The sequence below is a fragment of the Adiantum capillus-veneris genome, chromosome 29 (genome assembly GCF_014529385.1).
Source record: "Adiantum capillus-veneris isolate H3 chromosome 29, ASM1452938v2, whole genome shotgun sequence".
NCBI lineage: Eukaryota > Viridiplantae > Streptophyta > Polypodiopsida > Polypodiales > Pteridaceae > Adiantum > Adiantum capillus-veneris.
In genome coordinates, this window is record NC_140959.1 from 12,463,084 (window position 1) to 12,607,262 (window position 144,179).

General features: G+C 42.8%; 1 protein-coding gene across 10 annotated transcripts; it reads right to left on the reverse strand.

The window, feature by feature from the left end:
* Positions 1-19,883: 19,883 nt before the first annotated feature.
* APC6 (anaphase promoting complex 6) lies at positions 19,884-101,332 on the reverse strand. Of its 10 annotated transcripts, none has more exons than XM_086506349.1 (17): positions 101,314-101,332; positions 100,838-101,006; positions 99,566-99,642; positions 98,596-98,669; positions 70,019-70,058; positions 69,537-69,582; positions 65,157-65,236; positions 64,856-65,058; positions 64,621-64,746; positions 64,396-64,470; positions 64,171-64,296; positions 64,023-64,092; positions 21,231-21,313; positions 21,018-21,131; positions 20,823-20,922; positions 20,721-20,771; positions 19,884-20,643 (listed from the first exon to the last, which is right to left on the reverse strand). In XM_086506349.1, the coding sequence occupies exons 2-17, from the start codon at positions 100,980-100,982 to the stop codon at positions 20,515-20,517; spliced, it is 1,539 nt and encodes a 512-aa protein (XP_086362475.1). In that variant the 5' UTR covers positions 100,983-101,006; positions 101,314-101,332; the 3' UTR covers positions 19,884-20,514. The 10 variants fall into 10 exon arrangements, 9 of the variants coding, with proteins under 9 accessions (XP_086362475.1, XP_086362472.1, XP_086362474.1 ...); XM_086506346.1 differs by lacking the exon at positions 101,314-101,332 and adding an exon at positions 101,195-101,301 and having other exon boundaries at positions 99,566-99,697; positions 100,846-101,006; XM_086506348.1 differs by lacking the exon at positions 101,314-101,332 and adding an exon at positions 101,195-101,301.
* Positions 101,333-144,179: the final 42,847 nt, after the last annotated feature.

Below are 144,179 nucleotides of genomic sequence, written 5' to 3' on the forward strand. Positions count from 1 at the left end.
GGAGAACCACATGGATTCAAGAAGGGAGCTCATAGGAACCGAGAGAGCAAGAGAGACACAGAGAGTATCCATGCTTATGCCCTCATGTAGCTGAGTGAAAGAGAAAGAGAGACCTCAGTTTGCTGAGAGGGTGGGTCATGAGCTTGTAGATTGAGAAGCCTCTCAAGGAAGAGGAAGGAAAGAGGAGAGAAATTCTCAGGGAAGGTACCGAGCGGCAGTCTTTCTTTGACAATACAAAAGGGACGTCCCTCCTCCTCCCACGCATGAGCTCGCAGCTCGTCCATGCGTGCATGGACGAGCTACGAGCTCATGCATTGGAGGAGGGAGAGCTTCTTTTATGTGTTAAAAAGCCATTTTGTTGATTTTTCCTGAATAGCATTGAGTTTAGTGTGTTGAGCTTCATTCGTGTTGAGTGCGAACCGGGCCTTGGTTGAGAGTTCATTGTCGCGAACAAAATTCGTTATGAGCTTGGTTGAGCTTTGTTGACCTCCCTCATTCCCACATGCACGAGCTTGTAGCTTGTCTACGTAGCTTGGTTGAGGTTTATGGTGAGCCTTGCCCTCCCTCATTCCCACATGCACGAGCTCACAACTTGTCCGCGCGCAAGCGGATGAGTTGCGAGCTAGTGCGTGTGGAAAATGGGAGGGTATTCTTTTTAATGTTGGATAACAGAGTACATAACAGAGAGTTTGGCTAAGGTTTTTTGTGTGCCTCATCATCTTGGTAAGCCCCTTGCAAACCTTTTATGTTGTCTAGTCCCATGCATAGTCGAGCTCGCAGGTTGTGAGTGGGAGGAGGAGGGATTTTTTTGGGCATTTGGATTGTGTGATGACTTGCCAAGTTGTTTTGCATTTGGCCATGGACAAAGCAAGGATTGCACAAGGGGCTGCGGCCTTGAAGGAGAGCACAAATATTTGGCTAAATTTTTTGAGATGATGCTTTAATTAAGTTTATTTGTAAATTCTTTTGAACTCTTTCCGAGTTTAGGGTTACTTTAGAAAGGGAAGGTTAGGATATTTTGGATCGTGTCATGAGGGCGATAGAGAGGGTCTGCACATGACATATGATCATTCCATGAATATAGCCAACAACATCTATGATGAAGCTCTAGCTGCTATTGTTATGTGATTCCCATATGAGAATGTTGAGATCATTACACATGACCTCTTTCCTATTGAGAGAGGTCATAGAGGAAATTAATAGTACATGAGAGACAAAATTTTAATAGTTTGGCAAAGGATTGTGGAAGGACAAGTGGACGCACAAGTGAGTTGTTGAGTGCCAGTGCCTTTTGGCTAAATTTGAAGCAAATATATTGAAGGCTTGAATCAAAAAAGACCCTCAATAATGACATCATGTAAGGAATGAGATCACGGAAAATGGAAGTGGCCCAACAGCATACTGAGAGTGGGGATGCCTTTTTTTTTCTTTTCAAGTCAAATTGGATAGTAGAAAAAGGAAGCTAGATTTTGGTAACTCAAAAAACTAACATGATAAGACGATCATTAGTCCTGATTTATTTGAGAGTGATGACAAAATGTAAGCCAAATGGGGGGACCAATGATGACTCGCAAATTGTTTCTTGACTGCTAAGGGTGAGGACCCTAGGGAGCTCTGATAGTGAAGATCTTTGTCAATAATGTCAATGGAAAAGATATAGCCGCTATTGTGAGTCGTCCAGAATATTTTCCAAGTGCCTTGGTCACGCACGTTCATCATTATATGAGCAGCACCACAAATTATGAGGACACCCAACCACTTTGGAACCTTGTATATTGGCCAACATCATAACAATTTTGAATTTTGAGGTCTAGTATATATCATAGAGCAACCTAGTATTGACAACTACTTACTACCTTATGTTGGCAACCTAGTATTGACAACTACTTACTACCTTACTACTTACTACATTTCAAGGCCAATTACTTCAAAGCACTGTCAAAGAAAATTCTGAATGGCACTTTATATATCAACATGTCTTCTTTTGTAAAGAATATTGTAGTATGTGAACATCTCGTGAACATCTTCTTTTGCTTTCACACACACACACACACAAACTCATGCACCAACTTTCACACACACACACACACACACACGTACAAACTCATGTATCAACGTTTTGATGACAACAAAGGTATTTCTTGGTTAATCAAACAAGAAAATCCTAGAAATTACGATTGGAATATTATGTGATATGAAAGTCTACATATCCTCATAAATTATACACCAGATATACCAATGTTATACATCCTATCTATGGATCCTAAAACAATTGGACCATGCTATGAGCAAAATCTGAGTCACCTATAAGTCTCTTGCTAACCAATGAACATCAAAGATTATCCAGTTCAATGGAATGATACAAAAACTTAAATCAACCAACAATTACTTTATGTTTCAAAAAGGTTACAAAGATTGCATTTATGTGGGTGGATGAACATCAAAGAATAGCTAGTTCAATGGAATGATACAAAAACTTAAGAGCACTAATAATTGCTTTATGTTTCAAAAAGTTTATAAATATAAACACATTTATGTGAGTGTATTTTCATTGGATTGTTTTGTGAGAGGTTGTAGAAGTCATCTCCTCCATTTTTCTATATGAGATGTCACTCCCATAGTCAGATAGAGTTGTCTTACCATAGATTTGGAAGAAGATCTTATTTAATAATGAAGCATCCAAGAATATATTTGGCACTACCTTATTGATGCATCGAAAATGTTTCCACATGTTGCCACCTTGGGGGGAAGGTGAGGGAGGGAGGAGGGTATCACATAATTAATCCTTGCTTCTCATTAGCCGCAGCAACGTGTGAGTCACATACTAGTTTTATATTAAAACACAACAAAAATGACAAGTGATTATAGGCACTCATTCCGAACTACTCCCCATAAATCTCATCCCCCCTTAAATTCAGCAGACCTTCACTTTGTTACATTACTTATTATAAAAGGCTCCCTCCTTGCCTCATCATCCACAACGCGATAGTATGGGTTGACCTCGGGAGATTGGCAGAAAGATTCAAAACATTCAGTGCTATGCAACCCACCTAATGGGTGTCGATGACTATTGCATGCATTAAGAAGTTTCTTTTTCAAGTATTTATCCACGGTTTTTGCTTTACTTGCCATCTTTTTTGTGCAATTGTTGTCGTCTGCAGTCACGATTGGGCTTCTTGCCACCCATAGTGCTAGGAGAGGGTTCATAGCAATTAGATATAAGCTAATGCTAGTGTCTAGCATTCTTACAAGTGCACTTGATTAACCCTATTCCCATAGGTGAAAAAATATTTGCATGAAAACAAGGGTTATTATGCAAGAGAATTATAAAACATTAGAGCTCCTTGGGAGAGTGTAATCCTCCTTGATTGAGGTGTGTGAAGAGAACTTGAAGTTGAAAGAAGGATCCTTTGAAAATGTGTTCGAAGCTGTTTGAACTCGAGATGCAAAACTTTTAGCCTTGGAGCATTTGAAGCCTTGATGAAGTTAGAAAGAAAATCCGTCGAATGCTTGTTGAAGCTCCGCTTTAAGGGGATCCCAATTCCCCTTAGGATAGGTAGTTGTTTGTAAGCCAGACAATTGTGGAAGATCAAGCAATTACAAGTGCTACCGGTCTAGAGTCACTATGCTTGCTCATCCATTTGCAAGGCGTGATCAAACACAACGGATGCCCTCAAGAGTGGCTTTTAGCCTCCTCATGAAGTCTGCCACATTAGGCTTTGACTAGAAGTAATGAGTGCCCAACCTCCCCTTTTTCAGGTGGCCAAATAGCCTCAAACAAAAAAGCATCCAAAAAGGGTTCATTCTTGCACATCAGAATTAATGGCTCTATTCTCCATCTTTTATAAGGATTAAGTAGGCCACTAAAAGATAGAGGGGATTTGGGAGCTCAATAGGATGGCCAAACTATTTGCAATTTACGAAATAAAGAGTTCTATGGAAAGGCCTCAAGAAGCACTTCACACGGACACAACTTGCAAAATGCAATGAGGGCTAGTGAGGGCTATGGTGTGGCAAGTTGGCTGAAAATTACTCGCAATGGGATGTAATTAGAAAATCAAAGGGAAAAATAATTAGAAATTCATATTACACAAAATGAACAGAAAGAAATGCACTCTAATTAAATGAGATCAAATCAATTAATTTGAGATACCTTCCAATCAATTTAGCATAGAGGTGAATGCTTAATGCATTCCCTAATTACATCTCTAATCAACCATGGCTTGGCTATGGAGGGTAGTGGCTCGGGTGGACTTGCACCACAAACTTGTCCACATGTAGCAAAGTCAAATAAATGACTAAGAGATAATGCAGACTAAGGATCTATTAGTTATTAGGTAGTCCTGGCTGATCAAACTTAGGGATTTGATACCAGTTGTTAATTTAAAGTGGATTAACAAGACGTTATAACGTTCATATTGGCATAATGGATAAGCACACTAGATACTTGATGCAGGGGAGAAAGAGTGTAGACTCAAATGATAACTTGATTAGAAAATCAGCTAATAACACTTGAAGTGTGTACAAATGAGTGGCTACTTAAATAGTAGTAGTATATGGCTAGTAAGTGCACCTCTCAAGGGTCATATAAGAATCTTTGCCAAGGGTCAAGGGGCAACTCCCAAAGGGCAAGAGTGGATCCATAGAATATGGAAAGTCATGGTGACTCGGAATGGTTTTGAACTTTTGTAGACTAATGACTGTACAAGAGGTCATGCCCTTAGAGTTTGAAAGGTTTAGGCAAAAGGCCATAATTCCAACAATAAAAAAAAAGAGAAATGCTCTAACATAAAGTTGTGCAGCAACAAAGGAAACACTAGCATGACAGTAAACTGAGAGTAAGGGAGTTCAAAAAAGGATATTTGGTTTTGCTATATCAGTCAAAGTTACTCCCAAAGAACTCCAATTTGAAGATAGCATTTTCAAGAGCTTATGAAGCAGATTGGATTTTCTCTAATGGCATGGTCATCCTAAAGGAGCTTTTTGGATTAATGTTGCCTAGGGTCTATAATAGATCAAAGATAAAGTTGTAATATTCCATTCGAGCAGATCCTCTAGGCAGGCACTTGAGATGACTGAAACATCGGACTCTAAAAAACCTCAACTAGATTTAGCTTTTATCAAATTTAAAGGGGTCATAGTTAATAAGGATATTCAACCAAAGAATGGTATGATAGTTGCCAGAGTCCAGTCTCAAATACTAGATGAACAGATGAGATCTAAAGTCAATAGCCATCACTCATCGCAAGGAATAAAATCACTCACAACTCAATAATGATCAATTGCAAGACATAGGTACAGTAGTGCTTAACATGTTGTTCTCTTGTTGTTATCTCACACATTATTAGACCAGAAGGAGCAACCTTGCAGTGCTGACACTATCATCAATTTTTTGAAAGGAACTCTTAAAGCAAAAAAGGAGAGGAAATCAAAAGGACAAGTCATTCCAGTCTCTACACTAAAACAAAAGGCAACATACAGGTTTGTTGTTGAGGCCTTCATACTCAAGAATAACTTGGCATATATCTTTGAAAAGCTCTTTAGTACGTTATTGGCCAGATTCATCAATAGCGCACCATCTTATATAACATTGTGATAACACAAACCACCAAAGGCAAAACCCAAAATCTATTCAAGTCCTAGTATGTTTGGCAAAATTTCTATAGGTCTACCTGCACACATAAGAATATCAATGTCAAAAATGTGCTGCCAAAACTAACTGGGGCAAAAGCCCAGAAAGACCAGACCACAAATTTTGAAGTACTAGAAGTGTAGACTGAAGTGGACACCCAAAAGGGACCAAAAAGCATGCTCTAGAAAAAAGTCTAGCATGGACATTTGAATTGGCTCCCAAGAAATACAAGCTAACAAAGGAATTCTAGAATCGACTGAGTGTCAGAGTGAATAAACCAACAAGAACATCGAGAGAGAAGAAGATTGAACTAGAAACCGTAGAAGTAGCTAGCACTCCTATAGCCATAGCAATTTTTCTACCAAGCACAACTCTACAAACTACTATAGATTTATAGAAAAGACAAAATCAGACATCTGAGCAAGTAGGCACTTCAAAACATGCAACTGAGGTCACCAGACAACGGACAACAACCACCACAACCCTTGTGTAAAGAACTGTAGACATGCTTAAATCCTTACAGAAGAACAGGTTAGTGGGGGACTTGATTATTAACACATCAAGGAGAATGGCTATCCCATACAATGTCTCAGTGGTCAAATATTGGATAGAAAACACTAATGTTGACACAGTCATTCATGGTTGTGTCACTACCATACAAATTGGATGGAATACTATAGTCAGAGGCCCAAGACATAAGGCAGCATTCTGATGTTGCTCATTTGGAACAACAAATAGAGCAAGAAGTGGTCAAAGTAGATAATTATAGAAAGGAGGCACTGAAGCTCAAGGAATATCTAATAGAAGAATAGTATAAGAGGAACACACCAAGACCATCAAAGAACTCCAACAGCAAATGGAGCAACTAAAGCTCATAATTCAAATTTTAATGATGAGAAATGGAGGCTCACAAAAGAGCTAAGTGAATACAAGGTATTGTTGGATCGTAAGAACACAGCTAATGGAAGTTTGAAAGAAGTCCATAGTGTACTAAAGCATTCAATCATGGATAAATATAGCTATAAGTTACAGGTGGACATCACAAATTCAAAGCGTAATCTGACCCTCAATTTAGAGGATTTACAAAACTTAGTGGCAATCGTCAAAGATGATCTAGAGGAAAAGAGCTCCACCTACACTAGCACCTTAACAAATCAAGTGCTCATTGATCATTTCTACACCAATGTGGATGATGATGAGGATGTCAAAGAGCGAGAGTAGGATGTGGATGATTGAGATAGGGGACCATTATTGTTGAGCACTCTCCTCCTCAAAATATTGCCGAGGGATCTCCTCGCCCCTCCCCCCCAAACTCTCCACCTCATTGACCAACATCTCCTCCACATCACCCGACACCCCTTGCCTCACTTTTTGTCCCTCATGTCCCAATCTTTTCCCCTGATCATGCGCTCTCCGCACCTGCCTTTTCTCCTTTTGTAAATCAATCACAAGCTCAATAAGTTTTTGATATAACAAGACAATGTAATCATTTGTACTATGTATAAGAACAATTGGATCAAAATTTGGCTTCATATCCATATTGATAATTGTAGATAGTTAACAAGAAATGTTGTGTGTAGTTTATTACAAAATTGGCACACATATTGTCTAGGGTTTTTAAAAGTGCTTTGTATTATCTATTTGTAATTATAGTTTTTGTATCAACATAGTCACTGCACAATGTCTAGTCGGTTCTTTGTATCCTCTGCACATAATAGCATATTTTCCTTTCTCTCACGTATAAGAACAATTGGATCAAAATTTGGCTTCATATCCATATTGATAATTGTAGATAGTTAACAAGAAATGTTGTGTGTAGTTTATTACAAAATTGGCACACATATTGTCTAGGGTTTTTAAAAGTGCTTTGTATTATCTATTTGTAATTATAGTTTTTGTATCAACATAGTCACTGCACAATGTCCAGTCGGTTCTTTGTATCCTCTGCACATAATAGCATATTTTCCTTTCTCTCACGTACGTACAACAAAGCATGCAGAAATAGAGTTTAGTCAACAACATGCTCACACTAAGACAAAGAATGCATGAACACAATAACTTTTGGATATGTGGGAAGCATATGACCTTTTTCATGTTGCACTTGAAGAGAAATTTCATAGGCATGTTGAGGTCGATCTCATTCTCCAAATCGTGGGTCACTTGTTTTAGCGTGACATTACCTCAAATGCTAAGCCCTTTCACCAGTTGCTTTTCACACATTATTTCAATCACTCTTAAGGGATTATTGACATCATTAGAGAAATTTTGGTCCATAGTTACCAAGCAACCATAAACCCGATGCCACCTAATATAGTCAAAAGATTGATGAGCCCTGACAAGGTCGACATTGGCATTGAGGCTCGACACTTTCGTTTGACGGCAAAAAATGGCATCGACTCAAAATAAGCAATGCTTGTCACGCTAAGGTGCATTTCTTTGGAAAATAAGTAAAGTGATGCTTTGGAAAGTAACGTGAAGCTTGAGACCTTAGCTTCTTGGTTTTGTGCTGAAAATAAAAATGTTCTTGAAGATTTTGGAGAAAATCAACTTAAGCGAAAGTCTTGAAGGCTCTAGGCTTGCAAAAGGTTGCAAAAGGCTTCAATCTTAGCAAATTCAGAGGCAAAAAGGTGAACCCTCTTGGATTTGTGCAAAAACAAAATCAACCTTTGAAGCTTTTTTTGGGGAGAGCACACACGCACACACATACACACATTACATTGGAAAGCTTGTGTATAGACTTGGGCACTGGTGGCCTTGCATTGAAGCCTGGACATCCAGCAAAACCATCATACTCTCCCCCAAAGGATTGGACCCTAGAGTTCGAGAGCAGATTCCACGAGTTTCGGCACTAGATTGTGGCTTCTCTTCATTAAGTATTGACCTTAGTAGTGGAGTTTTACACTCACAAGGATATTGTTTGCGCATCGCTTGCACACAATTTGTTAGCTTCTATAGACATAGGGATTACCAGTTGCTAGATACAAGTTTTGCACACCAATTTTTGATTCTGGTGGGAGATTTATACATTGACAAAGGCGTTTTTTCTAAACCCCTAGAGTGCCATTGAGATCTTTTGACAGTGACATCTCCATCAAGATTTGGCACACTGCTTACATTACTTTTGGCGTTTGTTTGTGCATGTTTTCACTCATGTACGTCGAGTTGCGGACACTCCCTACTGTATGTTGTGTGGAGCCATTTTTTGGCATTTTTAGGAATTTTCTTTGCCATTTCAAAGTCTTGGACTAAAAGAGCCCTTTCTAAGTCTGTGGCTAGTATTTTATGTATGCTTATTTGTTGGAGGACCATGTGTGCGGATTTCTTAAGTTAGGGTGTTTTCAAAAGTTGAGATACACTCGATGATATAGGTTGTTGCAATTCTCCATTACAGTATCATCGCCATAGGTCATGTATCTTATGGGATATTTTTCTTGATGCCACGTACGGGAGTCATTTGTTAGTGTGACAATTGATAGTTTATGCTCAGTTTCTTTCTAGAGTTAATTTTATGGTTTTGATGCATGGATTGAGTTTTAGCTCCCTTTGTGAAGGAAACTCTGTTAAATTTTTCCCACGAGTCTACTTATGAAATTTATGACACTTTGACTATTGAATTGGCTAGAGTGTTTGCCTTTCATTAAAGAGGCAATTTTGCCAAAATTTTGGCAAGTTTTTTCACCATAGTTTTTGGCATTCTCAACATAGTGGTTGAGTCTTGCAGATATGGCATCCTCTTTTGAGAAGGACATTTAAAATATTAGAAATTTCAAAGTATTTTCAAACTTAATCTGGCCACTTAAGTCCATGAAAAAATAAAAAGAGAACAAGTGAAACTGATTAAGTGGTGCTGATCGACCAATCAGTCAAGGCTTGGAACCAAAAGGGGAAAAGTCCATAAAAGAGCAAGAGTAATTACTAATTAGTTGTCTCAGTCACATAGGTACAGGTCAAGAAAGGATAAATGTATCTTGGGCAGCCTTGATCAAAGGTACAAGACAAAGGAGATGATCAAGAACAATTATAGGAGTCTAAAAATAGAAAGTGATTGTGCTAAGCTCAAGTCATTAGAATAACTCTTTATACTCCAAGTATGAAGTCTAGGAAGCCTTAGGGTGAAATCTTAACTTGCCACAAATTTTGGCAGTAGCTTGGTGGTACCTCCAAAGCATTGTGCTAAGGTTTTGCAGAGGAGGTGAAAGTTTTAAAGCCCAAAGGCTGAGTTTTATTGTACCAAAGTTTATCCTAGTTTAGCAAGTCCTAAAAAGTAGGTTGATTGTAGCCCCGGTTAAGCTTCATAAGCCTCCAAGGTTTGTGCAAAGGTCTTGTACCCAAGCTAATTAATAAAAAGGTAAGTTTATGATTTTTATTAAATGAAAGGGAAAAGATAAAGAATAAGGTTAGATCATCCCTTTCTCATTTAGTAAGTGACTCTAGTCTTTATTTACTAAGCTTGACTAGGCCACATGTCCAAAGTAGCACATACTTGCATTGACTGAACTTAACAAGTGTGTGTGAGTGAGTGTGTGTGTGTGTGTGTTGTCTCCACTTGCCAAGAAGAGTCCCAAGAAGCGGAAGGGAGAGTTCTATCATGCAAGGCAAGAGTAGAGAAGTGTGTGGCATGCTTGAGAGGTCTTCACACCTCATTGGCCAAGTGTTAAGCATTCTAATTGAAATCTAGTTGCACACTTGCACACAAAGCATATAAGGAGGGGCTCGTGGGGATTTTGGGCTCTTCTTGATCCTGTCACAAACTCCCTCAAGTGACCAAGCTGGAAAAGAAAGCTCTCGCTCTCTCGCTCTCTCTCTCTCTCTCTCTCTCTCTCGTGGGAGCTTTAGAGACGGACTCTATACTCAAGCTCTTGGTTATGGATGCAAATCCCAGCCAATGAAAGTTTCTTCTTCTCTATCTCTATTATTCTATTATACTAAGCTATGCTAAGAGTTTTCCCATGAGCAAGCGTATACAAGGAATACGTTCTCTTTCTTAAAAAAGACTTCTTTTCACCCTCATCTTTTCACCCTTGTAAAAATACAGACATTAGTGAGACAAAGCTCACCCAAAAATCCTCCCCTTGAGCTTTGTAGCACTCCCGCAATAGCCTCCCCTCAAACACAAAAGAGGGTAGAGGTACACAATTACCTTTCCCTAAACACAAAAGGATGTAGGCACACAAAACCTCCCCTCACAAAAAAACATAATAAACCTATGGCACTGAGCAGGTAAAAACAATTTTTTAAGTCTTGTACCACATTCTTGAGCAAATCTTTGTGCATGATAGTCAATGCTTCATATACAACAACATGGCTCCAAAATATCTTCTTTATGTGCATTGGACACAACTGAGAAATTTTCAGAACAACGTTCAACACATACAAGGCATGTTTCTTTTGCCAATCTGTCAAGTCTTGCCAGATGTTTGGAATCCCTAGATCCTCCTTTGCATCCATGCCATAACATCATTTTGAGATGATGTAGGCAATTTGGCAACACCTATGAGGTGGTACATAGTAGCATCTTGAGATGTTGTGCCTTGCAGGCTTATTGCTAACTACTTACTTTTTAATAGCGTTTTGAAATGCTCGCTAAAAATTGCCAACCTGCACAGCAATTTGAGATGCCTAGTGGACAAAACTATCAGCTTGACGACAGAATTTTGAGATACTTGTAGAGTAGCTACATACAACAACGTTTTGAAATGTTCTTCTTCATCGCCTAGGAAACAAGGAAACAAAATTTTGATATGTTGTCATTCACTGACAACCATGCACCCACCACGCCTCTGCCAAGCTACTCCATATAGCGTTTTAATATGCACCTCCTAGTAGCGACGCCGACACCAACGTCTTCCTAGGCTCTAATAACAGTTGTTGTGGGGGAAAGCGGCTATCGTGGGTGGTAGCACAACAGATCCATGAGAGGAAAGGCATGCAACGAGAGAGAGAGAGAGAGAGAGAGAGAGAGAGAGAGAGAGAGAAGGGGATAAGGTTTCGCGGCTCTACAAATGCAAAGAAAGTTTCAATTAGGTTTTTCTTGAGCCTAGTAAAGGCATTACAACATGTTCACACTCACTAGACATTAGTGAGATAAAGCTCACCCAAAAAAACTCTCTCCTTTCATAGTTAAAGTTTTCTAAATCTAAAAGTAAGTATTAGATTCTCTAACATTGGTATCAGAGCTGAGGTTTCTCCTTTTTTGTCTAAGAAGAAAGGTCCTTGAGTGATCTTCAAAAGGTTAGACTTGTTCAATGCAAGAGGGTAAGTGGGACTGGGATTTATTAACTTGGTTGTTGATATGCATGTTTATAGGGTATGGGGGACACTATCGAGATCTGTGGTCTTAATAATGGACTCTTTCGGGACTTGCCTATGGCTTAATTATTATTGAGCTATTAGTCACCCGATAGGAACCGATGCCAACCTTGCATTGTCAAACCCACTCCATTACTCTTTACAAATAACAATATTCTAAACCACGGGTGTAGTTACTCAAGTGCTAATTTTCAAGGGATAAGAGAAGTGGTAGCCAAATTTTTGGAAGTGCCAAGGAAAGAATCAGCATACATATAAAAGAAAATTTAATCATGGTCCAACATAATCATTGCTATTAAAAGGCTTTCCTAAACCCTACTAGCTCCCGTGACTTGAAAACACTTGAGGAAAGAAAATTAAGAAGACAAAAACAAATGTATAAGGTGCAATCGACCATCTCTATTTATACGCACACAAAAAGTCTTTTGACTTTCCACCTCCATGGTCTTTTCATTTCCTAAACTCATCCTTCACTTATACACTCTAGATGTTTTGAAAGGATTTTTAATTTTCCAAGATTGGGGAGAGCTTATCAAGGGAATGTAATTAATATTGACAGTTTAGATTTGGCTCATGGTATAGCATTTGATGATGGTTGCAAAGTTGTCAACCACCTTGTTGACGAGTTACAAGAAGAAGCAATGGAAAACCCTATTTTTCAAGCAAACGTTCAAAGTCAAATTCAAGCCCTTCAAGCTCAAATTACCTCAAATACCCAAGAAGAGAGAATTCTTGTGAGGGCTCCTAGTTAGACCACAAAAGAGCAATCTCTTTGGGTAAAGAAGAGGAGATACCAGAATGACCTCCAAGGAAAACTCTTTGAGAAGAAGAAGTGCACCCTGAACTTTCAAGGAAGAGGTATGGAAGTGACATGCCACCTACCTTTGAGTGATACTTCCCCAAGAAGACGGCGGGCACTTTGGTCACCTACTCCTCCATAAAAGAAGAGGAAGTTATCAAGTACTCTCTCCCATGCTAAATCCAAATAAGGGAGAAAGAAATCCAAGCAAAAAAAGCAGTCATCATCTTTGCCATCTTCCTCGGCTTCCTCTTCATCATCATCACCATCTTCTGACATAGAGGATAATGAATTTCCACCCAAGAGAGAGAAGAGAAGGAGTAAATGGACGAGCTATTTTCCATGGAAGAGGTCATGTAAGCTGAAGAAATTCAAAAAGGGAGGAAAGAACATCAGTTTTCTTACGTATAATGGGACTTTGGAGCAATTGATAAAGTGTTGACCGCCTTTATCCAACAATTTGACGCGGCTTTTGGAGATGAAGATTTCTCAAAATCTTCAAAGGTCCAAACTGTTTCTCTACATTTCCAAAAGTCGGCCCGTTAATGAAATTCCTTCCAAGTGATGGCAAAGACAGAGTCCTCATGGAATGGCGAATCTTGAAGATGGCCTCATACGAGTCTATCCAAAAGTATGTGGATAAGTTTTGGGAGTTACATCTCAAAGACGCACTCTATAAAAAGATAGACTTTGCGGAACAAAAGTAACAATTTTGTGTTGGTCCACTTGAGGAGATGATTGAGTATGTCAACTCACAAAGACCTAAAACTATTACGGAGGTCATTCATCATACTATGGTCGCTTTGAGGATTCATTTCCAACAAGGGACCAAGAAGGGCTTAAAGCCAATGGAATCCACGAAATGAATTGAGCCAAAGGGGAAGAATAATGTGACATAGAACTCTCCCAAGGCTAACAACAACAACAAAGGAAAGCAAAAAGAAAAGGGCTACAAGGTAAAAATAAACTTTATCCTGAACACGTTGAACGCTATCATAAAGATAAGTGTGGAGAGCAAGGTAATGAATGTAATGACTCTGCTAGAGCCACCATGGTGGAAACTCTAAAAGAGGAAGGCCATTGCAGAGGATCACCACCCTCTTATGCTTGGGGGAAAGTAAGAGAGCATGATGCTTTCATATTGTTTGACCCTGGCTCTACCCACAACTTCATTTATATTGAGCTAGCTACCAAACTAGGAATTCATGACTTCAAGATGAGAGATGTTCCACAACAAGATGAATCTTTCAAAGAGAAAGAGGTATCAATCACTCCATTGATTGGGAAGCTAAGGCTCCATGTGCAAAGCTATGTTGATGAAGAAGATTTCTTCATCTCTCCACTCGAGCATGAAGATGTTATCCTAGGGGCACCATGGTTTGATTGCATGGTTGCCACTATGAAGTTTCTTGAGATAAAAGTCCTCTTCTCCTATCAAAGGCAAGGATTTTGCACTTGATGTAAATAGTGTAGGTAGCACTATCTCTTGTACAGACTCAAACTTAGGACAAAGTAATACAAAGTTCATGCATTCCTAATGAAGCTAAAGATGAAACTAAAGAGGATTTAGAACTTTCTAATTTCCTAAATGAATTTCAAGATGTGTTTACGGATGACATTCCCACGGAGCTATCTCCCAAGAGGGGACAAGATGAACATTCCATAGAACTTCTACCTCATAGTTCACCACCTAATAAGCCTCCTTATCAAGTCTCACCAATTCAACAAGAGAAGATCATGCGATAAGTGAATGAGGTTTTGGAAAAAGAGATGGTTAGTCCTAGTTCATCTCCATTTTGTTCAACCATTCTACAAGTACAAAAGAAAGATGGTACTCATAGAATGTGTGTGGACTATCATGCACATAATCGGATAACAATAAAGAATAGATGTTTTGTTCCCAAGTTAGAAGATTTATTTGATAATCTACAAGGGTCTACCTACTTTAGTAGAATAGATCCCAAAAGTAGTTATTATTAGATAAGGATAGGGCCTGAAGATATTCATAAGATGGCCTTTTCAACAACCTTTGGCCTATATGAAATTTTTATACTCTATTTTAGACTCACCAATGCGCCAGATACCTTCAATCAAATGATTGAAAGGCTCTTTAGACCTCATCGAACCTTCACAGGAGTGTTCTTCAACGACATTATCATCTACTCGAAGTCTATTGACGAACATAAACAACATCTTCAGGTAATATTTCAAGGTTTGAGAGACAGTAAGCTTTACATTAATCAGAAGAAAGGTAATTTTTTCTTAAAAGAGATTCAGTATTTAGGTCATATTATCTCTCAAGCAGGATGCGAATGGACCCTGCAAAGTTGCAGGCAATAAAAGAATGGCCTATACCAACGAATCTACATGAATTGAGAAGCTTTATAGTAATGTGTGCATACTATATAGACTTCGTAGAAAAATTCTCGTTTCATAGCAGACCCATTGTATTATTTGATTAAAAATAATCTAAAATATGTATAGATTTCAAAAGAGAATGAAGCTTTTCAAAATGTCAAGGCAAAGCTTCCCTCTCAACCCGTGTTAATATTACCACACCTTTCAAAGCCTTTTGAGGTCTAGTGTGATGCTTGTGGAAAATGCCTTTGAGTTGTTTTGCTTCAAAAAAAGGCATGACATAGCGTACAAAGGTAGGAGATCGGATGCCCAAGAAAAGAATCTAGGCATATATAAAAAAGAGTTGTTAGCTATCTTACATTTCCTAGATGCATGGAAGTATTATCTCATAGGCACTCCATTTATTTTGTGCACAAATCATCGAAGTCTTAAATACTTTTTAATGCAAACTAAATAAAGCGATAAGAAAATGAGTGGCCAAACACTCTTTCACGGTTTAATTTTTATATTTCTCACATAGCTAGTAGGCACAATTAAGTGGCTGATGCACTTTCACGAAGGCCAAAAGTGAATGTTGTATCAATAACTACTCAATGATTTATCCTCTATGATACATGATTATGCTACGGATTTGGGGTAATATCAACAATTGCACTAGGGAAGAAAGAGAAACCATACAATGTGCAAGATAGTTATCTTCTCTATGGAAATATGCTATGTGTTACACATAATTTACGTGAAAGGGTAACATACAAATCTCATGTTCCATCTTATGCGAGACATACAAGGATTCAAGCTACTACTCTCAAGGGAGTAGAGATGTACTTTTATCAACAATGAAGGCAGACATACCAAACTATGTTGCCAAATGCATTGTATGTCAAAAGACAAAATATGATAGAGGGAAGCAGTCTAGATTGCTTCAACCATTGCCTATACCTGATTTTCCATGGGAAAGTATATCCATGGATTTCATCTTTGGATTATACAAGTCTATACATGGAATACGAAAATATGGACAATAGTAGACCGGTTTAGCAAAACAGCCCATTTTATACTGATCAAAAAGACTATTAAAGCACACCATAGAACTCTATTTGTCTCATAGGTCTTTAAGTACCATGCTTACCAAGATATCCAAGAATGACCATCAATTTTTGGAAGGGTCTCTTTGAGAATTTGGATATTAAGTTGAATTTCTTTTTGGCCTATCATCCACAAAAGGATGGCCACGATGAAATAGAAAATTCAACTATCATTAATCTACTTAAAGCCTCTGTTACAGAAGTAGATCAAAGAGATCAATGGGAAACATATTTATCCTCAGTGGAGTACGCATACAATAACAATCTATAGGAAAGGCACCCTTTAATCTAATTGAAGGAAGACCCAAGCTCCCATTGATGGTCAAGACACTTATAAGCATATTTGTTGTTGGTGACTATAGCAGAGATCTTAAAGAATATTTTCAAAAGGTCAAAGAAGCTTTATCCATCACGCAACAGAAGCAAAAGGCTACTGCTAATAAGCATAGATGATCCTTGATCTTCAAAGAAAATTATTTGGTATTTCTCAAGTTTCCAAGAGCACGCCTACGCAACACTACGGGGAAGGGAACACAAGGACGACCAACGGGTCACCAGAAATATTATGCTAAGCTAGCAAAGAGATATTATGGCCCATTCCAAATTGTTAAGTCTATCAATGAAACAGGTTATACATCAAGGTTATCGAGTACTTGGCTCATTCATAATGCTTTTCTTTGAGTCTCTTGAAAGCTCATAAGGGCGAACCACCCAAAGAACCAGTAATTAAAGAACCACCTAAGTTTGAGGATCAAGGCAAGATTCTGCAGCTAGAGAACATCCTACCTCATGAAAACAAAGTTTTAAGAAGTGGTAAGACTATTCGATGATATCTTGTCAAATGTAAGAATTATCATCTTGAAGATCCAAGGTGGATACAAGACATGCAGCTATAGGATAATGTAAACCTTGTAAATACTTACAATGATCCGTGTCTAAGGTAAGAAACAGGTATGAACATCTTATAAAGAACTTTGTCTCGTTTTGACTCTAAGATTTCTTTTAAATGTTTATAATTTTTAAGTATATTCATATCATAAATCAAGCTTACGGCAACTTAGTCTCTCAAGCATTTAGTAGACCTTGCCAATCTACTATGAAAGATAATTAGGGCTAAGTGAATACATGCTTGCGACAGCTAAGCCTTCCAACCACCAAGTGGAGTTAGACACCACTGTGGAAGAATATCGATGGGTAAAAAGAGACCCTCTACCCACAACAACAATGCTAGATAAGACTTTATTTTCCCTACCCCATAGTTGAGAACGACTATGATTTCAAGGGAGAGGTAATGTTATTGATATTACTTTCTAACCTTCTAAAAGTATTTTCCAACTTAATTTGGCTACTTAAGTCCAGGAAAATAAAAAGAGAACAAGTGAAATTGATTAAGTGTAGATGGACCAACCGATCAAGTCTTGGGATCAAAAGGGAAAAAGTCCATAAAAGAGAAAGGGCAATTGCGAACTAGTTGTCTCAGTCATAGGTACAAATCAAGGAAAGATAAGTGTATCCCGGGCAGCCTTGATCAAAGGTAGATGACAAAGGAGATGATCGAGAGCAATTACAAGAGTCTAAAAATAGAAAGATATTGTGCTAAGCTCAAAACATTAAAATAACTCTTTAGACTCCAAGTATGAAGTCTGAGAAGCCTTAGGGTGAAATTCTAACTTGCCACAAATTGTTCAAATTCAACAAGTCTAAATTTAGTAGGTTTTGAAAGCAGTTCGGCGGCACCTCCAAAGTACTATGCTAAGGTTTTTCACAGGAGGCAAAAGTTTTAAAGCCAAAAGAGTGAGTTTATTTTTACTAAAGTTTATCCTAATTTAACAAGTCCTAAATAAGCAGGTAGAGTGTAGCAACCGATAAGCTTCATAAGCCTCCAAGGTTTGTGCAAGTCTTGTACTCGACCGAATTTAAAAAAAAGGTAAGTTTATGGTTTCTTTTAAGGAAAGGGAAAAGCTAAAGATTAAAGTTAGATCAGCCCTTCCTCATTTAGTAAGTTGACTCTAGTCTTTACTTACTGAGCTTGACTAAGCATGTCCAAAGTAGCACGTACTTGGATCAAGTGACCTTAACAAGTGTGTGTATACAAAGCTTCTTAATCTCTATTATTCTATTATACTAAGCTATGCTAAGAGTTTTCCAATGAGCAAGCGTATATAAAGAACCCATTCACTTGCTTGAAAAATACTTATTTTCACCCTCATCTTCCTCTTTCCTTGCAATTCCTTTCTCCTCGCTGGTGTGTTTAGGGTTTGGAAAGGAGGATTATACCATGGAATCTTGAAGAATACCATCTTTGTGATTCACGAAAGGTTCCGCAAGAGCACAAACATGTTTGGTAATAAAGCTCTCATTTGAGAGAATTATTATACAAGTCATTTTAGAGGGGCGACCGGCTCAAAGCAAATCCCGTTGTCATCGAATAGTCAATATTAATTGGGTATTCTCTTTGAACTATGTGCATCATTATAGTGTTTTTAATGTGTATTTGCAAATTCAAGCCTCAGGATGTGTCTCCTTGAAAAGCACTATCTACATGCCTTTAAAAGCACCCATCGGGGATCATGAGTAGGCCATTTCTCTACTAAGATTATTACCAAGTTTATTATTGCATCTAGATTTTGGTGGCCCCCCTTCACATGGAATCCAATGCTTATGTAGTTCAGTGTGATGATTCTCAAAGAACATGTATTCTGACCACTTTAAGATGCCTTTAACCCCTACCATTACCACTCAAGGAATTTTCCAACTGGGGCAAAGATTTAATTAGACCACCTCTCCCTGTCATTACCACTCAAGGAATTTTCCAAATGGGGCATAGATTAGACCACCTCTCCCTGTCAAAACACTAAGAGCAATACATCATTGTTGCCATGGATTATCTCACAAAATATGCAAAATCTATGCCAAGCACAAAAGCTGATGTGCATACCACGACCAAATTTCTACACGAAAACACCTTAGTGTGCTTCGGCCTTCCCACTGATATTGTTAGTGTTGATCAAAGCTCACATTTTCTCGACGATGTGATAAAGGGCAGTTTTCTAGTATTCACAATAATGTGCACTTATGTAATCAATAGATAAAGAGTACAAACAGGATGCTATGTGTCGCACTTGCAAAGATTGTGGATAGTGACTAACACACCTAGGTGACCATATTGCCAAGCACCCTTGGGGCCTCTGGAACCACCTACAAAACAGCATTAGGAACACCACCTTTTGGCAAGAGTACCGTTGGAAGGGACAACCCATGCATTTTCAAACAAGCTATCAAAGCTTGAGAAATTGGATGAAACTCCCGACTCAAGCTTTTCCATGCTATGTGCGTCAATAAACACACTTGAGACTTGGTTTGATGGAACTCTTTGTACTCAATTTCCAAAAAGGGAATTTTATTCTTCTATATACACTTCGCAAAAACAAGAGCAAACTCTCTCCCTTCGTGTTCCGAGGGGCACAATTCACCTTGCAACTCTAGGCCATGCAAGCTTTTACAATGGAGCCCAAATCAAAAGATATGAAAAACCTTTACTTGATCAAATGCTCAAGCAATTGCATGTAAAAAAGAAATGCCCTTATGGGCATAACCTCTATGAACCTCCCATGTGCACTTGAAAGACGAATTCCACAGTAAGCTCGCTCTGTAGCAGGAATTTGTAAACTTGGAACCTTAACATAAGGAAATCAAGAGCTTTAGATACTTCCGTTACCATAATCTATTTCCTCAAAAATTGAACCCGCAAACTTGCGAGTAAAACATGTCCTGGGCAGCAAACGGTTCAATGTGTTCCTCTTTACATCATTTTCTCATCATTTTACAGAGTAAAACCGCCAGAAAAACGCCCACCTCGTCTACCCGTGCTCTCATCACCTTCCTTTGAAAAATTCACTTGCTTGTAGGCAAGCGGCTTTTTCCCAAAAGGTATTCTAGTCGTTATGATACAAAGCTGAGCTCTGCCGCCCCCCCCCCCCCCCCCAACTTCCTGATGAAAGACGGAATTTTCATCCAGATTGAAAGCGAGCGCTGTTTTAGAAGTTCATATTGATGAGGGTTCAATACATAGACCTCTCTGAGCTTACACGTAAACAAACAAGTACAAGGGATGAATACGATTCTCAAATAGAGAACTGCACTCCTCCATTGCAACCCCAGTGCCTAATCACCAGCAATGATGAAGCAGGAGTCCATGACGAGAGATGCATGAATCACAAGAAAGTCTGGCCTTTATAATCACCTAGCATGTCATGAATGGCCATCCCACCGGCCTTGACCTCGAAAGAGTGATATGTTGGACCCAACTACCCGCCACACTCTTAGAAGGGTTATGTTAGCCCCAAAACTCCTGAATGATACTGTTGTTCACGGACAGTAGAAATTCGTGTGCACTCATCCACTAATGCACTGTTGAGCATTTCAACTGTGAAAGTATCGTCTGGCTTCAAACCAAGTGCCTGTTTAGAAAAATGCAACCCTTAAGCACACATGAAAGTCAATGCATGTCAACATACAGAATCTTGAATCCACATACCTTGTGATAGTACTCTATTGCTAGTGCCGTATTACCCTGCAAAGACATTTGCTAATCAAGAAAAAAGCTGTAGCTTAAAAACCTGCATATCTCAGAATATACCTGTAAATGATGGGTAAAACCAAGTGCTGCATATGTGCCAGCCCCCTTTGAGCAGAGAGCCAAAGCCTTCTCATAAAAGGTGATCGCCTCAGTGTAGAACCTTAAAAGATGCAGAACAGAGACTCAATGATCAATCAAGAGACGGCATAGAACCGTAGAAACAATGCATGATACCGATCATTTTAGTGAGAGTACATGAGTTTGCGAAGTGAATGAGCAAGGTTTACAACAGTAGGCTCCCAAGCATCTGTAAGAGGTGGTGGGATCAAGCGCAGTGTTTTCCGAAAATTACGAACAGCTGCCTCATAGCTAAAAAAATCCGCAGAAGGCATAGCATTAGTTTTTTTCCTTGAAAAGCTCGGAGAGGAAACAGTAGTTAAAAGCCTAAAATTGCAATAAAATTCTTACTCTTTGTTGTGATACGCCATTACCCCCATTTCATTGAAGATGAGGGGGTCCGTTGGGCATATTCTCCTTGCATTCATAAAGAACTACAAATTGGCCAAGGTCCAATGGACCCTCATTCCAATGAGAGACTAAACATAATACAATTACCAATCAAAACTTAAATCAAAAGGCGCAAAGAGCGGAATATATCTCTTCTCATTAAGAAAATTAGATTGTTAAATCTGAGCTTTCCAAGAAGGCTAATGCTTGTCACACCATTTGCACCTTAACTTAAAATGCCAATATAGCTGCTGGACATTAAATCTCTGTGTTTCGCCTTCACATTGCTACCTAAGGTGACTTGGATATTCAACTGTATTGGGTGAGGATTGTGGAGGTTTTAAATCCAGGGGCTCCTCTCACTTATTTTGAGCACCTTAATTAAAGGAACTAAGTGATTGGCTTCAACCGGCTAATTCAAACTGCTTCAAGGAGGTAGTTGAAGGGTCTGTCAACTTTGACAATTCTTGCTGTTTTGTGGCTATTGCTCAATAAGCAGAGTGACAGTTGAGCAATTGAATATGTATTTTTTTTTTTAAACAAATGGCGCTGGAATTAGAGATCATCCTCCCTCTATGTTTCTATACATGTTCTCTCCCATTCCCTTGCACATACCAAGCGACCCCATCTAACACACATGCGTCAGAGTGGACGCTGCAGGTGGTGGAGACAAACCTGGGTGACCTCTCGAGGCTAGGGACCACATCTGGAGAGGTGTTCATCGACAGTTGTTGTACTGCCAGTTGTAAAGGAAAGGCATACTTGCATTCTTATCAATCTTTTCCATCTCGATTCCAATTTCTGGCATGGTATCAGAGCCCTCGCATTGATACGATAATGGAGTAAATGTTTGGCTTTGACTTGGATCACATCCTAGGCTTTCCAACGGCTAGCCCCTCCATGGCTCAAGAAATTGTTGATCAGAGGACTCGTTCTCATTCACCAAAGGGTGACTTGTGGCTACATTTACATCACGGAGACATCTCCGTCATATGTGATTTTGCATCTAGAGGGGCCTGGTGGAGATCTGCTCCAAGTTTTTGCGAAAAGTTCCCATGGATCTAAGGTTTTTTTGAAGATCTGTCGTCCTTTTCAGATACTAGTAAACCAGCACTTTCTTCTGAGAGAGAGAGAGAGAGAGAGAGAGAGAGAGAGAGAGAGAGAGAGAGAGAGATGAAACGAAATGAATGTTATATTAACGTTTTCAAAAGGCCAAAATGACCTATGAGACCAGAGCGCTACAATGTGGTGGCTCTGATACAAAGTCAGAATAACAAAATGACATGAAATGAAATGACAAAATGATGAAATATAAATACTATGAAATCCTAAGCTGGTAGGTGTGAACTAAGCAGCTAGTCGGGATAGCTAAACCACAAGTCACAAGAGATCCAACATTGGTCGCTGGCGGATCTCATCAATCTTCTCCATGGTCAGCAGTCTGATTGGGCGTTGTGCATGTCGGGCCAAAGTGATCCGGATCCTATGATGTAGCCTCCGTCTATGCTGTGTAGTCTTCCAGAGTCGTGGCCGTATGAATCTCCCCAATTCAATCGCTCGATCGATCAGTGTGCCTCTGGTGTGAGGCAACAAGGTCTACTGTGGTCCTCCGGGTGTCCATTGTCTCCTCTAAAGAAGTCTGTGATGTGTCTCTGAGACTGGCTGGCCTCTCCTCTCAACAGGCTCTCTCTATGTCTACCCGGTTCGAGCACAAACAAACCCAGGCATCTCTGATCCTCATACCTCATGACTTTGGAGAGTGGTCCAAAGCCCTCTCTGAATAGGCGGTGGAAGCGGCCTCATATCTCGTAGTAGTTGTCCAATGGCATGTGTAGTGTAACTCTGTCTTAAGCTCCATGTCACACAGGGGGCATGTCCTGGCCTCTGCTAGTACTCCGCTGTTTCTTCCAGTCTCGATCCGCATTTGGGGTGTGAAGATGTGTGTATGTGCCCAATAGCACACCATATCCCATGAGACAAGTGGGTGTCCATGTATCTGAGCCTCGTCACAAAACCGTCCGTCGTAAGTTGGAGAAGATGTTCTCTGTAGAAAGCCATCGTCATGCCCAACCCCTCTGTTGGCTATATCCATGTCCTCCCGGTGTCTAGCTGAGTCAGATCCCGGCGGATGAGCCTCGTGATCTCAGACTGTGTAAGAGTCATGGAGGGTGCGTCCAGTGAGTACTAGAAGGGGGCAATCTGTCTATACTGAACCCCAAAATAGAGTAAAAACAGCAAGCGTACAATACTGAATTTACTACGCAATCGAGAGGTTATCACCCTCTCGTGTACCTGCTTTGGTGCAGTAGCTAGCTACACCGGTTCCTGTGCAAAGAGGCTCTTGCCTCGTCACGAAAGCATATTTCCCCACAGCTGTACATAGGTCAAATGAGAAGCCCACTAGTGGGGCATAACATACTGTACGTAGGGGAGAAAGAGAGCAGTATGTAGCGTACGGGGCATCACTCCCGTCACCATACTGTGCATAGAGGGCAAGGTAAGCATTCCATAGCTTCTGTACTTGCTACAATCCACCTGAGGCTGAAAATGGCGCCCCCTTTGTTGATATGCAGCTCGTTTTTGCCTCCCAGAGTGGCAGAATCGCTCACAGGTCGCTCACAAGCTGACACGTCGCCTAGTTTCCGAGTTTGGGCTTTCCTTGCTAAAAATATCTCAACTGGTGCATCAGTTCACTTGGCAGCAGAGCAATAAAATGTTCCCCTTGTCATTCCAGAGCTAATGACGCGAACACATTTTCCGGTCAAAAATAGCAGTTCCCTATATTTTAGGAGATGCTTCCATGGCGTCCCTATCGGTCTTCTGACCATCATTGAAGACTACCATTTGACCAACATCTACAATGTGGGTTAATTTACTGGCCCCTTTCAACTTATGAAGTTGCAGTGACTTGACGAGTGGCCCAAATTCCAGTTTGACGCACACGAGCTTCCATACTCATCAGAATTCAGTGCTAACTGGCCCGGGCAGTCCCTGTCTGATCGACCTAAATCCCCGATGTGAGAAACCCATTTGGCTGCAGCCGTTTCACACTGGCCATGCAAAATCCACTTGCCCCTTTTGAAGGGTTCCGGAACAAACAAGTAAAAATAAAATAAATATATCTAATACTTATTTACGGAAGGCAACAGGAAAAATACACCTCATACACCTCCTCGTGACACACCCCACCCTTGAAATACTGTCAGCGACCTTGCTTGCATGCCAATAATACATGCGGATATCTCCTGATATCACAAATATTCTATGATGGGAATCCAAGATATACATGCTTCCGGTAATGTAGCGTTGGATGATTAAACAATCCCACCAACCTGGCTACGACACATATATCAAGCATAGAAGTCTTCTAGTGTACTCTTGAGCACAAACTTCTCTAGCTAAATTCTGTATGGAAAGAGTAGATACAATTGCTTAACTACTCTCTTGAGCATCATGAACCATGCTCTTGCCTTGCTCCAAAAAAGCTGCATCAAGTCACTGTGGGTTCCATCTGAAAGGCTTCAAGATGCAATTGCAATAGCTGAGATGAATCAACCAATTCAGAGTCTTCCATCCATTTGGCATCCAACGATGGATAGTTTTTGAACTTCACCAAATAGCGTCTTGCAACCTTTCCTCTGCCTTTCTTTCTTTATGTGCCAATATCTGTTCAGGAACAAGAATCTCATCCAATTCTTCCACTTCGGGTTGTTCCTCATCAAGCATATTCTCTGGCACATCACCAACAAAGGGCCTTAGAAGACTGACATGAAAAGCATTATGTATTTTCCAGCCTTCTGGTAGCTTTAACCTGTAAGCTACATCGCTGATCTTTTCTGAAATCTGAAAAGGACCATAATATCGCATACTTAGCTTAGGAAACAAGCGTTCCTTGCCTTTCCTTTTCCTTAACCTGGCCTTTTCAAAGCGCAAAAGTACCCAATCACCAAGTGAAAATACAAGTTCACGACGGTGACGATCAGCAGCTTTCTTTTGCTTAGCCTGAGTCTTCTCAAGAGCAATCTTTATCTTCCTATATGTTTCATCCATATCTTGCACATACTTGTCTGCCTCAAATATCTTGTCCTTAGTCTGCAAAATGGGCGGGACTTTCTTTCCTCCTTCCACTATCTCAAATGGTGCCTTATCTGTTGACGTATGCACAGTGTTATTGTAAGCATATTCAACCAATGGGAGATGGTGTTCCCAAGTTGCCTTGTGCTGTGAGACATAACATTTGAGCAAGTCCAAGACAATAGAATTTGCCTCTTCTGATTGTCCATCAGTTTGCGGATGAAACAAAGAAGAGAACTTGAGCGTAGTGCCCATGTTCTCAAACAATGCCTTCCAGAAAAGACTCGTCATACGTGGATCCCTGTCACTGACAACTGACTGAGACATCCCATGATATTTAAAGATATTGCTCATGAATATCTTGACCATGTGTTCTGGCTTTATCTTCTTCCTAACAGGAATGAAATGGGCCTGCTTACTGAACCTACAAATGATAGTCCAAATCCCATCATTTCATGTTTGCGTCCTTGGAAGATCAAAGATAAAGTCCATTGCTATACTTTCCCATGGCCTATCAGGGATCGGCAATGGCTGCAACAATCCCGGTTGCTTTTGTCTATCAAATTTGACTTTTTGGCATACTAAGCATGATCTTACAAATGTGTCAACATCTTGACGCAAGGCTGGCCAATAGAAGAATGCCTCAACCCCTTTCACTGTCGCATCAATTCCAAGATGCCCAGCATAAGGTGGAGCATGACTTTCCATCAAAATGTTTGGCCATAACTGTTTAGTAACGCATAACTTTCCATGCATCATGAGAAAGTCATTCTTAAGCATATAGTGCTCATGATGTTGCCCATCAACAAGCTGGACATAGATCCTTGCAAAATCTGAATCTTTAGCATATTGTGTCTTCATTTCGTCTAGTTCACAATGGTACGGAATTGACACTGCTGAAATTTGGGGCTTTCGTGACAACGCATCAGCCACCACGTTCTTTTTCCCTTGCACATGCATAATCTGAAACTGGAACATTGACAAGATGTTTGCCCATCGCATGTGCTTCTTAGACAATTTCGTCTGAAAATATCGCAAGGTTTGATGATCCGTTTGGACAACAAAATCAGCCCCTAGCAAATAGTGTTTCCAACTAGTGAGAGCATGAATTACTGCCAGCAATTCTTTCTCATAGACTTGCAAGTTCTTTTCAGTCTTCAAAAGAATTCTGCTCTCATATGCGACTACTCAACCATTCTGCATTAGAACTGCACCAAGACTATGGCCACACGCATCACATTGAACCACAAAAGGTTTAAAAAGATCTGGAAAAATAATTACCGGATCTGAAGTCAGCTTCTCTTCCAAGTGTTTGAACGCTAAAATTTCCTTGGATGTCCACTTGAAAGTAACTCCTTTTCCTTGCAATGCATGGAGTGGAGAAGCAATCTCAGCAAAATTTCGGATGAACCTCCTGTAATAGGAACATAAGCCTAGAAAGCTTCGAATGTCATGTACAGACTTCAAGTCTGGCCATGACCTAATTGCTTCCACTTTAGCGGGATCCATGCGTACCCCATCCTTTGAAACAATGTGCCCAAGGAAGTGAATCTCTTGCAAAAAGAACTCACTTTTCTTCGCATTAATGAGTAACCTATTCTTGCGTAGCTCATTGAAAACTGTGGTCAAGTGATCCCTATGCTCCTCTTCAGACTTTGAGTAGACAATCATGTCATCAGAGAAGGTACCCACAAAGTTTCTATGTGGTCTAAAAATTCTCTCCATCATTCTATTAAATGTGGCAGGAGCATTTGTGAGACCAAATGGCATGACAAGAAACTCATAGAAACCAAATGTTGTCCTGAACGCAGTCTTATGGACATCTTCTGGTCTAATGCGTATCTGATGATACCCGCTCTTTAGGTCTATTCTTGTAAACAATGACGCTCCCACAAGCCGATCAAGAATGTCATCTATCCTCGGTATGGGAAACCTATTCTTGATGGTATTCTTATTCAAGGCGCGATAGTCAATGCACATGCGCCATGAACCATCCTTCTTCTGCACTAAAGAGTACAGGCGAACAAAAAGGGGATGAACGGGGCTGAATCAGCCCCTTCTCTAAAAGCTCATTGACCTGACCCATAATCTCTTTCTGCTGGGTTGCACTAACCCTGTATGGTGGTCTATTCGGTGGACTAGAACCTGGCACAAGATCTATAGTATGATCCTCAGGTCTCTCAGGAGGTAACTCCCCTGGCAAAGAGTCCGAAAAACAATCACTGAAACCACTCAAAAAAGTTGACCTATCTTTATCTAAGGTAGACAAATTAGATACAAATTGAGGTACTTCTTTTGCAAAGATCAAGTACGCAGAAAGATGATTCTTTATTACAAATGAAATAGCAGAAGCAGAAACAACTGGAACAGACTCGCCTTTAAGCTTTACATCAAGGACATGAGTCTTTCCTCTATGTACAAGGGTAATCTTTTTGTTGTAAGTATCCACCATAGCATGCAACCTGTAACACCATGGGATACCCAATAACACATCACAGCCCTCAAGCGGCATAATATGAAATTCTTCCGCATCCACATAGCTCTGAATGTGCAGACGAAGCTTTCCCAGCATGGGAGTAACAAGCTCTGAATGTCCTCGGCATGCCAAACCTGCTTCGCCTATCATACCCATCTCCTCTGCACGAATGCCCAACTTTGATGCCAATTCTGGTGATATGAAATTTGCACGGGCTCCTGGATCAAAGAAAACCAGCACTGTCTGGTCTCTAACTTTGCCCCAAGCTCTGCACAAATGCGTGGCATCTGTGTTTGGCTGATCTCCACCCAAATCTGGAACAAGTCCTGCACTCGGCTTTGGTTTCTTCCCTTTATGGTCTGACTTGTCATCCTTATCCTATGACTTCTTCTGTGGGCACTCATTTGCAAAGTGTCCTTCCCAGCGTAGTTTTCGTTCGACGTACGGGACGTCTAGTACCGTTCCATCGGACCCGTTCTGTTCCGTACGTTTAGTACGTTCTGTACGATCGAAAAATGTAGCCGTTTATGACCGTTGGCGGCAGTTTTTGCACGTGTTAGTGGGCGTTTAGGGAGCCATTTTGGAGCATGTTTGCAATCATGTGGCATATACCAATGCCTATTGCCATGCTCTCCCTCTCACATCCATAATGCCCCATGCTCTCCCTCTCCCTCTCCCATGCTCTTCCTCTTCCTATAATCTATTTAAGCAACTCCTCCACCTTGTTCTCAACACAACTTACAAGCTACAAGCTCTAGCCTCTCAATGCTCTCATCATCCATGTGCTCCCATTGAAGCTCTCAAGTGACAAGGCTCAAGCTCTCCTTCTCTCCCTTGGGTTTCTCCCCCTCAAGCTCCCATTGAAGCTCTCGAGTCTCAAGTGACAAGCTCTCCATCGTCTCTCCCTCTCAAGCTCTCATAATTGTAATCTGTCTAAATGTCATGTTTCTTTAAGGCCTAAGCCTTAGGCTTAAGAATTATTTGTTTTTATTTTAATTTTGAACGTACATAACATCATCGTACATCATAATTTTTTTTAGTTCGTTTAGTACTGCACATCGTCGTACGTGTACAAAACGTACGAGACCGTACGAGACCACCCTGGTCCTTCCTGTTCACAAATGTAGCATTTCTTGGCCTCCCTAAGAGCTTTCCTTTCTTGAAAAGTTTTGCCAGAAAAATGCCTTTTTTATCCTTGTCCTCATTTCGAAGAAGATTTAGACTCCTTCTTGGAAGTATCAGCTCCTTCAGTGGAGGGCTTCTTTGGAGGAGACTCAGAAGCCTTTGCTGCAACATTGCCCTTGGCTGAAAACTGTTTCCCCTGGGCCCCTTTCTTGTGGCTATTAAATCCATCGGAATCTCCCTTCGACAGATTGTTGGCCACTCTTGCATTCTCTATCAATTGAAACATATTCATGACAGTAGTCTTAGTGCAGTAGTCCCTGATTTTCTTGGGCAATCCGCAACAATACTTCTCAATTCGTTCTGACAAAGGCACAAACCTGTAAGAGGTGACTAGCAACAGTGCAGCCCAAAACCGTTTATTGTACTCTTCCAGATCCGCACACTGTTTAGCATTCAACTCGTGCCATTCCGTCATCACATCCACTTCAAAAGTGTTTGTCAACCATGCAGGCGCAAAAAGTTGTTTGAATTGGACCCACGTTGTTGGGGCATGACCTTGGTTCAACAATGCGGTCCACCATTGAAGCGCATTCCCTTTCAAGAAAGTGGCAGCCTTGCGTATCTTTGAAGATTCAGTGAAGTTGCCTCCAGCATAAGCTGCATCGAACTGTTGTATGAAGGTCAAAGCCTTTAATGGTCCTCAGTTCCTTTGAAAGTTTCAAACTTCACTCCCTGCCCACCTTCCTTGTAATCCTTAGGTTGACTCAAAGGAGCCACATTATCATAAACAGGTGCCTGTAACAGTGGTGCTCCATGAGTGTTCATTCCAACACTCGCATCAACTGCTTTCCCTGTCATATCTGCATTTTGTACGTATGGCTGCGAAAAACCAGCCATACCAAATTGTGTTCCAGGCACTCGAAACTAGCCATAGGCACCCTGAAAACCTAGTTGGACACCCATGTTCGCGTACATAGGGTTACCCATGCCTGTTTGCATTGTCCCGGCACTCGAAACTAGCCATAGGCACCCTGAAAACCTGGTTGGACACCCATGTTCGCGTACATAGGGTTACCCATGCCTGTTTGCATTGTCCCGAACACATTCCCTGGCATATAACCTGTGGAAGGTCCAGCCATAGCTTCAAACACTGAATCACCTCCAAAATAACCAGGATAAGTATTAGGTAATGGAAGGGTCTGACGCATAGCCTGTTCATTGCTGCCTTGACCATTCACAAACGGTTCCTGTCCAGCTAAAGCAAGTTGCTTTGGATCATTGGCCACCGCTAGTTGCTCAACCACATGGGCTTTCCCTCGACCATCATGAGTCCTTTACGCATTGGAAATCTCCTTTTCCTGCAACGGCTCAGTCATGCCCTGTGTAGGAGGCTGAAAACCCTATGTCGGAGCCTGTAAGAATTCTTGCATTCTTGGATTGTTAGCCAACTGCTGAAACATGTCCATGCAACAACGCAGTTGAGTTCTAAACAACTTGTCCTCTTCTTGAAGAGTTGAAGGAATTTTCTCTGTGCCATGTGAGGAAGATCCCTCTTCAGGTACTTGGTCTCTCTTCTCTGCCATATCGACAAGCTCTGTGTTGCTTTCACCCACAACAATCCACGCTGCACTTTTTGAAGAAAAAGTGACTATCCCGTCGATGGAACCATATAACCGGCCATTACAACGTAGAGGGCGGTACTATTTCAATTACCTGTAAACTTTACACAGAGCACTGAGAAGGGAAGAGAACACAATTGCGTCCAGCGACTAGAATGTCACTGCGCACACGAGACCGACACCCTGTAGGCCCCAAAGAGCCCCTGGAAGACAACACCTGCATCCAGCTAGTACGCTCCAGATTCGGCAAAATTTCGGCAGCATAACGGCAAAACAGCAAATTGCAGGTCGCTGTAATTTCTGGTTCAGCCCTGTTTTTGACCTGATTTGGGCACATAACTATCCCTGCACTGTTCCCTGCACCTTGGGCTAAGTGCCCCTTGATTCTGGAAACATTTTGGGCTCAAAACAGCCCCAAAATAGAGTAAAAACAGCAAGCGTACAATACTGAATTTACTGCGCAATCGAGAGGTTATCACCCTCTCGTGTACCTGCTTTGGTGCAGTAGCTAGCTACACCGGTTCCTGTGCAAAGAGGCTCTTGCCTCGGCACGAAAGCATATTTCCCCACAGCTGTTCATAGGTCAAATGACAAGCCCACTAATGGGGCATAACATACTGTACGTAGGGGAGAAAGAGAGCAGTATGTAGCGTACGGGGCATCACTCCCGTCACCATACTGTGTATAGAGGGCAAGGTAAGCATTCCATAGCTTCTGTACCTGCTACAATCTACCTGAGGCTGAAAATGGCGCCCCCTGTGTTGATATGCAACTCGTTTTTGCCTCCCAGAGTGGCAGAATCGCTCACAGGTCGCTCACAAGCTGACACGTCGCCTAGTTTCCAAGTTTGGGCTTTCCCTGCTAAAAATATCTCAACTGGTGCGTCAGTTCACTTGGCAGCAGAGCAATAAAATGTTCCCCTTGTCATTCCAGAGCTAATGACGCGAACACATTTTCCGGTCAAAAATAGAAGTTCCCTAAATTTTAGGAGATGCTTCCATGGCGTCCCTATCGGTCTCCTGACCATCATTGAAGACTACCATTTGACCAACATCTACAATGTGAGTTAATTTACTGGCCCCTTTCAACTTATAAAGTTGCAGTGACTTGACGAGTGGCCCAAATTCCAGTTTGACGCACACGAGCTTCCATACTCATCAGAATTCAGTGCTAACTGGCCCGGGCAGTCCCTGTCTGACCGACCTAGATCCCCGATGTGAGAAACCCATTTGGCTGCAACAGTTTCACACTGGCCATGCAATGTCCACTTGCACCTTTTCAAGGGTCCGGAACAAACAAGTAAAAATAAAATAAATATATCTAATACTTATTTACGGAAGGCAACAGGATACACCTCCTAGTGACAGTATCTCCCTGCATGGCTAACTGTCGAGAGGACTCAAGTGCAAGGCGGGTATATCTGTCTCTTGGAAGTTCCCACATCCGGTGTATGAAGGAGACAGATCTAGTGAGCGCCTCAATCACTAGTGGGGGGGCCAGCTAGCTCTGATCGGATAATGGCACGAGGTACTGAAGCCTTGGCTCTAATGAGCCGCGAGATCATAGAGACCAGGGGCTTCTCCATGTCCCCCCATCCATCAGTGCAACCTGTCCTCCCGTGATGATCCAATGAAGGCCCCCGACCTCAGCTCCATAGCAATGCAAAAGCCACTAATGTATCAAAGATCCAGAGCTTCGTCCGAGGCTCATGAAACTTAACCTGTGAACTCATCCTCTCCAATCTACCCAACGCCGAATGGGCTTTGGTCAATCTAGTCTCTGCTGCTCTCCTTAATGAGAATGCTGATCCACTAAAAACCACTTCAAGGTAAGTGTAAGCATTTGTATACTCCACCGTCTCCTGGTCGTATGTGAATGCGGGCGCTGACCTCCTGATCCATTGTGGGGTGGTATTAATTACTATGATCTTGGTTTTACCAAGGTTGACAGACAAACCACTTTCATGGGCAAACCTATGCAACGAATCCAAGTGACGTTGCATCCCCTCCGGAGAGTCGGAGATCAACACAATATCATCGGCGTATAACAATAACAAGATCCATATCCCCGCCATCGATGCACCTCTATCCCCATCTCTTTCAATGTAGTCAGAAACCTCATCCACATACATACCAAATAGAGTAGGAGAGAGCGGGTAGCCTTGCTTCACCCCAATAGTGGAGTGAACCAGTGTAGATAGACCTTCTGAGGTGCGTACATGCCCTACTACTGATCTATACAATGCCATGATCCCCCAAATGAGCTCTGTGGGTACTCCCATCTCCTGTAATCTGCGCATTATTCTAGCTTTGGGTACTGTGTCAAATGCTTTGCGGAAGTCCACAAAGCTACAGTAGATCTGTCTCCCACGAGAACTGCCTCCTTGCTGATGTCCCTGAGTGTCAAGATATGGTCAAGAGTAGAAAAACCTCTCCTGAACCTTGCGTGCCCAGATGCACGCATTCCCTCTCTCTCTCTGCCCATCTACTCAACTGCTGCTCAAAAATGGATGCGTACAATCGTGCCAATGTGTGTCCAATCATGATAGTGCGATAATTCCCAAGCTCCATACGGTCTCCTGATTTGAAAATAGGTACAATCGTAGATAGACTCCCGGTGTCAGCCAAGCCCTCGCACATGGCGCAGTTAAACATGACTCCTAAAAGCTCTGCTAGGAGATCTCTGGCATGCATGAAATGCTCAGCCACCAAGCCATCATGATCATATGCTCTCCCAATCCTCATCCTGTCAATAGCCTTCTTCACCATTGAGCGGTGAAAAAAGCAAATGTGTGTGGGCATTGGTCACGGGGGTCGGGAAGAGGTGGTTGTCCAAAAACTGTGTACAAAGATGATGCGTATTGACCCAAAGTCTTTGTAGAGGTAATGGCAAGGGGGGGGAGGGACCTCATGATAGAGCCTCCATGCCTCACGCGAGTCCTGACTCAAGAATAGCTGGTAGAGATCCTGCTCTAGTTGAGCCAAAAATGCCCTCTTTTTCCGCCGCACTAGGCGTTGGAAGTCAGTCTGTGACTGTCTGTGAGTGATGGCCCCCAAAAGCACTTCCCTCTGAAGTCTAGCTCTAGTTTGGCGGCACTCCTCGTCACCCAATTGTTCTGAGGCATGCTCCCAAAACGGCGTATATGCTTGGGTTGGGTGTGTGGGTATGCCTCTGCTGCTGCATCATGTTATGTCTGTGTCAGTATAGTAGTAAGCTCCTCCAGAGGTCACCCTGGCTCTTCAGTGCATAGGCGTTTGTAGATCTCCTCTATGTATACAGAATCCATCTCCCGCCTGAAGGTATAGCGAGTACGGACTGCCACATGTGGACTGTGTGCTACACTGAACTGGAAAGAGATGGTCAACGACACAAAAGCATGATCCACTGCCACCCCAACAGGTTTGGACCCAACCATGAGATCCTGGATACTAGAGATGAAGCTTGGTTGTGCAAGGACATAATCCACTGTGCTTGCTCCATGTCTGTGTGGAAAGCATGTGAAGCCACTCGTAGCGGGAAATCTCTGTAGGCCATTCAAGATCGCCAATCCATGTGCAATCCCCATGTCTATCAAGTGCCGTCCATACTCAGTATGTTCCCCATCCTGTGATAGTCTGGATAGGCCCGTCTTTGCAACATCCAACTCTCTCAGAATCTCCTCTAAAGTATCATAAAATAATGGTTCATGATGGGCAATCCTAGCATTGAAGTCCCGTAGGATGATAATGTCACCATCTCTAGAGAATTCCCATATGTCATCATCCAAAATAGAGAACGAGGACTGTCCTCTGGGGGATGCATATACTGACATACTTCGAGGAAAGTAGCAAATAGCAATGTAAAGATATCTACCAATCTCTGCTCTCAATCTCACCCACATGTACCTGATATCTCTCAATCTCTGCTCATCCCTGCGAGCTATATGTATCAATGGCTGCAAACCCTCCCTAACTAACACTTCCACTCCTCTTGAGCCCCGCCCTCTATGCTCTGATCGTGTCTCTTGTCTACAAGCAGTCTCCCATCTAATGTGAGACATAGACTGCCCAGGGGCCTAATGTGTCTCAAACTAGAAGATGATGTCTCTCCCGTTAAAACTATCCTCTAAAGCACCCACATCAAGGCACATAGATCCATTACAATTCCATGCGACAACTTTTAGTGTGGTCCCATAGGTCTCACACCGTCATGTGGCGCGTGGCTCCAGTATTACCACTCTTCCATCTCGGTAGAAGGCAATCTTACCCTTTTATATTGTCGCTCTAATCTCCGGCATTACCTCTTGCATATGAGCGATCTGCGAGAGGGTAAGATCATCTTCGAGAAAGATGCCCGTCTTCTTAAGAGTTGATCTTTTCTTCAAAAAGTCCTCCTACGCTTCCACGGAGGGAAAACGAAGAATGAGTGCCCTTTCTTTCGAGGTTTCCCCATTGCTTCCATTTTTCGTGTTGCCCACTCTCCAAGCTCTTGTGTGCATCGGTTCATGAACCCCCATCAGAGCCATTAGTTCTTTTACTTCTTCGTCCACGTTATCTTTGTCTTTAAGGCCACGAATTCTCACATGTAAAGCGCACACACGTCTTCTTTGCTCCTCCTCTAGTGTCAGATTAATAATAGTGGGTGTGGGTGTGGGCGTGGACGTTATTTCTTTGCCTTTCCCTTTCTTGGCAACCTCGATCCATTTCTCGGCTTCATCTGCCTTCTGTTGAGTCTTTATAATAACATCCACCCAAGAAGTCGTCATTTCTTTGTGCTGCTCTTCTCCCTCTTTGATGGTCTGCACTTGCTCCTTGATCGTGTTTAGTTCTTCTATTACTAAGGGTTGCAATTCTCCTTCTTCAAGTGTGTTTCTTCATCGTGCTTCAACGAGATCCTTCTTGAGTGACACAATCTCTTCATCTTGGGCTATCACACAATCTTCAAGTGCATTTATTTTACTTTCTTGGACCAACACGCGTCCTTCGAGCCGTGCCCAACAAGTTGCGGTTCATCTTGCTAATGGTTTCCGTCATCTCTTCTTTGCACTTTTGAATGGCATCCTCTAAGGGGTCGGCTTTTATCACTCTGCTTCGTCATGCTTAATTGCCACCAACGGGACCCACACTATGCGTAAATATGTGTTTTTTTTTTCCTCTCTCTACACACGCACACTTTTCTTAAATTCCCTCTCGCTACGCACACAAGTTTTCTCTCTCTACGCGCACAAGGTTTCTCTCTCTACTTTTTCTCTCTCTACGCTTGAGTAGGGCAACGGGAGCGCGAGAGAGGGCGAGAGGGCGCGGGGCAGCAGGAGCGCAGAACTGTGGCAGCAAGGGGAAGGAGTGGGGGGGGGGGGGGGGGGGGGGGGGGGGGGGGGGGGGAGGGGGGGGAGCGAGCTGCAACAAGGCAACAGGGTGCGAGGCAGCAAAGGGGGAGCGAGAGCGAGCTGCAATAGGGCGGGAGGCAGCAGAGGGAGGACGGGAGCGAGCTGCCGCAAGGCCGCAGAGAGAGAGGGGGGGGGGGAGAGAGAGAGAGATGGCATGGTGAAGGCTATCATGCTACAGTAAGCTGCTGACATGTCAAAGCCCTGAAGAATAAAGCCAACTTGCAAATATCGGTCGAGGGGCCTAAACCCTAAGAAGAACTAGTAAGAGAAGAAGTCCTACCATAAGAAGAACTAGTAACAGAAGAAGAAGTCCTACCAACTTATGGGGACCCCGTCTGATGGGGCCCAAGTGACATAAAGACATTAAAAATAAAGCCCCAAGCTTTTCATATTTGATGCTTTTAGGCTTTGGGATTGTAAATATGAGCCTTGGGGGCCCTCTCTGGCGCTCTTAAAGCGCAGATTGCAGAGGAGGTGCTCCTTGGCTATTGTACTTTGCGAATCAGCAGTAATATAAAGAAATACCGAAAGGGGCGCCAAGGTTTGGGGTCAATACTCTCTGGGGTGGAATTCGGCCACTCCGTGTCGCGTGTCGTCTCTCTCTCTCTCTCTCTCAGTTCAGTTCAATTGTTATTGAAGTGCTAAAAGTCTATTCAGTCTGTTCTTTTCTATTGGCACGTGGTGTCCGTCTTGTGACACTTTCTCTTTCTACGGAGCTCCCCCCCCCTTTTTCTCTCTATGGAAGTTCCTCCCCTCCTCTTTCTCTCTCTACGCAATCTTTTGCTAGGTTGGGGAGTTGCAGGGAGAGCGCGAGGGAGCGGGGGTAGGGGCACAACAGCGCGAGCGGGGGGGGGGGGGGGGGGGGGGGGCAGCAGAAAGTTGGGAAGCGCGTGCGGGCAGCAACGGGCACAGAAGTGGGTGGGGGGAGCGCGAGCGGGAGCCGCAGGGGAGCGAGAGAGAGAGAGCAACAGGGAGCGGGGGGCAGGGGCAGCAGGGGGGATACATTAGCATGGAATAACGTGATAGGACTCTCGTCCTATTGTGTTGGTCTTCGGGACCGGAGTAATGATTAACAGGGACAATTGGGGGCATTCGTATTTCATTCTCAGCGGTGAAATTCTTGGATTTATGAAAGACGAACCACTGCGAAAGCATTTGCCAAGGATGTTTTTATTAATCAAGAACAAAAGTTGGGGGCTCGAAGACGAGCAGATACCGTCCTAGTCTCAACCATAAACGATGCCGACTAGAGATTGGCGGATGTTACTTTCATGACTCCGCCAACACCTTATGAGAAATCAAAGTTTTTGGGTTCCAAGGGGAGTATGGTTGCAAGGTTGAAACTTAAAGGAATTGACGGAAGGGCACCACCAAGAGTGGAGCATGCGGCTTAATTTGACTCAACACGGAGAAACTTACCAAGTCCAGCCATAGTAAGGATTGACAAATTGAGAGCTCTTTCTTGATTCTATGGGTGGTGGTGCATGGCCGTTCTTAGTTGGTGGAGTGCTTTGTCTCGTTAATTCCATTAACGAACGAGACCTCAGCTTGCTAGCTAGTTACACGAAGAGAGAGAGAGAGAGAGAGAGAGAGAGAGAGAGAGAGAGAGAGAGAGAGAGAGAGAGAGAGAGGGAAGGAGCATTGTTCTGCATAAATCTATTTTCTAATGAGGCCTCGTGTTGAGTGCGGTTTTCTATTGTTACCATGCAGCTGATTGAAAAAGAAATTCCCATAGATGCTTTTTTTGGTCCTTATAGTTCAATGTTATAAAATTTAGGTGGCTTCAAAGTTCATATGCCTGAACTTAAAGAGAGTAAAGAAATTTGAGTTGCTTGACTCTTTTTTGGTTTTTATTGGGGTCCGGTGATGTTGCTTTCTCTAATGAATTATCAATACTGATGGTTTTTCCATAATGAAGAAATTGGAGAAGTTGCCCTGCGTTGTGCTTTTAGAGAATTTGAGCTGGTCTTTTTTGAAGGTTTTGGATGGATTTGTCTCCTCATAGAAATCTCAAACTTATAGCCTAAGCTATGATAATTGGATAGTCGTTTCTACGGTTTTCGGTGTTTTTGGACGCAACCATGTGGCCGGAATTGTGAAATATATGAGGCGCATTTGGGTGATATATGAGGCACATTGATACTTTATTCTAAATAAAGTTTCTTTGGTTTTGAGCTCAGACCTATGTTTTTTGTACTTGTTTTTTTAATAATTTCATGTAACACTATCAAGATAGTGTTGTCTATTGGTGCTTGTAATATCCTAAATAAAACATATATAACTTCTAAAAGTATTCATCTTTCATCTTTTGTGTGGGCTCATTAAAGGAATCTTGTGGTCAATAGCAATTTTGTGATGAAACTACTTGTTAATATTTTTATAGCAATAACAGAGTCTCTCATCTCTCCGGATGTTTTAGCCATACTATGTGTGATTGTTTTGATTTCTTTTAGACGGTAGTATATCTCATCTCCGCTCGAAATTCTTCTTTGCTCGCTTTTTTTTGCTGTATCTTAGTTTTTAGCAATCCTTCTTGTTTCTTCTTGCAAATGTTTTATTTGCGAGTAGCCTTGTCATTTTGTTGAAGATTGTCCACAGAGAAAGAGGCGAACTGACTCAGAGGACAAAGAGAACAAGAAAGAAAAGAAACCCGAACCTACGGCATGTTTAGTTCTAGACATGGTGGGTGATAGATGGAAATTGGATGCCAGTGACTTATGCAGAGTGTGGGGTAAAGTTAGGGATCAGACATCACTGATTTTCTTTGGTCCAAGTGCTAAGGCAAACTTTATCTCACTAGAGCTGGCTATCAAATTGGGCTCAAAGCTGAAGAGACGGTGTTACTCCTATCATCGGAAAGCCGCGTCTGCATATTCAGTTGTATGTGGACACAGAGGAGTTTTATATCACGCCATTAGAAGGGTAGATGCGATGTTTGGAATCCCATGGTTGTTTCGTGTACATAGAGTGCTGGATGTCTTCAACAAAAAGGTCACCTTGCAGCATAGGGGCAAAACTCACATTTGGATGTCCCTATTGTATCAGATTTGGGTATCACTTCTATAATTAAGAATCATCTTTCTGTGCACTTGATTTTTGTATGCGATGTTTGAGATAATTGTCAATCAAATTTATTTGTGCTAGATAAAGAAAGATCAGCATTTTTGCGAGAGTTTAGTGATTGTTTTTCCGATTCGTTACCGTCTCAGTCCAGAGAGGCTTGAGGATTATGCGATAGATTTGTTGCCAAGTTCTAGTCCACCAAATAAACTTTTCTACAAGGTTAGTGCGGCTCAACAGAAAGAGAGTATGAGCCAAGTAGAGGAACAATTAGATAAGGACTGAGTCAACCTAGTTCTTCTCCCTTATGCTTCCCAGTGCTTCTAGTGCAGAAGAAGGATGACTCCTGGCACATGTGTATTGATTACCATGTGTTGAATAAGAATACCATCAGGAAGATGTTTTCTATTCCACGGATTGATGATATTCTTGACCGTTTAGAGGTTGCTACAATTTTAAGTAGGATAGACCTTAACCGTGGATACCATCAGATTCGTATCAGGCTTGAGGATGTGCACAAGACTACGTTTAGGATGACATTTGGTCTACATTAGTTTTTAGTGATGCCATTTGGTCTTTACTAATGCTCTTGCTACGTTCAATAAGATGATGGATCCGACCTTCTGCCCACATCGGAAGTTTGTTGACACATTCTTTGATGACATGATAGTCTATTCAAAAAATGAAGAGGAGCATAGGCGTCACTTGACCATGATGTTCGAGGAGTTGTGCAGTCACATGTTGCTTATCAACCCTAAGAAACTTCTAGAAGAGATCCACTTTTTAGGCCAAGGTTGTTTGAATGGAGTCTGCCAAGGTTGAATCAATTAGGACATAGTTAGATTTGAAGACTTTGCATGTTGTCAGAAGCTTCTTGGGATTATGCTCTTATTATAGAAGGTTTATCCGGAATTTTGCCGAGATTGCTTCACCTCTACATGCTTTGCAAAACAAAGAGGTATCTTTTAAATGGACACAAAAAGAGATTTCGGCTTTTAATCTCTTAAAGGAAAAGATGACTTCGGATCCAGTAATTGTCTTACCAGATCTCAAGAAATCATTTGTTGTCCAGTGTGATGCGTGTGGCAATAGTAGTGGGGCTGTGTTAATGCAAGATGGTCGGGTAGTAGCCTATGAAAGAAGAGTCTTGCAAGGGCGAGAAAAGACTATGCAAATCTATGAGAAAGAGCTATTGGCCGTGATTCATGTGCTTTCGAGTTGGAAACACTACCTGTCAGGTGCTGATTTTTTTGTTCAAAGAAATCATTAGACCTCGCGTTACTTCTTGACACAATCAAAGTTATCTGAAAAGCATACATGATGGGCACTATATGTTCCACTTTCAGATTGTGCATGTGGAAGGCAACAAGAATGTTGTGGCCAATGCGTTATCAAGAAAGCCACAAATTTCAGTTGAGTCGATTCCTTATCATCATGAGCTTGATGACATGAACATTATGCTACTGATGAAGATTTTGCAAGCATCTTTGAACAATTGCAGAATGGACAACGCCATGAGCACTGTCTTGTCAATGACGGTTTTATGATGATGCATGGAAGACTATATGCCACTAGGCTATTGCGACATCAAGTTATGGTAAAAAGCCATCTCCCACTGTATGCAGGGCATCGTGGTATAGATGCGACAGTGAAAGCGATCGAAATGTGGATACCTTTGTGCGAGCATACGTGATTTGCCAAAAGGTCAAGTTTCACAGGTAAAAGGCATCGGGTTTCTTCCAGGCACTGCCTATTCCAGATAAGCCATGGGATAGTATTTCTATGGATTTTATCTTTGATCCTCCAAGAACGCGAGTAGGGCATGGTCGTATATGGATCATTATTTGTAGGTTCAGTAAGCAGACCCATTTTATTCCTGTCAGGAAGAAGATAAAATTTGATCAGATGGCAGGATTGTTTATGTACAATGTGTTTTAGTACCATGGTATGTCACAGTCAATTGTCAGTGATCGTGATCGTCGTCTAACGAGCACGTTTAGGAGAGGCTTGTTTGAAAACATGGGCACTACGCTTAAGTTTTCCTCATCATTTCATCCTCAAATTGATGCACAATCAGAAAAGGCTAATTCTATTGTCTTAAATCTACTGAAATGCTATGTGTCAGATAATAGAGGCAAGTGGGAACAATATTTACCCATGCCTGAGTATGCATACAACAATACCGTGCGTTCGTCAACAACAGGCAAGGCACCTTTTGAAATTGTTGAGGATCGTGCCTCCCATTTTGCACACAAAGAACAAGATTTTCGAAGCAGATTGGTATGTAGAGAATATGGATGAAATGTACAAGAAAACCAAGCTTGCCTTGGAGAAGACTCAGGCAAAGCAAAAAAAGGCTTTTGATTGTCACCGTCGTGAACTCTTGTTTTCACCTGGTAATTGGGTTCTTTTGCGGTTTGAAATGGCAAGGTTGAAGAAGACGTAGGGCAAGGAGCGATTATTTTTGAAGCTCAGTATGCGTTACTATGCGCCTTTTGAAGTACTTGATAAGATCAACGATGTTGCTTAGAGGCTGAAATGGCCTCGGAGTTGGAAGATTCATAATGCGTTTCACTTGAGTCTTCTAAGGCCCTTTGTGGGTAATGTGCCATAAGATATGTCAGATGAAGATCAACCAGAAGTTGAGAAACTTGATGAGATTTTGGTACCTAAGCAGATTTTGGCACGTAAGGAAAGAAAAGTTAAAGGACAAGCTGGTAGACGATATTTGGTGAAGTATAGGAACTATCCACATATGGATGCAAAGTGGATGGAAGAGAATGAACTTTAGGAATCACCAAATGTATTGCAGCTTTACCTTGAGGCCTTTGGGTTACAACCTACGTATGCCCCAACTCAACATGCTCAAAAGAGGGGTAACGATGGAGCTAGCACATCATATGTACATACGGATTGAGTGCAATAGAAGTGTACATCGCTCAACAAGTTTAAAGGTATAATGCTCATTTCTATGATAAATGGAAATGACAAAAGTATGAAGGTTTCATTATGTCATTTGTATGTATGTTTCATGACCTTTCTTGCAGATACATGTGATGATAAAAGAGTGCTAATTACATCAAATAATCTATGGAACGTATACATGGCATGCAATCGAGGACATTTGCGATTTCAAGAGGGGGTTATGTACGAGGATGTGATAACCACTAACCTAGTTGTTGGTTTCTTTCCCTTGATTTTTATTTAATTTTTGAGATCCTCTTGTTGAAGTCACAAATGACTGGACATTGTATGGCGAGTGTGAAACGACCGACATTCGAGAGTTTTACCCGCAGTAGTAAAGGCTAGGTCGCCACGTGCTGGTGGGGCTAGTCGGCACTAAAATCCAAGCGCTCAGTTCATAGTCGTTTAGGCCCCACGTGACACTTTATAAGTTGGTAAGTACTAGGAAATTAACTCAATAGAGCAAATGGGACACTTGTCGGCACCACATAAAAGTTGCCAAGACACATCAGCTTAGAGGGGACACCCAAATTGATTTGGGGCTGCTGGTGGTTGTCTTCTTGCTCGTTAAGTGCCTAAGTGTGTGTGTGTGTGTGTGTGTGTGAGAGAGAGAGAGAGAGAGAGAGAGAGAGAGAGTAGTGGGTGCACGTTTTGTAGCTTTAATGGAAAGCTTGCCTTCTCCCATGTTGTATGTAGCACAGTGATTCCACTCTCGTGCACCTCTCTCCCCTTTCCAATACAGAATCGTGATGCCCAGCTCAAGGGCTACTTATGTGTATGTACAGTTCTGCGGGTTCATGTGCGATTGCCTTGGCAAGAGCCTCTTGTCCAGGTACTGAATTAGCTAATTGCTAATCTCCCGCAGGTACATGTTGATATGGAGAGATTTCACGCGAGAATCTCGTCCGAATCAAAGGGCAAGTAGCCCTACAGGTGCGGGCGCTTGAGGGCTTGCTAAGGATGCGAGTGGCATGCGAAACGGAGCCCGAAACAGTAAATTACAGCCTGCTGTGTATTTTTGCAGGTTTAGGATTTTGACCCTTTTTGATCCTTAATAGCCCCAAGAGCTTTAGGGAAGCTTGGGGATCGCCGTAGAGGTGTTTTGGTGCATTTTCGGATCCGAAAACAGAGAATTCAGCATGCTGTAAGTTTTCCCAGGTTTGGAAAAGTGCTTAAATGTGTCAGAAAAGTGCATGGGAATTTTGTCTGTGAAGCCTCCTAATGCGGTTATGTTGCCGAAATTGGGCTAGAGTAGGTCATTTTCAGCCCAATAAAAGGGGGACAGCTCTTAGAAACTTATAGGTTTTGTCCAAAGTTTAATTGAATAAAGAAATACCGAAAGGGGCGCCAATCTTTGGAGCCAACACGGTGTCATTGTTTGCTTGGAAGCACTCTAGCTCCCAAGCCGTGGTTTGTTTGAAGTGTTCATTTCCAGTTACACGGTGTCAACACAATGTTCAATCTTTGGGGCCAACACGGTGTCAATGTGTGCCTGGAAGCACTCTAGCTCCCAAGCGGTGGTTTGTTTGAAGTGTTCAATTTGAGTTACAAGTTTATTTGAGTATTTGCTTTGTTTTGTAAAGTTTAAGTAAAGATCGGGTGAAAGCTAAAGTCTACCGCTCTCTAGCGAGTCTACAAGCAGGTTTCACCTAAACCCTAGAAATAGGAGTTAGCTTGTCCACTTGACATAGGGTTGGATGTGCACGTGACAATATTCATGTAATGGTGATGGTAGTCCCATGTTGTATCGCTCGCATTGGTCCTCCAAGTGAATGAACTTAAAGGACATTGGAATGTAGATGTTGAGAAACCTTTGGCTATGGTTATCCATGGTCTTTGTGGTAAGCATTTTCAAGTTGCCCATCTGACAAGATCTAGACTTCAAAGAGAAGTTATATAACTGCGTGCAAATATTGTCTTGAAAGCTTGCCAGGTCCTTGGAGCATGCAATTGTGTTGTGATTGAACTCCACCACCGAATAGCATTATCTTTAAGAAATCCAGTTGCTTGAGAAATCTTGGATTCTTTTGTATAGTTCCCCAAAGCATAGATGTTGTTGTAGGAACTGCAATGCTTTCGTCTGATTTTCACCTCGGAAAAGGTGAAAAATTTGAATGTTGTGCCGCCATCTTTGATCTCCTTCGGTTCATTACGTGCACACCCTGTTACAGATATCATACGGGCTCCAACCATTGTAGCGTGGTGTTATCCTTTTGACAGATTAGCACACCAAAGCAAACTTGACTTCAAGGGGTTCGCCAACTTTGACTATAGCACATAAAGACATGACACCAATATTCAGACACAAGAGAATGTATTCTTCATTAATGTAGCAAACATAGGAAAATGGCATTAGCCCAATTACAGATTACAATGACAATCAGTCGCCTCTATGAAGTCTTTCTCCCCCCCCCCCCTTGTTTACTCGCCTTTGTCCCTTTATCCTCTATCGTGGTAACCGCGTCCTTCTTGATTCTTGGTTTTAACTTCCCGCGACTATTGGTTAGCTCTCTTAGGTTCCCACCTCTAACGTTCTTCCCCCTTTTTGTGAATTAGTCCCTTAGATTCAATTTGATTCAGAATCTGGGTTTGGTGTCTGTTGACCTCCCCTTCAGATTCCAGTCTGATTCAGAATTTGGGTTGGGTGCCCGCTTCCCTATTTGGCTAATTCTTTTGCGTTCCTTTTTTTATCCTCCATCTCCTGATTGTCTTGGTACTTGGATATTATTCGCATGAAATCTTGTTCGCATTTGCCACTTCTCGGTCGTATGGTGCCCCTTTTTCAATCTCCGCCCTTTTCTTGAGTTCGATGGTTGCTTTGTTGGGCCGCGTGGATGCACACTCTTCTAGGGCTTGTAACTTCACAAACAAGTGGAATGTTTGGCGTCTACGTCTGCCCCTCTTCGTGTATTTCACTATAGCGTGGTCCGTCCTTAACTTGGCTTTAGCTAGTTGTGTGCGCCAGTAGGTTGTGGCGAGCCATGTGCCATGGGGTTGGCCAATTGCTTTCCACCCTTGGTTTCAGTAGCCTTTCAACGAGCCAGAGCACCTCCAACTCCATGCCCGTTGTTTTCTGCTTCTCGAGCGGTAGCCCCTTGGCTATGATGTCGAACTGGAGCAAAGTCTTATCAGTTTGTTTTGATGTTGAGCCCATGCAACAAACATGTCTTTAAATATGTCCCCACTTGGACTGGTCTGCAGCATTTGATCCATGGCTTTATAGTTTTCCTCCATTTGACCCCTCCACGTGATGAGCTCTTCAACTAGTGCTACATATTCCTCATCGTTTGCTGGCTTTGTTATCCCTAGATACACCATTGAGTAGAGCCTTAGGAGGTGGTGCTATAGCATATAGTAGTGCCGGGTTGTCTAGGAGCTTTTCTATACAGGTGTCTAGGAAATGCACCTGTTCTTTAGCTAGCTGATGCCATGCTCTCATGATGGTTATGATTTTGATCAAACAGGCTTCCCATAGCTATGGGTTGCCTTCCTCTGCTGGTGGTATCTTAATATTCTGCAGCTCATTTTTCAAGTTGAACATTTTAATCCTGGCTTTCATTTTGATCTCCTAAATGTCCCATCCATAGTCCTCCATACATTCATACTTAGACCTGTCCCCGAGTAGCAGCTCTATTTCCAGTCTCTGCAAGGTGAATGTCGTCCATCTGGGTCTTGGTACCATAATTTTTGTTAGCACCACCTTAGGGGGATTTTCTAGTACCGGGATGCACGCTGGATGAGGTGGTACTTGACATCTATTTTTGTTGTGTGGGCATTAACCAGGCCATTTGCTTAGGAAGCTGTTGGTTATTCGTTTCAACTCCTTCAGCTTTTCTTCATATGTGATGCCCTCTCTAGTGAACTGAAATCGGCCCGTAGGGCGGTAAACTTTAGCTTTCACCCGAATTTTTACTCTTTTAAACATTACAACACGGAGGAACTTCACGAATAAACTTGTGACTAGAAATTACACTTCAAACAAACCACGGCTTGGCAGCTAGAATGCTCCCAAGCACCTTGTAGGCCCCAAAGAATGGTGCCCCTTTCGGTATTTCTTTATTCTTATTGCAAACTTCTACAAGCTGTTCCACTTTTATCAGGGTGAAATTCCCTTGCTCTAACCTTATTTCGGCCGCGTAACCACAGTAGAAGTCTCCACGAACAAAATCCCAAGTGAACACTGACTTTCCACGCACTTTAGAGCACTTTACAAAACCTGGCGAGAAATTACAGCACGCTGAAATCTCTGTTTTTGGCCTCCAATTATCACGAAAACACCCATTCGGTGATTGCCTAGCTTCCCCGAAGCTCTTGGACCTGGAGGCATCAAAACTGGCCAAAACCCTAAACCTGCAAAAATTACAGCAAGCTGTAATTCTCTGTTTGGCGCTCTGATTTGCGTGCCGATCGTAGCCCTCGAGCTCTCGCACTTGTAGGGCCACTCACCCTTTGAATTAGACGAGATTTCTCGTTGGAAATCTCTCTAAATTGTCCTGTACAAGCACCCAAGGCTTTCTTGAGGCTCCCTTGACATTACCTTGTAGTTTAGGTGCATAACCCTAAACATGCAAAAGAACACAGCAGGCTGTAATTTTTTGTTTCACATCATTTTGGGCAGAGCAAACACATCTACGCGTGTGTCTAGAGCTTCCGCATGCAATGGGACAGTTCTCCTGTAAATCGGACGAGTTTTTGCGCGAGAAAACTCTTTGACTTCGCATTCCTTCACGATGGAAATGTGCATACTTGAAGGGGATTAGCAATTAGCTAACCCGGTTCCTGTACAGAAGGCTCTTGCCTTGGCAAATGCGCATAAAACCCCTAGAATTGTACATGGTCATCTGAGAAGCCCAACTAGAGGGGCATCACCATATGTGCAAAGGGGAGAGAGATGCGCGAGAGCAAATCGTCGCGCTACATAGAGCAAGGGAGAAGGCAAGCTTTCCATTAAAGCTGTGATCACCTGTACCCACTTCTCTCTCTCTCTCTCTCTCTCTCTCTCTCTCTCTCTCTCTCTCTCTCTCTCTCTCTCTCTCTCTCTCTCTCTCTCTCTCTCACACACACACACACACACACACAGTGTGTAGCACAATGACTCAACTCAACCCCTCATTTTTTGGCGCCCTCTCTTGGTATGAGCTTTCTGGAAGAGTGTGTGGCCTGCATGTTGCTCTTCTACTGCCATGTGTCCAATTTGCTGCTTTTGGTTAAATTCCTAGTACCCACCCACAAACTTATAAAGTCTTGGCGAGGGGCCTAATTGACTTTAATTGAGCCCATCCACTTCTTTACTAGTCAAATTTCAATCATCTCGTGGTTGCCTGGTCTTGACTCCTGCGGGTGGAACTCTCGACCAACGCCCTTTTCACACTCGCCATGCCATGTCTGGGCATTTGTGATTTTAACAAGAGGGTCCCAAAAATTAAATAAAAATCAAGGGAAAGAAACCAACAAATATATATTTATTGGTTGTCATAGTCTTGTGACATACCCCTCTTAAAATCGCAAACGTCCTTGATTGCATGCCATATATACATGCGATAGATGATTTAGTGTCGCAAGCACCCTTCATTCATCGCATGTATCCGCAAGAAAGACTGTCAAACATTTGTATAAATTACATTTTGGCTCCATGGTGCCATATCTATTGGTCGGAAAAACCAGCAATGCCAAAAGCGATCTGCGACACCCTAAACTGGCCTTGATGGCAGTAAAACCCTTACTACATGCCAATATTACCATACATGGGGTTTGGCATCATGCCCTGCATACCCCCAAAGATTGTTCTTGGCATGTATTGCTGGTTTTCGAGCGCATAACCAGCCATGCGGTGAAACACTGATCCACCCCTGAAATACCCAGGATGTACTGTTGGTGGTGGAAAACCTGACGCATAGCCTGGAAATTAGTTCCTTGTCCATCTAAACCAACATGTGGACTCCGAAAGGTGGCTGGTTGAACTAGTATAGCCTGTGGAATTGAGTCCTAACCACCTCTTCGTGGACAAAAGGAATTTGCCTTGGAGCTCCAACCGACTCCACAACATGCGAGTGCTCCTTGCCTTGGGGCCTACAGGGTGTTGTAGTCTGCTTGGGAGCATTCTACCTGCCAAGCCGTGGTTTGTTTGAAGTGTAATTTTCAGTCACATGTTTATTCGTGAAGTTTCTTTGTGTCGTAAAGTTTAAAAGAGTAAAGATTAGGGCGAAACCTAAAGTCTACCGTCCTAAGGGCCGGTTTCATGGTTCCGTTGCCGGGACGGAATCACTTTTTCCTTAAGAAGAGAGTCTTTGTTGGGTTTCGGCGAAGACACAAAGCGCAAGAACTTGGAATTACACTATGGCTGGCAGGACAAATGACGCCAGGGAAGAGGGTTCCTCTTTGCAGTACAGACAAGAAGTTCCTCCAATGTTCAAGGTTGGCGCGAGTTCACAGTCACCGCTGTCTGTACCTTTTGTTGATGTGAATGCTCCACAAGTTCGAGGGCAACTACAGGAGGATGCGTTCAAGACAAAGTTGGTTGCTGTTGTGAATGTGTTTTCACGGTTGGTTCAGAATCGTAGGTTTATGGACTTTCTGCAAGCGCCACCAGTGACAAGGCAACTTAAGACTGGTGTGCCCTTTTTGGTATTTCTTTATTCTTATTGCACTAGAGAAAAAAAAACCTGTAAACTTCTACAAGCTCTCCCACTTTTATTAGGCCGAAATTCCTCTTATCTAACCCGATTTCGGCAACATAACCACAGTAGAAGTCTCCACTGACAAAATCCAAAGTAAACAGTGACTTTCCATGCACTTTACAAAACCTGGCGATAGCAGGCTGAAATCTCTGTTTTTGGCCTCCAATTTGCACCAAAATACATGTTCGGTGATTCCCTAGCTTCCCCGAAGCTCTTGGACCTGTAGGCATCAAAACTAGCCAAAACCCTAAACTTGCAAAAATTACAGCAAGCTGTAATTCTCTGTTTTGCGCCTCGATTCGCGTGCCAATCACTCCTGTGGGTAGCCCTCAGGCTCTCGCACCTGCAGGGTCAGTCGCCCTTTGAATTAGACGAGATTCCGGGTTGGAAATCTCTCTAAATTGTCCTGTACAAGCACCCAAGGCTTTCCCGAGGCTCCCTTGGCATTACCTTGCAGTTTAGGTGCGAAACCCTAAACTTGCAAAAAAAACACAGCAGGCTGTAATTTTTTGTTTCGCATCATTTTGAGCGGAGCAAACACATCTACACGTGTGTCAAGAGCCCCCGCACGCAATGGAACAATTCCCCTGTAAATCGGACTAGTTTTCGCGTGAGAAATTCAACATTTTTGAATCTTATTCAGTCACATCCAGAAACCAATCGTGCGGCAACCAAAGTGGGATCAGATCTCTTGCATGTTCGTGTGGATTCTGAACCCATGGGGTCAATGCCTTGTAGTTTAGAGTGGTCGTAGGCGAACACTTCCTTGAACTCCATAAACATTGTCTTGAGTGCGTTCTTGAACTGATCAGGCAATTGTTTATTGACTCTCACCGTTGTATTTTCTTCAGTCCCAATTCCCATTTCTTCCACCTCATCTCTAGTCACTTCCTTGCCGGTTTCCTCGCACGTGTCTGGTGCCTTCTTCCTCTTGCTTGAAGTGTGCTGGGATGGGAACCTTTCTTACTGCGTTACCAACTTCAGATCATCGGTTTAAATCGAATGTGGCCACTGGGAAAATACTACTGGCCTGCAACTTCCTCCATAGCTTATGGGCCTCTGTCAGGAAGATGTTTCTTGGTCTTTGGCTCCCTGTAACACTTGTATATGACATTGAAAGTCACTTTTTTGCTGGTTTCCTTTCGCACCGGTCTGGTGCCTTCTTCCTCTTGCTTGAAGTGTGCTGGGAACCTTTCTTGCTGATCTGCCAGCTTCAGATCAGCGGTTACCAGTTTAAATTTAACATGGCCATTGGGACAATACTACTGGCCTTCAACTTCCTCTACAGCTATTGGGTTTTTATCAGTTGTTCTGTCCATTGGTTTCTAGTGTTTCTTGATCTTGCAATATACCAGCACCATTGGGGCTTGGTTGTCGCTTATTCTTGTCTTGTTAATTTCATAGGTTGACTTCAAGCCCTCCTTTTCCATCAGAAATATTTTTCCGTAGGGAGCCTTTTGGTTCCTCCTCTCCATCGATGTTTTTTGGCATTCTGATCTCATGACTGTCCTCTTCAAAACTTGCTGAATTGTTTCCGACTCAACTTGCATTGTGTTTTCTGGCTTCTGCATGTCCTTCTTGGCCCAAACCATTGTTCTACTTTTGAAGGTCCAGTGGTACCTCTTATTTTTTGCATTTCTATAGTACTCTTTTCATGTTGGGGTGGTCTTTTTTGAAGGTCTCTTGTTATTTGGGCTGCCTCTTTCTGCAATGCCTGCCAGCTTTTTGCTGGTGGTTTCGTTTTTATCACTTTTTCTGGTTGTTTTGGTTTTTGATCTGGTCACTACAGCCATCTCCGGTGATAGTAAATATATGCTGGGATTGTTAGGTTGCTGAGGAGTCTGTGGCTCCGTGCATTCTCTAGCAAAGTGGTACTCTTTCCCACACCTCCAACAATTAAATTTCCTAGGGGGGTGGTCTTGAGTATGGTCTCGGCATTGTTTCTGGCTGTTGTCCTGGTGCTTGCTGCCTCGGTGCCTACCTTCTTTCTGAGTCTTTTGAGTTTCTCCTCCCAGCCCTTTGTCTTGGAACATTTGCTAGCCGGTTTGTCGTTTGAACTGCTAGTATCCTCTGAGTTGCTGAAGTCACTTGAACTGTTATCTTTTTTCTGCTTCTTTGCCCCTTTTTGCTCCATCTTCATAGCTCTTTTGACTAACTCTTCAAAAGTGCGCGTAGCGCCACCTCTTTTGATGATGTCCCATTGAGAAACCAAGCGCTAAGACTCTTGTGCCCTGGTGGTGAAGACAATTGTCTGGCTAAATCTTTGATTTTCTTCGCAAACTATCTTACGCGCTTATTCTTTTGTTTGATTCTTCCTAACTACTTGAGCTGCTGAATCGATAAACTGTTGGGCTCTATATGGCTGTGAGTAGGGCAGACACGGGTTGAGGATGAGCGGAAAGGTAGGCACAGCAGCATGGCTGTGTGGGCAGTGGCTGGGCTACGTGGGAGAGTTGGACGGAGCGGTAGAGCTGATGTACCCGTAGGCTGAGGCCAACACGAGCGGGTCTGCAGCGTGCAAGGTGATGGTGGGTTGAGGGGAAAAAGCTGACGGGGTAGGTTGATACAACAAGGTGGGTGTGAGGTGGTGAGAGTGAAGCAAGGCGGGAGCTCTATTAACGGTATAATCCCTTTGTAAATAGCCGATGGCCGGTGGAGGAATTCAAAAGTGGACTTGTCCTCTCAAGGGAGGCCACACATGGGCAGATTGGAGGGTCCGATTTGGACTTATCTACACAAGGGCGGCTACACATGGCTGCCTCTCATGAGAGAGGGCAACCCTTTTGGCCTATAAAAGGAGGACATTTCTACACACATTATATAGTGTGAAGAGGGTTTGCTATTGTGAGTTAGGATTTCTAGGCGGCTGATCGTTAGGCAGAAAGAGGGGGGGGGGGGGGGGGACCGTGTAGAGAGAAAGAGGGGAGGAAGTAGTGTAGAGAGAGAAAAAAAAGCAGCCTAGAGAGAGATGTACAGCGTAGAGAGAGAAAGGGTAGAGAGAGAGCCTTTGCCGGCGTAGAGAGAGAGAGAGAGAGAGAGAGAGAGAGAGAGAGGGAAAAAAACAAAAAAAGCCAGCCTCCTCTTCTTCATTTCTCTACCCCTCTCCCTCTCCTGATGCGGCCTTTCAATCATCAGAAAGCAAAATGGCAAGGATGACCCGATGGAGGATGCCATCCAACAATGCAAAGAAGAATTGAGCAAATCCATCAGCAAGATCGACCGCCATCTCCTAGGTACTATTAATGTAGTCGACGCGCGCGTGGCAGCACACGAAAGCACGATACATACACTCGAGGATCGCGTGAAGGCCCAAGATGAGGAAATCGCACTACTCAAGAAAGAGCTTGCAGAGGTGTGATCGCAGAATGTCCTCGAAGAGGGAGAGCTCCAACCCTCGGTAATTGAAGAGCTTAACAAGATTAATGAACAAGTGCGGGCCATCAAAGAAGGGGGGGAGCAACAAAAAGAAATGACGACCTCGTGGGTAGATGTCATCACAAAGATCCAACAAAAAGCAGAAAAGACCAAAAAATGGATCGAGATTGTCCAGAAAGGAAAAAGGCAAGAAAATAACCCCCACCCCCACACCAACTATCATCAACTTGACACTAGAGGAGGAGCAAACGTGTGCGAGCGTTACACGTAAGGATATGTGGCCTCAAAGACCAAGATAATGTGGATGAAGAGGTGAAAGAACTCATGACTCTGGTGGGGGTCAACGAGCAGACGCATACAAGGGCTTGGAGAGTGGGCACTAAGAAAAGTGGGAGCGGAAACCTCTAAGGGAAGGGCACTCATTCTCCGCTTCCCCTCCCTCGAAGCGAAGAAGGACTTCTTGAAGAAGAGACCGACTCTAGAGAAGACTGGCATCTTTCTTGGAGATGACCTCACCCTCTCGTAGATTGCTCATATGCAAGAAGTAATGCCGAAAATTAGAGCAGCAAGGGAAAAGGGGAAGATTGTGTTTAACAAGGATGGAAAGGTGGTGATATTGGAGCGACGCTCCGCATGACGGTGCGAGACCTATGGGACCACACTGAAGATGGTAACCTGGAATTGTAATGGGTCACTCCTTGATGTAGGGGCCTTTGAGGATAGCTTCACAAGAAGAGACATCATTTTCTACTCTGAGACGCATCAAGCCCCTGGGCAATCCATGCCACAGCTGAGCGGATACAGATAGAAGACAGCCTGCAGACAGGAGACCAGATCGAAACATCGAGGACGGGGCTCAGGGGGAGTGGAAGTTCTATTCAGGGAGGAGCTACAGCCAATGATACATATAGCGCGCAAAGATGAACAGGCTAGGTACATGTGGGTGAGGCTTAGTGCAGAGACGGGCAGATACCTCTACATTGCTATATGTTACTTTCCTTTGAGTTCGTCAGTATATGCATCACCCAGAGGACAATCCCCCTTTGCTATTTTGGATAATGACATATGGGAGTTTTCCAAGGATGGTGACATTATCATACTAGGGGATTTCAATACCAAACAATATTTTATGATACTTCCAAGGAGATGCTTAGGGAGCTGGACGTTACAGAGATGGGTCTATCCAGACTATCACAAGATGAGGAATACACTGAGTATGGTAGATACTTAATAGATATGGGAACCGCACATAGATTGGCCATTTTGTATAGCCTACAAAGATTTACGACAGCTGGAGGTTTTACTTGCTTTCCACACCGACATGGTGCCAGCACAGTGGACTATGTTATGGCCATTCCATTCTTTCAGGACTTCATGGTGGGCCTTGGGCCAGTTGGAGTAGCAGTTGATCATGCTATCTTGTCTTTCACCCTGACGTTTCAGTTCAGCACGGCTCCATTAGGAGAGGTCCACACACACACTCAATACACCTTCATGAGGGAGACGGATTATGTGTATATACATGAGATATGCAGGCAACTATGCACCCAAGAGCCGGGACGGCCACTAGATGAACTCACTCAGATACTAACAAAGACGCTCCATGATGCAACATCAGAGACATACCCCCACAGCCAGCCTACACGAAGACGATCTGATACCCCAGAACAGCTGGTATGATGAAGAGTGTAGAGAGACGAGGATCATATTACAGAGGGAAGTGCTCAAGGGAATTACCACACATAGACAATCACGAATTATCTTTCGCCGCCTAGTGCGTCGAAAGAAAAGGGCTTATCTATCTCAACTAGAGCGGATTTGTATCAGCTATTTATAAGTCCGGACTCTGGCGAAGCATGGAGGCTATTTCACGAACATTCACCACCACCAGCAGTCACCTCCACTGAGACATGGGGGGAATATGCCACATCTCTCTACACAGCATCACGGCAACCACCTCTGCTAGACCCACTAGAGACATGCCCGGAGACATGTTCTTTCTTTACTGCCGAGAGGGTAAGGAAAGCCATTGACAAGATGAAGACAAGGAGAGCACATGATCATGATGGTCTGGTAGCAGAGCACTTCATCCATGCCAAAGATATGCTTGCAGAGCTCCTGGCTATGATGTTTAATCGAGCCCTATATGAAGGCTTCCTTGAGACTTGGAGTATGTCTACGATTGAGCCTATCTTCAAGTCAGGAGATCCCCATGAATCCCGAGAATCATCGCACCATCATGGTCGGTCACACATTAGCTAGGCTGTATGCATCCGTTCTTGAGCAGGAGCTAAGTAGATGGGCAGAGCGAGAGGGCATAAGAGCACCAGGTCAAGAAGGTTTCAGGAGAGGTTTCTCCACTCTTGACCAGATTCTGACACTCAGAGCTATTATTGAGGAAGGTAGACACCATGGCAAGAGGATCTATTGTAGCTTTGTGGATTTCCGCAAAGCTTTTGACACAGTGCCGAGAGCCAGACTTATACGCAGAGTACAAGACATAGGTGTGCCTACAGAGCTGATATGGGGTATTCTGGCTCTATATAGGACAGTGATGGGGCGGATACGCACCACTGAGGGAATGTCTGACATGGTCCACTCCACTATTGGAGTAAAGCAAGGATGCCCCCTATCCCTGACTCTTTTTGGGATGTATGTGGATGAGTTTTCGGACTATGTAGAGCGTCAGAGAGACAGGGGGGCTCAGCTAGCCGGACAATGGATTCCGTTGTTACTATATGCTGATGATATTGTGCTAATTTCAGACTCTCCACAAGGGATGCAACGTCATTTGGATGCTCTAAATAAATTTGCTCCTGACAGTGGATTGTCTATCAACCTGGGAATAACCAAGGTTATGGTGTTCAACACCACACCGCAGTGGGTCAAGAAATAGGCACCCACATTTACGTATGGCCAGGAGACTGTGGAATACACAGATGCATATACTTATCTTGGGGTAGTTTTCGGTGGATGTCACAAAACGGGAGCGTACACGAGCACTTGAAAAATCTGAAAATTATCATTCTTTGAAAACATGAGAGAAGGGAGAAGATCGACACAGTATTGGGGACCAGAAGATGGGCTGCCCCCCCCCCCCCCCCCCCCCGTTAAGAGTATTCTTTTATTCAGGGAGAATTCTTATACAAGCACGAGAACCCGAGGAAACCCCTCCGTTCTGTAATCTTAGACCCGAAGGTCGTGCTTCCCCGTAAAGGGCTTGGACACAAGGCCGTTCCTTCCCGTAAGGGACTTAGGCGTGAAGCCGTACTTCCCATGAAGGGCCTTCCCGTAAGACGGGAGATTCCTACAAAACAAACCACACAAACACACGACAACAATTCGTATGGCGAATCCACAACAGATACCTGTCGCTCTTGCACAGGAAAAAGCAACTTCCGTGCTTCGTAGTCTCGCGATCTCTTGCGGCAGAGTCTTCTCTTGCTGACGTTGGTGCCCCCCTTTGAGTGAGGGCATGTGGTGCTTTTATAGCTCCCTGGCCACGGCACAAATAGCTGCTCGAGTAGGGATCGCGCTGTTCTACCCGAAATAGGGAGAGAGAATTCCCTGGCTGGTTTTGTTGCTTTATCTTCTAAGTGGCTGCCCACTTATTAAGTGGGCGGCCGGCATATTTTAAAATTGGTCTGAACCTGCCCAAAAACTCAATAAAACCTTATAAGTTAAAACCAATGCATTTCACAACACTTCCCAAGCGTCCCTGGATGCAACCACATGGACGAATGCAATGCAAACATAGATTCCTTGCAGGAAAGCTTCTGCCTTCCCGCGATTATTCCTGCTTTTTGTAAAAAGCTTCATTGAACCCATCTTTATTCTTGTGCTTGCGTTCTTACGCGTATTTTCTTACTCAGTTCGGATTTCCTCCTTAGCCTACGGAATGCCCCCTTTCTAATGCACCCGTCACCCATCATGTGACGCATAAGGGCACCCGTAACCCGGCCCTTTCCACCGAACTTACGGAAACTCCTTCGCGATGTTTACCGTCACCCATCAAATGACACATCAGAGTTGTCCGTTCCTGATGGCATTTCCTGTAGCTACAATCTTTTAACAGTTCTTAGTGTACACATTAAAATATCCTATTTTCATTAAAAAAAATTAATCATTAAAAATAAGAAATAGTCCAATTAGCAACATCCCTCTGGCTTCTAAACAGTTGACCTCAACTGTAGTGCTTGGACATATACCTCCAATATCTCGGGATAAGCTGCTAAATCCTCCTGAGTCATCCATTGAGCATCTAAGTTCGAATAATTCTTGAACTTAACCAAATACTTCCGTGTTATCTTTCCGGACTTAAGGGGCCGCTCCTGATGACTTACAATCTGCTCCCGTTGGAGTATTTCTTCTGTTTCCTCAACCTCAGGAGGTTCCTCAGCACTTGGCTGACTCGAAGGTGGTCCCACATACGGCCGGAGTAAACTGACATAGAAAGCATTGTGGATCCTCCAATTAGGCGGTAGCTCTAATCGGAATGTAACATCATTCACTTCCTCGGTGATCTTAAACGGCCCATAATAAAGTTTTACCACCTTCCCCTTATGAGACGCTTGTTTCTTAAGTCTTGCCTTCTCAAACTTGAGTAAGACTAACTGCCCGACCGTTAAGTCGAGATTCCTCTTGTGCTTGTCTGCAGCTTTCTTATGCTTTTCTTGAGAGCGTAGAATAGCTCTCCTCACTTGCCCGTAGGCTGTGTCCAAAGCCTGGACAAATTCGTCAGCTGCGAAAATCTTATCCTTAGTTAAAAGGATAGGTGGAACTAAAGGCTTACTATAAAGTATCTCAAAAGGTGCTTTCCCCATCGATGAGTGTATGGTATTGTTATACGCATACTCGACAAGAGGCAAATATTTCTCCAGTCAGATTGCCGGTCTAACACATAAGCTTTTAACATATCCAATACTGTGGAATTGGCTATCTCACTTTGCCCGTCAGTTTGAGGATGGTAGGCAGATGAAAATTTCAGCTTTGTACCAAGATTATCCATCAAGGCACGCCAAAAATTTCCTGTCATGCAAGGATCTCGATCACTCACAATAGACTTAGGCATTCCATGATGCTTAAAGATCTGTGCTAGAATGACCCTAGCCATATGATCTGCTTTGATCGTTTTCTTGACTGGTATAAAGTGTGCTTGCTTGCTAAACCTGTCCACGATGGTCCAGATCGCGTCTTTTCCGGTCTGAGTTCTAGGGAGGTCCATGATCAAGTCCATGGCAATACTTTCCCAAGGTTCATTAGGCAAAGGCAAAGGTTGTAGCAACCCAGGCGTCTTATGCCGATCATACTTCACTTTTTGGCAAACCAAGCATTCCTTGACATACTTATCAATGTCTGCTTTAAGGCTAGGCCAAAAGAAATATCTTTCCATTGCTAAGGTTGTAGGGAGAATACCCCGATGACCCGCATAAGGCGAAGCGTGTGCTTCATCCATGATCTTCTTTCTTAATGGTTCCGCCACACATATGGCCTGATGGTGGTAGAGATAACCGTTCCGAATGGAATAGGGAAACTCATTCTCTCCACGATGTAGCTTTTTCCCAAATGGTGGAGAAGTCTGGATCATTCGGATACAAATCCGGTAGTGCTTCTAATTCTTGGTAATACACCGAAGTGATAGTGTTCACCCTTGGCCGCCTAGACAATGCGTCTACGACACATTCTTACTCCCAGCCGTGTGAAGGATCTGGAAGTGAAACATAGACAAAAAGTTTGCCCATCTCATCTGCTTCTCAGATAGTTTCCTTTACGTAAGAAAATACCGCAAACTCTGGTGATCAGTCTTGATCACAAAATCCGCTCCTAGAAGATAGTGCTTCCAGTTGGATAAGACGTGAATCACAGCCGTGAGTTCCTTTTCGTAGATTGATACATGCAACTCTGCATCATTAAGCTGTCTGCTTTCATAAGCCACTGCATGGCCTTCTTGGTTTAACACTGCTCCGATGCAATCGCCTGAAGCATCGCCGTGAACCTCAAATGGTTTCCTTAAGTCGGGCACTATCAAAATAGGTCCATGGCTTAGCAAGTACTTGAGCCGATCAAAAGCTCCTTGTTGTTTCGATTCCCATCTGAAAGGAATCTTCTTCTTTGTCAAGTCATGAAGTGGTCTTGCTACATGAGCAAATCCTCGGACAAACCTTCGATAATATGAACATAATCCCAGGAAACTACGTACATCATGTACCGTAGTGGGAATAGGCCAATCTTCTACCACTCGGATCTTGGCAAGATCCATACTCACTTGATTGTGAGAGACTATATGGCCGAGATAGTGTATCTCTGAGAGAAAGAAGTCGCTCTTCTTTGCATTCATATGCAACTCATGCTTTCGCAATTCTTGAAACACTAAGTCCAAGTGCTTCCGATGTTCCTCTTCTGACTTAGAGAAGATGAGTATGTCGTCAAAGAATACTCCCGTAAAAGCTCGATACGGGCTGAAAATGTGGTCCATCATGTGATTGAAATCAGTCTTATGGACATCCTCGGGGGCGATCCGTATCTGATTATACCCACTCTTTAAGTCTATGCAACTGACACTTGCACCCTGCAACTTATCAAATAGATCATCAATCCGAGGGATCGGAAAGCGATTCTTGATCGTGATCTTGTTTAAAGACCTGTAGTCTATGCACATTCGAAACGTGCCATCTTTCTTCTGCACCAGTAGAACTGGAGAGCAGTAGGGTGAAGCACTGGGCCGTGCTAGCCCTTTCTCTAGAAGCTCGTTGACTTGCTTCAGAATTTCCTCTTGCTGAGCAAGACTCACCCGTTGAGGGGGTTGATTGGGAGGCGAGCTACCCGGTATGAGATCTATGCGGTGATCTTCCGGGCATACCGGAGGGAGTTCATCAAGAAGTGTTTCCTTGAACATCTGGAATTGAGTTCGAGCTTGGTGGTGCGAGTTCCTTCCTTGCTTTCTCTTGCCTCGTAGAGGCTTGTTTTTGCCGTTGCTGCTTTAGCGGGCAGTCCGGTTTCATATGTCCTTTCTCGCCACAGTAGAAGCATCTTCTTCCTCTCTGAAAGTTTGAAGTTGAGTAGGAGAAAGATACTTAGTTCGCTTCCCAGTGCCCTCTGGCTTCTTAGAATGAACATCGTCCCTCGATGGAGGACGTTTTCTTCCTTGGCCCCCTTGGTCATCGTAGACCCCTCTTTGTCTTGCACGGTAAGTGCTATGCTCCATCTTTCTGGGCGTCCCAGCTGAGTGCAAATCCTCAGCAATGATTGCTGACTCCATCAGCCTCTGAAGAGTATCATGCGGATACACCTTCATACTCTTTCGAAGCTGCGGTTGGAGACCCGCTTCGAACTTTCTTTTCTTTTCCTCGTCGGCAATCTTCATGAAGGGAGTGACCTTCAGAAGAACCGACCAATACTTGTCCACATAAGTCGTTACTCTTTCATGTTCCTTCTGGGCAAGCAGTCCATTCCTTCCGTATGTCCTGCTCGAAGTCAGGGGGAAGAAATTGTTCATAAATTCAGATTTGAACTCTCCTTCAAGTTCTTGGGGGGGGCCTGAGAACCTTCCAGAATATTGGCTAACCACCAATTACTTGCTGTTTCCTTGAGGTGCATCCCCACATGGCGTAATTTGGATTTTTCTGTGAAGTACCCATTGGTAAAGGCGACTTCAAACTGTCTGATGAAGGACAGTGCTTTGGAGATGTCTCTTCGTCCGTTGTAGGCTTCGAACTTGATGTCCTTGTCGCCTGATTTGAAGACTCTCATACGTTGTTGAGACTTGCGACCTTGCTTCTTGAATCGAGGATTATCTTTAGGTCGATGTATGGTAGTGGCAGTAGTAGCTGCTTCCTTCTTCTGACGAGATGATCGAGAAGTAGAAGTATAATCAGGAGAGTAAGATGGAGATGAGATAGAGATGTCCTTGCTCTTGTCTAGCAGAGAGAGCGCTTTTTCTTGGCCTTTCCTTGGAGTAGGCCGTTCATTACGATCCGAAGATCCTTTGTGCACCTCGGCACGTTCTTCTTCTCTTGCCTCCTGTGGTCTCAAGCCAACAGTGTTGTCTGGATGCTTGACAGCATCAGTCCATTCGTTTTCTTCATTCCGCCCAAAAGCTTTTGGACGTCTGGCAACAGTAAAATTTGTTGCAACTCCGCAAGCTGAGCTTGCACTTGTTGAAGCTCCTCTTCAACGCTTCTCCCTTGGCTCCACATGGTTCTTCCCGTTCTTCCCGGAATCGTCCTTCTTTGCAGAGAAAGAGAGGAGTCCGAGCTCTGATACCACTGTCACAAAACGGGAGCGTACACGAGCACTTGAAAAATCTGAAAATTATAATTCTTTGAAAACATGAGAGAAGGGAGAAGATCGACACAGTATTGGGAACCAGAAGATGGGCTGGTCCCCCCCCCCCGTTAAGAGTATTCTTTTATTCAGGGAGAATTCTTATACAAGCACGAGAACCCGAGGAAACCCCTCCATTCTGTAATCTTAGACCCAAAGATCGTGCTTCCCCTTAAAGGGCTTGGGCACAAGGCCGTTCCTTCCCGTAGGGGACTTAGGCGCGAAGCAGTACTTTCCCGTAAGGGACTTAGGCGTGAAGCCATACTTCCCGTGAAGGGCCTTCTCGTAAGACGGGAGATTCTTGCAAAACAAACCACACAAACACGCGACAACAATTCGTATGGCGAATCCACAATAGATACCTGTCGCTCTTGCACGGGAAAAAGCAACCTTTCCACCGAACTTACGGAAACTCCTTCGCGATGTTTACCGTCACCCATCAAATGACAGATCAGAGTTGTCCGTTCCTGATGGCATTTCCTGTAGCTACAATCTTTTAACAATTCTTAGTGTACACATTAAAATATCCTAATTTCATAAACAGAAATTAATCATTAAAAATAAGAAATAGTCCAATTAGCAACAGTGGACCGGTGTTTTCACTAAGGAGAGCATCAGAGACTAGACTGACGAGAGCATATGCAGCTTTCGGAGGACTAGAGAGCATGTATTCGCACGTGCAATTTCAGAAACCGCGAAAAAAGCTATGGCTTTTTGACACTCTAGTGACTCCAGTTATGCTCTATGGAGTTCAAGTATGGGGACCCTCAGTAGACCACCATGGAAGATCTGGCAACACAGATGGATGGAGATGTATGGAGAGGCCACTGGTCGCTATGATCGCTCGGATGATTCGAGCTAAGGCCTCAGTGTCGCATGAGATTATCCGAGCCGAGATACCAGGAGCACATGGATATACCCGACACAGGAGTTGGGCACGAAGATGGCCTTCTACAAAGAGCATCTTCTCCAACTCACGGAGGACTGCTTTGTGACTAGGCCTACATACATGGATACGCACTTATCATATGGGATAAGATGCGCTATTGGGCAGATACGCAAATCCTCACATCAGCTCCAAATCGAGATTGGCCGATTTCGAGGGGTGCCAGCAGGGGCCAGGATATGTCACCTATGTAACTTAGAGCCAGAGACAGAGCTGCACTACACATGTCATTGCCCGGCATACTATGAGATACGCGGCCGCTTCCACTGCCTGTTCAAAGAACCTTTTTCTAGAGTCATGAGATACAAGGATCAAAGATGCCTCGGATTGTTCTTGCTAGAGTTGCGCAAACTTAGGGAGAGCTTGCCGAGGACATCTGGGGAAAGACAGTCTCAGAGACAAATCACGGATTTCTTTACACCAGCCAAGGGAGAGCCAGAGGAGCAGTCATTACAGCACATCTCAGAGCCCACCCATACTAGAGGTACGCTGCTTGACCGAGCTACTGCGCTCGGCAGATTAAGACGCCCACGACCTCGGGGGGTCCCCCACCACCGACGAAGGCTGCAACAAAAGATACAGACCACTCTAGCTCGACATGCAAGACGTCCAACCAGAGTACTGACCATGGAGGAGGTTGATGAGATCCGAAAGCGACCGATGAGAGATTTCATCTGAACCCCACCAACCCAACCCCCCCCCCCCCCCCCCCCCCAAAATCTCGTCTCAATCCCGAATTAATTTCAGATTTATTTCCTTTCTCCTTAGTGTCTCAGTGTTAGGTCTTTGTAACTTTGTATTTTCCGTACTCGGACATGATATCAGATTCACCAATTGTAACTTTTTGGTCTCATAGGTCATTTTGGCCTTTCGAAGACGTTAATATAACATTTCATTTCATAACATCTCTCTCTCTCTCTCTCTCTCTCTCTCTCTCTCTCTCTCTCTCTCTCTCTCTCTCTCTCTCTCTCTCTCTCTCTCTCTCTCTCTCTCAAGAAACAAGAACAAAATACCCACAGCTAAGTGAGGGAAGAAGGATCCCTTCCCTCACCTTTAAATAGAGATGGAAGGTAGGAGGATGTAGGAAGCTATCCTATCAGCTTATCACCGGCGATACATCAATATTCACGCCAAGCCTGAAGAGTAGAAAGCTATACTCTCATCAAAGAGACTAAAAGAGACACTGCAGATCAATGCCATTTTAATAAATTGTTTTATTGACAGCATTGGTTGAGAACGAAGGGAAAGTACTCGGGAAAACCAACTATAGTTTACTGCATTCCCTTACCATACTATATTGATCAAAAGACAATCTGCTATGCTTGTTTAGCATGCCCAATATCATCTAGCACTGCAAGGTACACTATGCCAGTTTCACATAATGTTGAAACTGGCATAGTGTACCTTGCAGTGCTAGATGATATTCGGCATGCTAAACCATAGAGAGAAATCTTTAAGAAGATATTTGCAGATCACTCATACCTTCCTTAATGAATCTCGAGCCAGTCATCATGCCAGGAGAAGGTATCATAGAGGATGTCAGCAAAGGGAGGGGAAGCAAGGTGAGAGAAGCACCGTGCAAGGCTCGTCAGGAGGAGAGAAGAAAAGGTGAGGACAGCAAGACAGCGCATGTCCTCGAAGACATCTTGTAGTTAATTTAGGTAGGTAAACAATAAGGGACAATTTCCATAATCTGCCAACCCTCCCGCAGGGAGTAAAAAAAGTTATACCTAGATGAATCCAGGATAAACCCAGATTCACCCTTGAAGGAAAGTGCAAGGTATAGACCCATGGTAGTCACCCACAAGACAATATAACCATCAGCTCCATCATGCATAGTATTGACTAAATACCACGACATCCCCACTAACATCGTCAGTGCCCAATAGTGGGTGTAGAACTAGGTACTAACATATGCTCCCCAACACAACACACACCACACACACACGTGAGCATACATCAACACAAAGTTCAGCGTACTGAGTTTCTGTCATGAATCCAGAGATCAAGGGCAGACTCAGCCATAATGAAGCCTAGCACTAAATGAAGCATGAAATCGAAAAAATTAGAACGAAAATGAGGTAGTTGATAGAGCATACGCACCACAAAAGATAGAAAGAGGCCATACTCCTAGTGCTTTAGAAGCCAGGAGGCCCAAGGTGCTAATATGATCAGAGCACCAAAAGTCCTAACCAAACTTGACGTAGGAAGCATCTAGTCACAATACTGTAGGGCAACAGATCAAATCTTAAAGGAGCACACATGAGCACTTATAGAGCAAGGCATCCCTTAATAAAAAGATCCTCCCTTTTCTTTAAAAAAATAATTTTTTTAGTAGGCTCAGCATATCACCAGTAGCAATCAGTGTGTGTGTGTGTGTGCGCGCGCGCGCCCACGTACGTGTATGGGTGTGTGTGTGTGTGTGGAGAGAGAGAGAGAGAAAGAGAGAGAGAGAGAGAGAGAGAGAGAGAAGACGAGTACTTTAACGGCGTAGGAAAGAATCCCAAGAGACCTTAAAGATCTATCCGACGAGGAGGGTTGAACTCAAGACCTGTTATTCAAGAGGGAAATGGCATAACCAATCTACAACACTTGGGTGATAGAAAGGTTATACCATTTTCCTCTTTTTTATTAGCACACACACACCTGAGAAGAGAGAGAGAGAGAGCCTCTGATTATGCTTTTTAACAACCCTAAGGTCAACTAGAGTATATACAGTTAGAGCATGCCCTTTATTCACACATACATACTTGTTGAGCAAGGTTCAGGTTGTTAGTTCTGAGATATTCCATTCCAATGCACAAGACCGGCAGGTGGCAACTGTAGGACAGAATACAACTCAGACTCAGAATCACGCATAAGCCAGAAAAGTTAAGCACTTTAGAAAAAATTACAGACCCTGCAAACAGACGGGCTGCAGTTCTATAAGCAGCCATCGCTTGATCGCTTTCATCTTGTGCTGCATATGCATGCCCAAAACCTATCCACGCACAAGCAAAAGCTCCATCCAAAGTCGTGGCCTTGCTGCACTTTCAAAAAGCAGAAAATCGTTCATAAGTGTAAACATTTAAGAGAACACCCTGCAGACCACTTCGCAGAAGTTTCATATAAGAGATTGAATACCAGAAGTACCGCCGGGCATGATCAAACTGGCGTATGCAGAGATAGTAGCATCCAACAGCAAACCAAGCCAAAGCCCTGAAGAATAAAGCGAGTTGAAAAAACAACATCACTTTTTACACATGTGGTGACCCAGCATAGCAAGAACCAGATTACGTCCAATGTCGATCCAAGCCGAAACAGGCCACGCTTGCTTGTAAATGATTTACCACAACTTCACCAGCGTACCTTTGTGGATATTCTTGAACCAGCATATGAGACTTCAAAAAAAGCTCATTTTTTCTTCCCAGCTCAACGGCAGCTGCTAGGTGCATTGGCATGCACTTTAGATGATAAGGATCCATTTCCAATAACCTGAACGAATTGGACAGAGCAAATTAAATATAAACACATACCATTGGCTGCCCACAATCATGAAAACCCACCGACAATCAGCTTCCGTATAAATGTCTAGGCAACTTACGCTTTGGTTGTCTCGTAACACTTTTGGTACTCCCCTTTATGGTAATAATAGTCTGATTTACAGGCTATGAGATCTGAATTGTCCTTCAATGAGCAGCCTACACTATCTCCGTCACAACCAGAATCATACTGCTCTCTTTCTAATTCAGCAAACTTCGACTCCATGGTTGCAAATTTCGGCTCCATCGTACTCAATTGATCATACTATCCTTTGACAAACGATCACAAAAATTTTAACAATCAATTTAGTATAAGCAAACGCAAATGAAACTATTTTTTAAAAATCGAGCAATAATTTTTACCTTCTTCAAATGGCAAGAATACAAAAGAAACAGCCAACGGTCCTCTTGCTCAAATTTGAGAGACGAGAGCAGGTTTGTTTCTAAAGTCGTCAGAGTAGAGAAAGCAACCAAACATAAGGTTCCAGAAACATAATCAATCCTCTTCTTCTCATTTACATTACCTAACACCTAGACATTTAGCGATCTGTTAAAGAAACTTATGAAACACACAAAGATGCTTCTTCAATGTTTCTTGAGACTCTTTCACACTGCATCCTTCCAAAACAAATCTTACAAAATGGTTTTCAGAACTCGATCCAAAACACTTATCACCAGAATACACAGTATGATCAACAAAGCAAAGCCATCAGGTCTTATCGTGGACACCACACCAAAAAAGATCATGACAAACACGTCGCAATAAATGGAAGAATGCACCTTAGCCCTCACCTACAAGCCTGAGTAGCTCTTAATTAACAATCTGTCCACTTATTATAATGCTTGCTTACATCAGCTATCTAAAACCACAATGCTTAATTTTCAGGCATGATATAATCTATCAGCATAAGTTCCTTGATAGTGATTGTATGATAGGCTGAGCATGCAATGTGCTGTATTTCTACAAATAGATCAAGTGTGAAGCATACTCCCGGCTCAAGAGGGGGGCCATTCCTCACCCTACATACGCAAGAAAAGAGCTTCTTTTCATGCATGGAGCCTACCTGGCAACCATGTTTCGATTTTGAATGGTGGGACCAGATGCCTTCATGGCACATGGCGGGTGGCACGCTCAAAGATACGCTCGGTGTAACAAGTTTTGCTAATGATGTAAATGTATAAGAATGATCTTTGTGCACATAAGATCTACTATGAATTTATTGGTACCAATTAGTTTAATAAAAGATAGGTCAGTTGCAATGTGCCATCCGGTAAAATTTGCCGATGTCCAGGTAATACGATAAGTAGAACAGTGGCCGGATGCAATGCAAAACGCATCAGAACAAGCATATGAATAAGATGATGCCCCTAGATTTCTGTAAAAAATGGCCAGCCGGACAATATAATATGACATCTTGACGGGAGCACACAGACTGGGTTTGAAGGGCGTAAGGTCATATAAAGAGGACATGAAGTGAAACCGGCCTGTTCAATCCAAAAAGGGCGGTAGACTTTACTTTAAACCTTCATTTAGCTTTCACCCATTATTAGTCGTATGTTATACCTGCGCTATAGTGACACAAGAGAGGGGAATGGGATACAGATGTTAGATTGCACCTGTATGAGTAGACCGACACCAGATTGGCCCCTAACTTAGGCGCCCCTTTCGGTATTTCTTTATTGTTCAAAAGAGGGAATAAATGTTGTGGATCCCTACAAGCTGCCCCGCACAAACTTGGCTGAATTTCAACTGTTCCGGCCTGATTTCGGCAGCATAACTGTACTTAGGACCCTTCACAGTCAGTATTCCCATGCATTGACTGACTTTCCCGACGCATACGGGCACTTTGCAAAACCTGGCGAGAATCTGCAGCACGATGAATTCTCTGTTTTCAGCCCTGAAAATGCGTCAGATCACCTATACAGCGGTCCCCTTGCGTCCCCGAACCTCCTGGGGGTATTAGGGTCCGTTTAGGGCCAAAACCCTAAACCTGAAAAAATACACAGCAGGCTGTAATTCACTGTTTCGGGCTCCGTTTCACGTGCCGGTTGCATCCGTAGCAAGTCCTCGAGCTCCCGCACCTGTAGGGCTACTTGCCCTTTGAATCGGACGAGATTTCTGGCGTGAAACCTCTCCGAATTCACCTGTACGTGCGGGGGGATTAGCCGCTAGCTAATCCAGTACCTGTACAAGAGGCTCTTGCCTCGGCAATCGCGCATGAACCCACACAACTATACATTGGTCAAATGAAGAGCACACTAGTGGGACATAACATACTGCGAAAGGGGAGAGAGAGGGCAGTGCGTAGCGTGCAGGGCATCACTCCTGGCACCGCACTGTGCATAAGAGGGAACGCAAGCACTCCATAGCTCTTAACCTGTGACAAATCTGAAAATGAGGCTCTCCCCCTCCTAAATTCAACGCCACTTCTTGTTGCATGAGGCAAGTGCACCAAAAGGTGCCACTTGGCACATTTACAAGCATTTTCCCGTTTCGGGGTTGCCGCCTAAAAATCTCCCAACCGACTGCCCACTTGACTTTACGGCAGAGAAAGAAAATGTTCCCCTTGTCATTCCGGAGGTAATGACACCAACACATTTTCAAGTCCCAAAATAGCAGTTCCCTAAATTTTAGGAGATGCTGCCATTGTATCTTTCTAGATCATCCCACCCTCTTTGTACATTGCGACCACATCCAGAACTGAAATGTAGCCTCTGTGGCAAAGGATTCCACTTTGGCTAGTCAATGACCCCACTTTGGCTAACCATAGTCCTTGTCCAACTTTAGTGCTCTCTTGCCCTCAGGCCTGGACTCCCTCTGGACAGTTCCACACTAGCTATGCAATGCAGGGCAGTTAGATTTCCTGAGGGGTGTTTCCAAAAAGTGAAAGTAAATAGATAGTAAGAAAGAAATCAACAAAAAGGATAGATAGTAGTCACACGCTGGTGACATGAAGAGTGGCTAGAAATAATGTTTTAACAAGACTCTGTAACGTTACTTTTAAGCCTAAGGTTAAAAACCTTTTAAAAGTCACTGGCCTAGTACACCAAATTTAACCAACCAAAAACTGGCCAGTTCGTTAAAACATACAAATAAGGTTAAAAAACACAAAATTGGATCATAGAATTTTTGGACAGCGTGAGAAAAACCTAAAACTGGCTCTCTCTCTCTCTCTCTTTTCATGCAACGCAATCTGTCCCAGTCTCAGATCTCTTGACGTTTTGCTATCACAAACTCTAACGCTGCCATTCTTCTTCGGTGAGAGGTTCTCACAACACGCAGAAGCTATCTCTTTCTCTTGTTCTCTCTCCTTCTCAATCTCACACTCTTGCACAAACGGGTGATGGAGGAGCAGAGGATGACTCGCAGCTTGTGTGTGCTCTTTCCCACATAGACACGCTTGCATATAAGTTTCCTACCGACAGACCGGTGTAGGCTAACGCAATAGAGGGCTGAATTTTTCCTCTTTTCGCGCATAGGCTGACTTTCTAAACAATTTTTCAGCCATCAAACAAGCTCTGGAAAACTAAATTTCAGCAAGGACGAACAAGGACCTCTCCCGCACAAAAGAAGACAGGAGTATTGACTATTAGTCAGGGAAAGAGTCAAACTTTTGTAACTTGCAGGACCGCTTCCTGGATTTCATTATTTCGTTGATCTTCTGCTCCATAGCTCGATCGATTTCCTTTGATGTCACAAGAGAGAACTTCGGCTTTGCGTTCACTTTCGATGCCCACTTGAAGGGAGGGTTGGCAACCTACCTGCTACCACCTCTCGTAAAATTCTGGGATCGGCTGCTCCATCAACAACTTTGCATAGTTGGGATCCTTTGAATACTTCATAAGGGGCTTAGCACAAGTGCTAACTTACAGCTTTCGTCGCAAATCTGCAAGTTGTGGATCCTCGACTAAAGATTCTTCGACTTGGTCATCTGACTTTTTGTCAATCGATTTGTAGTATTCCAATTTCCATTGCCATTGAGCGAGACGGCTTCCAGTTCCTTATCGGATTATCTGATAGAGAATCCATGGTGTGTACTACAAAAAGTCAAACCAGATCCTCCCCAGAAGAAGCTTCGACCGAAGCTTTGACACCACTGCAACCAGGTTGACACTGACAAGGCACTAATCTCACAGTAACGCACGAGCAGAATTGAAAACTTTAACAGTTCAACTTGAAACACACAATGGTCGCAACACGAAGTGGCAGAGTTTCACTCCCAGATGCACTCGCCCCAAAGTCTGGCACCCCTTCCAGTACTAGTTTTTATATCCATGAATTACAGAGTACAATTGCCAGCGAGTCACTCTGCAATCTACTACCAAGCTGATCTGACAACCAATCCCCCCAACTTGTATGGGCCCTTGGATATGTTTGTAGAGACATTAGAATTCAACATTGTAAAGTGAGACATCAACACATTACCCGATAGATAGTAAAATTTTATAGAAATTAAAGTGGACTAAAAACAAGCAAGCCTGTCCACTAGTTTGAAAAACATATGGGTTCTGGACAAGATATAATTGGTTATGTGCATAACTTGTATTGGAGTTCTACGTAGTGCGAGAAGTGCATCACTTGAATCTCTCCATGTGTCTCATTTTCCTGAAGTTATTAATCTAATAAGTAGAACAATTGTGATTGCAGTATGCCAAAAATTTAATGATGAAAAATAAACTCTTTTGCTTGAAGAGCATCTCAGTAAATGTCAATGGCAAAACTTGGAAATGGTCACACCTTACCTTCATCGCTTGTCAACATGTGATTTTCAATCAGCCTTTCAAAAGCCTATACAGAAAAAGCAATTATTAATATGGTCACCCATTAAATTCCACAATTCTCTGAGCTACCACGGCTTCAAGGAAAGAATGCACTCAGCCCTGATGCATGAATATACATTAGACAGTCCCTTCCTATGCATCAAGAACTTCATGATTTACTACCATGGCAGGCCCAGCAGAAAAATATTAAAAAACAGCCTTTGGTCAAGGACTTTACTGCAATCCCCTGCTTATTAATGAAACAAAGAGAGTGGGTTCAGGCACAAGAGCTCTTGACAGAACACCTCCTGTTCCTCCTTTGATAGATGTTTTATACTATGTAGTCCTTACCCCCTTTCTCCACACAGTTTGAGCACATTGAGTAACTGATTTAATTCTCAAACTCAGAGAGTCTGTGCTTTGCATAAATTATAAATTACAAACTGCAGAAGTCACCAGCATACCTCAAAACAATAAGGATCTGCCTTCAAAGCAGCTTGATACCTGCAAGAACAGATGCTCATTGTCATACATAATGCGATTAACTCATATGGCTTTGCATTCACAGTAAAAACAAATAAGCACTTGCAGGGTTCATCTGTGCACAACACCAAAATGTTACTAAATGAACAGCCTTCCACCACATGATCAGCAAACAACAAACCAGTTTTAAATGTGAAAGTCTGGCCAAGCGAGTACAGTCATGATGTCATCTGTCCAGAAACATTCCATCTGAGTATCAGCTCCTCCCCACAGAACCAAAGTCTCCATAAAACCAAAGTCTCCATACCTCCCTCCATGAATGGTACCAAACCCATTGGAACCCTCCACACTTGTACACCAAGGTCAAAGTCATTGCGTCATCTTAAATAGAACATACAACGGGGAGGTAGAAAACAGTAACAGGTGCAGAAAGAGATCAAGGGAACCGACCAACCTATAGAGCTTCAAGACTTGAGAAGGGGAAGAAGAAGAGAGAAGCTGAGCAAAGACTCAACAAGGTGAAGATCATGTAGGCATCTTAAAACATATATAAGCCTCACAAGAATGTGTCTTGACTTACAGCCCTACCCTTTAGACTTGCAAAAACTCTAGATTTAAGCTAAGGGAGAAGAAATAAAATGTTCCTCTTGAATTTTGGAAGAATTTAAAAATTGCAGCATGCTTGACAAACTGAATTTCCTATTTACAAAATAATATGTAGGCTAAACCAAAAAAAATCCAAAAAAGTGAATAAAACCTTGGGAGGTAGCTCTTAAAGTCAAGACCCCACCATGCTTTCTTTTGGTCTTTTAATACTTTGAAGCCCCACTTGAGGGACACGACCGACCCTATGAAATGCACAACCTTTCACCAAAAAAACCTCTTCTTGTAGATCTACTATGCTAAAGTAACAGCTCAGAATCGGTGGAACCATTTTGACACCCTCAACAATCTTAATGCCACCTTCCCCGTAGATGTGTGAACACGATTGTTGTAAGCAAATTCCACCATAGGCAAATACTTCTCCCACTAAGTCTTGTGATCAAAGATATAAGACTTCAACAAGTCCCAAACCACTGAGTTGGCTATCTCCGATTGCCCTTCTGTCTGTGAATGAAAACGATGACAAGAATTTAAGTTAAGAGTGCCTATATTCTCCCACATTGCTCTTCAAAACAGAACTTGGGGTCTCTATCCGACACTATAATTATAGGCATGCCATGTAATCTGAAAATCTGTGAGAGAAACAGTTTGGCCAAATGTGTGGCTTTAACAGTCTTATTTACTGGGATTGTAAGGTGTACCAGAAGGGTTTAAAGATTTTAGCTCAGATCTAGTACTCCGCACAAACACAAAGCTACTTTACTTCACTTATAAGGAACTAAATTGAACACAATGGAAGAGAGAGAGAGAGAGAGAGAAATGAAATGAAATGTTCTATTAACGTCTTCAAAAGGCCAAAATGACCTATGAGACCAAAAAGTTACAATTGGTGAATCTGATACCATGTCTGAGTACGGAAATTACAAAATTACAAAGAACTAACACTAAAACACTAAGGAGAAAGGAAAATTGGGGGGGGGGGGGGGGGGGGGGGGTTGTGGGTTCAGATGACATCTCTCATCAATCGTTGTCGGATCTCATCGACCTCATCCATGGTCAGTACTCTGGTTGGGCGTCTTGCATGTCGAGGTAGAGTGATATGTGTCCTCTGTTGCAGCCTTCGTCGATAGTGAAGACCCCTCCAGGTCGTGGGCGTCTAGATCTGCCAAGCTCAATGGCTCGGTCAAGCAGCGTACCACTAGTATGAGTAGGCTCTGAGATCTGTTGTAATGACTGCTCCGTTGGCTCTCCTCTGGCTGGTGTAAAGAAATCTGTGATTCCTCTATAAGACTGTCTTTCCCCTGATGTCCCTAGCAAGCTCTCCCTAAGTCTGCGCAGCTCTAGCAGGAACAATCCGAGACACCTCTGATCCTTGTATCTCATGACTCTAAAAAAAGGTCCGAACCCTTCTCTGAACAGGCAATGGAAACGGCCGCGTATCTCATAGTAAGCCGGGCAATGACATGTGTAGTGCAGCTCTGTCTCTAGCTCTAACATATCCTGGCCCCTGCCGGCACCCCTCGAAATCGGCCAGTCCACAGAGAGGGCTGAAAACAGAGGGTTTGTCCTTGGAAGTGAGGTCCAACAAGGGGATTTTTTTCAGGGCAAGTTTTTGGGCCGTTATGGTGCCAAAATTTTGCCAAAACGGGTGTAATCTAGTTGGATACAGGTGAAGATCCCCACGACTCTAGTTTTGTAACTTTACCCTCTAAAGGAATAAAGAAATACTAAAACGGGCGCCCAATTTTACTTTAAGACGGTTGACCTGAAACACTGGATGTACACTAACATCGGAAGGAAGAGCCAATTTATAGGCAACTTGGCCAATCTTCTTTGTGATCAAGAACGGACCACAATATCTAGTTGAAAGCTTATAATGCTTTCTTGTTCGCATAGCCTTGGAATCCTTGGGTATCTTCAAATAGACCCATATTCCCACCTCTAAAGTCCTTGGAGACCTCTTTTGATTAGCATAAGTAGTGACTCGATCACGAGCCATTCTTATACTATCCTTAGCCAATCCGAGCATTTCTTGCATGTCATATAAAAGATCACGATCTTTGCGTTCCTTGACTTTTTCTAAGCCAATAGCAATTGGGGATTTAGGCTCGAATCCATACATCAACATGAACGGGCTAAATCCAGCAGCAAAACGCTTGCTACTATTATAGGCAAACTCTAACTGTGGAAGATACCTTTCCCAATCAGACTGCCTGTGAGAAACAAAAGCTCTCAACATGTCCTCTAACGTCTAATTCATCCTCTCAGTTTGTTTGTCGGACTCACGATGGTCAGAAGACGACATACTCAATTGCGTCTGAAGATGAGCGAACACATCTCGCCAAAATCGACCACTTAACTTAGTATCTCGATCACTGACGATATCTTCTGGCAGACCATACAGCCTATAAATTTGATCGACAAATAGAACCGCCAACTCATGGCTTTTTATCGTCGACTTCGTTGGTATAAACTAGTATCTTCTGGCAGACCATACAGCCTATAAATTTGATCGACAAATAGAACCGCCAACTCATGGATTTTTATCGTCGACTTCGTCGTCCACAAACCAAATAGCGTCATTGCCCCGACTAGTATTTGGCAAACCAAGATAAAGTCCATGGAAATACTCTGCCACTTGGCATCTGGGATTTCCAATGGATGTAGCAGGCCAGCTTTCCTGAGGCGCTCTTCCTTATTGACCTGACACTGAGCGCATCTCTTCCTATAGCTCTCTATGTAAGAGCGCATTCTTGGCAAATAGACATATCGCTTGACCAAAGCCAAAGTTCCTTGGATGCTTGGGTGCCCAGCGCTAGGAACATCGTGGCATTCGCACAAAATCCTTTGTCGAACCTCATCGATTTCCGACACACAGACTTTTCCATTTCTGAATAATAGTCCACCTCTAATGGAATATTGTCGTTGTCTCGTCTCTATAGCACGACTTACTTGGGTCTCCGGACCACCCAAACCTGTACGCAAGTCATGCCCCGCTTCGACCTCGTTCCATATATTGCCAAAATGGCCATTGGAACGACATAGCCCTCGGAGAGAGAGGTAGAAGTCTGTCGAGATTTTAGCCATAGACAAGGCATTAACCTCCGGAATCTTGCTGAGTGCATTGGCAACTCGATTGCTGGATCCTTTTCTATAACGGATCTCAAAGTCAAACTTTTGCATAAGCTCAACCTATGTAGCCTTCCGGCCTCTGAGATCACCCTGATCACAGACATAGCGCAAGGAGTAATGATCTGTCCATGCAACAAACGTAGAGCCATATAAGTAGTGCCGCCATTTCCTTAGGGCGTGGACTACGGCGTAAAGCTCCTTCTCATATGTTGAATAACGTATCTCAACATCAAAAAGTTTCTTACTTTCAAACGCAACAAGATGTCCATCCTAGTATAATGTCGCACCAATGGCATAATCACTAGCATCCGTTTCAACCACAAACGGTTTGCTAGGATCCACAATGTGCAATATTGGCGCAGTAGTCACCAAGTGCTTTAGTGTCCGAAAGCTCTCGTCGAGACGCTCATTCCAAACAACACGGGGATTACCTATACGATGAGGACCCGAAGTCTTCGGCCCTTTCACCCCTCCTTTTAAAAGTTGTGTAAGCGGAGCAGCAACTTTAGAGTAATCCTTGATAAATTTGCGAAAGAATCCTATAAAGCCTAAAAAGGACTTTACTTGGCGCACATTCTTCAGATTGGGCCAATTTCGCACTTTATCTAACTTTTCAGGGTCGACGCGAATTCCATCGCGAGTAATGATGTGACCTAAGTACAGAAGCTCTTACTTGAAGAATTCACACTTAGAAGCTACAACAAGGAAGTTAACTAAAAATGGTCTCAGCAGATCATTCATCATGTGCTGAAACATAACTCGAGCATTGGTCAAACCAAAAGGCAAGACCAAAAACTCGTAGTGACCATAACGCGTATGGACACCTGTCTTAGGAATATCTTCCAATTTGATCCGTATATGGTGATAGCTTGATCATAGGTCTATCTTCGTAAAATACAACGCTCCATGGAGCCGATCTCTCAGATCGTCCATGCGCAGAAGCGGATACTTGTTCTTGACAATGAGCTTGTTCAACTCCTTGTAATCCACGCACAAGCGCATAGTGTTATCCTTCTTTCGAGACAGTAACACTGACGCTCCCCAGGGAGATTTACTTGGTTTCATACATACCTTTAGAAAATTTAAGGTGCCCACACATAAAAGGGCCTGGCCACTTTAAAAAAACAATGAGTCAAGGCACTTAGCGTAAAAAAAAGAATCCAGCGCTAGGCAAATACAGCGTTAAAAAAAAAGAAACTCAGCCGTAGGCTGCCGCATGGAGAGAAAGGGGATAGCAGACTACGCGTGCCTGCTTGTGGCAAGCATGCAAATGATGTGCCGATTCAGAGCCAGCCTAGAGGAGCACTGAACGAATCCTCTCACTCGCTCTCCCCTGCAGGCTCAAACTGCGCAAGCAGAAGAGAGAGGTAAATCTCTCTCTCTCTCTCTCTCTCTCTCTCTCTCTCTCTCTCTCTCTCTCTCTCTCTCTCTCTCTCTCTCTCTCTCTCTCTCTATATATATATATATATATATATATATATATATATATATATATATATATTATATATATATATATATATATATATGAGAGAGTTTACAGAGATTGACCAACCCTCTCTTTCTCTTTTTTTCTTCTTCTGTAAAGTCTGGTTTTAATACAAAAACCAGTAGAAGCATTAACAGAGTACTGAAAATCAATAATTTGCCAATAAAAATCAGTAAATATACGAGTAAAACCCTGATTTTCATCACAAAATCAGTAAAAGCAATAAAAATCCACCGATTTTCAGCACTTTCGCTTGCTAAATCACTGAATTTTGTCAAAAACCAGCGAGAAGCACATTAAACTTCACCTGCAAACATATTGATGAGAAGAAAATAATCAATTAAACAATTATTTTATCAAAACTCGCATGAAACAGTAATTTTCCGACTCAAACCGGCCCGTAGGTGTGCACACAATCCTTCGTGCAGCCACGTCGGCTCTGATACCATGAAACGTACACAGGGAGTGGATCTCCAAACTACAAGGACCTCCTACAGACACGCGTCGGACAAACCACCCGACCATGGCCACCATCCGGCAACTCCCCCGTGTTGGGGCTAGCGGCCAAGGACGTAGGCATGCACCTATAAGACCGAGTGTCCCATACCACCCGGCCTCACCTCCTCGAGGTGACCTCGCGCACTCCTAGCCTTGCGGGCTAACCACTGGCACTCTGCCAGTGGGGGTCGTTAACTGTAAATGAGGCCTTGGCCTCCCTTTTATAATAATGGCCGGCCACACTGGCCGTGTTCAAACCACATCCGCCCGGACACTGAACGCCCATCCCGATGGCGTCTGGGCTAGATCCCCTCTCCTGTGAGCAAGACATAACATCAACCCTTCTCAAAGCAACCCTATCGGTTTAGTAAAACCAAGGAGAACGAGATTCAGCGAAAATTGAAAGATTATCTCGACAGGGGTTTTGTTTGGACAAGTAACTCCCCGTGGGGAGCGCCAGTGTTACTTTCTCGTAAGAAGGATAACACTATGCGCTTCTGCGTGGATTACAAAGGGTTGAATAACTCAATGTTGAGAACAAGTATCCGCTCCCGCGTAAGGACGATCTAATAGATCGGCTCCATGGAGCGCTGTATTTTACGAAGATAGACCTGCGATCAGGCTATCACCAGATACGGATCAAACTGGAAGATATTCCTAAGCAGTGCTAGAAATTGCAACCCTTCCCACCCTTCCTTAGAGGTCTAGCCCTGCACATGCATGGCACTTTTGCGATAGGCCTTCCCAATGAAGAGCATGCCATTCAGAGGCCCCTTCCCAATAGACGGGTCCTTTGAAAATAAGCCTTCACTAGGAAGGGCAAGTTTTGAAAATGCCCTTCAAAGATAAATTCTATAAAATAGCCCAATAGAAATCAAAGTAGAAGGTTGCTTAGTTAAAACATGAGCCTAAGTTCTAAGGTGTAACTCGGATGTGCTACATTCAGGATCGACTCGTTTTAGTTTGAGCTTTGTGGTGGTAGGAAGTTTCTCCGATAGATTATAATTTGCTGTCGTGTGTCGTTTTGTCTTCCTATCCATTGGACATGTTGGGGTGGGGTGGCAAGGACCTCGATGTGGTGACTAGGATCATACAAACAATATAGGCAAGGACCTCAATGGGGTGACTAGGATCTTACAAACAATATAGGCATGAATCTTTTAAAGGAAATGAGGAGATAGCATTGAGGCTCAAGGAAACAAGTCACTCTCTCTCTCTCTCTCTCTCTCTCTCTCTCTCTCTCTCTCTCTCTCTCTCTCTCTCTCTCAACGCATTTATGGCCTCTGCATGGCTTCACATGAGAGATGAACACTTTCTATGTACACTTCTTTCTCTCTTTGCGCCACCCACTACCCTCTCTCCTACTTGCAGCTATAGCATGCAAGTAGGAAGCATGCCCGTTGAAGGGCCACTATATGCCAAGAGAATCTCGAACCACATCTTGGACCCTAGCCTCTACCCTTGCACAAACTCCTGGATCATGTTGTCCATGCCTTTGTTGCAATAGGCATTGACCAAGACACCTTCCTCTTTCTTCCTCTTGCACTCTCTTGCTGCATACTCTTCTTGTGGCACATGTTGGCTAAAGTGAGTGCTCTCAAGATGTGTGTGTGTATGTGTGTGTGTGTGTGTGTGTGTGTGTGTGTGTGAGAGAGAGAGAGAGAGAGATAAAGAGAGACGTGAAAATTAATGGTGATGCTTTTGGGGGGAAGAGGAGCAAACAGAGCTAAAGTATAATATACCAATATTCTAAAAATTTACTAACCATCAAATTTAATTAAAGAATGCCTAACGCTAGCTCCTCTTAAGTATGGAACAACAAAAGATATGCCAAAAGCAAGTGAATATTTCATAGGACCAAGAAAATTAAGGGGTATCGAGTGACGAGCTGGTGCATTTCTGCCTTGCATGATGAGGGGCGAAGTGTATGATGGCCCTTCCTCTCCGAAGGCCAACTAAGGAAATTCCCCTTCCCTAGGAAGGACAAGGACACCCTTCAATTTCCAAGCCTGTTCCTAAGACAGATTTCCATACGCATATGGTCACTAGGAGTTCTTGGTCTTGCCTTTTGTTTTGACCAATGCTCCAGCTACGTTTCAGCAGCTGATGAATGATCTTCTGAGACCGTTTCTAGGCAACTTCGTTGTTGTATTTCTGGTTGACATCTTGATCTACAAGCAAAGTTTGTCTGAACGCTTAGCCCATATACGCGCTGTTCTCGAAATACTGAGAACTGAGAAGCTTTATGCAAAGGCTTCTAAGTGTCAGTTCTTTAAGAAGGAGCTTCTGTACTTGGGTCACATCATTACTCGCGATGGTATTCGCCTTGACCCTGAAAAGTTGGATAAAGTGCGAAATTGGCCCATTCTGAAGAATATGCACCAAGTAAAATCCTTTTTAGACTTTACAGGATTCTTTCGCAAATTATCAAGGATTACTCTAAATTTGTTGCTCCGCTTACGTAACTTCTAAAAGGAGGGGTGAAAGGGCCGAAGACTTAGATCCTCATCGTAAAGGTAACCCCCCTGTTGTCTGGAATGAGCGTCTCAACGAGAGCTTTCGGACACTAAAGCACTTGGTGACTACTGCGCCAATATTGCACATTGTGGATCCTAGCAAACCGTTTGTGGTTGAAACGGATGCTAGTGATTATACCATTGGTGCGGCATTATACCAGGATGGACGTCCTGTTGCGTTTGAAAGTAAGAAACTTTTTGATGCTGAGATGAGTTATCCAACGTATGAGAAGGAGCTTTACGCCGTAGTCCACGCCCTTAGGAAATGGTGGCACTACTTGTATGGCTCTACGTTTGTTGCATGGACAGATCATCACTCCTTGCGCTGTGTCTATGATCAGGGTGATCTCAGAGGCCGGAAGGCTACATGGGTTGAGCTTATGCAAGAGTTTGACTTTGAAATCCATTATAGAAAAGGATTCGGCAATCGAGTTGCCAATGCACTCAGCAAGATTCCGGAGGTTAATGCCTTGTCTATGGCTGAAATCTCGACAGACTTCTCTCTCTCTCTCCGAGGGCTATATCGTTCCGATGGCCATTTTGGCAAGATATGGAACGAGGTCGAAGCTGGGCATGACTCGCATAGAGGCTTGGGTGATCCGGAGACCCAAGTGAGTCGTGCCAGAGAGACGAGACAACGACAATATTCCATTAGAGGTGGACTATTATTCAAAAATGGAAAAGTCTGCGTATCGGAAATCGATGAGGTTCGACAAAGGATTTTGTGCGAATGCCACGATGTTCCTAGCGCTGGGCACCCAGGCATCCAAAGAACTTTGGCTTTGGTCAAGCGATATTTCTATTGGCCAAGAATGCGCTCTTACATAGAGGGCTATGTGAAGAAGTGCGCTCACTGTCAGGTCAATAAGGCAGAGCGCCTTTAGAAAGGTGGCCTGCTACATCCATTGGAAATCCTAGAAAGTATTTCCATGGATTTCATCATTGGTTTGCCAAATACTAGTCGGGGCAATGACGCTATTTGGGTTGTGGTCGATAGACTCACATAAATGGCGAAGTTTATACCGACGAAGTCGACAGTAAAAAGCCATGAGTTGGCGGTTTTATTTGTCGATCAACTTTATAAGCTGTATGGTCTTGTAACAGACGTGGACACTCCAAGTCAAGAATCAATCGCGACAGCACCAAATAACCACTTCAAAACAATTCACAGATCACAATAGATTTGCACTGGCCCGGCGGAGTTCCGTACCTAGAGATATTGGCCCCAAAGACTGGCGCCCCTTTCGGTATTTCTTTTTATATTAATCAATCATCAAAGTACAAGAGAGCGGTTAGGGTTTCACTCTCAGACTCTGCGTCCAGATGCTCTGAGAAGTGAGGCCCTCACCACTAATTTAAAGGTTACAAGGGATGCCCAAAAGCAGAGCCCCAAAAGCTTTTAAAATCAAAAGCATCAGTTCCCTCTCTCTCTCTTCGAGAATCTTTTCTCTTTTTTTTAATAAAAAAAAGCGAAAGCAAAATTCGCATCGCTCATCATTTTCCCCACAAAAAAAAAAAAAGTCTTCGCTATTTTCGGAAATTAGGGTTTTTGGCAAAAATTAGGGTTTGCAAGAATTTTAGGGTTTCTGGCAGAAATTAGGGTTTTTGTTGTCCGCCACATCATTACTTTGTGACATACCCCCCTCTTGAAAGCATTGTAATCGACCGCGATTACGCCTGCAAAACCGACAAAAGCCATAAACCGTCTTAGCAGACACTGACTATTAGTAGACACTGACTGTTAGTACCTACGTACTAGGAACACACATCTAGCACATGTACAAAATCGACAGTCACATCACAGGACATCACCTGACATCACAGGACATCACATGACATTCAACATTCATTCGGATCTTAGACCACGATTTATCGGCAATGTAGCTAGCAATCACATCTAGGTCCAATCGGGACCTCATCGATGTCCAATTGACTAACCCCTATTGCAACCATTTCTATTCGAGATCAAGTAGACCAAAATGCTGCAGTCATTTCGTCTATCAGTTCCTGCACTCACAAGAAGTCAAGAACAAATCAGTATCATAATCAAGAATTCCATTTCATAAAGTCTTCCAGCAGAATACTGTCAGCTCTCAGTATCCCTGAAGCTCAAAGAGACATCAGTGACTTTAGTATCAAAATCAAGGCATCTGTTGACAAAGGAGTGGAGTGACTCCCCTCTTGTGCATCCCACTGCACCAGATCTCCGGCCAAGCTGAATTCTGGGTTCCATTTGGAGTAGACTATGCTAAACCAAAACATCGAGGTAAAGTTTCACAATCCGAGGAGTATCTGCTAGGTCCTCCTCCTCCATCCACTTCGCATCAAATGCAAAAAAGTTCTTGAACTAAACCAAGAACCGCTTTCGGACTTTACCTTTCTTCGTATCATTATGTGCCAAAATCTGTTCAGGAACAACGATCTCCTCGTTTTCTTCCAGTGCGGGTTGCTCATCAGGCTCCCCATCATCAGGCACATCACCCTTAACAGGGTTCAAGAGACTCACATGCAATGCATTGTGAATCTTCCAAGTATCTGGCAGTATCAATCGGAAGGAGACATCATTTATCTTTTCAGTAATCTGGAAAGGTCCGTAGTATCACATACTAAGCTTTGGAAAAAGCCTCTCCTTTCCCTTTTTCTTTCGCAGGCGTGCCTTCTCAAAAGTAAGAGCACCCAATCATCCTCCTTCAATTTCAAGTCGCGACGATGGCGATCCACTGCCTTTTTATTTCGTTCTTGAGACTCCTGTAAAGTCTCGCGAACCTTGGCAAAAGCCGTATCCAAATCTCGCGAATATTCATCCGCTTCCAATATCTAATCTTTCCTGCTCAAGAAGGATGGAACCTTCGCAGCACTTTCAACAATCTCACATGGCGTCTTCCCCGTCGAAGAGTGTATCGTGTTATTGTAGGCAAATTCCACCAAAGGTAAGTTCTTTTCCCATTGAGTCTTTTGATCCGAGATCCAAGACTTGAATAAATCTAAAATCACTGAATTAGCAATCTCAAAGTGCCCGTCAGTCTGCAAGTGGAACGATGACGAGAACTGCAACTGCGTGCCAATGTTCTCCCAAATTGCCTTCCAAAACCAACTCATAAATCTGGGGTCTCTGTCGGAGAGAATCGTCTCAGACGTGCCATGTAATCAAAAAATCATCGTGATCATTCTGTGTTCTTGGGAGATCAAAAATGAAATCCATTGCAATACTTTCCCAGGGGTGGGTGGGTAAAGGCTGTAACAATCCCTTTGCCTTATGCCTGTCAAACTTGACCTTCTGGCATACCAAGCAACTACGAACAAACTCTTCCATATCCTTCTTGAGTCTCCGCCAAAAGAAATATCTCTCTACCCCTTTCATGGTGGTAGCAATGCCGCGGTGACCCGTAAAAGGTGGACAGTGGCAATCAGTCATAACCTTTTCCATCAATGGTTGTGTAACGCACAACATAGTCTTTTTCATCAAGTAGCCTTCCCGAAGGGAGTATCCAGCTACTGTCTCCTCATCTCGTAGCCGTGTGAAAATATCTGCAAAATCTGTATCTGTGGCATACTGATCGACCATATCCTCGAAGCTCCTATGATGTATCGCGGAAATAGCCAGAACCAACGGTTTCCGAGACAAAGCATCTGCCACCACATTCTTCTGTCCCTGCACATGGACAATCTGGAAGTGAAACTGTGACAAGATGTTCGCCCACCGTATCTGCTTTTCCGAAAGCTGCTTCTATGACAAGAAGTAGCGCCACCTCTGATGGTCTATAAAGACAGTGTAATCCGCTCCGAGTAGGTAATGCCGCCACTGAGCAAGAGCTTGGATAACCGCCAAAAGCTCTTTCTCATAGATCTGTGTTGTCATCTCCGGCCTAGAGAACAAACGACTCTCGTAAGCTATGACATGGTCTTCTTGCATCAAGACCGCACCCAGACTACGACCACAAGCATCACAATATACTTCAAATGACTTCTGCAAGTCCGGCAAAGTCAAAATAGGTCCCGTAGTCAATTTCTCTTTCAATGTCCGAAAGGCAGTCACCTCTGTGGGTCCCCACGAAAAAGGTACTCCTTTCTGTGTCAAGGTATGCAAAGGGGAAGCAACCTCTGCAAACTTTCGTATGAACCGCCTCTAGTACGAACACAGTCCCAAGAAGCTTCTAGCTTCATGGACATTCCGGCCAATCACGGATAGTCTCTATCTTGGCCGGGTCCATTTGCATTCCTGTTGCTAACACAATGTGTCCCAAAAAGTGTATCTCTGGTAGGAAAAAATTTCACTTTTCTTTGCATTAATCACTAACGTGTGATCTCGTAATGCCTGAAAGACTTGAAGCAGATGATCTCTGTGTTCTGCCTCATTCTTGGAGAAAACAATGATGTCGTCAAAGAAAGTGCCAACAAATAGCCTGTACTCTCGAAAAATCTATCCATCATCCGGTTAAATGTCGCAGGAGCATTGGTTAAGTCAAAAGGCATCACCAAAAACTCAAATAACCCAAAAGTCGTCCGAAAAGCTATCTTGTAGACGTCTCCCGGCGCTATTCTGATCTGATGATATCCACTCTTCAAGTCAATCCTGCTAAAGCACAAGGATCCCTGTAATCTGTCGAGTATATCATCGATCCTAGGAATCGGAAATCTATTCTTGATGGTGATTTTGTTGAGAGCTCTACAATCGATGCACATTCTCCAAGATCCGTCTTTCTTCAAAACCAACAACACTGGAGAGCAATACGATGAAGTACTAGGCTCGACAAGACCCTTTTCCAAGAGGTCTTTCACTTGGTTCATAATCTCTTCATTCTGTGCTCGGCTCACACGGTAGGGTGGCCGGTTCGGTGGCGTGCTTCCAGGTATCAGATCAATGGTTTGATCTTCAGGCCCTCTGAAAAGCAATCGGCATGAGTGTGGAGAAAAATCTTGGCGTTCTTTTGATCAGGTCAAAACATATTCAACCTTTATCCATCGTTCAGTTCTCTTCCAAAAGAATGAGTAAGAAACTGAAGTTCATCAAGTACAATCTCTAAGCCCTTCATTTATCAAAGTCGCTTTCTCGGCCCATTAGTCAACCACGGCGTAGTTCTTGTGGTACCAAGGGATCGTGAGTAGAACGTCACTCGCGTGCCCTGAACACCCCTGTCATTGCAAACGAAGTTTGCCAATGCTCGGTGTAATGGCAACATCCCATCCGGGTGCAAGTCGAACTACCTCCGCCTATGGCATCAGTCTATTGGGCGTAATTCCAAATCGAGCTGCCAATTCCAAGTGAAAAGAAGTTGGCCTTGGCTCCTTCAAAAGAGCTTCCTGATCCTTTACTTTGCCCCAAAAAGCGACAAAGTTTGTACTTTCATTCATTTGATTCGGTGCAAGTCCCACGCCATGTGGTACCAGTTTTGCTTTTCTATCTGCCTTTTCTGCCACATTCCTCAGTTGCTCTCTAACTCTCAGACCTGTCGTCGTTCTTATCATTCTATTCTTTCTGTGCCTTTTTAGAGCACTTCGCGGAGATATGTCCATGTTCCCTGCATCCAAAGCACTTCCCCTCTCTGATGAAGCGAGCTCTCTCCTCAGGAGTAAGCTTGGGTCGTGCATCCTTTTTCTCTGGGTTGCTCTTTTTCTTTCTACTTTCATTCCCGGAAGTCTGTTCGGCTCGTTGTGTCATGGCCTCATCTGTGGGGTAGATCAAACTGCCAGAGTGAATGGCAAAGCCCCGCTTCGCATGACTCATCAACTCCTGAATAGAAGTTGACTTCTGTTCCAAGCAGTGATCTCGGATCTCTGTAGGTAGACCCAAGGTAAACCGCTCAATCTGTTCTCTGAACGAGATCTTCTTGAATGAAGAGGCGGGTAGAAAAGAGCTCCAGAATCATTCACAATAAGCATTGATTGTATCTTTCTTGGTCATCCGAAGATGGTTCCAAGCAGCTCGTATATCTCGCTCAAACTCTTGAGTCAACCAAGAAGAAATAAAAAGCCTCTTAAATTTCAATCTTGTTTGAAAGAAGCGTGGACCACCAAGTACGAGCATTCCTCGTGAAGTAAGAGGTAGCTCTCCGAATCTTGGAGTGCTCTGAATAGCGTCCTCCCGCGAAAGCGATGTCAAACTACTGTATAAAAGACAAAGCCTTCGAAGCATCTGAGTATCCTGAAAAGTATCAAACTTGATCGAGTGGCCACCTTCCTTAAACTCTCGGACTTTCTTGCTTTTATCTTCGAGAAAGTCATTCTGGTTGGCTTTGTAAAAATTCTTCTTGTTCGCATAAAACTTTCCGTCATCGGAATCTGAGCTGTCTGTAGACGAGTCCTCAGTAGAACTGTCAGTCTCTGGGCGAGATGTAGCCTTCTTTGCCTTTTTCTTGCCCTTTCCGAAGCTTTGTTTCTTGCTTCGCTTTTTACCTTTTTTGTCTTCTTCGCTCGAATCCGAGGAGCTAGAAGAACTATCGGAAGAAGAAGAAGAAGAACCGAGTACTCCTTCAAATCGAACACGCTTCTTCTGTTTCTTTGCCTTGTCAAAAGTCGACCGACGACCCAAATAACCTGGAAAATCAATGCTTTTCTTTTGCTTTTTGCCGTGCTTTTTGGCTTTCTTTTGCGCGTCAAAAAGCTGAGCAATCCGTGCATCAACCACGTTCTCCAGTTCCTTCTCCGTATATTTTCTTGGAGGCAGAAGGTTTCTTGAGAGCGGGTTTCGCGAGTGGTGTTGTGGTTCTTTGCCACTCCATCTGTACCTCTTTTAAAGAGGTTTGGTTCATATATTTTGCCATCTTCGGGTCCTTGGCAAAATTGAGCATCATCTTTGTTGCATCGCCAATCAATTGACGACGCTCCATCTCTCTTTGCTCCGCTTGAGTAGGCAAAGGCGGGCGATACTCTCTGTCTGAATCTTCGTTGTGATCCCAGCCCGCATCTCTAGATGCAGAGGGAGCCGACTGATCATTGCCTGAAGCCATAGTTGCCGCGGAAAAAAAATTCGAGGATAGGATTTCTCGTAGCAGAGAAATCGGCCGTGCTCTGATACCACTGTAACAGACTTGGACACTCCAAGTCAAGAATCAATCGCGACAACACCAAATAACCACTTCAAAACAATTCACAGATCACAATAGATTTGCATTGGCCCGGCGGAGTTCCGTGCCTAGAGATATTGGCCCCAAAGACTGGCGCCCCTTTCGGTATTTCTTTTTATATTAATCAATCATCAAAGTACAAGAGAGAGGTTAGGGTTTCACTCTCAGACTCTGCGTCCAGATGCTCTGAGAAGTGAGGCCCTCACCACTAATTTAAAGGTTACAAGGGATGCCCAAAAGCTTTTAAAATCAAAAGCATCAGTTCTCTCTCTCTCTTAGAGAGTCTTTTCTCTTTTTTTTTATTAAAAAAAAAAAGCAAAAGCAAAATTCGCGTCGCTCATCATTTTTCCCAAAAAAAAAACAAACAAACAAAGCCTCCGCGAATTTCCGGAAATTAGGGTTTTTGGCAAAAAATTAGGATTTGCAGGAATTTTAGGCTTTCTGGCAAAAATTAGGGTTTTTGCTGTCCACCATGTCATCACTTTGTGACAGGTCTACCAGAGGATATCGTTAGTGATCGAGATACTAAGTTCGCTCGTTGATTTTGGTGAGATGTGTTCGCTCATCTTCAGACGAAGTTGAGTATGTCGTCTTCTGACCATCCTAAGTCCGACGGACAAACTGAGAGGACGAATCAGACGTTAGAGGACATATTGAGAGCCTATGTCTCTCACAGGCAGTCTGATTGGGAAAGGTATCTTCCACAATTAGAGTTTGCCTATAATAGTAGCAAGCATTCTGCTACTGGATTTAGCACGTTCATGCTGATGTATGGATTTGAGTCTAAATCCCCAATTGCTATTGGCTTAGAGAAAGTCAAGGAATGCCAAGCTCGTGATTTCCTGTATAAAATGCAAGAAATGCTCGACTTGGCTGAGGATAGTATCAAGAACGGCTCGTGATCGAGTCACTACTTATGCTAATCAAAAGAGATCTCCAAGGACTCTAGATGTACTTTTCTTTGGTCCTTCCCCTGACAACTAAGGTTGTTCCTTTGCCTTTGGCCATTGTCTTTCTATTGGTTTCTTCAGTAAGCAGACTTCCTTCTACACTTGCTATGTTCAAACCATCCGGAGGTGCAGAATTACTCAAAGCTGTGCGAAAAGACAATGGGTCTATCTGAAGATACCCAAAGATTCCAAGACTATGCGAACAGGAAAGCATTATAAGCTTTCAGCTAGATATTGTGGTCCGTTCTTGATCACAAAGAAAATTGGCCAAGTTGCCTATAAATTGGCTCTTCCTTCGGATGTTAGTGTACATCCGGTGTTTCATGTCAGCCGCCTTAAATTAAAATTGAGGGAAGCCAACGTTGTTGTGCCCATCGAGGAAAAATGTATGGCAAGATATCCAAACTGAGTATATTCCTCGAGAACCAGAGGCAGTTTTAGATCATCGTACTTGTCATTTGCGCCAAAAGGCTTATGACAAGTACTTAATTAAATGCAAGGGTCAATCTGAAAGGTTTGCTACTTGGGAACGAGTCAGGGCTCTGAAAGCTCAATAGCCCCATTTCATTGATGAGGACGTCAATGGTTCTTAAGGGAGGAAGTATGTTATGTCCCGCTCATAGGAGAGGGGATCTAGCCCAGACGCCGTTGGGATAGGCGTCCAATGTCGGGGAGAACGTAGTGTGAACACAGCCTGTGTGGCCGGCCATTTTATAAAAGGGAGACCAAGGCCTCATTTGCAGTTATTGACCCCCACTGGCAATGCGCCAGTGGTTAGCCCGCAAGGCTAGGAGTGCGCGAGGTGACCTCGAGGAAGTGAGGCCGGGTGGGGACGCTCGGTCTTACAGGTGCACACCTACGTCCTCGGACGCTGGCCCCAGCATGGGGGAGCTGCCGGATGGTGGCTATGGTCGGGTGGTTCGTCCGACGCGTGTCTGTAGGAGGTCTGTGTAGTCGGGAGATCCACTCCCTGTGTATGTTTTAACGAGGCATCGAAAACTTGTTCTTGACGGTCATCTTGTTCAATGCCTTGTAATCAACACACAAACGAGACGAACCAAGGTGGAAAGGTACGTAAGGTACGGTACGTATTCGGTACGTCCTGCACGTAGTACCGAATGGATTGAGTTGTTAGGTACGTAAAATTCGTATGGTTTTTTTTTTTGAAAGCCAAAAACCTACAATACAGTCTATACTTGATAGTATATTCATAAGTATAACAAACTACAAAGAGCTTCATAGTGATCTTGATTTAGTATTTACACACTGCATGATTACACACTACACAACAGACGAGACTCGAAAAGTTTAAAGTACTGGCATGACATACTTCATAAATGGTAAACCATAATCTCATCAAACAAAAGGTACATCCAATGATAATTCATCCACAATAAACAAAGGTGGAATAAAGCACTAGTCCTGACTCAATAAAGAAGGAAACTAGGAAGCATGCTAAGATGCTAGCAACCGCAAAGTACATACTACATACTACATGGCAATCAAGATACTCAAACATCCCTATCGGACTCTGAAGATGAGGAGGCCATGTCTTCTTCTGTCAAGACATTGCCCTCCTCATCAAACTCTGGCTCAACAATGGTGGGATCTCCTGAAGCACTTGCCTCCAGTAGCTCAAATGGGTCATCCTCCTCCTCAGTCAGAATGAGACGCACTGCCTCATTCGCTCGACCACGACTACTACGCACAGGCAGCTTGCCTCCGCAAATGCTCTCCCATCGTGCTCTCTCTAGATCTGCAACCTCCTTGCGAAGAGGGATGGCCACGGCTCGTGCTCGTGATCTAGTGACCCGCCGATCCACGCTCTCAAGCTCTCTATGAAGCTCTCGAAGAATCTCCTCTTACTTATCTCTGATCCGACAATCCATCTCTTGTGCAGTAGGATCTAGAACCATCTTCACTTGAGTCGGATCTACCTGCTCAAAAGTTTAAGTAGCCAAGTATTAATTTTTAACATCGAGTCTCTCATATCCAAGACTCATGTAACAATGATCTATTATTAAGACTTACCTGCTTGGGTGACCCCAAAGCATGAAAGCTACGCACGAGCTTCATGTTCGCTCGACAATAGATCAACTTCTCCAATTGCATAGTGCCCCTTGATCTGTATCCTCATCTACATCCTGAGAACGTCGTGTCCTTTTCCTGCTAACGTCCTTTTCCTATTGAGTAGGTGCATCTGGAAAATCTGCAAACAATGCATCCTACAAGGCATCCTATGTTGCCTCATCTGCTTTCTTACCCTTGGACGAGGGAAGACCCCCTCCCAGAAAGTGCTCTAGAATCAAAGCATCCTTGATCTCTTGCGGAACAAGCTTGCATCCTCCGCATTGGCCTGTAGTGCCGATACCAGTAAGGTACCTCAACACACGCGTCACCGTACTTGTCTTCTACTTTCCACAATATTTGAAAGTCCAATGCGTGTTCCTGATCCTGCTTGCCCTCCTGTATTTACCACCGCAATGACATTGGTGTATGCGCTCCAGACTGGGTTGGGTTTGCGAGGCATGGTCGACCTACACATGCAGTAGGAACACGACATTGTGACTAAAAGGCATATACTATCGCGAGAGAATCACAAAGAAATGTGCGAGGGAGAGAGGGAGAGACAGAGGCTTTGCTTTCTTACCGGTAAACACGCACGAAAAGGCTCTGCAGATGGACTTTGCAGAGACTTTGCAGGTTGCAGGTCACTGTTACAGACAATCACCAAAAAAATAAGGTACCCAGACTAAACCCAACCAAGAAAAAACAAAAGGCCTCACGCGTAGGGTTTTTTTTTTAAAGTCAAAAAAAACATACACTACCCATCCGTACCATACCGTACGGTACCGTACGGAGCAGTACGTACGTCCGGATCCTTCCTTGAGACGAACCAACCTTCTTGCAAACAAACAAAATAGGAGCAGCAAAAACACTTACACTAGGACATATGAATCCTCTGGCCATCAACTCCGTGAGTTGCCGCTCTAACTCTTCTTCCTGAGTCTTGTTCAAACGGAAGGGAGCCTTACTGACAGACTGTGCCCCCTCCGTGAGTTTGATGCGATGGTTCTCCGGCCGCTCGGATGGGAAACGGGGTGAAAGATCATCCTGCAAAAAGAGATGCTTAAACTTGGTAAACAAAGCTGAATACATGTCTGGAGTCTGAATGCTTTGGGTAATTGGAGCGGCATAGATGAATGCCACTTGTGCTCCTCTTCGTAATTCGCGCTTCGCTTGCACATGAGAAATGAGAGGCAAAGAATGTAGACCCTCCTCACCACGAATGATCATGGGAGAGTCACTTTTGGCATTTAAAGTGAGAGTATTGTCCGCTCAATCAATGAGAGGCTTATGCTCTCGAAACCATCTAATACCCAAAAGCATACCACATCCTGAGAGAGGAGACACAACAAATTTTCGACGGCAGACAACCTATTGAACTGTAAACAACACATCAAGGCACTCTTGCGTAACGAGAGAGTCCATACCGAGAGCGAAGCACGACACCTCAAGAGGAGATGTCTAGCTAATCTCTAGGGAGGCGCTCTCTACAAGAGAGGCACTAGTCACATCATACATACTACCTGAATCAAACAATATGACAAAACGCTGACCCTTCACATGACCATAACATTTAAAGAGAGACTCATCAATGTGTGTATCAGAAACATGTGAAGACTCAGATTGATTCATTAAAGTTCTTGTGGTAGCTGTTGATTCTTTGGGTTCTATAGGTGGGACTGTCTTAGAACAAGCCTTCTTAATGTGACCCTTGACGTGACATTGATAACATCTACCTTCCTTTGCATAAATCACTTGTTCTTCAACCGTCATGTATCCTCCTATAGTTTCTTGTGCGGCTTTTTCATCCAAGGTTAGCTTAGGTTTTGCCGGTGCTTTAGCTTTACCCTTAGATTCATTTTGAGAATTCTTTTCCGAAGGATTAGAGGAAGATTGGCTAGAAGAGTTATCATTTTTACATGACGGGGTTGTTGGAATCCGCTTCTCGACTTGTGCTACCTGATGATTTGCCCACGTCCTTGAGTGACTCGGACTTCGAGGTGAGAACCTGTAGGACCAACTCTTGCATGCGTTGGTCTCTCTGTGCCTCACTTTGTATTATGTAATTCCAAGGCCGCTCGTCTTTCTTCGGCCGCCATGTGCGCTTGCTCATGCTCACGCTCCAAGGCTACCCTTCTTTCTTTGGCCGCCAAAGACGCTTGCTCGGGCTCGCGATCAAGGTGGCATGTTGCGCCTCTTGTTGTAGCATCATGTACATCGTCAACTTGACCAAAGCCTCCATAGGATTTGGTGCAAATGGTGGCGTAGATGGGAAAGGAGGGCCGGAAAAACCTCTTGGTGAGGAAAATTCTTCTTCACGACCTCCATGCTCATCACCTTCTGTAAAGTATCCATTCCGCTTTGAGTGATGACCATACACTGAGATCTTGGGTTCTGAAGTTCACGAGGGACTTGGGTTCTTGTGGTTCTTGAGTTCTTGAGGGTCTTGAGATTCTTGGGCTCTTTAGCTTGCAATATGTGTTAGAGAAGGCTCTTCTCTTACCCAAGCTCGACTCTTCCCTGCGGGCACACCCCTTGGCGGCCTTGCGCTCACACCAAGGTTGCTTTCCCCACCTCACGTCGATTGGCCAGCCGCTAAGTGCACGGTCCGCTCTCAATGAGTGAATAGAGGAACGAGGGGAGGCCGGACAAGCCCTTCTTTCTTGGGTTTCCTGTCACTCTTCAAAAACACAATTAGAAATCGACACGCCTAAGTGGACTTGGGTTATGTGCGACTGCAACAAGCAAAAAAAAATTCTTGTGGTTCTTTTCTTGAGCGATACAGGACATTGTCAGAGCTTTGATACCAATGTAAGGTGCAGCGGAGTGAACGTTGAACTTTGCTCAAGCCTCAAGATGAGTGCTCCGAACTGTGCTCAACGGTTCCTTTTACTTATGGAAGGGAGAGCCTTCCGTTCCTTTAGTGAGAGGGTGCAAATGATCACAAACAAGTGAAAAGTCACTGTGAATGAAGGTGTTGAAATTGAGAGAGAGAGAGAGAGAGAGAGAGAGAGAGAAGAATTCGACACCAGACTATTGTCAAACCCTCCTCCAAGGGCCCCTCTTTTGATGGTGAGAGAAGTCTATGCTATTGATTGCACAAATCTGGTACAAAGGTGCTTATGCAAGTTCCTGATGCAATGGTGACCTAAGTCAGAGACGACGGCGACTACGACGCTGATGACTGCTGACTGAAAACGCTGACTTCAGTGGCTGAATACGCGGCCATTGCTGGCTGAAAAACGCTGGTACATCTGGCTGGAAAACGCTGCTGAAAAACGTTGTTGCGGGCTGGAACAGACTGCTAAAAACGCTATTGCAAGTTGCTGATTTTATCTGTTGAAAACGCTGTACAAGCTGAGGTAAAAACGTTGATGCAGGCTATGTAAAAACGCTGGTTGGCTGATCAAAAAACGATGGTAGGCTGATCTGCAAAAGCTGGTTTTGTTGAGGTCTTGTTGAGGAGAAATACTAGAGGCCTGCTGCAAATTCTGTCTGTGCTCTCTTGGTTTCGTCTCCTTCTCTGAGTAACTGCCAGGTTCCTTTTATAATAACTTAGCAAATTTGCCCTACCCAGTTTCCAAACAAAGTCACTTATTAATAATAAGTGAAAAATGGCTAAGATAGGGAAAATGGGTTCTGTGCACTGTAAAATGCTCATGATGGCTACTGACTGTAATGCTGATGATCATGCTATGTGCAACCAGAGGATATGCAACTACTCTAAGTGCCTGGACATGCACGGTCTGCGCACAAGCTCACAAAGGTGCAAAAACACTTCCTAAGCTGACCTAAACCATGGACTTGAAGTAGCTTGTTCACATGCACATAGGGTTAGATGTGCACGTGACACAAAAAGCATGTTTGTAGAGCTTCTTAATGCAAAAAGGAACTCTTATTTCTTCATCTCCTCCTCCTCTTGTCGTTTCTTCTTCATCCAACTCATAGCTCCCATCTATAGGTTGATGTTTGGATCAGTCTGCTCGTCAAAACAGCAAACGATTGATGCAGGCACTGTAAAGCTTTCCTTCCATCTTTCTCTCTTGCAATAGGGAGAAAAAAAAAATCTGTAAACTTGAAAGTGTCATCTTGCTTTGTCTGCTCTTGAATGGACCAGTATGCTGTTAGAAAAGCGCACGCCTGAGGCTGATATCACTATAATAGGAGGGCACTACGTGCCAACTGAAAGAATAAACTAGAACAAACGTTTAGCACTTAAAACACAAGACACGGAGTGGTGAAGTTGAACTCCAAGATTCCACACAAGACACAGAGTGGTGAAGTTCAACTCCAAGATTGCAATGGCCCCAAACTGTGGCGCCCCTTCTTTATATTGCTTCAACAAGGTACAACTCTGGCTTGGCTCTGCTTCTCCCCAAGATAGAATGCCAAAGAGAGAGTCCACACCACTTATGTAAAGACCCTTGGCTTGTCCAAAAGTATCTCATATGAAAAGCAATAGTTCTAAAAGCTACTACTCCAAAAGCAAGCGCCCTCTAGGTTGGTCCGTAAAGTGTGTATAACAAACTGCTGACGTGTCAAAGCCTAAAGAATGGAGCCAACTTACAGATGTGACCGAGGGGCCTAAACTGTCACAAAGTGATGACGTGGCTGCCCGAGAGTAGAAACCCTAACCCTAATTTCTGCCAAAAATCCTAATTGCTGAAACCCTAATTCTGGAAACCCTAAACCTAAAACCTGCAAAACCTAATTCTGGAAACCCTAACCCTAAAACCTGCAAGCCCTAATTCTAAAAACCCTAACCCTAAAACTGCAAAAATCCTAACCCTAACCCTAAGGATAGTAGGGAGATTTCCGCGTTTTGCGTTGGCTGATGACATGGCAAGCTATACGGATTTCCATGATTTACGCTGGCAGCCTTTGGCTTTGCTTTTTGGACCAGAAGCTTTTGAGTTTTGAAGGCTTTTCACTGGAACTGCTTTTCAAGCCAAGGGCCTTTAAATATGAGGTTAGGGCTCATTCTCTGGCATGCTTCCTGACGAAGGTGCATAGTCTGGAGTACCGGCTTGTACTGTGTTGATGCAATATAAAGAAATACCGAAAGGGGTGCCAAGGTTTGAGGCCAATACTCTCTGGGGTGGAATTCCGCCACTCTGTGTCGCGTGTCGTCTCTCTCTTTCAGTTCAGTTGTTATTGAAGTGCTAAAAGTCTGTTCAGTCTGTTCTTTTCTATTGGCACGTGGTGCCCGTCTAGTGACAGTGTGCCACGTCAGTTGGATTTTCGTGATTTGCGGTAGGTCTGTACAAGTCTGCCACGTGGTACATCATCAGCTCCTACACAATCTGTGGGGACGTGTGTGTACTTTATTTAGTGTTTAGGCCCCTTGACCAAGGTTTTGTAAGTTGGTTGGGCTAGGATTAAAAATCCTAGTGCTTTTCGACTTTTAGGCCCTATCCGCTGAGCTCAGTAAGTTAGTAAAACTTCTATTTCTTTTGCTAGAGTTTAGGCCCCTCGATTGGGATCTAAGTTGGTCAAATCTTCAGCTAGTGCCATGTTACCAGATTGTTAACAATTTCAAAGTAAAAGTAGGGATCCAACCTTGAATTGGTGAAATCTAGATCAAAACCATTGAAGTGGTGTTTGGTAGTGTTGCATTTTGTTGATGGGCAGAGGAACCTTTGTGAAAATTGTAAGCATTGAGGCGTGTAAAAGTGTGACAATTCATAATTAACACACAATTAGAAACTTAATGATACGTTAAAAGAAATAGTGCGATCAACGACACAAACTAAGGATGGAAATTAACTTGATGAGAAGTACAATAGGTGCTCTAATATAGAAGAGGTAAGGTAGTATAAATATATGAGATTTATACTACCTTACCTATGAGGTCATCCCTTATGTCACTAATAGCTCTTCTATATTAGAGCACCTATTGTACTTCTCATCTTATTTATTCAAAATAATGGGTCACACGAGCTACTAGGCTAGATAATGTGCCACACAGGTTAATATCATAGTTACCCGGAACGCGGAACGAGGACGGCGACGGGCCTCCTTGCGGAACGGGGGAACGGGAACGAATCTGGAACGGGAGGCTTAAAAAACACCCAAATAATGCTATTTTTAGCGTTATGTGTTTGAATACTAGTACTAGAGTCCTTGGACTCTAATACCCACAAAAAACACGATTCGAATACCATTCAACCTTATTATGACTTGATTGGGATGTGCGGTGCCACGCCCATGGATGATGGTACATACACAACATTGTAAAAACACAATAACACATGTAATTACAGATTAGAGCTCTCAAAAATAATTGCGAGTAGAAGTAAAAGATTAACACTTTTCGCTTAATTTTGGCTAATAAGGCCCGCCAAGGCGCTACAAAAAAACCAACGGTTACGTACACCATAATGAGACTACGAGGGGGTCAAACCAATGACCACAATACCAAACGACTAAAGGTGACAAATACCATAAAGATGCTACAAAGAGGGCAAGCAGCCATACAAAAAGGTAAGAATAATGGAAGTCCTAAAGTCGCAACTCTCGAGTCTCAAGACTCAAGACTCACTAGCCTGAAAGGCCTCCCAATTCGTAGTAGCCGGCTGTACATCATGGACATCCTTCCATTCCTCATCATCGAGCTCTAGGCTCGGCTCGATCTCAGCCATGGATGAAGTACCTAGTGTTGGTGGCTCTGCATCTCCACCTGCCTGAGGAGCCTCTTGCTCCATCTCCCACTGTGTAAAATCTCCCATTGTGTACAAGGATCTGTCTATTTGTCTGCACACTTGCAAAGCATTTTCAAATTTGCGCTGACAAAGACAAGATCATTTGCCTTCTCCACTCCAAATGTGGCTAAAGGTACTCCACAATTGCTCCAAGCATGAGGTACTAACTGACTAGCTAAGAATACGGATCGCAAATCTCTGAAGCTCAGGGCCATCATAGCCATAGTCCTCCCACCAAAACACTGAATCTATCTTCCTGCGATCAATCTAAGCATCTGAACTGCCAAATGACCCCCGCATCTCTCTGTACTATCTCAATTGATCTCTGACAATGCATCGCCCATCTCTGCCTAGAACCATCTTGTTTAAGATCTCTGTAAATTGGTTCATGACTTCTCTATCTGTCTCTTGCTCTGCACCTTGGAACTCTGGATCCACCATGTACACTGCCCCGTGTAAAGGAGAGGCATGGATCTCTTCATATCGCTCTGCTTTCGGCTCAAGTTGTGCAAGCTGCTCGATCATGCGGTCCGTAGCCTCATAAACCTTGCCATCCAAAACTCGAAGCAAATGAACCACCGGTTTTACATGTGCGTATAGACTCTTGAGCTCCTTCCAAAACTCAAGATCCTCTCCCTTATCCTTGCACAAAATCCCTGCAACTGTCTTTGCATAGGGGGAGCTGGTGAACTCATCACTGATGAAGACCTGTCAGACCGCATTTTGACATTCAGACAGCCTACGCACAAGAAGAAAGTTGAATGCGAAGCAATGTGAATACTTTAAAAGCACTTTGCCACCCGACCTCTTGAGATACTCACTCCGAACCAAGTATGCACTAACGATTTTTAAAAAATGCCTATTGATACGAATCTTAAGAGATCCTTTGAGACTGCAATGCGATGGTAGGAGGGAAGAATGAAGCCAAGTGGGACACGAGCAAGAGCACTCGACTAGGAGCAATAAAGGCGATGGCAACAGGAGCAGGAGGGGTTGGAGTCAAAACGAGTCGCAGCAGGAGTGAGCAAGGGATGGCGATGCGATGGTAGGAGGGAAGAATGAAGCCAAGTGCGGCACGAGCAAGAAAACTGAACTAGGAGCAAGGAATGGCGATGGCGGCAGGAGCAGGAGGGATTGGAGTTAAAACGAGTCGCAACAAGAGTGAGCAGGGGATGGCGATGGCGGCAGGAGAGGAGGGACCGGAGTATTCTTTTATTGTTTTATAAAATACAATTTCGTTACCAACGTTACAAAAGAGTGTAGTGGCTAGAGTAGTTGCAATCGACGTCCTCGATTGTCCTGCCCGTGGTCAATCATTGGTTTTGGCATGTGCTGTTGGGGTTTTAGTTCGAGCAATAGGATTTAGGTATTAGGTATCTGCGAAGATTCCACCAAGTTGTGATTGTTGATGAAAGTAACAATCTTCATTGCATCAGCAATGACTGAAGCGATCTAGTGTAGCTTGCCGATGTCTTTTAGAAGGTTGTTCAAGCAATGTGCCATGCAAAAGCACACTGCCACGTGCGGATAGTAGCCCTCTGCAATAGTTGTTGCTGCCTTGTTTGATGCCTCCCCATCTGAAACAAAGGCCACCACGTGTTGCTCACCGATCGTTTCTATGGCCGTTGTCCACTCTGCAAAGAGGACATCGGCAAACTTACTACTCTCGATGGCATCATGAGAGTGCACAAAGTACATCTCTCCACTCGAGTATGCAACGAGGCCATGGATAGATCTCTTCCTTGTATCGCTCCACCCGTCGGCAATGAGGGAAACGCCGTGTTCTGCCCAAAGCCGTTAAATATAAAGTGTTGCTTGCTCCACCATCGCCTTCTCTCGATTGAGCAAAGTGGTTTGGAGAGCCTCTGAAGATGGCGGCACATAGCCGGAGCCATAATCTCCTATTGTTGCACCATAACTTTCCAATACTCCGACCTATTTCGATCACACATAAAAGAGGTTAGTATCAAAAAGGCGGAAACGACGACAACGGAAGAAATGAGAGAGAAGATAAAACATACCTTGCCCCGATAAATGGCATATGGTTGTGATAGAAGAATCGGGCCATGGCGGCATCCACCTCTTCCTTCTTCTTTGGGTCCAAAGAGTTGGCAAGGGTCCTTTGGCGACGAATTGGACCCGGCACCGACACCGGGTAGAGAAGAAGAATGGAAAATGAGGGTCTTCGGGTCGATACCTTTGCATGCAAGCTTGGATTTATGATTGAATTGCCGATCCTTTTCCTCAAGCTCCCTCCTCTTCTTGATGCTTACATTGGTGCAAATTTCACCTCATGTCCCGGCACTCCAACAAAGTGTGCCCTCGCTTTGTCATGCCCCCCTTTCCGCGTGTAAGGGCATAACTTGCATGCCCATGCACGAGAACCTCTCACTGCCAACAAGGTGCCCTCCGAGGTCACTTCATCCCACCACGACCATTCCTTCGACTTTTTGAGTGTTGCCCACTTAAACGGAGGGGGTTGAATGAGAAGAAAAGGCCATGGATAATTGGAGAAGAAGAAGGTTTGAAAATTGAGAGAGAGGGCTTGAAAGTTGAGAGAGAGGCTTGACTCCGTTGAAGCCTTGATGGCAAGCCCCAAGGGAGAGAGCTTGAGGCCCGAGGGTATAGCTTGAGAGCAAGCCTCAAGGGAGAGAGAGCTTGATAGCAAGGGGGGGGGGGAGAGAGAGAGAGAGAGAGATATTGGCCTTGTGAATGAAAGGGGTGAGGGAGGGGGAATTTATGAGGGCTTCCATCTGTCAGTTTTTTGCCGTTTTTGGCCGTTGGGAAATCTGTCCGTTGGCTGGCCGTTCCGGTCACGTCGTTCCGATGAGTCAGTGTCTGCCGGAACGCCCAGATGTTTCGGGCCGTTCCCTGCTCTTACGGCCTGCCGGAACACCGTTCCGACACTCCAAGCCCTCTTAGGTCCGTTCCCCAATAACTATGGTTAATATGCCACACAAGCATCTAAGAGGTAGTGCATACACCATAGCTAGAAGTGACATAAACATACCCACCCAACAAAAATAAACCAATAGGAGCTAATCGGAGTCCCTAATCCAATGACTAGGAGCAATGTCCCCATGTCAAGGGATAGTGCTGCCCAAAGCATGAGCAAAACTAGTTTCCAAGGCTTGGGGCCCAATCCCAATCTATGAGCTTGGAAAGCAACACAAAACTCTCTACAAACTACCCTCTGTTCAAGGCATATTCACTGTTCGCCAAGCAACCCTAGCCTTGGTATCGCATCTCCCATCAAAACATCTTCAGAAGAACTTGGCAAACAGGCAGTGTAATTGAGACAATTTCCCTGATTGTATAATCAAACAAGAAGCAATGAGCGAAGTTGTACCCAAGAGCAGCTGGGCTAGTCTACAGCCAACAACACAGCTTGCCAACTTTTTCTTGCTGCCTATATATAAGCACCATAGTCTATCCATGTCATCAACTACTTTTTTTAATCATGATAAAGCATTCATCGATAGTTGCACATTTGCTCTTTAAAATATTTGCGACGACGAAAAACAGAAAAGATAGGAAATACCAACGGAGGGCTTGCGCACGATTTTCCAACGCCTCAAATGCACGTCCTCTAAGCAAACAAATCGCTGCAGTTATCTGTCATCAAGAATACCATAGTTGTCTTTACATACCTCCCAGTAAAGCAGACTTAATTTAATCAGAATAACGGATGGAAGATTCTTCAACTAGTAAATAATGCACCCATTCAACAAATCAAAGGAAGCTTAGAAATATGGAGGTTTAACTTTTGTATACCTCCACTTGAACTGGACGAACCACACTCCACCAAAAATCTTTTAAGTGCTCCATTCGAGCAAATATTTATACCACAGTTATACTATTGTAACCCATAAAGTAAAGAGTTGACACTCACCTGCAAATTGTTATTAAGTACATATAGAAAAATTCTCATTCCAATCTCAAAGAACAGGAACATACATAAAATAAATGCTTTGCTATCTAACAGGGTGTCATGCTGCACGTTTTAAAAGAGCTTAAGATGCTTCATTCAAACACAAACAAAATATTGTTGAACAGTGGTAACTCCAGTAAAACTCTCTTGGGATTGTGCTTCACTACAACCGAGTCTAATATCCCAGCTTCGCAAAATCAGTTTCGGACACAACATATATAATTTTTGCTATTTGTGTAATTGCCACAAGCATGTCCAACAAAGCTCTAGATTTTATTGAAGGCTTTCCAGAAACAAACACATAATATATAATCAAGATCGAAGACCTGAAGCCAAAAGTCATCCAGTTTGGTGTCTAAGTTCACAGCAGTTAATTTTCTTGCAAACAAGACATCCTCAAATGTGCAGTTTTAGCAGGATAAGGTTGACTAATTGGTTCCAACGTCTAACCCTATATATTGATCTGGCAGCCTTGGGAAAATTCACTCAATTGTTCAGACAAAAGAATAAACTAATATGAAAAAAAGTTTCCATTGCAGGAACTCATAAACAGACGCAGACTCGATGAATGCAAACTTACATTAATCTCTCGATCTTCTGCATCCTTTTCCAAGAACTCGGCATCTTGATCTTCCATGTGAACATTCCCTTGTTCATCTACATCACTCTCCCCCAGCATTAGTAAACACTCATTCCACTCCTTGACCTCTTCCTGGTGTCAAAAGTATTTAGTAGCACTAAGAAGGTTATTTCGTAGATTCAGTTTATCAAGATATAAGAAAATCAGCTGGACAAAACTCTAAGAATAGTTGGCCAAACAGAAAACAAGGAGAAATGCGTTTAACCAAGATTTAGTATAAACTTAAGCAGTTATTCACGCTTGAAGTCAGTTAGTAAGCACTGCCCCAAGCTGTCTTCCTATCCTATACCTTCAAAAGGTAAGCCCGTTGGCGGGCACGTCCAACATTAATATGGTTGATGTCATCTCAGAAAAGTGTGGACATGTCAGAAAAATATCCCAAGAGCTAGCAAGAATAAAGGGGGACAAAATTAAATCAAGCAACATTGTTGATGCTTTTTTGAGTCCATTTTCAACCACACTCTTTATAATTCAATATATAATTGAATGTGAAAAATGACATTACACTCAAGGGCGCAAAGTAATAAGTGGCTAACAGTTAATAAGTGTGTCACATTGTGGCTGGTGGGACCTCACTAATCCAGCCAGAAACGGCTGGATCACAATAACCTGAACATAAAATAAACACCAAGTGCTTACAGAAGACTGCCAGGGAAAACGACAAGTATGAACTGCGATGAAAACGTTTATTCACAAAACGGCATGTGAACTGCGTACTTCCACAACCATAATTTCCTACTCACTATGCCTAAAACTTCTGTCCCTGTTTCCAGTTAGAACAAGGGTTTCATTTGCAGAAAAAGAAAAAAACGTATCTCTGCATCAACTCTTACCATCTGCAACTTATGTATCATCCACACTCTCCAAGGCCCAAACATATAGCTTCAGTCATAACACATTGAACACAAGACACATCATCAGCTAAGGAGGCTGCAGTACATTGTAATTGCTGCTGATTAACTCCCACTATGAAAAGTCACTCGATCCCATAGAAATCCAATGCATTAACTGGTGAATGTCGTGTTTATAGTGTGTTGCTAAACTCAGTAATGAAAATTACCATACATGCAGCCTCATTCAGCTTTTCAGACATCCAAATCTCCATAAGAGCATGCAAATACAAAAAATTTCTCTTTGTTGATCCACTATTTTGCACATTTCTAAGCCAGAAAATAGGAAAATTCCTAACTATTGAACAGTGGCGGGCCTTACTTGCATACCAGGCATTTGGCAGCAAGGTATCGAAATCGAAGATCAGCAGAAACGAGCTGGTATCTTCTGAGCAAGTGCAGTGCTCTTCGATACTGCTTCCCCAGGAAGAGCGCCTGTGCGTGCATGTAAAGATCTTGAGTGGCATGCCCAGCCATCGTTACGAGCTTGTCTGCAAAAAATATGGCCGATGAGTAGAGATGCTTGCTCAAGCAATCACGAACAATCGCACGTAGCTTTTCCAACTCCTTTTCCCTCATCTTCAATGGCTGTGTGCCGATGGGTGCTCTACAAAGTGATGCACAGCAGAGAAAACCCAAACTACTCAAATACGGGCAGAGTTGCACGTGCAGAAAATACTTAGCAGCGGCAGATCACCCTGACACCCACCAACCGCAGAGAGCTTGAGCGGGGAAGAATAGACCCTAGAATTTCAAATGTCGCGAGTGAGCATAGCAAACTATTGAAGGCCAGCTCACCTTGTCTCTCTATGGATTCTATGGATTGAAGGCTTATTGAAGGGGAGTGCCCTGGTCAATAAGTGCCACGGCTGAAAATTAATCGGCCTTTGATCTATTCCAATGGAAAAATTATATATTAGGGTTCCTTGCGTCGGGGCGGCCCGTTGGACCAATGACCTCCCCCTCCACAGTCCCGTGTACTAACCATCTGAGTTGACGTGCATCGATGCTCAATAGGCGCCCCTACGTGTATAAAAACCTACCCCCCCTTGCTACGGGGATTTGACGGCCCAAATTACGCACGCCGCCAATAAAGCACCCCTGTCGTCGACCCCTTCACTCTCCTGCCATGTCACTTATAGACGAGGGGGGGGGGGTCTGTGTGGGCGACCCTTGTCTATGAATGGCACGCCCCAAAGTCAATGGATCTATGACGGAGGCATGTGATAAAAAAAACAAGGCTCCGCACCGTCGCGATCGCGCCTCGAACCCTGGACCTCCCACTCAACACTCCCACGCCCTATCCAACCCACCTATCGCAGCAGGCTGCAAGCATCATGACGGCGTAACTATAAAAACCTGCCCCCCTCCTGCATTGATCCGACAGCCCAAAGTCCGCCTCGCTCCGTCGATCACTCTCTCCATCGTAGATCCCTCGACTCCCATCATGTGGCATTTATAGACGAGGGTGGGCAACCCTCATCTATAATTGACACAAGAGGAGCGTCAAGGGATTGACTACGGGGCGCACGATCGACGGGCGCGTGCGATTTGGGGCGTCCAATCGCCACACCAAGGGGGAGTAGGATTTTATAGCGAAGGCCTCGCATGGGTTGCATCAACGCGTGACAGCTCAAGTGGATAATGCTCTAGACTTCAAAGGAAGAGGTCGTGGGTTCAAGGGATTGGCGCGACACAGGGAACCCTATATTTTTTTTCTCAAGGCCTCTCGATCAACGGCGGATTGAACCCCCGTCTCGTCCATCCCCTCACTCCTCTCGTATCACTTATCGACCCCCACCCCCCCCCCCCCCCCCCCCCCCCCCCCCCCCCTCTCCTCACACGGGGTTAGCGAGGGCGGATCTAGGGCCCAACTTTGGGTGCGCAGAGCCTCATCACTATCTCACATGGGGGATCTAGGGCCCAAATTTGAGGCCAGGAAACGACTTCGATCTCAGTCGTACGATAACCCCTCGTTCATTGAATTATCTGACGGTTAAGATTTTAGCTGCTTTACCCTCCCCCCCCCCCCCCCCCCCCAAAAAAATCAAAATTTGGGCCCTAGATCCCCTCTGAGCCATACCTCTTTGTCATATAGTAACAAGCCAGAGCCTCATCACTATCTCACACGAGGTCAACCAGGGGAGATCTGGGGCCCAAACTTGAGGGCATGGAGCGAATTTGATCTTAGTCGTCCGATCGCCCGGTGAACTAGGGGTGAACTCAAAACAAAAATGGCACCCCTTGTTCACCTGTGTCGCGAGATGTGGGTTGAACTCGAGACCTCCCGGTAGCCACACGAAACCCCTACCTTCATGCTAACAACCTTCTCCTTCTCCCCTTCCCTTCCTCCCCTCCTCCTCTTCGTGCTTCTATTTACTCTCCTCCACCTTCTCACATTTAAGACCCTCTCCTCCTCTTATGGCATGAGCACTACCAATTTTGAATGTTTTGTGTGTGTGTGTGTGTGTGTGTGTGTGTGTGTGCGCGTGCGCACACGCATTCGTCCTTCCATCTTCTCCCCCTTGCCTTCTCACCCTACTATGCCTTCTCAGCATCAATGCTTCCAATTTTGGACACATTGTGTGTGTGTGTGTGTGAGTGTGTGAGAGAGAGAGGAGTCACATGATCATCGCATGCAATCCTACTTAGTTCAAACTTTAGCAATCTGGTATAAAACTAATAGTATTAAATAGAGCAATGGTCACTGAAGTAGCACACAAAGAGGCAATGACATCCTTGAAGGTTCCAAAACATGTTCCATATAAAATAAGTTCTACCTTTTATTATGCATATATCATTCTCCATCTTGGTTTCCATTAAAAAGCCGTCACCTCTCTTCATGGGCATGGCAAAAATGCTTTGGACAATTTCATTAGGTTTTCTTGGTCATATGAGGTAAGATTTGGTTGGTACAAGTGTGTGCATGTGTGTGTGTGTGTGTGTGTGTAGGTTACAAGAGACCAAGGCTCCTCATATAGACAAAATAGGGGATAAGTAGAACATCATTTTGATTTAAGAATGAAAAAGCTTTAATTATTGATCACGATACAAAGGTATGACATCTAGAAACCATAGAAATATCACTTTGTAGAAGCATTTAGGGCAAGGGTTTCTTCTATACATGTCACCATCACAGCCAACAACAAATAGGATGTTAGACAGTGGAAGACAAGTGTCACAAAAGAAGCCCACGTGTTATAGATGTCAACCATAAACACTATGCAAATTAAGATCCTTATAGTGAGAAGATGGAACCTGAGCATAGTTCTCCATGGCTATTGGTTTATGATGAATGTAGGAAAAAGGTTTCGATAGCTTCTCTTTGAAACCAAGAGTATTGCTATCACGCACGACCACCTGTATAGGTAATAGGTCTTCTTTTGCACCAAGTCTGAAAACAGGACTTCTTTTTAGGCCATCGACATGCATGTGAAAGAAGGTGGCGGGGTGGTGCCATGCCCCAACCAGAAGAACCAGAAGACGTTATATGTGGGGACTATCGTAAGTCCAAATCGGACCCTCCAATCCGCCCATGTGTGGCCGCCCTTGAGAAGAAAAGTCCGCTTTTGAATTCGGCCACCGGCCATTGACTTCCGACCACCGGCCATTGACTACCGGCCACCGGCCAACCGACCGGTTGTTTTCCGACCACTTTCCGACTGCCGTCCGGCCATAATATTCCGGTGAAAAAAAAAAGTCTCTGGGGCGGGCCTCTAAAGTTGCCTTGATTCTTGTCCGTGAAAATTTTGGTTTCCGGTGAGTGATTTTCCTTCACGCACGATGGCTTTTCCTCATAATGGGGGCCTTACAAATGTGCGCTTTTACCACAAAAAATTACAAGGGTAAATCAAGCTCCATGCTTAACAATTGTGCCCAAATATGATGGCTCCCACACATTTTAGACATGCAAAATATGATAATACCTCAAGCCTCACACATTTTTAAAGAGGAATTAATATTGTATGGGGAGCATCATATGGAAAAGAAAGTCATCAAAGTAAAGGTGCATAAGCATGTGTGTAGGACAAGAAACAAGAGTTAGTGGTCTTATGTGTGTTGTTGTTTTTTAGACTAATACTTATATACAAAAGAACATAACGGTTCAAAAGAGAGTTGGCTTTAGACAAAGGACAATGATCAGCACAAAAAAAACTAAGATTTTAATTCATTTTTGTACATCATAGTGAGAATGAGGTGTGTTTTGTATATAAGATAGTCAAGAACAACTTATTTTGAAGTGTGAGAGGCCAGGTTCGACAGTGATGGACAACAGCTAAGCCAAAAAGATCCTAAGTAAAGATAGAGTCCTCACCTACATTCATTTAAACAAAACAACATATTCGTTAGCCTTGAATACGTATTATAGGTGTCAATGAACCTATTAGTTGTTATCCATGTTACTTAAAACCTCTTTAACTTATACCTATCATCCATGTAGTGTTCAATATTAGCAAGTATCCATTCTCAGAATAGTAAGCCACATATAAAAGCGACGTGTGTGTGTGTGTGTGTGCGCGTGCCCGCCTGCCCTAACCTAAGCACCATGCTCAACGAGTCAATAGTAGGCCCATTGAGTCTGGGCCTACTGCATCAAGTTGATGAGAATAGAATAGTCAAGCCTGAAGCCAAAGAGCTGTATCATATAAAAAGTTCATGAGTCTCATCGGAGCTATAAGTGAAAATGTTAACAGAGAGGATTATACTCCAATCGGAGCTTTAAGGCTTTGTTAGCCAGTAGAGAATAGTATGGATGTCGTTCATAGTCAGTCCTAAAAGTTTTCCATGCTTTAACCAGTTTCTATGGATAGTCCTCAAACAAACAGTCCATCCAAGAGTAGTTGATTTATTGGTAAATTGTTTCTAAAATCATAAGAATCAAAATCATTATACAAGGGTAAGTAATTTTGGATTAACCTACAACATAAAACCAGCAAAGTCAAAGACTACAATAGCTGTGAGCAGGAATCCGATCTATAGACAAGGAAAAACCACGTAACACCTGTCAGCCTAACAAAGAATTATAGACATTGAGTCCATCAAAGCTTATAGACAAAAATCTCCAAAGCCAATGTCCCGGTTTCCTAGTTTTTTAGGAGAACCTTGTGTTTAGGACGTGTGTGTTGCTATTTTTTGACTTATACACAAAAGAACATAACAATTCAAGAGACAATTGGCTTTAGACAAAGGACAATGATTAGCACAACAAACAACTCGGTCTTTGATTCATTTTTGTACATCATAGTGAGAATGAGGTATCATTTTACTATTTTGAATATAAGATAGTCAAGAACAACTTATTCTGAAGTGAAAAAGGCCAGGTTCAACATTGATGGACAACAACTAAGCCAAAAATATCCTAAGCAACGATAGAGTCCTCACTTGCATTCATATAAACAAGACAATGGATTTGTTAGCTTTGAATACGTATTATAGGAGTCAACGAACCTATTAGTTGTTATCCATGTCCTACTTAAAAGCTTTTTAACTTATACCTACCATCCATATAGTGTTCGATATCAGCTAGTATCCATTCTCAGAAAAGTAAGCCACATATGAAAGTGACATGTGTGTGTGTGTGTGTGTGTGTGAGAGAGAGAGAGAGAGAAGGAAGAGAGAGAGAGAGAGAGAGAGAGAGAGAGAGAAAGAGAAGAAGAAGCAAAACAAGGATTCGAGCGTTGTCATGTTGCTTTGCGATCGGCGAGCGAGGATCTACTCAAATACTTGGTTTAAATTCAAGGGTTTTTTGTTGATACGTATGCTAATTTGTGGTGCTTATATGGAAGCTTTGGAAGATCTTACAGAGCCCCATAACGAAGGGTTTGCTATACATGTGATGATATGCCAAGATTCGCACCCTATGTGGGTTCAAATTGGTGCTAAAAAGGAAGTTTTTTGGGTGAAAAATAGGGGGAACCTTGGGAGGCTCCCGCACATGGCATGGGATAAAACCCATAAACAATGGGACCCTTGGGGATAATGGGATATAAAAGCAAAGGTCCACTCTCACAAGCTCCGCATAATAGAATCTCCTTGTTGGGGAGGTCCATGAGGTTGGGCTATAGTGCGGCCTGGTGGGAGAAGTGCATTTTGGCGCATGCAAGTAATATTGTTATTTGGCAGTGCTATGGTGTCGTTGGTGTTGGTGTCGTCACCATTGGACAGTGCCTTACCAAACAAATGTAGGTTTCATACCCCCTAAGGGCAGCAGGCTAGCTAAGGGGTTTTTCCCATGCAGATGTGCAAGGGTTAAAGCTGTGTCATGGAGATGAAGCATTGAGTGCTTCACTTAGGGTTGGTATGGAAGCGAGGGCAAGTGGGTTCATGCCCCCTTAAACTAAAAACACTTTTTTGATTTTCTTAAGAGAGGAGATTGACAAAAATAGCCATTGCTTCTAGCAAAAGGGGAAACACGTGCAAAGAGGTTGTTGGAGAGTATGTGGAGAGGAGAAGAGGAAAAAATCAACATAATATTTCTAAGGCTTGTCCTCTTCTTCTTAGGTGGAGATAGTTGAGGGCTACACCTCCTTGTGCGTTGGCATAGAGGAGAACCATTTAGCTTGCTTGGCATCAAAGTTTCTTCTTCTTTGTGTACACATAGAAGGAAGAAGATATTAGACCTTGGCTTATGAAAAGGCATTGGCTTCTTTTTCTCCTAAAAAATTGGTACTCTGGAGCTGCATGCCTTTGGTTTGACACGAACTTAGCTACGTTTATATGACATCTATAGTTAGGGCGGTGCAAAGAGAGAAAATTGGGTGCTTATTTATTGGGAAGTGTAATCAGGGTAAAACTCAAGTGTGTGTCATCGTGGCGATTGAGCACACACTGAGTAAGATTTAAGGGATTTTGGATTTTGTTTGGAATTACAAGCAGTTGAAACGACTTTTGTTTGTACTTATTCTATTTCAATCAATCAAATGTACTTGGGATCTCTATCTATTGCTTCATTTGTCTGTGTTTTCAACTTGTTTATCTCAATATTTCTCATAGCCAGAGGCTAGGAGCCTTCCTGTCCCCTCTCAAACAAGCTTTTGTTCGACAATGGTGAACCCAACACGAAACCGATCGAGGTGACAATTTTAAAGCCATGTCAAAGGAACAAGATGAATAATTTCAACAAATTGCGAGCAATATTTGAAAAATATGCATCAACAACTCTTACATCATCAATAGACGTTAGTCATAGCATTGTCAAGGATGGAAGAACAAGGTGGTGACTAACAAACTAGGCCAATTTGAGGGGTAGGATATACCAAAATTCTGCAAATTATATCAACAACATATGGAAGATAGAGTTGAGAAGAGCTTGATGCCGTGGTAAATAGGGCTTGAATGGGAGGAGTGCAGACCTTTATTTCCCTTCTCCTCTCAATAGTAGCAAGCTCGGGGACGGGCGCGGGGGGGGGGGGGGGGGGGGGGGGGGGGGGGGAATGCGTCTTTTGCATGCTACAAAGCTAAGTCTCTCTCTCTCTCTCTCTCTCTCTCTCTCTCTCTCTCTCTCTCTCTCTCTCTCTCTCTCTCTCCAAGAAAGCATGTGCATAGTTGCTTGGCACACACGAGGACCATAGCAGTATCTTGCATAAAATGGCTGCCTAAAAGATGAAACAATGCAAGAATCTCGAGTAACACGCCGTTGATCAATTTTGTCGATTCGAAGGTGTTGTCCATAGGCCCACATGTTGCTATATGTGGATACCTAAAAGTACAGAGTCGAGTACATAAACTCCAAGTAAGAATTGAGAACACCCAAGGTAGGTAAAAACTTTTTGAGTGTAGCTCGTAGCCGTTAAGAATTGGGCAACACATCATCATCTTCATCCCATCGTAAAGCACCTTGCTACTACCATGCGTAGCCAAAGTTGATTTCAAACTCAATTTTCAATTAAGCGTCCAAATGGTGCCCTAGGGTCACCACTAAGGATCCACTATTGGTTATATAAGGCTTAAATTGGATGCAACCTCCATATGATTTTTCTCATATGACAAGTGTTGAAGGCTACTTTTAGCAATAACATTTTAGAGTTTTTTGGAATGGAAAAAATTAATTACAACAAACTCGGAATATAGCAACCTTTGATGACGCCATCACTTCTTGAGTTTTTCTTTCATCCAAGTACTCAAAGATTTAGCTTCAATCTCTTTGAGTCACCACTTGCCTACATGCCATGCACATTTTATAATTGATCGAGCTTCTACAAGCACCAAGGTGCTTGTAGTAATTCAAGTACATCGGGTTTCGTCAATAGATTACATCAATTTGATATAACTAAAGATAAGTTCCTCCTTTGCAACCACGTCAGGAAGGTTATGATGGTTTTCAGTCTACAAAAATGAGGTAATCTTTTCCTCTCGTAGCAAGCATGGCAGCATGTCTTTTGATATTCCAAAAATTCATCATTTTGACTTTGAGCATGGCAGACTGTAAGCAGACCATATGACTAACGCGCATGACATACTGGAAACTTGATTAGGTTTAGTTTTCTTTAGGCATAACGTCAAGTTAGCATAGATTACGTTTTTGGATGCATAACCAAGCATCATTTCCACATACGTATTCAAACTACCATGTTTCTAACCAAAGTTAAGGACAAAATTACTAACATGATATGAAACAAGATTGAGGGCCATATTTCATAAGGTCGACCCCCTTTCAAAAGGCTTTCACTACTCACGCTCTTGGAGCTCTTTACACCAAAGAGAAGCTAGGGTCTACATAGGACTACGGAGACTGAGATCTCCATGACCCTATCAGAGACAAGGAGCAGAATCCATAAGGATTTAGTTATGATCTTCACAAGAAGAAGCTCCATACCATAATAACATATGGAATACTTGTAGGGGTTGCTAAAATTTCAGATAGTCTCTCTGATAATCCCCTTGGATGACCTTTGTAATCTCAAAATTTGTAACTAAATTAAAACTTTCAATTGATCAAAATTGTTGTCTAATTGATTGATTTATCAATCATAAAAACATACAAGACAAGCAAAAATCAACATTGACACAACATAGAGAGCCGGATTACATGAGGCCGCCCCCCCCCCCCCCCCCCCCCCCCCCCCCCCCATCAAAAGGACATTTTATTATTTATACAGAAAATACAAAGATGTGCAAAACTAATCCATGAATCTCTCGAGCTCTTGGGTAATTACGAGACTTTGTGAAGACTTAGAAATTCACAAAACGGGAAATTAAAAGCTCTATTTTGCCCTATACCCTCTTGATTTAAATAGTAGGTATGTAGATTGTGTGTGTGTGTGTGTGTGAGAGAGAGAGAGAGAGAGAGAGAGAGAGAGAGAGAGAAGAGGTAAAGGTTATGATTAGCCTCTGTGCAATAATAATTTGTGTTTTTTACCCTTTTCCACTCCTCTCTTCAAAAAGTGTTCAACATTGTTTTTGATCCATGGAGAAGGTGGTTTTTAGAGATCAACTCTCTATCATGAGAAACTTTGAAAATTGTTTCACTAGGTTTCCTTTGAGTCAAACAAAAGAAACCCTTGTCCTTCATTACCTTTTGCAACATTTACATTGATTATATTTCACTCAATTCATTGCAAGCATTAACTAATTACCTTCAATCCTTCAACTATGGCTTAGCATGTTAGACCAAGCATGTTAGACCAAGGACCAGGATACACATGCGATAAAGGGGTCTATATTTAGCCTGGCCAAGGGCCTATATATAGGATGGTTGTGTGGAGATGAGCATGCGGTAGTCTCTATGTCCTTACACTGGTATCAAAGCTCAGGGGAGAAGGGTAGCAGGGGAGAGGTGTGGAAGGGTTTGCATGGGTCATCTCTCTCTCTCTCTCTCTCTCTCAACTTTCTATGGCATGGCTCGGACCGCGACTGTGGGAAGCAGGGCTTGCAAGGTGAGGATGTGCTTGGGAAAGCATGCGAGAATAGTCCCTAGCACACATAGGGAAGCCACTGTTAACATTTTAAAATTTTACATTGACGATCTCAGCATGCACGCGTCATCAAACACTCCCAAGTTCATTTCTGCAGGGAGGGGAACTGACCATGGCTACGAGTGCCGATTCTTTTTCTCTCTCTCACGTTGCTGCACAAAGAAGCTGCCATGGTCTTTTTTCCTTCTTTCTATTTGTAAAGCAAATAGGGCGCCCAATTTTGGCAACCCTCCCTTGCTAGGAGCCAAGCCCCATGCCACGTGAATCAACTTGCAAGGGTTTGCATTCATGCAAGGCGACACGATCGACCTCATCACCTTGGACCCTGAGCTAGTCGATCCCACAACCAAGAAGGTTCAACAAAGTGTCAATTTTCAAGGTATGCAAGGTGCAACAAGGGGGAGCATCCATGCAAAGTCCTTTATAGGTGCTTAACCTTGAAAAGAAGGGATGCAGCAAGCCTGAAGAGATGTACAAAGGACAACAAAGGAATTTTGCAGCTATGGCAACCAGCGATGTCGTAATGCAAGTGGTGGATGGTCCGCATAGTCATGTAAAGCTAAGGAAGATTGTGGCAAGCTGAGGGATTTTCAGTCGAGGTCAAGCGTGGCAAGTTTTTTCCAAGATGAGCGGGTCAAGGTTTTTTTTCACAACCACTACCAAGCAACAGGAGCAAAGTGAAGAGTGGATCCACCATGCACAACAAGCATCAATATATGGGAGGGTAACAACCCTAGTTGGTCGACACGGTCAAGAGTAAGCACTCTATTTAGTTTTGGCTTGATGAAAATAGTACAACTATCTCTACAAGGTGTTTCCCACATTTCCAAGAATTGGTCATATTTAGACAAAAGGAGCAAGCCTCCATATGAGACCATTTATGAGTGAGGCTTGTACAGACAAACTAAAGCAGTAAAGATTTCAAAACTTTTGAAGTTTGTGCTTGGGTTAGCAAACGAAAGCAAGGCATGTTCACCGTATTATGGCTATTACAGTTTGACCTTGAAATTTTTGTCATGCATGACATGTGTCTAAAGAATCTCATTAAGTAAATCAAGACGCGATTGTACATGGTGAAGCAAGGCTTCTACACATGTGAGGTATCATGCATCGATAATAAACACACCACGGGGTGTTGCAAATCTCGATGCCAAGGGTATTAATTCAAGCAAGTCGGTAAGCAAGTTAAATTTTAATTTAAAATTTTGAAATTATTCAATCTTTGCTGGATTTTCTACAATGCTACATTGGCAAGCAAAAGTTGATGCTGTCAAGAACGTTTTTCAAGTCCAATGAAGTGTGATAGCTAAGTTTTCTAAGCTATCTCCTTTCAACGTTGGGCAATCTAAGGTACTTTTATGATTCTCATTACGACATAAAATTCCAAGGTTGATTATTTGTAAATGAAAGACAAGGTTGATTTTCTTTTGCCATGGCATGTGCATGTCAATAGAAGCATCCGGTTAGCTATGAGCACACATGCTGCATCATGTTTTATTCTTACAATGTACTTATGTGAAGGAAGGCTTCAATTTTAGACATATTGCATAGAAGCTTCCAAAGTTTGGAATATGCTATCTTCATGTGAACTTGAGAGAAGTTTGTAATGTGTCTGAGTGGTCTTTGGTCTTTTGTCGGGTGTCAACATGGACCAAACCAACGAGGCTTACACAGTACATATAACCCTCTAAATATATAAGAATTCATGGCTGTGAGTCGGATTCAAACAAAACTGTAATTTCAAGATCTTGTTGTTTTTCAATTTTTAAAATTGGAAAAGATCTTCAACTTTGCAAAGCAAAGTGCTTCGAAGACCATCATGAGAAGTAAGGCTTCTACCCCATGCCAAGGTATTGTTCATTTACTTTGGAGCAAGGGTTTGGGGCATTGGCAATAGAGGATACAAGCTCACATTCTATGCCTGGCAATGTCAAATTGTGATGTATCCATGCCAGTCCAAATTGTGCAAGGCACTTATGGCAACGACTCAAATTCTAAGGGTTGTTATTGTGGCCAAGGGCTTATCACTTTATTGTTCTGATTTGCATGCATGCCATATTCGTGAGGTGGAATTAATTTCACCACATTATTATTTATGCTTTTGTCATAACATTAGCTACTCTGTCAAGGACGAGTATGTCGGATTACTATGTTGTGTCAAAAAATTGATCGATTCAAAGTTTCAATTAAGAAAAGGCAGAAAAAAGTATTCACTAAATCGGCCATAACTTGTTGATACAAAGTCAAAATGCAAAACCTTTTTTGATCAAAAGTTACCTCTTTTCAAGCTCTACAAATTTGTAGAAGAAGTCGAAGCTTTGGACTCTTCCACCACTGTCTAGAATTCAAAGCTACTATTTATGAAAAGGCTAAAAGAAGTATTCACTAAATCGGCCATAACTAACTCATACAAGGTTGAAATGAAAAATCTTTTTTCTTAATCAAAAGATAGCTCTTTTTAAGCTCTAAAAAATTGTAGAATAAATTGAAAGCTAATTGTGTCACCAAATATGATTTTTGCCTACTTAAATGATTTTCTCTCTCTAGCATTGGCCATTCTAAATAGAGAAACTAAAAAGAGTGGAAGGACCAAGATTACAAAAAGGGCTATAATGTGCATCTCAGAGCCTTGGGGTGCCAAAAGGGTGAAGCAACATTCAAAGGTGCCAATGCAATTAGTCTAAGTTACATCGTGGGACCTTAGGGTGCCAAAAGGATAATGCAACCTTTAGAAGTGTCACTTGAATTCTTTCTAGAATCAAATGCACTTTTGATGGGACTAAATGAATTAGAAAGGGGTAAAGCAAAGGAAAGGTCTAGAAGTGACTAACTATCAAAAGGAGACCTGGTGAGGCTATTTTTCAAAACATCTCACAATGGAGAGCCGATCTTCAAAGATGGTCCACTCTTTAGACGAGAAACAACAATATTTACAACTTCCATGTTAAACACATTTTTCAGAGAGGAGCAAAACAAGGTGAAAAACATGAATTATTGTGCACATGAGGCCAATCATAGCCTGCAAAGCATTTTTCCTTGTTTTAATGTCTTTATGAATAGTAAATTGATTAATTGGGCAATGATTGCTAGATTAATGAATTGGAAGTTTCCATTCAGTTAAATCGGTATCAAAGATCAAGGTTATTTCCCTCTTTTGAAGAAGGAAACAGTCCTATGATTAAGCGTGAAGGGTTGAGTTTGTATATAAACAACATAGCTTCGACCAAATGTGTGAGAAATTCTAAAGAACTATCTCTTGATTCTTGAAGAAGAATATAACCATCTTGCAACATAAAGAGTTCTAATTTCTATGTTGGAGCTATGTCAAATATATCATCTTTGAGACTAAAGCCTACTACATACTCATCTATCATAGTGGTAAGATCATTGTGACATGCGACCGAGACAACATTAGACATGGTCTATAAGAGAGTATATTGACTAAAGAATAGTGTTTGCTAACTATATAAAAATAATTGTAGAAGAAAAAAATTCAACCTCATTTGTTTATCAAGTAAGTTTGCTTGAGTTATGTGATACTTGAGACTCCTATGATCCATTTGAATTTTGAGGAGCGCTCCAAGTGAATTAATCCATGTTTCCATGTATATAAGACACATGCAATTTGTTAAAAGATTTTTTCACCAAGGCAATTATCTCATGCATTAATATAAACTAGAAATTGCTTGTGAGGTATGTTAGCACAATGACTGATTGAAATGCAAGTCTCCATTTTAGCTTAATGAATGGTTCTCTCTCTCTCTCTCTCTCTCTCTCTCTCTCTCTCTCTCTCTCTCTCTCTCTCTGTGATCAAGAGTCTCAATTCTTTGTCTTCAAGAATCAAGAGATAGTTCTTTAGAGTTTGCCACACATTTGGTTGAAGCTTTGTTCTTGATCTAGAAACTCAACCCTTCACGCGTAATCATATGACCCTTTCCTTCTTCAAAAAGAAGGAAATAACTTTAATCTCTGATATCAATGTAACTAAATGGAAACTTGCAATTCATTAATATGGCCATTGCTGTTGGAATTAGGGTTGCAGAGAAATGCACACAGCTTGGAGAAGATGAAGGAAGCTCAAGGCACATAATAGAGAGTGTGTTACTTAGTATGCAATGGAAAGATGGATAGCCCTAGAGTGATGGGCGTATATACAATGCTCGGAGGGAAAAAACCTCCTAAAGAGGGAAAAAAATGTCCAGGCGGTCTTAGTGTGTTCACACACATCACTACCACATGTATATGGTAACAAATCCCCCCCTGGAGTGATGCGGTGAACGATTGCCTATGAGTAAAGGGAAGTGCCATGCCCTGAGGACATGATTATTCCACAAAGGGGAGTAAGCCCAAAGCTTTGCAAAAAGCTTCAAGCTTCTCACGCGACAATGCCTTTGTGAAAAGATCTGCAAGGTTGTCCTGTGTTGGCACATAAGCCAAGCTAATCTCTCCTATTGAGAGCCTCTCCCTGACATAGTGGTAATGCACCTCAATGTGCTTTGTGCGAGCATGAAAAACTGGGTTCCTCGCAACTGCCAATGCGCTCTGACTGTCAGTGTAGATAGTGTTGGCAGTGTCCTGTCCAACACCCAAATCAGCCACCATAAGGCGTCTGAGCCATACACACTCAACCGTAGCTGTGAAGATTGCCCTGTACTCAGCCTCACAACTCGAAGTGGCCACAGTAGGTTGCTTCTTGCTCAACCATGATATACATGAACTACCAAGCATAAAACAAAAACCAATTGTGGACACTCACCTGTCAAAACAACCAGCCCAATCTGAGTCCGAAAAAGCATGTAAATCTGGCGGCAATGATCCCCCCTCGGGATAAAACAAGCCAAGATGTAAAGTGCCACTAAGGTAGCAGAAAATCCTCTTGACAGCCTGCCAATGCTTAGACCCTGGGCTATGCATAAATCTGATGACCTGTGAGACTGCAAACTGAATATCCGGCCTTATGTTGCATACATAAATGAGGCAACCAACAACAGTTTGGTAAAGAGTGTCATCAGCAGGATCGCCAACATCATGTAGACTCAACTTCAAACCTGTTTCCATGGGAGTGGCAATAGGTTTGCAATCCTCAAGTCCAAACTTACATAGTAATGTCTCTATGTAACTTTTCTGACCATCCGGCTTGCGTTTCAACTTGTAAACCCACTTCGTACCAATGGCCTTTTTGCCAGGAGGCAAATCACATGGCAGCCATCCAATTTTCTGAATTTTGTGCCTCATCAAAAGACAGAGGCTCCTCAACATCATGTAAGCTAGACACAGCCAAAACATAACAATCTGATGCATAAGATGCATGGCGAGAGCCTGAACGAGTATGACTAGACAAAGGTGCACCAATTTACTGTCACGCAAAGTACATAAAGTGAATCAACAAGTGTGAAAGAACTACCGTTAGTAGCAGTAAGCACAATCTTTCCAACTCCCTGAACCGGATAAGAGGCATTGTTGGCACAAGTGACAGAATTTCCATGAGGGACAGACTCAAGAGAGGTGAACAATTCATGATGTGAGGTAATGTGCTTTGTAGCACCACTGTCGAAATACCGCACATGTGAATCTACAGCAACTAACGAGCATGCATCATGGACAATAGGATTGTAAGTGCACTCTGCGCTAAAAGCCCATTCTGCATCAACATCAACAACAGTCTCCTTTCACAGAAGACTCAACAATGGCTGCATTTGTAGTGGAACCAGCATTTGCAGTGGAACCACCCTCTTTCTTCTTAGCCTCTTTGGTCTTCAACTTAGGACACGACTTGATCAAGTGATCATTTGCTTTACAATAATGGCAACGCATCTTCTTTTTGCCCTTATCACCAAAATTTCCAGACGAATTGCTGCCAGCAGAAGCATTAGGAACAAAAGTTTTGCCACTCGGTCGCAGGAGAACCATAAGAAGTGGCCACATTGCTGTTACCACCCTTTCTTTGAGAAGCAATAAAAGCCTGTTCAACTGCACGCTGCCTAGTTCTGTTTTTTTTGGAAAGTGACTCTTGCAACAGCAATGTGCATAATGCATTAAACTTGACAACTTCAGGATTCCCTTGGGTCATCAGTCTCCAAGCACTCGCAAAAGTCTAGTAGGAATCTGGTAAGGCATCAAGAACAGTCTGCACAAGGGAACTATCTAAAATGACTTCACCTGTAGAAATAAGTTGCTCATTGATATCCTTGACACTAGCAAGGAAAGTGTCCATATCATCTTCCTCATGCATAATCTTCGACTCCAACTCTTTACGCAACAAAGCAATTTTAGCCTCATTGCGGCTTACATAAAGACCTGCTATAATATCCCATGCCTGTTTTGCAGATTTTGCTGAACGAATGTGAGGAACAATGGTGCGCTTCACAGACAACACAATCAATGCATGATCCTTTGCATCCTTTACATCCCAACGAGCTTGTTCTGCCGTAGGCAAAACAACTCTAATAGCAACAATCCTTGCAGCTAGACCTGCAACATCCTCAACATCGCCTACATTCTTAGAGCCAGGATGTACATCAATACCCTGCACAATATTCCAGACGCCCTTTGACACAAGAACATGTTGCATCATATAAGCCACATAGGGTAATTGTCCCCATCCAACCTGTCCTTAGCAGCAAACATCTTAAACACATCTGTGTTGTTGTTGTCAGCCATGGTAAATGCTGCACGTGATGTGAAAACTGCTCGAAAATAGGAGAAACGGAGCGGGAACAACACGTGCTATATAGCACAAACCGTAGAAGACTGTAAGGCACCTGTTATGCAGAAAACGACACTGACAGAAACTCTGCACAAAATGACAAAATAGCATGTGCAACACTGCCTGTAGTGGAAATGGAGGCCGAAATGAGCCTGAATCAGAAATCTGAGCAGACCAGGCTCTACGAGTTGTCCTGAATTATTTGTCGACCTGCGAACGCTCGCCAAACCTCACTATAATCGGAGAAAGTGAGCAGGTGTGTGCTGGAGCAGTTGGCGACTAAGCCCACGAGGACGTGACCTGCTCTGATACCAATTGTTGGAATTAGGGTTGCAGAGAAACGCACACAGCTTGGAGAAGACGAAGGAAGCTCAAGGCACACAATAGAGAGTGTGTTACTTAGTATGTAATGGAAAGATGGATAGCCCTAGAGTGATGGGCGTATATACAATGCTCGGGGGAAAAAACCTCCTAAATAGGGAAAAAATGCCCCGGCAGTCCTAGTGTGTTCACACACATCACTACCACATGTTATATGGTAACAATTGTTGCCTAATTAATCGATTTACTAATCATAAAGACATTCAAAACAAGGAAAATCAACATTGATACAGCATAGAGGGCCGGATTTCATGAGGCCAATGACCCCCCTCGAAACAACTTTCCATTATGAATAGAGAAATTTGCAAGAATAAACCATAAGTTTATCGAGCTCTTGGGTAATTACCACACTTTGTAAAAACTTTGAAATTCACAAAACGTGGAATTAAAAGGTCTAGTTTGCCCAATCTTCTCCTGAAATACATACTAGCTATAAAGATTTTTGTGTGTGTGTGTGTGTGTGTGTGTGTGTGTGTGAGAGAGAGAGAGAGAGAGAGAGAGAGAGAGAGAGAGAGAGAGAGAGAGAAAAGTGAGTCTTTTGGGGAGAAGCCTTGCTTTGCAGGCAACGAGTAGCCTTATTTGAACAATAATTCACATTTTTCACCTTCTTTTGCTCCTTTCCTTGAAAAGTGTTCAATATGAAACTTGTAAGTATTGTTGTTTCTAGTTTGAGTAGTGAACCATTTTCAAAGATTGGCTCTCATTGTGAGATATTTTTAAAATAGTCTCACCACGTCTACTTTTGGCAGTTAGCCACTTATAGACCTTTCCCTTACTTTTTTACCCAGTAGTTTCCTCTTGAGGAGGAGTCTCCTCTTGAGGAGGAGTCTTACAAGATGATGAGCGAGTTTTTTCAAGCGAAGAAAAAAACAAGCGAATCCCTCGATAAAATTGCTTTCCCTGAGGATATCCATGTGATGGTGAGGCAGATTCACTAGACTTATGGTGTCCAAAGATGCCGGTTCTTTTTTGCAACTATGCCTCGTGTGACCAAAGCATGCGTAAATTTTTTTGCACGCATTTGTTAATGGGCTTAGTAGGCACAGTTATCTCCTACGGATAAGGCTATGGTCATACGGGGATCAATTATCAATTATCTGGCCAAATAACTGAGCCCAATTTTGCTCACACAAAAATAATTGAGCCTCCTCAATTCTACTAACCATGGCCTCTTGTAACTATGCCAAAATTGGCATAGTTACTCACACAAAGCTTCTGTTCCTTAAACGAGCCTGTTTACAAAAACGCTACAAATCGAACATGGTGCACTCCAATGCTTTACACGGCAAGGCTTTAGCCGCCTCTATGGGGCCTTTGCCTACCACACTGTGGGCCACACAGGTGTGTTGCCTCTAGTCTACTCATAACCGACTCTTCTCACCTCCAGATGCTGGGTTTTTTCTACAACTATGCCTCACATAACGAAAGCAGGTGTAATTTTGTTTTGTATACATTTATTAATGGGCTTAGCACACACAATTATCTCCTAAAAATAACCATGCCGCGCATGACCAAGCCCTAATTGTGCCAAGCGTGACCAAGCCCTTACCTGTAACAATGAGTGCCACAATGAATTATGAGTGTTGGTGCAAGCAGTTCCCTCCAGGGACCCACCAAATGGATCGTATTATTTGACATCTCTCTCTCTCTCTCTCTCTCTCTCTCTCTCTCTCTCTCTCTCTCTCTCTCTCTCTGGTCAGGTTATTGACTTGACTTAGAGTCTGAGGAGGTCATCACCTGCAGCTCCGCCTCCCTTCGCTAGCCAATTTTTGTGCACAAAAGCTTATTGTTGTCCAAGTAGGGCCAGATCGTGCTGATGAGTGTTGGTGGTGTAACAGACAAGTGGCGGCCAAATGTACGATTCTATCATTCTTCCACACAATCAAGAATCCGTTGCACGACACATGTTGGAATTAGGGTTGCACAAAAACACACACAGCTTGGAGAAGATGAAGGAAGCTCAAGGCACACAACAGAGAGTGTTTTACTTAGTGTGCAATGAAAAGATAGATAGCCCTAGATTGAATGGGCATATATACAATGCATGGGGGAAAAAACCTCATAGTGATGGGAAAAATTCCCCGATGGTCCTAAGTGTGTTCGCACACATCACTACCACATGTATATAGTAACAAATCTCGGGCCCTTGGAGTGATGCGGCAAACAAGACCTGGCACGAGTAAAGGGAAGTGCCATGCCTTGAGGACATGATCAGTCCATGAGGGGGAATAAGCCCAAAGCTTTGTGGAAAGCTTCGAACTTCTCACAAGACAATGCCTTTGTGAAAAGATCTGCAAGGTTGTCCCGTGTTGGCACATAAGCCAAGTTGATCTCTCCTGCTGAGAGCCTCTCCCTAACATAATGGTAATGCACCTCAATGTGCTTTGTGTGAGCATGAAAAACAAAGCACCTCAATGTGCTTTGTGTGAGCATGAAAAACTGGGTTCCTTGCAATTGCCAATGTGCTCTGACTGTGAGTATAGATAGTGTTGGCACTGTCTCGTCCAACACCCAAATCAACCATAAGGCGTCTTTGTTATACACACTCAACCGTAGCTGTGAAGACTGCCCTGTACTTAGCCTCACAACTAGAAGTGTCCACAGTAGGTTTCTTCTTGCTCAACCATGATATACATAAACTGCCACAATCATGAAACAAAAACCACCTGTGGACACTCGCGTGTCAAAACAACCAGCCCAATCTGAGTCCGAAAAAGCATGTAAGTCTGGCGACAATGATCCCCCCTTGGGATAAAACAAGCCAAGATGTAAAGTTCCACTCAAGTAGCGGAAAATACTCTTGACAGCCTGCCAATACTTAGACCCTGGGCTATGCATAAATAGGCGTCTGACCTGTGAGACTGCAAACTGAATATCCGGCCTCATGTTGCATACGTAAATGAGGCATCCAATAGCAGTTTGGTAAAGAGTGACATTTGCAGGATCACCAACATCATGAAGACCCAATTTCAAACATGTTTCCATGGAGTGGCAATAGGTTTGCAATCCTCAAGTCCAAACTTAGATAACAATGTCTCTATGTAACTTTTTTGACACAAGGCAATACCACCATCACACTGCTTAAAGTGTATACCCAAGTAATGATGCAACATCCCCAAATCTTTCATCTTGAAAGTAGCATTTAGATCAGCTTTAAATTCAGCAATATGTCTCTCATTTGGTCCAGTGATCAGCAAATCATCTACATAAAGAACCACAATGAGAAGTACATCACCCTCACACTTTACATACAATGTGCTTTATGTGGGACTGTTACAAAAGCCTCGTTTGACCAAATGAGTGTCAACCTTCTCATACCAAGCACGAGGATATTGATTCAACCCATACAAAGCTTTGTTACATTTGCACACCTTATCCTCTTGTCCTTTCTTGACAAGACTACGAGGCTGTGTTACATAAAATTCCTCAAACATGTCACCATTCAACAAAGCAATAACAATGTCTCATTGATGTACATCCCAACCAAAATGAGTTGCCAATGCACATAGAAACGCATAGTAGTCATACTACAAGCAGGAGCAAAATCCTCTTCATAATCTATGTCCTTTTGTTGTGCATAACCCTTTGCAACAAGTCGAGCCTTATAGCGATCAATCTCATCATTCGGCAACTTGTAAACCCACTTTGTACCAATTGCCGTTTTGCCAGGAGGCAAATCACATAAAGTCCATGTATCATTTTCTATAAGTGCATCATATTCTAATTGCATGGTAGCCATCCAATTTTTTGAATTTTGTGCTTCATCAAAAGACAGAGGTTCCTCAACATCATGTATGCTAGACACAACCAAAGCATAACAATTTGATGCATGGTGAGAGCTACAACTAGACAGTGGTGCATCCAATTTACTGTCACACAATGTCATACCTCTAGGCTGCTCATTTTCAACCCTTTTCTCATCAAGTACATCATGTACATCCGCATCAATAATAGGCTGATCTGTAACATTTTCAAAAACCCCCATAGGTTGTACATTTGCCTCATTGGAATTTATATTTGAACTTCCACCACTGAACAAAGTGTCATAAATGTCTTGTGAGCTTACATTACTGTCTCTAGTACATGACAGCAAGGGCTAAATAGAATCTTCCACAAACACAACATCCCGTGAAACCAAAATACGCTTTGTTTGTGGATGTTACAACCTGTAACCTTTGCTTTCAGCTCTATAACCAACAAAAATACATTTGACAGGCTTATTGTCAAATTTTTTGCGTTGTTTTGTGGCACTAAAGCATATGCAAAACAACCAAAAACACGCATGTGCTCAATAGAAGGCTTTCAATCATGCCATGCTTCATATGGAGTAATAGACTGCAAAGCTTTCATAGGAAACCTGTTTAGTACATAAGTGGCACACATGATGGCCTCAAGCCAAAAAGAATGCGGAAAAGCTTGACTTTTGACCATACATCGTGCTATTTCCATAAGTGACCCGTTTTTCCTCTCAGCACACCATTTTTCTAGGGTGTATAAGGCACTGTACATTGGTGTTTTATCCAACAACTAGCCAAAAATGCATTAAATTAATGAGACATATACTCCCTCCCTCGATCGGAATGGAGGGTGCCCATAGTACATTTCGAGACATTCTATTGAAGCACATAAATACTTCGGCCTTTGCTTTAAGAGGATTTACCCATGCTTTTCTAGAGCAATCATCAATAAAAGTCACAAAGTAAAGGTAATTTCCCTAGGATGGAGTTTGCATGGGCCCACAAACATCACTATGCACAAGCTGCAACTTGCATGTGGCCCTAACTGAACCATCCTTTGGAAACTTAGAACATTGCAGCTTCCCCAAAATACAACCTTCACAAACATTTTTGACAGGTGCTTCAAGAGGCAGTAAAGAAGCAACCATAGCAGATTTTTGCAAACGAAGCAAACTGGCAAAATTCAGATGACGAAAACGTGCATGCCAAAGTTTTGCATCTAAAATAGCCTTTGAATCCACAACTGCATTTGCAAAATTCTACCCACACTTGTCATACAAAGTGAGCTTATACAGCCCATGACATAAAATGCCAGATGCAACAATTTCATCACCGAAAATGAGATCATGTACTGTACATCTACCATCCACAAATTTGACTACAAGGCCAAGTCTAGCAAGTGCAAATACAGACAAAAGATTCTTCTTGATCCCATGTACATAAAGTGCATCAACTGGTACACTCTGCACTAAAAGCCCATTCTGCATCAACGTTAGCATCACAGTCTCCTTTCACAGAAGACTCAACAATAGCTGCATTTGTAGTGTTACCAACATTTGCAGTGGAACCACCCTCTTTCTTCTTTGCCACTTTGGCCTTCAACTTAGGACACTGCTTGATCAAGTGATCGTTAGCTTTACAATAATGGCAACGCATGTTCTTTTTGCCCTTATCACCATATTTCCAGACAAATTGCTGCCAGCAAAAGCATTAGGAACATGTGATTTTCCACTCGCAAAAGAACCATGAGAAGTGGTTGCATTACTGTTACCACCTTTTGTTTGAGCAACAATACAAGCCTGTTTTACTGCACGCTGTGTAGTCCTGTTTTTTTGGAAAGCGACTCTTGCAACAGCAATGTGCATAATGCATCAACCTTGACAACTTTAGGATTTCCTTGGGTCATAAGTCTCCAAGTAGTAGCAAAAATCTGGTAAGAATCTGGTAAGGCATCAAGAACAGTCTGCATAAGGGAACTGTCTGAAATGACTTCACATGCAAAAATAAGTTGCTCATTGATATCCTTAACACCAACAAGGAAAGTGTCCATATCATCTTCCTCATGCATAATCTTTGATTCCAGCTCTTTATGCAGCAATGCAATTTTAGCCTCATTGCGGCTTGCATAAAAACCAGCCAAAATATCCCAAGCCTGTTTTGCAAATTTCATTGAATGAATGTGAGGAGTAATGGTGCACTTCAGAGACAACACAATCAATGCATGAGCATGTGCATCTTTTACATCGCAACGAGCTTGTTTTGCCGTTGGTAAAACGACTCTAACAACAACAATCCTTCTAGCAAGACCTGCAACATCCTCAACATCGCCTACATCCTTAGAACTAGGACATAATCAATGCCCTGCGCAATATTCTAGATGCCCTTTGATAATGTCCCCATCCAATCCGTCCTCATCAGCAAACATCTTGAACACATATGTGTTGTTGTTAGCCATGGTGAATGCTGCACCTTATGTGAAAACTGCCCAAAAAGAGGAGAAACAAAGCAGGAACAACAGGTGCTATGTAGCACAAACCGTAGAAGACTGTAAGGGACCTATTGTGCAAAAAACGGCACTGACAAAAATTCTGCACAAAATGACAAAATAACATGTGCAATATCTCTGTAGTGGAAACAAAGGCCGAAATGAGCCCGAATAAAAATCTGAGCAGATTGAGCTCCTTGAGCCACCCAATTTTTTTGTCGACTTGTGAGTGCTCGCCAAAGCTCACTGAAATTGGAGAAAGTGAGTAGGCGTGTGCTGGAGTTGTTGGCGAATAAGCGCGGGATGATGCAAGCTGCTCTGATACCAATTGTTGGAATTAGGGTTGCAAGAAAACACACACAGCTTGGAGAAGATGAAGGAAGCTCAAGGCACACAACAGAGAGTGTTTTACTTAATGTGCAATGGAAAGATAGATAGCCCTAGAATGAATGGGCATATATACAATGCACAGGGAGAAAAACCTCTTAGTGAGGGAAAAAATGCCCCAGCGGTCCGAAGTATGTTTACACACTTCACTACCACATGTATATGGTAATAACAAATCCAATTGTCCCTTGGCCAGATGCCTATTATTGGAAGCTTATTTTATCACTCGAGATTGCTTGCAAGCGTAATTGGAATTGAAGACGACTGTGCAGATCGTGGAGATTCGTGCCTTATCAGCATTAAGGTGTATGTTTTCCTCTGCACGTCTTTAACCACACACATGCCAATTAGCTACTTATGATGGATCCTCAGTAGGTGCAAGGCCCAACAACCTTCTTGAATTGTTATCTCTCCATCCTTGCATAAATACATTGAGTGGCAGACATTCAACTCTTGGAGCGCCAGCGAGTCGGCTGCCAAGGGTCCCACAAGGATGAAATAAATGATATGTAGCACTCTGAGGTGCAACAGTCCCTGCACGGATGGCGACCATAATCACGGTTTCCAAGCCCTCGTGGGCCTCCAGGCATGATTAAAACAGTCTGACAACTCACAATGATACCTAGTTGGGTTTTGGTTTTAATTCTGTTGGAACCAGCCCGCACCGGTGCAGATTGATTTAAAATGTCTGTTGGAGACCATATTATTAAAAAACAAAACAAAAAATTGCTTTGTATATTGTGCCGACGCTTTGTATAGCATGCTGGAAGAGCTTGGAACTAGTCTGTGCTGGCGCGGGCTGGTTTGGAGAGGTTTCACAAGAGACAAAGTGGGGGGTGGGGATTAAAGGAGATGCCCTCAATCTTGCTTGCTAAGCGAGTTGAAGACATGAAGTGCAACAAGGCTTTTTTGAATATGGTCTTTGTCTTGAGAACGGAAGAGGAGTTGGAGAAGACCAGGGCATTGGCTGCTTGCCACGATGGCAAGCAACACCAACTAGTTTCCAACCATTATGAGTGGGCTATTACCTGTTGACCAAGATGGTTGTCAACAGGGATATCACACGGAGTCAAACCCATCAACATGGCGCTCGGGCAATGCGACTGTAGTACTCTGCCTGCAAGCCCAAATATGCACTCAGATGGTGAGTAGCTCTACATAATGGTAAACAAAGCGCAAGCCCCCCAAAAAACTATGCGATGTGTGCAGCCAGTCAACCTCACCTACATGTGGACAATCACCCCAATACTTATTTAGGTCTTACATGCGAGATGCTCATTGCCACTAGGTCCCCTATTCTGCAAAGCATGTTTCATACCTATGGCATGGAAGAATCATAGTGCGTGCGCATCTAGATGGTCCCTTGCAGATTGTCTCACACCAACTCCTCTCAACTTTGCAAAGATGCCTTCACAAGTATTGTACAGATTGATTGAAAATATGGGCATTGTCTGTCCTTCAATGTTGCTTGCACCTTGCAAAGTTAAAGTGCTTCATGTCATACTCATGATGAGATGATCTTGCTCATGGTATGATATTACACTATACGTGACTCTGAGCCCACTACAATTGCCTCCCGGGGTTTAGAATTGCACGGCTTTGCAAGGTGCAATGCATGTTTGAACACTAAGACAAAGTTGTTTTATGAACCATGTGACCAGCTTCGAATTGGGTTTTGCATGTGCAAATCTCCATCCACATATTATGAATTCAAAATGTGTGTTGAAAGATACAAGATGGGGGATTAGGTGATGATGGCTTCTTGTACAATTGTGGTAAAGAGTTCAACTGATTATGTCAGTACCTTTGCCAAAAAAAGATATTATCGTTCAAGTGCATCTTGATGTGGTAAACAACAATTGCTCATTTAAGTTGCATCGATTACAAAGATATGGGTGTTGTACGGGGTAATTTCCCTTTATCTCAAACTACCCTCATGGGTTGGTATCCAATAATCTTTTTAATATCCCCAGGAAAAGCTCAACTCCAAATGCTACATCATGGCGTGGTAAATCGCTCATAGAACTAGAGGAAGTGTGCCGCATAACTTTGGAGACTGAACATTGAGGTTATGTACCTTGTGACATAAAGTGGTTTATTGGCCTTACGTCAAAAGTCTTGAAGTAAAGGTTTGCTACCAAATACTGAGAAACAATGAGATTCTTCTTCACTTTCTGATTAAGGAGATTAAGTATGAATAATTTGATACAACAATGGTGTGACAAGCATGCCTTTTTTGTAGCTTACCTGCTAGTTTTTGGTTGCACATGGTATAGTTCTCCCTCTCTCTCTCTCTCTCTCTCTCTCTCTCTCTCTCTCTCTCTCTCTCTCTCTCTTTGTGGCACTTGTGTTATTTCTCTTTTCCCTCCCCCCATTTCTTACACACAAGGCATAGACAAATTCATTAACGTTATTTCTAATTAGGCAACAACCTCCGTGCTCTCTCTAGTCTCTCTAGGTGCACTTGCATGTACGACAGGTAAATTAAAGTTGCTCATGAGTTTGTGCATCAAGCTACACTCACAAAGATGGAGTTGTTTCAAGCCTTGGTAGGTATCATAGTGGCGTCATAGAGTTTCAAAAAGTTTGTTAGTTAATCTAACCTTTTTTGGTGTTTTTGATGCACCCCTAATTAATCGCTTTATATGTACTTCTATGATTTGGGGATTTTGTTAGGGACTCAACATGTACAGAAGTTTGAGGTTTTGAAGCCTTCGCTAATTTGTGAACATTTTAGATGTACGACCCGTTTGCCTTGAGGTGTTTGGTGGTTGAATCCAACATGACATGTGTGGGACGCATGTCTAACCTCACCAACCTATAGTATTTGCGAGAACCATGATTAATTTGTCAAACCATGGGATGAAGCTGACTCGACTAGTGCATAGAGGCTACAAGAGGTTGTTTATCTCTCGGAAAACAACTAACAACTCACATCTAACTCAAGCTACACTCAAGTGATTGAAATCACCAAAAGCCAATCGCTCATTGGTAAGCAAATCATATCCGTTACAGCATCAAATGACATCCAAACGTAACGAAACTTCTAGGACAAGTTTATAAGACCTAAGCACACATGCCTATGGTCTTGAATCCCACTTTAGGTCAAGTTTCAAAATCGCGATTATTAACAACAGTGGATTTTTGACCTAGTCGTTTTCGACCCAGAATGCATCTAAATGCTTAGCAATGATGCCCCAATACTCCGCCCTATGCTTAGTTTTCGATTTAAAAGTGTAAATTCCTAGTTATGATGAAATTAGGCCACGGGTCGGCGACGCCAAAAGCTACAAAATAGTGTGAATGGCTTACATCAATGCATAGAGCTCTTACCTGCGGTTGCAATGCAACAAACGCATTCGCAATGTGACAACCGGAGAGGGAGTAGGAAGTGCGAGAAGGAGAGAAGTGAGCAACGTTAGCTCACGCTGTGTATTTCTTATCCAAAACTTACAAAAATTGGCTTGTATACCTTAGCCAAGGTTTTTGAGTGGTCAAAACTAATAATCTGGAGTTCTACCAAAGCTGGGAATTGACTGGCTAATACAATCTAGAAGCTTGTAGTCCCGGCTCATTAATTACAAAGTTTACCAAGAAAATAGGAGTTACAATATTCCCAATTTATCAAAATAATAATTGTTTTACAAGGAGAACTCCGAAAAATGGTTTCCGTGTTAGCTTGTTGCTAACATCCCCCCCTCCTCACCTGTGTCGTCCCTTGACACAACTTTATGGGCTGAAGTAGTCTTTGGGTTGACGGCGGGCGAGGCGGTCTGTGAGTGCTTCCAGAGCCTTTTGGTATCTAATTCTGCGTTCTTTGTCAGGCACTTGCAAAAATTGCATGGTGACTTGGTTTTTTAGTTCCACCGCTGAGTAGCCTACAAATCTAGATGTGAGGTTGCTTAAGACTGGCGCAAATATCTTCGTTTGCCAGGTGAAGAATCCAGTGTAGAATGATTCTTCAAAGGTTAGCATATTATGCGAGGGTAGGAACATGCATCTGACATAGAATCCGTAAAGGATTTCTTCTAAAGGTTGCCCACTCAGATCATAACATAAGCCTTTGTTTCCTTCCAAGAATGAGAGCCATGGGGCTCTTGTCTGCTCAGGCTCATTGAAAACATGTATGCATGTGAGTAGCATCCTGCAGATCTTATATAGCATTGCACATGAGAGATCTGGCAGACTCTTGAAGAATGTCATGGCGCCCGTTAGGGTTTTCACCATGTGTTCTTTCGTCGCTTGGCCTCTCTCTGGAGCTGGCAGCCTGGGGAAGTTGAGCCAAGTGGGCCTCTTCTTCTGCAGTGCTTCATGCGCTTGCCATGTCCTTACTCTGGGTACATGATAGAATGTTGGATCTTTCTGTAAGGCTGCAAGTGCTCTTGTGAACAGAATCAAGTATCTCGAATTCTTGTTCAGCTAGCTTAGCCTCCACTTCAGGTGATCTTTATCTGCGCCATCTTCTTGCATCCTTGTACAACTTTTCTTTTACCTGTAAAAGTTCTACCTTGATGAGAGGGTATGGCAGGGATAGTTGGTGCCATTGAGCGTTGATTTGATTGGAGTGAGTTGAGTGACGTTGACAGAGTGTAAAACTCTCAACTCCCAATTCATAGCGGCCTTCCACTGCTCATCCACCTCTAAGGTGATCTTCATCTGTAATGTGGACCTGAAAGTCTTCATCACCACTCGGCTCTGCTGTAGACTGCGTCTCAAATTCAACAAACGAGACCGAGGGAATTTCTATTTGGGGCGGCTCTGATGTGCCTGCCTCTTCCTGTGTGTTGGGCTTTCCATCTCTGAGAAGTTGGTTTATATGCTTGAGTTCTGCTATCTCTTTTAGAAGCTCCTCCTCTCTTTGGACCCGCATTAGTGCTAGGTCTCTGCGTTGTGACTGTTCAAGCTTTAATTCCATTTCTAAATCCCTGTTTTTCTTTTCAAGTGCCTTGTACACTTTATCAGTGCCCTTGATCAAGGCCACGGCTGGATTTTCTCGAATTTGTCGCAAGAAAGATCATTGATTCTCTGTTCGGAATATTGCAAAGAAGCGTTGGCTACATCTAACTGCACTTGAATTTTTTGAGCTAACAAAGAGGTGGTAAAAAGTTCATTCATCACTTCTGTCAGCTACTCGTCTTTCACCTTGTAGGCATCAGATAATTTAGTGAGGAGGTCACCTAACTCCTCCATTTCCTTTTGTTGTTTGTCCCTAGCTATCTGATGTTTTTCCGCTTCCGTCTTTAGCTCTTGTACTTACCTTTGGAGATCAATGATAGTAATCATCCTGTCTTCGAGCTCTCCTTGAAGAGCATTGATGACCATTTCTAGATCCTTGGCCTTTGTGCTGCGGTTTACGGTTGCTGAGCGGAGTTTCTCTGTCATGTCTTACATCTGCCTTGCATACTCATTTACTTGTAAAATAACTTCGTCATTGGACTGCCACTCCTCCTGTCTTGCCAGGTGGGATGTGCCTGCAGCCTCCTGTGTTGCTTCTTGCTATGTGGATTGGTGTGATCTCAAGTGTTGGCCTTTGTGCCTTCTTCGACTCGGGCTCTTTCTCATGTGTAGTGGCATGCTCTTTTTCTGTATCTACCTCTTTATCAGTTTCTTCCGTCGGCTTTTGAGTTTCTTCTGCTGCCTGCTCCGGTTCTGGCTTGGCTTCCTTTTCCTCATGTCCTTTTGTATGGTCAGCTTTTTGTGTGGCTTCTGTTTGGTGGGTGAATTCAGAATTTTTTTCTTTTTCGGTCTCGGCTTCTTCATTGGTATCTTGGCCTGGCGGTGATGGTGGTGGACTAGGCATGGGATGGTCTTGTTGTTTTGGCGGCAGTGAGGTGGGTCGGGGAGATGCCTAGCTTTGCTCTTGGGTAGCTGCTTCCTCAGCTTTCTTTGTCGCTTCTTCGGCCTCTTTCAGCTTTAAGGCTTTGGCCTCTTGGTACATTCTTTCTAAATAATCTTTTGGATCCTCAGCCTCTTTTCTTGTATGATGCTTTGTTTGAGGTCCTTTCAAGCCTGTGGGTACCCACTTTTTTGGGTCCTTTCCTTGTGCTTGGCTACTGTGCTGGTAAGCCTGTTTTTCTCTTTTAAATCGTGTTTGTTTTTGAGCTGGCTCCTCTTGGTGGGCAGCCACAACTTTCCTCTTCATCTCTTCCCTTCTAGCTCTCTTTCTTCATTGTTAGAGCTTTTGCTGTTGTGCCACTCTGATGAGCTGTCATCTGATTTATCACCTGATTTAAAAGATCTTTTACCTGATCTTGTAGCTCTTGGAGAGGGTTGTGCCGCCAAGATCCATGTATTCTGATTAGGGGCAGGTGATAGGTTATCAGCCATGCCGATGGCATGATAGGCTATTCTTGTCAACACTTCTGGCGCACCCAAGTATGTGATTTTACCTTCCTTCTTGGTGGCCTTCAATGTTGTCAAGACATACTGCACGTGGCCCACAGACTGCCTTGTTGTTGACTTCAGAACTTGAGTAAAGGTGGTGGCCACGGCGTGATTTGGTGTCGTGTACATTGGTGGCCTTTTTGCCAGGAAATGGAAGTGTTGATGGTACAGACGGGTTGGCTGTTTGTGGATGAGATTGGAGAATGTAGCCATGGATGTCTCCTTGGTAAATGTGCTCGCGGTTTTTCTGTCTCTTGCCCGCATGGTCATTCCTTCAGTGGGCAGTCTGAGTGCCTGTGCCACTATTTCTTTTGTAATTACTACCTCGACCTTGTTCCCTTGGGTGTGTGATATCTGGGCCGTTCCGTCTTCCTTGATTGTGGACATAAGCTTGTAAGCTTTCTGAAAGTCCACTCCGCAAGGCTCTTGTTCATAGAAATGTCGGAGCCCCAACTTGCGGTTAGCTTCTTTGGTTTCTGGCTTTGCAACTACATCATAGACCTCTTTAGGCAGGAGGTGCAACTCCACCTGATGCCCTTCTTCACTTTTGAATCTGCTAGTGAAGACCGTGGTGTGGTGTTCTTCCAGTTGTCCTTTAGAAAGATAGGATGCTTTTGCCGCCTTGACTGACTCGGGGTCTAGTTGATACGTAGGCAGTTTCTCTTTTTGGTTTAGCTTCTTCTTGGCCTTCTCCACGGCTTGCATTGCAGATTTGACGGATTTTTCTTTGGAATGTCCTTTTAGACTGAAATGCTGATAATCTGGTCCAAATTGCTTCAAATCAATTTTTGAACAAGCAAAGATGCATAAAATCATACAAGGAACAAAACTGTATGGTCAAAACAAAAATTTGCAACCAAAGTAAATAATCGCGATTATTTACAGCTGAGAAAAATTTTCAACTTTTTGCAAACTTGGCTTTATAGGCTTGAAATATATACCAAATACATGCTCTGAAGGAAGTATGGGCTTATTTGGATGCACATGTTAAAAATGATACCATACTTTGGCTTTAGGTCTCTGAAACAGTAGATATAAAGGAAATTTGAGATTTTGAACTCCAAATTGACTCAAAGTTGGCTAGAGGACTTATCACAACATGTACTTTGGATGTATGATGGCCAAATATCAAAATTCTCCAATTTTGATCAAAAAGTAAATAATCGCAATTATTAACTTTTCTTCCAAAATTGATATTTTTTGGCATAAATTGGTTCTAGGCATGGTATAGACCTTGGGTATGAGATATGAGGTGATTTGGATTAAAAAAAAGTTGCTCATAACCCAGATTTTGGTTTGCAAGGGCTTCTTTGCGTTTTTTGGCAATTTTACAAGTAATGGGTGGTCATTTTGGCTCATACTTGATTTTTGGCATGTAATAGGTGTGTACACATGATGGGTGAGGTGATTTTACAATTTCCAAGCAAAAATGATGCAAAAGTAAATAATCGCGATTATTTACAACAGTTACAAAAACTTTGCAAATCTCACAAATTTTGACCTAGACATGTTTCATACACCTAATACAAGTCCTAAATTGAATTTGGTCAAGTTTGGTCATGCCGGCATCACTTTGTGCTCTGTCGACTCTGAAATCACCGTTTTTTGTGATTACTCTATCTGTTGGGTTGGTCGGTCAACTTGAGGCTTTGGACTTGTCCGTAACATAGTTATGAAGCTACCTGTCCAATTCTGGCTCATTTGGAGTCAGTTTGACCTTGTATGTCAAATTTGACGCTTTGTAACCTTCGAGCCGTTTTCTGCTTTTTAAGGGCTTTGCTTGATGCATTTCACCAAACCAATCATATACATTGCATATGGACCTCATTAGTAAGCCATATGTGGGGTCAGGTCGGAATTCTGGCATTTGCCAAAAACCTAACTTTTCTACTGGGGACCCCCGTCGAATGGTCATATGATGGTAATAGAAAGATTCTATTATGTTAGGACATGCTATGGTTCAAATCCCATCCAATTTGGTCAAGCTGGCATGCTGCTATGGTCAGTTTTAGGTCGTAGGTCTTCGTGCACTACGATTTCTAGGGTGTTTTCTAGGGCTTTAGACTAGCTACCGGCCATACAAAATGCATCATTATCGAGTAAAGAACTTACCCCTCATGTCTCCTGTGAGACAACGCTAAAAAAGGTCAACTGTGGGCTCCGGAAATGTCGCGCGAAAGAGGCCGAAATCTCTCTCTGCAAAGGCTCCAAGTGGAAATGAGATGGTTTTAGCCTACCATGGATATCTATACCTGGACTTCCCGAACCAATTTTCCCCAGATTCCCCCGTTAGTCCTACCAAGCCGTGAAATCTATGTCAGACCCAAAAATTTCCCTGATCGGATTCCTGTAGCTCATTCTGCAAGAATTTTGCAAAAGTAGACCTGGCCGCCTAATTTAGGCTTCCCGCTTCCATCTTCTGATTTTATTGAAAATTTTTGTGCTTGTCCGCCTTGTCCTTCTTATCACCATTGTGTCTTCAATTTTTCCATATGAGCTTCCTCGCTATTTATTATTAATTTTGACTTGTTTATTTGAAAAAATAATAAAAAAATAACAAAATCTTTAAAAAAGTAAAGTAAAAATCCAATAATTAAGAAAATCTCTTGAAAAACAGAGCTTTATTGTTTTTTGTTGGATTTCTCTATTTTTAAGCCTCCTTATCAGCAAAAATGATGAAAAATACCCAAAAAAGGACTATTTTTTATGATTTTATGATAGTATATACACTATTTACAGTCATCGGGAAGATATTATCAATGAATTTTCCCTTGTTGATAAATTATAAGGAAATTATTAGGTAATTTTGCAAAAAATCACACGTTAATATGGTACTTTTTCCTCCCTCTTCAAACATTGCCCTTAATTACTTAGTGCTTAGTGCCCTTCCACCCCTTCTAGATGGCGTACTCCGGGACGACTGCAGGCATGGGTTGAACAATTGTATCTATGCATAGCTGTGATTGGCTCTACCATGATATGAAGATCAATGCAATTCAAACCAATATATTGTGCAAGAGTTGGGTCTTGAGTAAATAACTCAAGGGTTTTCGATGTCGAGGTTAGCTGTTGATGTCTTCCAAAGAGCAAATCCTGTAGCTTTTGTGCTTTCTGTTTGATTGTACCATCAGGGTGTTTTAGCACGCTGATTGCTTGAGCTGTTGGTAGCACGTTAGATTGTTGTCGAGCTTTTTCTCTCCATTGGTAGCTTGGTCGGCTTGGTGTCGCATGGTGTGGTGGAGTTTGTTGAGACTTAACTCGCCACTGCTTGATTGGTTTCGCGGTGTGTGGAGACGATAAGTGCTCTGTTTTCTTCCAAACCCTTTTCATGTTAGGTTCCTTGCTCGTAGATGCTCGATTCTGTGGTTGAATCCTTGGAACCGTCTTATGTTTCTTCGGTGAAGTTTTAGGCACCCATATTTGAATTGGTTTATCCTTAAGTTGTGCTTTTGGTACCCAAATTTTCTTGACTCCTTGCATGTTGCTTGTAGCATTGGTTTGTCGAGGAGATGAAGAAGATTTGATTTGTGGGTTGGTCTGCTGATTGCATCTTTTCCATTCCTCCTTGCTTGGTGCAATTGAAACAATGAGCTGCCCTCCTTCAGGTGATAGCTTTAGCTGATTCGTATCCCAATCTGGTACTGCTTTGTATGTACGTATCCAAGGAATGCCAAGAATCGTCGTCTCATTCACGTGTTTATCTGGCAAACATACAAACTGATGCAGACATGAACATCCATGTACTACCACGTTCAAGTTGACTACTCCCAATGTTGGAGTTGGATTCTTGTTGCATCCTTTGATTGTCGCTATTCCTGTTGTCAATGCTTGACTTGTTGCCTTCTTGTATGTGGAATAACTGATTGCATTCACTCTAGCTCCTGTGTCTACCAAAGCATTGGTGCTATGATTGTTGAGCTGTACTTTGATGCGCAGATCCATTCCATCTAACCAGTCGTTATCTGTTGATTCTTGAGAGTAGCTTTACGCTTGAGTACCCGAAGTCTAGCTTCCTCTTGGGCTTCATCAATAACTTGTTGTCGCTTGATCTTTGTTTGTTTGACTGCATGCATTCTCTCTAGCAATTCATTGGTTAGTGGCAAAATTGTATTTCTTTAAATGACATCCACTAATCCAATTAGCCATTGGTTCACCATCTAGCGTGGACAATTTTACTATTCCACTTGGAGATACATCTTCAATGGTAAATGGTCCGTTTACCTTTTTCTTAAACTTGGGAATGTGTTGCTTAAGGGAATAGACTAGAACTAAGTCCCCTTTCTTGAAAATTTTTGTGATTAAGTGAGAATCAAAAAACTGTTTTTGTTTCCTCTTTTGTGCATAGATATGAGCTACAACAATTAGCCTTTGCTCGTCTAGCTTTTCCAAATCTTCAAGTCTTTCCGACTATTCATGTCCAGTCCAGTCAAGAGTCTGTGCTACCCTTAATGTCGGCAATAGAAATTCTATTGGCAGTATGGCATCAAGACCATAAACAAGGTTAAAGGGTGTAGCATTTAGAGCTGTTTTGAATGAAACTCGATAAGCCCATAGAGCAGCACGGAGATTCATTTCCCAGTCTGTCCTTCCTGAACTAACCGCTTTGGTCAGTACTGAGCTAAGAATTTTATTCGTATGCTCAGCTTGTTCGTTTGCTTGTGGGTGATAGGGAGCTGATTACTCTACTACCTCGTTGAGGAAATGAGTTCTTCAATCACTGACAATTTCTATTGGCAGTCCATATCTCGTGAATACATACTCATATAAGAATGTAGCAGTGGTTCTGGCATCATTATTTTGAGTCGCTTTAGCCTCAGCCCACTTGGTCAAATAGTCTGTAGCTACAATGATATATTGAGCTTGGGTTCTATAAGCAGGTGGCTGTATCGGTCCAACAAAATCTATACCCCATTTTGCGAAGGCATAGCCCCCATCATTGGTCTTAAGGGAATGTTGTCTACTCGTGTTGGCATTTTTGCTCGTTGACAAGCATCACATCTCCGAACATATTCTTTGGCATCGGCAAAAAGTGTTGGCCACCATATGCCTGCCATCAAGATTGCTCTTGCGGTGGTCTCACTAGAAAAGTGACCTCCAGCTAATCCAGCATGTGCTTGTTCCATAATCGAAATATACTCGTTTTCATTTGCACAAAGACGAAAATGTTAATCTTTACCTCTCCGATACAATTGGTTCCCAATAAGAGCATAGTCTCTTGCTTCAGTTTCAATTGCTCTTTGACGGCGTTTACTCATATCCTCAGGAAATGTTTGGCTCGATAAGTAAGTAACCAGATATTTACTCCACTTAGAAACATGTGACATTTGAAACAATGTTACATGAGGAATGGGTGGTTGTTTTTGACATTGAGGGTAATCTTTTACAAAAGATCTAACATCTCTCCTCATAGTTGGCCAAAATACTCCAAGTCTTAAGATTCGTTGCATAGTTTGGTCTTCCGCAAAGTGGAGTCCTACTATGGTAACATGTGCTTTACTTAGGTATTGTTTCTTTTCTTCAGGGTTAATGCATAAAAGCAATATCCCGTCTCGATTTCTCTTATATAGCCTTCCAGCTAGTAATTGATACATAGCCGATTGATCGATTGAATCAATTGTAATAGGAAGTGGTATTTGTGAATCCACTTGAGCTATTGTTATCAATGATACAATGCTTTCCGACCATCTAGGTATCATTTCCACGGAGAACAAATAGGCATCTGGTAGATCATCGTCTACCCCTTTAGGTGATTCCCCTGAAACAATCCTTGAAAAATGATATGCTCGTTGATGTGTAGTGCCTTTTTTTACAACCACAGTGAAATCAAATTCGAGAAGAATGATGAACCATCTCACTATTCTTCCTGTGCTGCATGGCTTGTTGACAAAATATAACAAAGCTTGGTGGTCCACAAAGAACACAAACTTGTTGGCTAATAGGTAATGCTATACTTTTTAATGGCATAGATCATTCCCAGTCCTTCTCTTTTAGTGGTGGTGTAATTCTTTTCTGCCATGTTCAATTGTCGGCTAGCATAAGAAATAGGAAAGTCAAATTTTCCATCTCCTGGTTGGGCTAGTATACAACCAATAGCAAAGGTTGAAGCATCTACATGTACGTGGAATACCTTATCCCAATTGGATGCTTTCAATATTGGAGCTGAGGTGAGGGCTTGCTTTAGCTTTATGAAGGATTCTTCACATGCCTCGGTCCATTCAAAGTGCGTAATCAAGCTATACATGGATTTTGCAATTATAGCGTACATGTAGATGAGCCATCGGTAATATCCACAATGTCCCATGAAGGCTTGTACCCCCTTGACTGTTGTTGGTGTAGGCAAATCAGCAATGACATTAATCTTTTCAATATCGGTAGCTATGCCATTTTTAGAGACTATATGTCCAAGAATTTTTCCTTGTCTTCCCATGAATGTGCACTTTTCAGGATTTAAGCAAATCCTATAAAGTCTACATTTCTCGAATACCTTTTTGAGATGTTTAAAATGATCAGCCCGGATTGACGAGTGTACACATAGATCATCCATGTATACTTCTAACAATTTCCTAAGATACTTTTTGAAAGCATGGCTCATCAAACTCTGAAATGTGGCTGGAGCATTAGTTAACCCAAATGGCATAACCCGATAGGGAAATATACCCCATTCTGTTGCAAAAGCAATTTTATTCTGACTCTTTTGGGTCAACCAAAAGTTGATTGTATCCCAAAAAACCATCTAAGAAGTTGTAAGCTTCTTTTCCTGCCACTCGTTCTAAAGCATCCTCAGTTATCGGAAGAGGAAAGTTGTCTGTAATGGTAGATGCATTCACCTTTTTGAGATTAACACACACTCGTAATTTCCCATTCTTCTTAGGTACTACCACAATTGGAGACACCCAATCTGTGTGTTCAATTTCGTAAATGAATTTGTCTTCCTTCAGTTTTTCAATCTCTTCTTTGATCTTTCTGGCAAATGTTTCGTTATAAGTGTATGGTCTCTGTCTACTTGGTTTCGCATCATCTCTCATGGGTATAGTATGTTGACAGATTTCTGGATCAACACCCTTGAGATCCTTGTAAGACCAAGTGAAGATATCCCAGTATTCCTTTAACAAGCTCAGCAAGAGCTTTTCTTCTTCTTCTGTTAGGTCATTTGCAATGTAAGCCGGTCTAGGCTCTTCTCCTGGCTCGACCAAGTCTACCCGTTTAGCGTTTTCAGGTCCTTCGTAAGACTCGCCTTGTTTATGTAGTTCCCTAACAGGTTGTTCGATTATGATTTTCCGATCTTGGAGAGTATACTTTTTGTAATGGGATGGAACATGCATTACATCCTTACCATCCTCTTCCGTGGTTTCCATTTCAGTTGTGTATATCTTCTTTAGAGCTTTTTTCGACTCTTGATATTTCTTTTTCCGCTCGACTCTGGTCATGAGTGGTTTTTTATCTTGATGTTTTTTGTGAGTACCCTTCCTTGCTTTTCTCGATGTCTGAGACATTTCTAAGTTTCTGTTTGAAGGATATCTGCCAGTTATTTTGTCCTTGACACAATCATTAGCCTCTATTTGCATCAGGAATTGTGTTTTACTGGAGACTGATGACATAGGTCGTGTTTTCACGATATTGGTGTCTCTCTTTTGTCTATACCATTTTTGTCTTTTCGATTTCTGGTTTGGAAATTCAAAAAACTTTTCCTCCCCTCCCTTTAAGAGTAACTGAGCTCTCGTATGCTCTTTTTCTGACCCCGAATCTTATGAGGTAGTTGAGTGTTCATCTGACTCATCAATTGCATCGTAATAGAGGTCGGAAAAGACTTGTTGAGCTTTCATCAAGTCCTTTGTTTCCTCATCTTTGTTTTCAATGTTAAGGACTGACATCATTTGGATGGGAATTATGTCGTAGCCATCCTCATTGCAAAATTGAGTAGGCATAGACGTATTGACACATACATCTATTGTCGCTAAAATTTGAGTCCACTCGAATGGTTCAAATAAATGCTTTGGAAAGGGTTCAGGTATGTAGGATTCGTTTGTACAATCCCTTTCTAGGATACATTCCTCTCGTCTCAAGCTTCCATTCTTTGAAGCTCCGCACATCCAAATAGGAGTGTCTTTGTTTAACCAGGATGGGAGTTTAGTTTCAGCCGAAGAGACTGAATCAAACTCTTGGATGGGTGTTTTCAAAACATCTCTATAAGTGTGATCTTTTAAATTGACTCTTGTTATAGATCCCACTTGCTTCAAGTACATATAGTTGTTTTTCCAATCTTGGATAAGTTGTACCTGTCGCATGAAAGGTCTTCCCAATATGATTTCATAGTTGAGTTTTTTCCCAAAGTCTACTATGGCAAAAGTGTGTTGATATTCAATTCCACAGGAGTTGACTGTCACTTTTTCTAGTAGCCCTAGTGGTCTCTCAATGTGTCCGTCAGCCAACTACAATTTCATTTGCGTTTGTCTAATGGCTGGCTGTCCCCAGAATTCCCATACTGCTTTAGTGGCTATGGCTATGCCAGCCCCACTATCCAGTATTGCCATGGGTTGGAGGGTAGTGTTTCCTTCTTCCCCTTCATAATATTCTCCGAACTTGTTCATAGGAACTGATCGAATCTCTTTGTTTTCCATTTCATTTTTCAAAATTTTCAAATTCTTAGAGATTATCCCCATTATCCCCACCTTCTCTAGGGTTTTCTGTAAATCATTCCACAAGTATGGCCCGAGTTTCAACAGTTCTCCCAAAGTAAGAGTGCATTGGATAGGTGTAGACATGATTGAATGAATGTTGTCTACTTCTAGGGTTTGTTTGGCTCCTTTTACTTTAGTGGTCTTGCAAATGATGGATTCATTTTCGTTATCTCCCAAGTAAGAAGGTAATGTCTTTAATGTCAATGGTTTAGATATTCCTGAAGCCTCCGATCTGCAATCCCCTTACAAGGATTGTAAATCCATGTTCATATCAGATGGTAGGGTATCCAACCAGACTTCTTCTATAGGAGCTGACTTTAAAGTTAGGCTCCCATCATTGATCTCTCTTACCCTTTTCCATAAGTGTCATGGCCAGTCTTCCTCTACGAATGGAATTCCGTCTAAGGCATCTTCGCTATCCGGCACTATGAGCTCTGGTTCATTTGTTTCAAGGTGGGGTTCTACCACCACATCGAATTTTCCTTTTGTTTCTTCTACCGCAAGCTCTTTCGGTTTTGCAATATTTTCAAGCTTGGGTTTTTGTTTATCCAGCATTTCTTGCGTGATTCTTACCAAGTTTTGATAAGCCTCCAGCTTTGCTGCTTCCATGTCTAGAGATGGATAGTTTTTCCATTTGTTTTTCATGTTCCAAAGCAACATTAATAGGGTCAAAAAATTTATCAACCAGAATGGATCCTCCAGATTTCACGGTTGTTTCCTTGAATTCACTGTCAGTTTCTTTCAACTTGTCCTGGGCTAGCATTTTTGCTTTCTCTTCGTTTTCAACCTGTTGTTTTTGTTCATATCTTTTGCTTCTGCTCCTATTGATTCTTTGAGAAGAAACTTTCGTGTTCTCCAAATCATTAGAGGAATTGTGTTTCTTTTTCTTTGCTTGGGCTCTAGTGATTACCTTGATTGGAACAATCAGTTCTCTCTCTAATGAGCTACTAGTCATCACTTGGACTACGTTTACAACAAATTTTTCCTCGTTCAAAGATTCTTAGGACAATCTTTCAGAAAGTATCCTCCCTTTTTGCAACATTGTATGCAATAGGCTTCAATTGGTTTGAGGTTTTTGTCAGGCTCTGGATATTCGTTCTTCCAATGGTCATCAGCACCATAGTTCTGACAGTTTCCTATTCTGGGCTTCATCACGTGTCTTTCCATGGGAGGTCTGACACCTTGATTAGCTACATAATACATTGGTGCGAGCTCTGGTGGAGCATAAGTCATGGTTTCCTCCATTGGTGGTGGATGTGGACTATACCAATCTCCCTCTACCATTACTGTAGATGGACTAGGCTCTGCATAGGGTGTAACAGGCACTAATGCTTGTTCATCTATGACTCCTTCCTAGTGCATGTACTCACAGGTTGAGGTCTTTCCATACCCATTGGTGGTCTTTGATATTGGGCCATATTAGGCTAATATCTGTACATGGGTTATCCCTGGGGCCTCATGGGCACGTACTGAACATTCCCATCATACTTTGGTTTGAAGTAGCACTAGTGGGTCTCATGGTTGGTCCATTTATCCTCGATTACACACCATTTTTGTGGCCGAATTGGTTGTCTCTGTGGAGGTATCTTTTGTCCTGGTCCTCTCATAGGTGCTTTTTGCATATTGTTCATCATGTCATTCATCCTTTTTAGCATATCTTTTATGGCTGAGAGTGGTGCCGCAGCAGCCGTTCCCACTTGTGCTGGTTTTGTGGATGCTATCTTCTCGCTTTGGTTATCCTTAGGGACATCCTCTTCATTGAAGATCTCACAATTGTCTCCTAGGTCAATAGCATCAGACACACACGCTTTTAGGGTCGTATGCTTTTTACTATAGAGTATAGCATGAAGTTCTTTGTTTAGCAGTCCCTCTAGAAATAAGGATACAAGTCATTCTTCTCCATCTCTGGGCATCTAGCAATGTATTGTTTCATTCGAGTTACACAATCCCTAACAGACTCACCATGTTTCTGTGTAAAGCTGTAGATTTGAGCTACCGTATTATGTTTAATCCCCGTTTTAGAACAAGCAGCTACAAATCCTTGAGCTAATGTGTTCAATCCCATGATTGACCTTGGTGGAATGTTTTGAAACCATGTCAAAGCTTTTTCTTCTAATGTCATTTCAAACCCCTCGAATTGAGTATGGAAATCGAATATACGCTCTGCTCTTAGCACTTGCTTAAAGCTTGCTAAGTGGTCATATGGATCCCCTGATCCACTGTATTTTTTGATCCATTTTTGAAAATCAGCTGGTCTGACACGTCTATTTGGTTCAACTCCAGGTCTTCTGGGAGTTGGTCCTGTTCCGAGTCCTTCAAACCAGTCTGTTGGAAATAGTGACTCATGTAGCCCTAGACTGGCCTTAGTGTCACCCGATTTTCTACGTGATGAGGTGGTTTCTGGTTTCTTCACATTACTCTCAGATTATCTCTCACGATGTTCGTCTCTTGGAGTGGTTTCTGGTCCTTGATCCAATATCCAATCCCGTATGGAATACCCCTGGTATTTGGTTTGTTCTACCTCTCAGGAGTCATCATAACAAAATTGTTGTTATAACAATCCCTAAACAGGTAAGTTGGTAGGTCTGCAGATTTCTTATCTTTGATCTTGAAGATATAGATTATCTTCATGGCCGCTAATTGTCCTGTTCTAGCATGAGAAGTCCACCAAAGATCTTTGATGTTTCTATCTTCCCAACAGTAGACTCTGATCCTAGGATTATCCGTACTAAGCGGTTTCAAAGGCTTCAAGTCTACTTGATCGTTCCCCTCGAATTCCAAAGTTGGTGGTCCTTCTTTTGCTGACATATCTGGAATTGTAGTGTTTACTTCTAACCCCCATTTGTCTACCACATCAGGATTTTTGACTTGTACATATTGAGTTCCGTTTCGATCCATGTATATTTTTCCTTGTTTGTTTGCCCTAACCTCTTCTTCGAACTCAATACCATGGTCATCTATGCGGAATAGCATATTCCTCGTTAGGGTCCAAGTAAACCTAGGCTCCATGACGTTTAGTCTTGTAAAAAGAGAGTATATGCTTATAGCGCATTGTCGTTTCGATTTCCGAGTGAGTCAAGTAAGAAGACATTTCGGACGTTGAATCTGAAAAAGCGTCTGAGACTTCTTCAGGAATTGTGTGCAAGGAATTGCCTTGATTCACGCTTTCTTCTATGGATACCCTATTGGTGGTTTCTCCGAATAGGCCTTGATTTCCTAGTACACGACCAGATCTAAAGTTCATATAGACTTATGAAGCCCTGGATAGAGTACTCACCTTGGATTGACTTGTCGTCAATTTCCACTCAATTCAATTGCAACTTTCTGTCACGCCATTGATTCCTCGTCTGCAACCTGATTCCTGTGCAAAATTATTCAAATTAGCTATTTTTCTATAAAGACAGTAGAGCTCTTGAGAACTCTCATGGTTGGTCTCTGTGTATCACTTCAAATCGTGCTATAGAAGTCAAAATTTGACTTTCAGATTCAGCTTTAGCAAAATCAAAGGTCTAATCTGCAACCTGTAAACTGAGTGTATCTGTACCAATTTTGATCCGATTGAACCCAAAATTGTCATGTGGCCTTATTTTATGTTGGTCTAATACTGTCTAAGCCCAAAAGTCAAAATTGAAGTCTCTGGATAGCAGAAGTAAATAATCGTGATTATTTACTTTTGTCAAGTTTTGGCACTTTTTGGATTGCTTTGGCAAGTATACAACTTGTTAAAGCCCTTGGACAAATTTCAACAAGTTTGGACAAAATTTGGTCAAGTTTACCCACTGTTCCGTGTCCGCAAACTCTCATTTCGAGAATCTGGCTTAGGTCTCACTTTTGTGGTCCAAATTTCACCAAAATTGATCTGTGGGGTCTATTTGATGTGCTTGACCTTGTGGTATGCTCAAATTTGCAAAATCACCAAGTTTTGAAGCAGATGTAAATAATCGCGATTATTTACTCCTGATAATTTTTTGCAAATCTTTGTCCCAACTTTGACACAGATTTGTTAAGCACCTTAAGTTAAGGTCACTATCCAATTTTCATCAAGTTTGGATAATTTTTGATCAAATGGTCTTCAATTATAGGTCCGCAGACTAACTTTGCAATTTTAGTCACAATTTTCAATCCTGTGATCCAAATTTCACCAAATTTGATTTGTGGGCTTATTACAACATGGTAAAGCTAGTGGTATGCCAACTTGGTAAAAAAAGTTCAAAAACAGGGCAGATGTAACTAATCGCGATTATTTACATTTGACAAAATTTTGCAAGTTTTTGGTCAACTGAGCATGTACACATGTTTATTACATTAATATAAGCCTATGGATCAATTTTCAACAACTTTGGATAAACTTTTATCCAATTTACAAGCAAGATTCAAAAAGTAAGTACAAACTTTAGTTTTTACCCAGTTTTTTGCCAGTTTAGTGATCTAAATTTTTTGGGCCTTTACAAAAGTTGTTTGTACACATGCAATGAGTCAATGGTATGAACCTTTGCCAATTTAGAGCAAAAAGTTAATAATCGGGATTATTAACTTGAGGCTTAAAATGAGAACTTTTTTGCAATTTTCTCAAAGACAATCTTTTTATGATGTTTTTTAAGCCTATAAATCAAGTCAGAACTTAATTTGGCCTAAAATGTCAAGAAAAAGTAAATAATCTGAGTTTTGGTTAACTTCTTGAAATTTTTACCTTGAAGTGTCTTTGAGCGTACCCATTGGTTCGGACAACTCTTAGGCTTACTGTCCAATCGAATTAAGTGAATTCGAGTCTTTCCAAGCTATTTCTAGCCGTAGACCTGAAATTCTGCAACTTTATATAACATCTCACACTTGATTCTTTCATAGAGAGCAATGTTTTGAAATCCACCTCGGATCCTACTTGCCCTACTCCTAGTTTCTCTTGCAATGGGGTTGTGAAAAGTGTCCACAAACACTCGTTTTCTTGTGTTTTTGATGTTTTCCAGAGTCTTGATCTTAAGATTTGTCTCGTCT

Excerpts from the sequence above, each read along its gene's own strand:
- APC6 (XM_086506344.1), bottom strand. The coding sequence starts at position 101,094 with ATGAGGGAAAAGGAGTTGGAAAAGCTACGTGCGATTGTTCGTGATTGC. Across the intron at positions 99,698-100,845 it reads ACCTTGCTGCCAAATGCCTG|GAAGAGGTCAAGGAGTGGAA; the intron begins GTATGCAAGTAA and ends TTTTGACACCAG. Across the intron at positions 21,132-21,230 it reads ATGGCGTATCACAACAAAGA|CTATGAGGCAGCTGTTCGTA; the intron begins GTAAGAATTTTA and ends GGATTTTTTTAG.